Source organism: Triticum urartu, chromosome 6A, assembly GCF_056163025.1.
Source record: "Triticum urartu cultivar PI428250 chromosome 6A, HENAU_Tu73, whole genome shotgun sequence".
NCBI classification, from domain to species: Eukaryota; Viridiplantae; Streptophyta; class Magnoliopsida; order Poales; family Poaceae; genus Triticum; species Triticum urartu.
The window spans coordinates 386,266,014-386,410,192 of record NC_141878.1 but is presented as its reverse complement, the minus strand read 5'-3'; the positions used below and the strand labels follow the sequence as shown (position 1 = coordinate 386,410,192).

The window sequence follows — 144,179 nt, the reverse complement described above, 5'->3', positions numbered from 1 at the left end:
GAGGCTCTTGTAATTAGGTGTTGTTTCACTCTTTTCGTTGTACCATATTATCAGATCTATATTGACTTGTTCCAAATGCATAGGAAAGCCCGCAAGGACCAAAAAGTACCTGAACCAAATGATGTGGAAATCTTCAAGGACTGTCACACCAGCAAGAAGTAGGGCATGACTACACCAGTCAAAGCCGCTGTTGTAAGTCCTTAATCCTCATGCCTTTTAACTACTACTTACTCTGACTTGTGCCTTGAACTGCATGGTTTACAGCCAATGTCTATTACTCTTTTCAATTTTATACACAATTGTCTTAGCGTATCATTGCACCTTACAAGGTTTAAAAGAGAGGAGTGATGTTCCTTTGATCTTGACCCATAATCTAGTTCCGTGCTGGACTTGCCCACACAATGTTACAATTGCCTGTTTGTCTGTTCTCAGTTGTTTTGTGATATGAATGACGTCATACTATGCTTACCGTATTATAAACTTCGTCTCTTTATCCTTAGCCCTCAATACAATGTGAAGAAATAGACAATACATTAGCGATGGTACATGGTCATATGTTTGGACCCTGGTTTTATTATGTACTTTGCAATAAAATACAACTAGTATTTTACATGGGTTCACCAGAATAAGTTCTATATATAGACCAAAGCTATTTTGTTTGGTTTTGCTGCCTCCTTAATATCTTCTGTTCTGGTACTACTAATGTCAAACCTCAACTTTTCAGCGAGCTATGGAAAAAATGGTGGAACCGCCACCTTCTGAAGGTGGCGAGGCAACTATAACCGCAATGTCAGCTCTTGCTGCAGTGGGTCAGTACCTGTCCACTAACAGTGCCAAAAGCACGTTCCTGCGTAATACTGCGTTGGTTGTTAAGGCAATATCGTCCAAACTGCCTCATGATCAAGATATGCAAGCTCAAAGCAATGTTGTATCTGTGCTCCAGACACAAGTCCATTCCCTAACAGAGACCCTTTGTGAAACAAGGAGAAACATTGCTGAATGTCGTCAAGATATGCATAGTTTTGAAACCAGACTATCGGACATTTGCTATGTTGTTCAGGAGCCTAGGGGAAATGAAGGCGAGGGCTATGGTGCTCCATCGGACAATACAACATGAAAACGTAACAGTCAGGTCAAATGAACTGAGCTTCTGAACTTCTGGTGGTGCATTTATCTGCTAGACTATTAAGTTTTATGCCAACCTTCCTTTTGTTATATAGTTGTAATTTGTTTTGGTGCGATGCAAAATTTATTCTTAACGTGCAGCCACCGCCTGACGAAAACAACAAGCCATTTTTGTATAGTGTAGGGTGTTCCCTATATTTGCACTGGTGGCGATCTTTGATGCCGAGTGGATGTAATTTGTGCAATCGCCTTAATAGCCTACGTTAGTTTCGGCCTTATTTATTTCCTAGTCTTCTTTTTCCCTGGTTTGCTAGTGGACGCAACTACCATGGGCCATATACGGGCCGTAGGATCCATGGGTCTCCTACGGGCCGTCGATAAATGGGCCTGTAATCGGTGGGCCTCGGGCCGTCGGATAAATGGGTCTACATGGGCCATAATCGGGCGTAATTGGTATCGGCCCAGCACGGTAACAGGCCGTTAACAGGCCGTAGGACAACGAAGGCTTAATTCTGTCACAGGCATAATGGGTCGTTAATGGGCCAGAATATAGGACGGGCTGGAAACGGCGCTACGGGTTAACAGGCCAGAAACGGGCCGACTCTTGCCATGGGCCGAATTTGTCCCATTAGGGTAATAGGCCAGTAACGGGCCGACTCTTGCCATTGGCCGAATTTGGCCCATTAGAGGAACAGGCCAGTAACGGGCCGACTCTTGCCATGGGCCAAATTTGGCCCATTAGGGGAACAGGCTAGTAACGGGACGGGAGTAATCAAGGGCCGAAACGGAGCCCAAGAACGTATGGGCCGTCAATAGGCCGAAAGCTAACACGGGCTGGAAATGGCACATGTAAATCACGGGCCGTTAACGGGTATAAAGAAAATTACTGTTCATTATGTGCTAGAGTCACCGTGGGCCTGTAATGGGCCGAAAGATACGAAGGCCTCATATGGGCCGAAAGACGTCATGGGCCATACATGGGCCGAAAGTGAAATGGGCTGGTATTATATTCGACGGCCCACATGACGTTGTTGGGCCGATTTCCTTTAGTGCCTAACGAGCCGTGAGTTAACGGGCCGTAAAATGGGCTATTTGCGAAGAGACCGTTAACAGGATTTTCATGGGCCAGCCCATTAACTTTTGACCAAGTTAAACGGGCCGGCTTTGTAAGCTAAATGGGACACTGTTGGGCCATGCCACGTGTCGACATATCATAGGCACCTATCTGACCCACTGACGAGCTGACAAGTGTTTCGTCCGGCCAATAAGAATTTTACACGTGGAAATTTCCCATTGGTCGGGGCTGTTAACAGGTTATCGGATCCAAAAACCGACCCGATAGCTTAATGGTGTTCCGTTACGGTGGATGCCACGTGTCAGTCACCCTTGACGAAAGCACTTCTGTGACGCGCTATTTATCATCATGGAAGTGGACACTTCCGTGATGATAATTTTGGTAATGTCATGGAACACTTCTACGACAGCACATGTATGAATATCTTCATTCTGTCATAAATTTGTCATGGATGTACATGCATGACAAAAAAGCGACCTACTGTGACAAACACGTATCATCACGGAAGTGTATTTTTGTGTAGTGAAGGGTTATCGACAAGTTCAAGGGGTTGACTACGATGAGACCTTCTCACCCGTAGCGAAGCTGAAGTCTGTCCGAATCATGTTAGCAATTACCGCATTCTATGATTATGAGATATGGAAAATGGACGTTAAAACGGCATTCCTTAATGGTTTCCTCAAGGAAGAATTGTATATGATGCAGCCGGAAGGTTTTGTCGATCCTAAGAACGCTGACAAGGTATGCAAGCTCCAACGCTCGATCTATGGGCTGGTGCAAGCATCTCGGAGTTGGAACATTCGTTTTGATGAGATGATCAAAGCGTTTGGGTTTACGCAAATTTATGGAGAATCATGTGTTTACAAGAAAGTGAGTGGGAGCTCTATAGCTTTTCTCATATTATATGTGGATGACATACTATTGATGGGAAATGATATAGTACTCTTGGAAAGCATAAAGGCCTACTTGAATAAGTGTTTCAATGAAGGACCTTGGAGAAGCTGCTTACATATTAGGCATCAAGATCTATAGAGATAGATCGAGACGCCTCATTGGTCTTTCACAAAGCACGTACCTTGACAAGATATTGAAGAAGTTCAATATGGATTAGTCCAAGAAGGGGTTCTTTCCTGTATTGCAAGGTGTGAGATTGAGCATGGCTCAATGCCCGACCACGGCAGAAGATAGAGAAAATATGAGTGTCATCCCCTATGCCTCGGCCATAGGGTCTATTATGTATGCCATGCTGTGTACCAGACCTGATGTAAACCTTGCCGTAAGTTTGGTGGGAAGGTACCAAAGTAATCCCGGCATGGAACACTAGACAGCGGTCAAGAATATCCCGAAGTACATGAAAAGGACTAAGGATATGTTTCTCGTTTATGGAGGTGACGAAGAGCTTGTCGTAAAGGGTTACATTGATGCTAGCTTCGACACAGATCTGGATGACTCCAAGTGACAAACCAGATGTGTGTATATTCTGAATGGTGGGGCAGTCAGCTGGTGCAGTTGCAAGCAAAGCATCGTGTCGGGATCTACATGTGAAGCGGAGTACATCGCAGCCTCGGAGGCAACACATGAAGCAATCTGGATGAAGGAGTTCATTACTGACCTAGGAGTTATTCCCAATGCATCGGGCCCGATGACTCTCTTCTGTGACAACACTGGAGCTATTGCCCTTGCCAAGGAGCCCAGGTTTCACAAGAAGACCAGGCATATCAAGCGTCGCTTCAACTCCATTCGTGAAAATGTTCAAGATGGAGACATAGAGATTTGTAAAGTGCATACGGACCTGAATGTCACAGATCCATTGACTAAACCTCTTCCATGTGCAAAGCATGATCAACACCAGAACTATATGGGTGTTCGATTCATCACAATGTAACTAGGTTATTGACTCTAGTGCAAGTGGGAGACTGTTGGAAATATGCCCTAGAGGCAATAATAAGATGGTTATTATTAGATTTCCTCGTTCATGATAAATGTCTATTGTTCATGCGACATAGACCACAACATGTCCCCAGTGAGCCTCTAGTTGACTAGCTCATTGATCAATAGATGGTTATGGTTTCCTAACCATGGACATAGGATGTCATCGATAACGGGATCACATCATTAGGATAATGATGTGATGGACAAGACCCAATCCTAAGCATAGCACAAGATCGTGTAGTTCGTCTGCTAAAGCTTTTCTAATGTCGAGTATCCTTTCCTTAAACCATGAGATTGTGCAACTCCCGGATACCGTAAGGGTACTTTGGGTGTGCCAAACATGACAACCTAACCTGGTGGCTATAAAGGTACACTACGGGTATCCTCGAAAGTATCTGTTGGGTTGGCACGAATCGAGACTGGGATTTGTCACTCCGTATGACGGAGAGGTATCTCTGGGCCCACTCGGTAGGACATCATCATAATGATCTCAATGTGATCAAGGAGTTGTTCACGGGATGATGTGTTACGGGAACGAGTAAAGAGACTTGTCGTGACGTACCGATAGACAAAGGGAATTGTATACGGGATTGATTAAATCCTCGACATCGTGGTTCATCCGATGAGATTATCGTGGAGCATGTGGGAGCCAACATGGGTATCCAGATCCCGCTGTTGGTTATTGACCGGAGAGTTGTCTCGGTCATGTCTACGTGTCTCCCGAACCCTTAGGGTCTACACACTTAAGGTTCGGTGATGCTAGAGTTGTAGAGATATTAGTATGCGGTTAACCAAAAGTTATCCAGAGTCCCGGATGAGATCCCGGACGTCACGAGGAGTTCCGGAATGGTCCATAGGTAAAGATTTATATATAGGAAGTCCAGTTTCGGCCACCGGGAGAGTTTCGGGGGTCACCGGTATTGTACCGGGACCACCGGAAGGGTCCCGGGAGTCCACCGGGTGGGGCCACCTATCCCGGAGGGCCCCATGGGCTGAAGTGGCTTGGGAACCAGCCCCTGGTGGGCTGGTGGGCCCCACCCAAGGGCCCAAGGCGCCTAGGGTTGTTAACCCTAGGGGGCCGTTGCCCCCCGAGGGGGCATGCGCCCCCCTGGTTGGAAACCCTAAGGGGGTCGTTGCCCCCCGAGGGGCCGCCGCCCCGGGGGCCGCCGCCCCCCTCTAGATGGGATCTCCAAGGGGGCATGCGCCCACCCCCCTAGCCCCTATATATAGTGGAGGGGAGGGAGGGCAGCCGCACCCTAAGCCCTGGCGCCTCCCTCTCCCTCCCGTGACACCTCTTCCTCCTCTAGTAGCGCTTGGCGAAGCCCTGCTGGAATCCCGCTGCTTCCACCACCACGCCGTCGTCCTGCTGGATCTCCATCAACTTCTCCTCCTGCTTGCTGGATCAAGAAGGAGGAGACGTCTCCGCTCCGTACGTGTGTTGAACGCGGAGGTGTCGTCCGTTCGGCGCTAGGATCATCAGTGATTTGGATCACGACGAGTACGACTCCATCAACCCCGTTCTCTTGAACGCTTCCGCTCGCGATCTACAAGGGTATGTAGATGCACTCCTCTCTCTCTCTCGTTGCTAGATGACTCCATAGATTGATCTTGGTGATGCGTAGAAAATTTAAAATTTCTGCTACGATCCCCAACACCTCCTTCATCTTGACGTCGCGGACACCATCAGTGAACACTGAGATGATGGTCTCGTCCGACACCTTGGGGATCTTGAGGCGAACATTGCTGAAGTGCTGGATGTACTTCTGCAAGGTCTCTCCTGGCTACTGCTTGATGCACCGCAGGACACCCGCAGCCAGCGGGCGGTCGCGAGTGCCCTGGAAGTTGGCGAGGAAACGCTCTTGCTTCTCGTCCCAGGAGGAGATCGATCCAGCGGGGAGGTTCAGGAGCCACGAGAGCGCGCCGTCTTTGAGGGCCATGGGAAACCAGTTTGCCATAACCTTCACATCGCCATTGGCCGCCTCAATGCTCAACTCGTAGAGCTGTAGGAACTCAGCAAGGTCGGGGGTGCCGTCATAGCGTGGAGGTAGGTCAGGCTTGAACTTCCCTAGCCAGACGACGCAGCGCAGCTCTGGAGTGAACGCATGGCACCCAGGTGTGGTCACGGGAGCCCATCGTGGAGGTGGAGCCTGATTCTGGCGCTCGCGCGCCACCACCACAGGTGGCGCGCGGTCATGACATGGTGGTGCTAGAAGCGCACGCGCCTGTCCTTGCGGTCACTGCACCACCTGGCAGCTTTCCTCGTCCCGCGCTGGCGCCCTGCAAGGCGGGTCACACCATGGACCCTCACGCCTTGGCTCGATGATAGCGTCTTTCCTGGGACGTGGAGGAGGTGCTCCATGAGCCATGTCTCCCGCGGCAGGTGGTGGGTGAGGCAGCGAGCGAGATGGTGTAGGAGACTCTCCGGCGGCGCTAACGAGCTCGGCGATGCGGTCCAGCCGGTCCTCGTAGAGGTTGTCGATGGGGCGGTAGCGTAGGAGCTCGTGTGCCGTGAGGAGCGTAGCCTGTGCGTTCACTAGGCCATGACGAGAATGGGAGGATGAAGCAGCCAGAGTCAGCGACGTGGTGGTGGTGCGTCCATCGTGCAACACGGAAGGATGCAGCGATGAAGCCTGCTTCTCATGGCCTGCGGGGCCGGTGGCGGCGTTCGCCACTGGCGACGGGGGAAGGCGGGGGAAGCTATCGCCTGCCGACGCTATCTGACCGACGCGGGCGGCAAGGGTGGCCCGACGCTCAGCACGAGCTCGACGAGCATCAGCCATTCATGGGAGTGGTGGACTGGTGACGAGTCGACCGGTGGAAGAGAGGCTCCGACGCACCCCTACCTAGCGCGCCAAATGTCGGATTTCGTGTTCTGCAGACCCTTGAGAGGTTCGAACTCTGGGGTGCATGCGAAGAACTCAACCTCCCTAGTCTGCCTACTTGCCAATATCTTGGCCTAGCTCGACGAACAAGAGGGAAACAAGACACGACAGTTTACCCAGGTTCGGGCCACCTTGTGGTGTAAAACCCTACTCCTGCTTTGTGTTGTATTGGGCTCGAGGGGCTGGTGATGAACTAGTACAGTGGGAGAACAACCTCAGGAGGAGGCGTGTTCTTGAAATGGTGGGGAGAGGATGATCTCTAGGATCCGGATCCGGTCTATGGTGGTGGCTAAGCCCTATTTATATTGGCCTTGGTCCTCTTCCCAAAATGAAGGCGGGAAGAGTTCCCACGATGGCCAAATTCGAAGGGAGACAACTAGTACATGCTATCCTGACAAAAATAGTCTTCGCCTGCAAAATCCTCTGGTCGTGACGCCTAGGTGGCTCGGCGTTGACCTCCGTCCTGGCGGTCTTCGTCTCGTTGCTCGGAATGGAAACCTTTGGCTGATTCCTCAGGACTCTGCGTCTGTGCTTGCCAACTTAGCACCAAAGAGGAAACTGGTACACTACACTGGCTGGCGCCCACCTAGCCTTGGTCATCATGGCTCACGTCGTCTGAACCTCGCGAGGTGAGTCTTGCATAGAAATCTCCGCTCCTCAAGAGCCAGCCTGAGGAGGCCGCTCCTCGTGGAGGTCTTGGTGCCGTCTGCCTCGCAAGGGTCTTGGGTTGTTGATGCTGACTGGACCATACCAGGCCATTGGTGAGCCACGCCGTGGGCCGCAGGCAGGCAAGTCTGGGTACCCCCATTTCCAGAACGCCGATAGTGGAAATAAATAACACAGTGCAAGTGTCACCGTGGACTAAGCTGAAATCTACGATCACTATATATAATAAGTCATGGAAATATTTGGTCTTTCATTAATACAAATATAAAGCACATAAGAACCGATTGAAAATTCTTTTCATTGTCAACTCCTTTTGAAACAAGATTCAAGAAGACACAAAGAAAATTTTAAAATAAATGATGAAGAGAAAGAACAAAAAGAAACAAACAATAAGAAATGAAAGAGCAACTAGAGAAACATTTTTGTTCTTTTTTGAATAATTTTTTTAACAATGCAAGAACAATTCAGAGAAATAGAAAGAAACATTTTTGAAGTTTCTGGATTTTCTTATGAAAGCAAATATATGAAGGTTCAAACAAAAAGCAAAAAGAGAGAAAAATATTTACATCAAAGAACTTAAAACAAAGGAAAAGAAATGATAAATCTTTTTGGATTTTATTTTTATAACAACAATACAGCAAAGGAAAGAAAGAAAACCACAAATAAGCAAAAGAAACCAAACAAAAACCAAAAAGAGACGAGGATGGAAACGAGAAATAATTGTTTTTTTCAGTTTTAACAAACACGCAAAAAAGAACGAACAAATGCGAAACATGGATATCCAAAGATCATGAGGTGCACCGACAAGTGTAGTGAATGTGTATGATAATATGAATGAAAATTCGGTGAGAAAACGTATTCTCGAGCTTAGGCTTTCGACCTAGCATGGTTTACTGCCAAGGATCACATCCTGCCAGTCCAGGAAGATACTAATTATACTGTCCTGGCTTTGGTACATGCGCCTCCCATGGGTGAATCTCCTCATCATGCGTCGCTGCCAATTCGTTCTTATAGTTGGTGATGTTAGTTGGCATAATAAAATATCTTCCCCTAATCTATAGACAAGGTAATAATTTCATGGGTAGCCTGGGTGAACACTAGGGTATACAGTAATTGTTAGGTGCAGCATACTCCTCAATGAATATGTGGCGCTTCATGGAAGCAAACTCTAGGTAGCTATCAGGTAGCTTAAATTTTTATCATGTCTAATGGGTACATTAAGATGTGCAATAAGAGGAGTAGCATAAACACCACCATAAATAATGCCCTTGGTCCTATTCTTAGATAGACGGAGTGCAATAACTTCTCCCAAATTATAAATCATGTCACCATAAAGAGTACTACACAAAACAATGATCTCAGTGGCGCCAAGCGTACCACTTTCTTGTTTGGCAGTCAAACATCTTCCTATGAATAAATCAAAGTAATGCACCGAAGGAAAATGCAGAGTAGTTACTCTAGCTCGAGAGACTCCTCTAAATTCTCGTACACATAAATCAAGCAGTAATTTTGAACTCTTCAAATCGAGGTTTAGCCATATTTCACTCAAAGTACAGCATCCGAATGAAGGTACTTGATATTCTCATAGGCTAAGGAAGAGAGTCTATGTTAATATCTATATTACAATGCTAATAACATATGACAATGTGTTCTAATAGTATTATCATTAGGTTGGGTGTGTTCAACATCATTGTTCTGCTAGCAACCTGTTCTCCTTGTTGCCGCATCCTTTTTACATGAACAAGGCATAAGAAAAACGAGCTCATCATGCAACATATGATCTAGTCTTAGAACTGAGACTCTAAACCTGTTATTGTGTTTCTGTATTCACAGATGCTCATGAGTTTTTTCTTTGAATCTTGCATTCAAGAACCATATAAATTATAGCATAGAAAATAAACATTACTTACAAGCATGGAAATAAAACAGTAATATTTAATATTGCCTCAAGGGTTATTTGTTAACATGATGAAGGTCAATTCAACTTTTTTTAATAGAGGTTCTTTTAATGTTGGTGATGGCCAACTTATAAATTTTTGAAAGATACCTACCTGGGTGACACTCCATTGGCTCTGCGATAACTGACCTTGCATAATTGTGTTTAGAAAATAGAATTCGGTGGAATATGTTATTGGGGCTAGTTATTTGAACATCTGATTTTGCAGAGCTTTACTAGGCAACAAATGGACTAAGTAGATCCATTTGGTTTCTAGATTGATGCAGATCAATCTAACTGAAATGCCTGATATATTCCTATTGAGGTAAACCTCTAATACTGTTTTCACTGTGAAGTCTATGTATGCTGATCTTATAGTTTCGAGTCATATTTTCGCAGAAAACTACTTGAAAAGGCCGGTGCCTCGCACCGGCCGGCCGACCCAATTTTTGGCCGGTCACGGAGCCAGCATTGGACTAAAACACTTCTGGTCGTCAGATCAGGCGCATGTATCATTTTTCTCTCAAAAGAAAACACACTCCAACAAAAAAAGGGGAAACATGGAGCAGCTTCCATCGTCGAAATCGCCATGGATGAGTGAGGTGACCAACCTCGAAGCACCACCGCCCTCACCGTCGGTCCCTGCCCTCGCCCTCCTTGGAGTTTGCAGCATCCGTCCTCGCCACTTCTAGCATGGCGTCGTCATTGTAGCAGCACCGGTGCTGGTCGTGGTGGTAGCAGGACACCGCAATACCATCTCCAGCACTGATGATTGCGTGTTGCAGCATCTAGTGCCATCACCGGTCATAGCATCATGGCTTGCCAGATGTAGCATCAAAGTATGCCGCTTACAGCACCTACAATCACTGGTAGTAGCAAAAACGTCATCGTCCCGCCGTTGTTGTTTCTGAATGTAGCATCAAAAGACTCGTATTCCAACACCTGCATACACCAATAGTAGAAAAAAACAATGGTAGTAGCAAAAGGTCGCCGACCACCGTAGTAGAAATAACATCGGTAGTAGCACAAAATGCCAGATGTAGCATCAAAGGATGTTGGTTCCAACACCTACAAACACTAGTTGTGGCAAAATACCGTCATCACCGTAGCATAATCACTGTCGGATGTAGCATCGAACGACGTCGGTTCCAGCACCTGTAAAAAATAGTAGTAGCAAAAAATATCCTTACGCGGCCAAAAAAAATCATCGCTGATGCAACAAAAAACACCGCCAGTTTGAGGTCGCCAGTGAAATCAGTGACCAGTTCCAGCAAAAACTCTCTTCACTAGTAGCAAATTTGGTCGCCGGTTGCAGCCCCCCCCCCTCATTGACTCGCTCAAAGTTCCCAACAATTCTACTCGCTGGTTCCAGCAAATCCGCACACCGATTGCAGCAAACTAATGCCCGCCAGTCGCCCTTCAGCATCCGTGTCGCCGTCGTCCATCACTGGCAAAACAAAGACATTGCTGCAAGGCGGCGTCCAGGGGCAAGCATCCCCGGTCATCTATGAAATAAGATGCAGACAGGAGCGAGGAGTCCCTGCAATGCTTGGCTAGGTAGTGCCCCTCCTCCTCTCTCCTCTCTGGTGAGAAAGCACTCAGCCATGGCAGTGGTGAGACGTACGGCAGCTAGGAGGTGGAGATGGAAGGAGGAACAAAAACAAGTGTGGAGAGAGAAGGAGGGAGCCTCGTCGCATGAAGAAAAGAAGAAGGGAACAAGTGGGCAATGATGGCAATGGGGAAAAGATAAGGCCATGTCCATCATGACTAGACTAGATGCGTATGGAAGCTATGCGAAGTGAGCGAGCGGTTGGACCAACTGAGCGTTCGGCCGGCCAACCATTTCCAAGCGTTTCCCATTTGAAAAACAAAAGTTCCTTCCAAGATAAAAGCTTTTATGTGATTCTTGCAAAGGGATGTAGTTCTTTCAAAAGATAACATTCCAAAATGTAAATGGAATCATATCAAAAAATGTTAATTTTCTAATCAGGCCGAGACAATTCATCATTTATTCTATCATGTACATTTACTATCTTGATCTAGTGCATGATTCATGTTACTTACAATTTAGCATCGCCAACAAGTATTCCAAATTTTGTTGGTAATTAGTTAAGTGGTATTCATCATACGTTAAAGAGCCAAATCCACATGGAAGTCTGTGTGATTCTTTGGGCAATATGGAATTGCTGGAGTTACTGTGTTTTTAACAGATCATCTAGCCCTAATTTATTAAAGGTTATCTACAAGGCTATGGCTTCAATTCATATGTGGTCATTACTGCAACATGTGGACATTTCTGAGCGCTTGTGGACTCTAGATGCAACCGGTTGGAAATGGTCGCAGAGGGTTTATTCAATCAGTTTGGTTGGCAACTAACTCGTATATTTTTTTAGATAAAATGGGGTTTAAACCCCCCCCAGCCGCATTTTATTAATGAAACCAGAGAGAGCGATAACAGCTAGCATGATCAACATGTTCGGCGAAAGGAGGTTCAGTAAAGATAAAAAAACTATAGACAAATCATAAAAAAGAATTCTATAGATTTATTATAAAGCCCCATCAGGGAAGGAAAATCTACTGAGCAAGGATTAAAAGCAGTTGAAACCGGATCCTTTGTAGTCTTTTTTGTCATCTCCTTGTCCACGATCAAGCTTCAGTTACGCAACATCCACTTTGAACTGGGTGGTAGTAGTTTCTCCTGTCACTGCTCCCACGATTGTTCCCCTGAGTCTTCTCCATATCTGCACTGGCGATTCCATCAGCTCCAGTGGGGTGACTGGGCTGAGCAAGGCCATCTTGTTGATGCCACTAGGAGGGCTCCTTGGAGGGGAAACTTGAGAGCTTGGTTCCTAAGCAAACAGAGACCCACCTATCGTCAATTTGGAGAGGAGGAAGTGACTGAATCCACCTTTAGTGTTCTTCTCAAGAGGAATTACCCCACTAAAATTTGGAAGGGAGATTCCAGGATCCAGGAAAATTTCTGAGAAAATCCCTCTATCTTGGACAAGGTAGGATCCTTATACAAGATCACCCATCTCCTGATTGTTCCTAGTATCTTCTTCCATGTTTGTTTCCAATCAGTATATATAGCATTATTAAAGACACGTGGATTTCTATTTTACCACAAAGTCTAAAGAATGCATGCACAAACATAATTTAAAGTAGTATGGTTCTTATTAGCAGGCCAAAACCTGGCAATAGAGAAATAATTTGAGTCTAACTAAATGAAGAAAAAAATATAAGACATGGGTCTAGATTTGCTTAGCCACCACACAATCGAAGAAAAGATAATCAATGGTCTCCTTATCAAACGAATACACACATCATACATTCTTAAGAAGTTTCTCCCCGCTACTACCAATTCTCTCACCATGCACACTATCCACATCATCTTTATGCCATGTCATCATTCAGTGAAGCCTATCCATCTATCACAGTGCCACGCCAGCCGTCAGTTTTTTCCCAGACACTCACCAACTGCACATGTCTCCAGGCCTTAATTTCTCGGACTGCTCATCTTTTCTTTTTTTTCTGCCAATCCCGGTCTTCCCACAACAAACACACATGAAAAGGATGCGGGATGCGAGCAATCAACCACCCCTCCATTTTCCAATTTCCCCGTCCCTCCAATACCTTCCCACAAGGCACTTCCTCCCGCACCAAGGCCCTTCCTGATTGTAAGCACGTTCGAGCTCTTAGTTATGGCGCTCGCGTTGGATCCCATCAACCTTTCCGTGGAAGGAGTGATCGATGCCACAATCCCCGTGCAACCAAATCAGTCTGTGCGCACGCCGTTGTTCTGCTCCAGGCCTTCCTTCCACCGGCGGCCTTGGACACACAGCTCTGTTCCGGTCCTATCTCGCGATGGCGTCCTTAGATGCACCTGACGCGGCCATCGCCATCGCGGCCCCGATTCCAGTCGGACGCTTTGTTCCGGGCATCTCACGCCGAAGGCTCCGGACTTGCGTGATGTGGCCATCCCGCGCAACTAAGGAAGCTTGTGCGCAGACGTGGCCCTGCTATGGACCCTCCTCTCGCACAGACAGCCATGAACAATCTGGGGTAAAAGAAGCCGGCAGCGGTGACAAGCAATCCCATTAGGCCGCGGTACACAAGTTTAATTCATCCGCCGTCTACCATACTATTTTCTAGACGGATCTGGTGGATTTTCTTCTCCCTCCCAATCTTCTCTATTTGCATTAGTACTACCATAGCTGGGTGTCCAAAGTCCTTATCCGGATTAGATAATTTTAGCTCTAGGAAGTCGAAACAAGTTGAAGCCTCCTTCGTCGATGCTCATCTCCACCCAGTAGCACATGTGCTAGATGGGATAAATTCAAGACCTGACCGCACCGACAGGACGCTTGCTTGGGAATCTGAAAAACTCTATGGTACGTCTTCCTCAAGATGAGTTCAAGCGTCTACCATCGCTCATCACCTTCTCCTTCAGGTACCAAGTGTGTTGGACAAACAAAACTGGAGCCCTCGCTGCCACCATGGTGCCATCTCGCGACCACCTGATCGGCAAATCTGAGTCACTCTACTGGTACACCTTATAAGTGCATATTTATCCCTAAGGTGTTTTGGTGATTGATGACAATGCTTTTGTGGACTAATCGTGTGCCTTGAGTTTCCCAAACGTTTCATCGCTAGGCACAAGACGGTTTGGTGCCCCTCGAAGACTATTGAAGACGGCGTTTTTCTACGTTTCTTTTTGGTGGTTTTGAGTTGTAGGAAATCCGTACTATTAAGAGGGGGTCCGCATTAGAAAGGTTCGGGTGGAATCATCACGTACACGTTTTCTTCCTCGTCTCCACCTTTCCCCTAAACTTTAGAGCATCCTCTATTTTTCCCCTATGCAAGTGTCCTGGCTGCTGATGTTGGGCTTGCGGTAGTACTGCTCCCCGGAGCGGTAGTACCGCAGGCACCAGCGGTAGTACCGTACTTCGGCGTGGTAGTACCGCAGGAGCCGATGGTAGTACCGCTCCTATGGAGCCGTAGTACCGTGGCCCCCAAGCCAAGTGCCGCTGATTTGCGGTAGTAGGGGCGGATGTAGTTTTTACATCCGCGCCTTTGCGGTAGTACCGCACCTCGTGCGCGGTAGTATCGCACGCGGCCTGGTTCAGCTGCCATGCGGTAGTACCGCTCCCCAGCGGTAGTTCCGTGTCGGATTTTTTCATCTTCTCGTTTCCAGCGGAAGTAGGCACGGATGTATTTTTATTCATCCGCGCCCTTCCCAGGATAGGACTTTCCTGCCTTGCGGTAGTATCGCAAGGGGGAGCGATAGTACCGCGCTTGCGGAAGTACTGTTCTCAGTCAGGCCTATTCTAGTCCCTATCGTTGCCGCGGTAGTACCATGGCCCCTCACGGTAGTACCGCATGGCCTTGCGGTAGTACCGCTTTTCAGGAGTGGTAGTACCGCATGGCCTCGCGGTAGTATCGCTTGTCAGGAGAAGTAGTACCGCAAGTCGCGGGCTGGTTAAGTGGATAATGGTTGGATTTTGTCCATAGCTATAAAAGGGGTGTCTTCTTCCTCTAGTTGACCACCTCTTCCAACCCTAAGCTCCATTATTGCTCCAAGCTCCATTTTCGCCCGATCTCACTCCATAGCCAATCAAACTTGTTGATTTTCTAAGGAGTGGTTGAGAAGGCCCCGATCTACACTTCCACCAAGAGAAATTTGATTCCCCCCACTAATCCCTTGCGGATCTTGTTACTATTGGGTGTTTAAGCACCCTAGATGGTTGAGGTCACCGCAGAGCCATAGTCCATTGTGGTGAAGCTTCGTGGTGTCGTTGGGAGCCTAAAACTAAGTTGTGGAGATTGCCCCAACCTTGTTTGTAAAGGTTCGGTCGCCGCCTCCAAGGTCACCAATAGTGGAATCATGACATCTCGCATTGTGTGAGGGCGTGAGGAGAATACGGTGGCCCTAGTGGCTTCTTGGTGAGCATTGTGCCTCCACACCGCTCCAACGGAGACGTACTTCCCCTGAAAGGGAAGGAACTTCGGTAACACATCCTTGTCTCCACTGGCTCCACTCTTGGTTATCTCGTGCCTTTACTTGTACAAGCTTATTTGTGAAATATCTCTTGCTTGCTTGTGTACCTATCATTGTTGCATCATATAGGTTGCTCACTTAGTTGCATTTCTAGACAACCTACTTTGATGCAAAGTTTAAATTGTTAAAGAAAACCTAAAAATTGTTAGTTGCCTATTCACCCCCCTCTAGTCAACTATATCGATCCTTTCAGACCTTCGTTTTTATTAGCTGTTCAATCATCTTGCATAATTTGGGATTCTTATTAATCCCCAACCCGTTGACTCTTGATTCCTACCCGTTCAATTTATTGATGATTCATGGTGTTTGGATTTAATTGGAAGAAGTGGTATGTGTCTTTCAATCTGCAATCAATTGGATACAACAATGAAGAAAACTTGATTTTGTTGTTGCAACAAATTATAGGCTGCCCCACGCATATGTTCATCTTCCTCAAACTAGACGATGAATGATGCCTGAGCCATTCATGTCGCTCATCTTGATCTACCATCTCTGTTTTCTCAGTCAGGTAGGATATAGATCTACATAACTAGATTTTCGTGAAATTTTACTCTTCGTCATGTGTCATTTGCAGGAAGGCCATTGCTACAGATAGATCCAAATAAATTTACCTAGCATAGCAGACTAAGGCATAGCCTAGTGGTGGGAAGGGGCTGATGCCTTACCACCCACCTAGGTTCAATGCACGATACTTGCAATTTGGGTTTGTTGCACCAATTATACTGTAGGGGTTGCCTTACAGTCTTTCTGTCAACTTTTTTACCTGACATGTTTTCCAGATTTCCTAGTGATGCTTTTATGTCATATGGCACTGGAGCATAACATTGATTTCCTTTTGTTTGGCCATATGAATTCTTATGATGAGATTGGACTCTTTATAGACAGGAATCACTAACAAACATAGTTGAATGAAAACATATGTGCTACTATATTTTTTAATGGATTACGCCCGATGGGGCTAGCGCAAACATGGATGTCTTATTATGTACTTAGAATCAATATATTGATATATCATGATTGGCCTTTATGCCCAGGAAATATTGAGTCTGCCTAAATTGATCTTAGGATGTAGCATATGGTTTACGATCCAAGTAGAGAATACACAAGAACTGGTATTTTTCAGTCAATTTTTGTTCCTCAGTGTGTGAAGATCTGCAACATTTAACATGTGTTTTTCTTAGTTATGGTGGTTCAAACCAATTCAATATTTTGTAGTCCCAATTCGAGGAACTATTATGTATTCCCCTAAAAAGAACCATTGGATTCTTCAGATAAGAATGGACGAGGTTAGTCGATGCGACCCCTTTTCAATTCGGTCAAATGTACGTCTTCAGGGTTTCACTCAGTCACCTTAGATAGCCCTTTTGCTCTCCATGTAAGGCTATCTCTTCCAGCGTGTTCAACTAAAAATGGCAAATTGACTTTCTTTTGTCTTCATATAGGTCTCTCTATTCCAGCATGTTCAACTAAATTTTTTCATATGCGTTATGATTCATTAGTTCAATATTCGCTGGTAATCTAACAAAAAGTTCACTACTTTAGTACTATGAAATCTTTATGAAACCGACAAGCTAACCTTCTTATCAATGAAATTTTGAAGCCTCTCATAACTTTTTTAATGAATTTTTTCACGGTTTACTACTTACTCACTTAATAAATCCTTCTCCTATACAATGCAACAAATTCCCACAGCAACGCACGGGGTATCATCTAGTTCATGAGGTTTCTTGATGCCTCTTTTAGCTAGGTTATCTTTAGTCATTAGTTTGTGGTGAGAAAGCAGCCAAAGGAAGACCTGGACTCTGTAATCTCATACATTTTTTTGCGAGAGAAATACTTGTATTACTTAAACACCAAATTATTGCAGTCATCACGAACTATCTCCAGCACCTCATCTGGATAGGAACCAATCTCATACATGACTGGCTGTGATCGTATTTTCTTAAATTTGTACTACGGTTTGGTACTCGGTGACTTAAAGTTAACCTACATTGACTGGGTGTGCGCATCAAGTTATGCACAGGTGAGATAATCCTTTTTGAAGAGAAAAAATGATTCCATATCCTATTCACATATCGAACGATTAAAAGTCCAATAATAACCAAAATATTCGACAGATATCCAACAAGAAAGCACCCTCTCTTCAATCCAGAACAATGGGCGAGAGTGGTTGCTAAACGTTCTTGAGCCACTTCTAGACGTGGAGCGTTCCATGGTTCTCTTTACCTTGTGGCGTTCTTGGCATATCCGCAATGAGTTGTTCATCATAAACCAATGCCGACCATGGAAGCTTTGAAGCATTTTCTTGTGTCTTATTTGAATTCGATCTTGTGCCTGAAGGAGGACTTAGCTTCCGACCCGGAGAAAGGAAAATAGATTATCACATGTGATAAGGTGTTGCTGCGGCCGCATGAAATAGCATCTACTCGTCCCCCTGAAACTTGGCAGCCTCCTAGCTCGGGTTGGGTTACACTAAATAGTGATGGCTCATTCTCGGACAGGGGATCTGCCGGTGCAGGTACGGTGCTCAGGGACAGCAATCATTAGTAGAAAATGGTCATTTGTCTCGGTTCGTAAGGCCCATTTGTCCCGGTTGGGGAACCGGGACTAAAGGGTCGTTACTAAAGCCCTAAACCTTTATTCCCGGTTTTTACACCAACCGGGACAGATGGGCCTCCACATGGCCGCTCCGGTGAGCCCAGGCAGGAGGGCCTTTGGTCCCGGTTGGTGGCACCTACCGGGACCAAAAGGCATCCACGCGTCAGTAGCTGGCAGGAGCTGAGGTTTTTGTATTTTTGAAAGGGGGTGGTTTAGACGGTTTGGGGGGTGTTAATTTAGGGTGTTAGCTAGCTAATAGAGAGAATTGTCCTCTCTTATCTCCGTGCTTGGTTTACCAACGCTACTGCTATGCCTAAACGTGGCTTAGATTGAAGTGAAGGCGACATATATGTGGTGCATGTCGAAAGTAATACTAATCCTAACTTGATCAAGTTTGGATTAGTACTACTTTCGACATGCACCACATGCATGTTGCCTTCACTTCAATCCAATCCATGTTCATTTCACCCACTGATATATAATAACTCTTCATGCTCGCATCATGCATCATCATAATAACAAGTCCTACTAATAATCATCATTCAAGTTCTACTCGTTATTAATAACAAGCCATACGATCATCATCCTCATAGTCATTGAACCAACCCTACTTAATTGTTCTTAGCGCATGATCATCAGTATAAGGTAGGACCTAAATACCCTTTTTAAGGTAAAATAGCATTAAAAAATATATGCATTGACTCTCCATTATGGAGAATGGAGATCATCCTGTCTCCAATTCTTGCGCTTCGCTTCCTTTTGCTTCCAAGAACCTCCTTACGCATACATTTTTTACATTCTGTGATTTTCATGTCTCCACTTCTTTTATAAATCTGATAAGGACAGCTGAGATTCATAGGATGACCTGGCTGCATGTTCAAAACATTAAGGCAACCATTTGGATACATCAGATGAGGCACACAATCATCCGGGATTTTCTGTTGAAAAACATAGTAATAACTTCGTAGTTAGCAATGTAGTTAAGTTTTAAAAGAATTTATGCAAAAGATGCACGGATGTCATAACAGTAAAAAATCTTACCATGGCATCTCCATGGTGTTGGGGAACGCAGTAATTTCAAAAAAAATCCTACGCACACGCAAGATCATGGTGATGCATAGCAACGAGAGGGGAGAGTATTGCCTATGTACCCTCGTAGACCGTAAGCGGAAGCGTTATGACAATGCGGTTGATGTAGTTGTACGTCTTCATGATCGACCGATCTAGCACCGAAGGAATGGCACCTCCGTGATCTACACACGTTCGGCTCGGTGACGTATCGCGAACTCACGATCCAGTAGAGATTCGAGGGAGAGTTTCGTAAGCACGACGGCGTGATGACGGTGATGATGTTGCTACCGGAACAGGGCTTCGCCTAAGCACCGCTACGATATAACCCAGGTGGATTATGGTGGAGGGGGGCCACCACACACGGCTAAAAGATCAATGATCAACTTGTGTGTCTATGGGGTGCCCCCTCCCCCGTATATAAAGGAGTGGAGGAGGGGGAGGGTCGGCCCTCTCTATGGCGCCCTAGGGAAGTAGGAGAGGAAGGGAGGAGGAGAGAGGGAGGAAGGAAAGGGGGGCCGGCCCCCCTCCCAATTCGGATTGGGCTTGGAGGAGCGCCTCCCTCTTTTCCCTTCCCTCTCGCCTATTCCACTAAGGCCCAATAAGGCCCATATACTCCCCGAGGGGTTCCGATAACCTCCCGGTACTCCGGAAAAACGCCCGAACCACTTGGAACCATTCCAATGTCCAAATCTAGGCTTCCAATATATTTATATTTACGTCTCGACCATTCTGAGACTCCTCGTCATGTCCGTGATCAAATCCAGGACTCCGAACTACCTTCACTACATCAAAACAAATAAACTCATAATACTGATCCTCACCGAACGTTAAGCATGCGGACCCTATGGGTTCGAGAACTATGTAGACATGACCGAGACATGTCTCTGGTCAATAGCCAATACGGAACCTGGATGCTCATATTGGCTCCTACATATTCTACGAAGATCTTTATCAGTCAAATCGCATAAGGTATACGTTATTCCCTTTGTGATCGCTTTGTTACTTGCCCGAGATTCGACCATCGGTATCTCAATACCTAGTTCAATCTCGTTACCGGCAAGTCTCTTTACTCGTTTCGTAATGCTACATCCCGTAACTAACTCATTGGCTACATTGCTTGCAAGGCTTATTGTGATGTACATTACCGAGAGGGCCCAGAGATACCTCTCCGACAATCAGAGTGACAAATCCTAATCTTGATCCATGCCAACTCAACAAACACCATCGGAGACACATGTAGAGCACCTTTATAATCACCCAGTTACGTTGTGACATTTGGTAGCACACAAAGTGTTCCTCCGGTATTCGGGAGTTGCATGATCTCATAGTCATAGGAACATGTATAGTTATGGAGAAAGCAATAGCAACAAACTAAACGATCATCGTGCCAGGCTAACGGATGGGTCAAGTCAATCACATCATTCTCTAATGATGTGATCCCGTTAATCAAATGACAACTCATGTCTATGGTTAGGAAACATAATGATCATTGATTCAACGAGCTAGTCAATTAGAGGCAAACTAGTGACACTCCGTTTGTCTACGTATTCACACATGTACTAAGTTTCCGGTTAATACATTTCTAGCATGAATAATAAACTGTTGGAAATATGCCCTAGAGGCAATAATAAAAGCATTATTATTATATTTCCTTGTTCATGATAATTGTCTTTATTCATGCTATAATTGTGTTATCCGGAAATCGTAATACATGTGTGAATAATAGACACCAACATGTCCCTAGTAAGCCTCTAGTTGACTAGCTCGTTGATCAACAGATAGTCATGGTTTCCTGACTATGGACATTGGATGTCATTGATAACGAGATCACATCATTAGGAGAATGATGTGATGGACAAGACCCAATCCTAAACATAGCACAAGATCGTATAGTTCGTTTGCTAGAGTTTTCCAATGTTAAGTATCTTTTTCCTTAGACCATGAGATCGTGTAACTCCCAGATACCGTAGGAGTGCTTTGGGTGTACCAAATGTCACAACGTAACTGGGTGACTATAAAGGTATACTACGGGTATCTCCGAAAGTGTCTGTTGGGTTGACACGGATCAAGACTGGGATTTGTCACTCCGTATGACGGTCAGGTATCACTGGGCCCACTCGGTAATGCATCATCATAATGAGCTCAGAGTGACCAAGTGTCTGGTCACGGGATCATGCATTACGGTACGAGTAAAGTGACTTGCCGGTAACGAGATTGAACGAGGTATTGGGATACCGACGATCGGATCTCGGGCAAGTAACATACCGATTGACAAAGGGAATTGTATACGAGGTTGCTTGAATCCTTGACATCGTGGTTCATCCGATGAGATCATCGAGGAGGATGTGGGAGCCAACATGGGTATCCAGATCCCGCTGTTGGTTATTGACCGGAGAGCGATCTCGGTCATGTCTACATGTCTCCCGAACCCGTAGGGTCTACACACTTAAGGTTCGGTGACGCTAGGGTTGTAGGGATATGTATATGCAGTAACCTGAATGTTGTTCGGAGTCCCGGATGAGATCCCGGACATCACGAGGAGTTCCGTAATGGTCCGGAGGTAAAGAATTATATATATGAAGTGCTATTTCGGGCATCGGGACAAGTTTCGGGGTCACCGGTATTGTACCGGGACCACCGGAAGGGTCCCGGGGGGTCCACCGGGTGGGGCCACCTGTCCCGGGGGGCCACATGGGCTGTAGGGGGTGCGCCTTGGCCTACATGGGCCAAGGGCACCAGCCCCAAGAGGCCCATGCGCCTAGGGTTTCAAGGAGGGAAGAGTCCTAGGAGGGGAAGGCACCTCCTAGGTGCCTTGGGGAGGAGGGATTCCTCCCCTTGGCCGCACCCCCCTAGGAGATTAGATCTCCTAGGGCCGGCACCCCCCCCCCTTGGCCCTCCTATATATAGTGGGGAGATGGAGGACTTCTTACCTTGATCTTTGGTGCCTCCCTCTCCCTCTCCAACACCTCCTCCTCCTCCATAGCGCTTGGCGAAGCCCTGCCGGAGTACTGCAGCTCCATCACCACCACGCCGTCGTGCTGCTGCTGGAGCCATCTTTCTCAACCTCTCCTTCCCCCTTGCTGTATCAAGAAGAAGGAGACGTTACGCTGACCGTACGTGTGTTGAACGCAGAGGTGCCGTCCGTTCGACGCTAGGTCTTCGGTGATTTGGATCACGTCGTGTACGACTTCCTCATCCCCGTTCTTTGAACGCTTCCGCGTGTGATCTACAAAGGTATGTAGATGCAATCCAATCACTCGTTGCTAGATGAACTAATAGATGGATCTTGGTGAAACCATAGGAAAATTTTTGTTTTCTGCAACGTTCCCCAACAGTGGCATCATGAGCTAGGTCTATGCGTAGTTCTTTTGCACGAGTAGAACACAATTTGTTGTGGGCGTTGATGTTGTCAACTTTCTTGCCGCTACTAGTCTTACCTTGCTTCAACGGTATTGTGGGATGAAGCGGCCCGGACCAACCTTACACGTACACTTACGTGAGACCGGTTCCACCGACACAACATGCACAAGTTGCATAAGGTGGCTGGCGGGTGTCTGTCTCTCCTACTTTAGTTGGAGCGGATTCGATGAAAAGGGTCCTTATGAAGGGTAAATAGAAGTTTACAAATCACATTGTGGCTTTCACGTAGGTAAGAAAACGTTCTTGCTAGAACCCTACTTCAGCCACGTAAAACTTGCAACAACAATTAGAGGACGTCTAACTTGTTTTTGCAGCAAGTGCTTTGTGATATGATATGGCCAAAGTTGTGATGAATGATGAATGATCTATATGTGATGTATGAGATGTTCATGCTATTGTAATAGGAATCACGACTTGCATGTCGATGAGTATGACAACCGGCAGGAGCCATAGGAGTTGTCTATATTTTTGTATGACCTGCGTGTCATTGAGAAACGCCATGTAAATTACTTTACTTTATTGCTAAACGCGTTAGCCATAGTAGTAGAAGTAATAGTTGGCGAGCAACTTCATGGAGACACGATGATGGAGATCATGATGATGAAGATCATGGTGTCAAGCCGGTGACAGGATGATCATGGAGCCCCAAGATGGAGATCAAAGGAGCTATGTGATATTGGCCATATCATGTCACTATTATTATTTGATTGCATGTGATGTTAATCATGTTTTGTACATCTTGTTTACTTAGAACGACGGTAGTAAATAAGATGATCCCTCATAATAATTTCAAGAAAGTGTTTCCCTAACTGTGCACCGTTGCGACAGTTCGTTGTTTCAAAGCACCACGTGATGATCGGGTGTTTGATTCAGACGTTCACATACAACGGGTGTAAGACAGATTTACACATGCAAACACTTAGGTTGACTTGACGAGCCTAGCATGTACAGACATGGCCTCGGAACACAGAAGACCGAAAGGTCGAGCATGAGTCGTATAGAAGATACGATCAACATGAAGATGTTCACCGATGTTAACTAGACCGTCTCACGTGATGATCGGACACGGACTAGTCAACTCGGATCATGTTATACTTAGATGACTGGAGGGATGTCTATCTAAGTGGGAGTTCATTGAATAATTTGATTAGATGAACTTTATTATCATGAACTTAGTCTAAAATCTTTACAATATGTCTTGTAGATCAAATGGCCAACATAGTCCTCAACTTCAACGCGTTCCTAGAGAAAACCAAGCTGAAAGACGATGGCAGCAACTATACGGACTGGGTCCGGAACCTGAGGATCATCCTCATAGCTGCCAAGAAAGAATATGTCCTACAAGCACCGCTAGGTGACCCACCCGTTCAACAGAACCAAGACGTTATGAACGCTTGGCAGACACGTGCTGATGACTACTCCCTCGTTCAGTGCGGCATGCTTTACAGCTTAGATCCGGGACTCCAAAAGCGTTTTGAGAGACATGGAGCATATGAGATGTTCGAAGAGCTGAAAATGGTTTTTCAAGCTCATGCCCGGGTCGAGAGATATGAAGTCTCCGACAAATTCTTCAGCTATAAGATGGAGGAAAATAGTTCTGTCAGTGAACACATACTCACTATGTCTGGGTTACATAACCGCTTGACTCAGCTGGGAGTTAATCTCCCGGATGATGTGGTCATTGACAGAATCCTCCAGTCGCTTCCACCAAGCTACAAGAGCTTTGTGATGAACTTCAATATGCAGGGGATGGAAAAGACCATTCCTGAGTTATTTTCAATGCTGAAATCAGCAGAGGTAGAAGTCAAGAAGGAACATCAAGTGTTGATGGTGAATAAAACCGCTAAGTTCAAGAAGGGCAAGGGTAAAAAGAACTTCAAGAAGGATGGCAAGGTAGTTGCCACGCCCGGCAAGCAAGCTGCCGAGAAGAAGCCAAAGAATGGACCCAAGCCCGAGACTGAGTGCTTTTATTGCAAGGGAAGTGGTCACTGGAAGCGGAACTGCCCCAAATACTTAGCGGACAAGAAGGCCGGCAAAACAAAAGGTATATGTGATATACATGTAATTGATGTGTACCTTACCAGTATCTGTAGTAGCTCCTGGGTATTTGATACCGGTGCAGTTGCTCACATTTGTAACTCAAAGCAGGGGCTGCGGAATAAGCGGAGATTGGCAAAGGACGAGGTGACGTTGCGCGTCAGGAATGGTTCCAAGGTCAATGTGATCGCCATCGGCACGCTACCTCTACATTTACCTTCGGGATTAGTATTAAACCTTAATAATTGTTATTTAGTGCCAGCTTTGAGCATGAACATTGTATCGGGATCTCGTTTAATTTGAGATGGCTACTCATTTAAATCTGAGAATAATGGTTGTTCTATTTATATGAGAGATATGTTTTATGGTCATGCTCCGATGGTGAATGGTTTATTCTTAATGAATCTCGAGCGTAATGCTACACATGTTCATAGTGTGAGTGCCAAAAGATCTAAGGTTGATAATGATAGTCCCACATACTTGTGGCACTGCCGCCTTGGTCACATAGGTGTCAAACGCATGAAGAAGCTCCATGCAGATGGACTTTTAGAGTCTCTTGATTATGAATCATTTGACACGTGCGAACCATGCCTCATGGGTAAAATGACCAAGACTCCGTTCTCAGGAACAATGGAGCGAGCAACCAACTTATTGGAAATCATACATACTGATGTGTGCGGTCCAATGAGTGTTGAGGCTCGCGGTGGCTATCGTTATGTTCTCACCCTCACTGATGATTTGAGTAGATATGGGTATGTCTACTTAATGAAACACAAGTCTGAAACCTTTGAAAAGTTCAAAGAATTTCAGAGTGAGGTTGAGAATCAACGTGACAGGAAAATCAATTTTTGCGATCAGATCGTGGAGGAGAATACTTGAGTCACGAATTTGGCACACACTTAAGGAAATGTGGAATAGTTTCACAACTCACGCCGCCTGGAACACCTCAGCGTAATGGTGTGTCCGAACGTCGTAATCGCACTCTATTAGATATGGTGCGATCTATGATGTCTCTTACCGATTTACCGCTTTCTTTTTGGGGCTATGCTTTAGAGACTGCCGCATTCACTTTAAATAGGGCTCCGTCGAAATCCGTTGAGACGACACCGTATGAATTATGGTTTGGGAAGAAACCTAAGTTGTCGTTTCTAAAAGTTTGGGGATGCGATGCTTATGTCAAGAAACTTCAACCTGAAAAGCTCGAACCCAAATCGGAAAAATGCGTCTTCATAGGATACCCTAAAGAAACTATTGGGTATACCTTCTACCTCAGATCCGAAGGCAAGATCTTTGTTGCCAAGAATGGGTCCTTTCTGGAGAAAGAGTTTCTCTCGAAAGAAGTAAGTGGGAGGAAAGTAGAACTTGATGAAGTATTACCTCTTGAACCGGAAAATGGCGCAACTCAAGAAAATGTTCCTGAGGTGCCTGCACCGACTAGAGAGAAAGTTAATGATGATGATCAAGATACTTCTGATCAAGCTCCTACTGAAATTCGAAGGTCCACAAGGACACGTTCCGCACCAGAGTGGTACGGCAACCCTGTCTTGGAAATCATGTTGTTAGACAACGGTGAACCTTCGAACTGTGAAGAAGCGATGGCGGGCCCGAATTCCGACAAATGGCTAGAAGCCATGAAATCCGAGATAGGATCCATGTATGAAAACGGAGTATGGACTTTGACTGACTTGCCCGTTGAACGGCGAGCCATAGAAAATAAATGGATCTTTAAGAAGAAGACAGACGCGGATGGTAATGTAACCATCTATAAAGCTCGCCTTGTCGCTAAGGGTTATCGACAAGTTCAAGGGGTTGACTACGATGAGACTTTCTCACCGGTAGCGAAGCTAAAGTCCGTCCGAATCATGTTAGCAATTGCCGCATTCTATGATTATGAGATATGGCAAATGGACGTCAAAACGGCATTCCTTAATGGTTTCCTTAAGGAAGAATTGTATATGATGCAGCCGGAAGGTTTTGTCGATCCTAAGAATGCTGACAAGGTGTGCAAGCTCCAACGCTCGATTTATGGGCTAGTGCAAGCATCTCGGAGTTGGAACATTCGCTTTGATGAGATGATCAAAGCGTTTGGGTTTACGCAGACTTATGGAGAAGCCTGTGTTTACAAGAAAGTGAGTGGGAGCTCTGTAGCATTTCTCATATTATATGTAGATGACATACTTTTGATGGGAAATGATATAGAACTCTTGAACAGCATTAAGGCCTACTTGAATAAGAGTTTTTCAATGAAGGACCTTGGAGAAGCTGCTTATATATTAGGCATCAAGATCTATAGAGACAGATCAAGACGCCTCATAGGTCTTTCGCAAAGCACATACCTTGATAAGATATTGAAGAAGTTCAATATGGATCAGTCTAAGAAGGGGTTCTTGCCTGTGTTGCAAGGTGTGAAATTGAGCTCAGCTCAATGTCCGACCACGGCAGAAGATATGGAAGAGATGAGTGTCATCCCCTATGCCTCAGCCATAGGTTCTATTATGTATGCCATGCTGTGTACCAGACCTGATGTAAACCTTGCCGTAAGTTTGGTAGGAAGGTACCAAAGTAATCCCGGCAAGGAACACTGGACAGCGGTCAAGAATATCCTGAAGTACCTGAAAAGGACTAAGGAAATGTTTCTCGTCTATGGAGGTGACAAAGAGCTCGTCGTAAAGGGTTACGTCGATGCTAGCTTCGACACAAATCTGGATGACTCTAAGTCACAAACCGGATACGTGTATATTTTGAATGGTGGGGCAGTAAGCTGGTGCAGTTGCAAGCAGAGCGTCGTGGCGGGATCTACATGTGAAGCGGAGTACATGTCAGCCTCGGAGGCAGCGCATGAAGCAATTTGGGTGAAGGAGTTCATCACCGACCTAGGAGTCATACCCAATGCGTTGGGGCCGATCAAGCTCTTCTGTGACAACACTGGAGCTGTTGCTCTTGCCAAGGAGCCCAGGTTTCACAAGAAGACAAGGCACATCAAGCGTCACTTCAACTCCATTCGTGAAAATTTTCAAGATGGAGACATAGATATTTGTAAAGTGCACACGGACCTGAATGTAGCAGATCTGTTGACTAAACCTCTCCCTAGAGCAAAACATGATCAACACCAGAATTCCATGGGTGTTCGATTCATCACAATGTAACTAGATTATTGACTCTAGTGCAAGTGGGAGACTGTTGGTAATATGCCCTAGAGGCAATAATAAAAGCATTATTATTATATTTCCTTGTTCATGATAATTGTCTTTATTCATGCTATAATTGTGTTATCCGGAAATCGTAATACATGTGTGAATAATAGACACCAACATGTCCCTAGTAAGCCTCTAGTTGACTAGCTCGTTGATCAACAGATAGTCATGGTTTCCTGACTATGGACATTGGATGTCATTGATAACGAGATCACATCATTAGGAGAATGATGTGATGGACAAGACCCAATCCTAAACATAGCACAAGATCGTATAGTTCGTTTGCTAGAGTTTTCCAATGTTAAGTATCTTTTTCCTTAGACCATGAGATCGTGTAACTCCCGGATACCGTAGGAGTGCTTTGGGTGTACCAAACGTCACAACGTAACTGGGTGACTATAAAGGTATACTACGGGTATCTCCGAAAGTGTCTGTTGGGTTGACACGGATCAAGACTGGATTTGTCACTCCGTATGACGGAGAGGTATCACTGGGCCCACTCGGTAATGCATCATCATAATGAGCTCAGAGTGACCAAGTGTCTGGTCATGGGATCATGCATTACGGTACGAGTAAAGTGACTTGCCGATAACGAGATTGAACGAGGTATTGGGATACCGACGATCGGATCTCGGGCAAGTAACATACTGATTGACAAAGGGAATTGTATACGGGGTTGCTTGAATCCTTGACATCGTGGTTCATCCGATGAGATCATCGAGGAGCATGTGGGAGCCAACGTGGGTATCCAGATCCCGCTGTTGGTTATTGACCGGAGAGCGATCTCGTTCATGTCTACATGTCTCCCGAACCCGTAGGGTCTACACACTTAAGGTTCGGTGACACTAGGGTTGTAGGGATATGTATATGCAGTAACCCGAATGTTGTTCGGAGTCCCGGATGAGATCCTGGACGTCACGAGGAGTTCCGGAATGGTCCGGAGGTAAAGAATTATATATAGGAAGTGCTATTTCGGGCATCGGGACAAGTTTCGGGGTCACCGGTATTGTACCGGGACCACCGGAAGGGTCCCGGGGGGTCCACCGGGTGGGGCCACCTGTCCCGGGGGGCCACATGGGCTGTAGGGGGTGCGCCTTGGCCTACATGGGCCAAGGGCACCAGCCCCAAGAGGCCCATGCGCCTAGGGTTTCAAGGAGGGAAGAGTCCTAGGAGGGGAAGGCACCTCCTAGGTGCCTTGGGGAGGAGGGATTCCTCCCCTTGGCCGCACCCCCTAGGAGATTAGATCTCCTAGGGCCGGCGCCCCCCTTTGGCCCTCCTATATATAGTGGGGAGATGGAGGACTTCTTACCTTGATCTTTGGTGCCTCCCTCTCCCTCTCCAACACCTCCTCCTCCATAGCGCTTGGCGAAGCCCTGCCGGAGTACTGCAGCTCCATCACCACCACGCCGTCGTGCTGCTGCTGGAGCCATCTTCCTCAACCTCTCCTTCCCTCTTGCTGGATCAAGAAGAAGGAGACGTTACGCTGACCGTACGTGTGTTGAACGCGGAGGTGCCGTCCGTTCGGCGCTAGGTCTTCGGTGATTTGGATCACGTCGTGTACGACTTCCTCATCCCCGTTCTTTGAACGCTTCCGCGCGTGATCTACAAAGGTATGTAGATGCAATCCAATCACTCGTTGCTAGATGAACTCATAGATGGATCTTGGTGAAACCGTAGGAAAATTTTTGTTTTCTGCAACGCTCCCCAACATAAACATTTATAATGATATAAGGAAATATAAATAAAAACTTTATTATTGCCTCTAGGGCATATTTGCTTCGGTCTCCCACTTGCCCTAGAGTCAATAATCTAGTTCACATCGTCATGTGATTTAACACCAATAGTTCACATCTTTATGTGATTATTTCACATCTCCGTGTGACTAACACTCAAAGGGTTTACTGGAGTCAATAATCTAGTTCACATCGCTATGTGATTAACACCTGAAGAGTGATCATGTTTTGCTTGTGAGAGAAATTTAGTCAACGGGTCTGCGACATTCAGAGCCATATGTATTTTGCAAATTTTCTATGTATACAATGCTTTGCATGGAACTACTCTAGCTAATTGCTCCCACTTTCAATATGTATCTAGATCGAGACTTAGAGTCATCCAGATCGGTGTCAAAGCTTGCATCGATGTAACTCTTTACGACGAACTCTTTGTCACCTCCATAACCGAGAAACATTTCCTTATTCCACTAAGGATATTTTTGACCGATGTCTAGTGATCCACTCCTGGATCACTATTGTACCCTCTTGCCAAACTTATGGTGAGGTACATGATAGGTCTGGTACACAGCATAGCATACTTTCTAGAACCTATGACTGAGGCATAGGGAATGACTTTTCATTCTCTTTCTATTTTCTGCCATGGTCGGGTTTTGAGTCTTTACTCAACTTCACACCATGCAACATAGGCAAGAACTCCTTTGACTGTTCCATTTTGAACTACTTAAAAATCTTGTCATGGTATGTACTCATTGAAAATATATCAAGCATCTTGATCTATCTCTATAGATCTTGATGCTCAATATGTAAGTAGCTTCACTGAGGTCTTTCTTTGAAAAACTCCTTTCAAACATTCCTTCATGCTTTCTAGAAAATTCTACAGTATTTCCAATCAACAATATGTCATTCACATATACTTATCAGAAATGGTGTAGTGCTCCCACTCACTTTCTTGTAAATACAGGCTTCACCGCAAGTCTGTATAAAACCATATGCTTTGATCACTTTATCAAAGCATATATTCCAACTCCAAGATGCTTGCACCGATCCATAGATGGATCGCTGGAGCTTGCTCACTTTGTTAGCACCTTTAGGATCCACAAAACCTTCTGGTTGCATCATATACAACTCTTCTTTAAGAAATCCATTAAGGAATGCAGTTTTGACATCCATTTGCCAGATTTCGTAAAATTCTGCAACTACTAACATGATTCAGACAGACTTTTAAGCATCGATATGAGTGAGAAAATCTCATCGTAGTCAACACCTTGAACTTGTCAAAAACATTTTTGCGTCAATTCGAGCTTCGTAGATAGTAAGACTACTATCAGTGTTCGTCTTCCTCTTGAAGATCCATTTATTCTTAATGACTCACCGATCATTGGGCAAGTCAATCAAAGTCCATACTTTGTTCTCATACATGGATCCCATCTCATATTTCATGGCCTCAAGCCATTTTGCGGAATCTGGGCTCATCATCGCTTCCTCATAGTTCGTAGGTTCTTCATGGTCTAGTAACATGACTTCTAGAACAGGATTACCGTACCACTTTGGTGCGGACTGTACTCTGCTTGACCTACAAGGTCCGGTAGTAATTTGATCTAAAGTTTCATGATCATCATCATTAGCTTCCTCACTAATTGGTGTAGGAATCACTGGAACTGATTTCTGTGGTGAACTACTTTCCAATTCGGGAGAAGGTACAATTACCTCATCAAGTTCTACTTTCCTACCACTCACTTCTTTCGAGAGAAACTCCTTCTCTAGAAAGGATCCATTCGAAGCAACAACAATTTGTTTGGGGTATCCTATGAAGACGCACTACTCTGATTTGGATTCGAGCTTATCAGTTTGAAACTTTTTCACATAAGCATCGCAACCACAAACTTTAAGAAACGACAGCTTTGGTTTCTTGCCAAACCATAGTTCATACGGTGTCATCTCAACGGATTTAGATGGTGCCCTATTTAACATGAATGCAGCCGTCTTTAATGCATAACCCCAAAACGATAGTGGTAAATCGGTAAGACACATCATAGATCGCACCATATCCAATAAAGTATGATTACAACGTTCGAACACACCATTATGCTGCGGTGTGCCAGGTGGCGTGAGTTGTGAAACTATTCCACATTGTTTCAAATGAAGACCAAACTCATAACTCAAATATTCACTTCCACGATCAGATCATAGAAACTTTATTTTCTTGTTACGATTATTTTCAACTTCACTCTGAAATTCTTTGATCTTTTCAAATGTTTCAGACTTATGTTTCATCAAGTAGATATACCTATATCTGCTCAAATCATTTCTGAAGGTCATAAAATAATGATACCTGCTGCGAGCCTCAACTCTCATCGGACCGCATACATCAGTATGTATTTTTTCCAATAAGTCAGTTGCTCGCTCCATTGTTCCGGAGAACGGAGTCTTAGTCATCTTGCCCATGAGGCATGGTTCGCAAGCATCAAATGATTCATAATCAAGTGATTCCGAAAGCCCATCCGCATGGAGTTTCTTCATGCGCTTTACACCAATATGACCTAAACGACAGTTCCACATATAAGTTGCACTATCATTATTAACTTTGCATCTTTTGGCTTCAATATTATGAATATGTGTATCACTACGATCGAGATTCAATAAACCATTTATATTGAGTGTATGACCATAGAAGGTTTTATTCATGTAAATAGAACAGCAATTATTATTTGACTTAAATGAATAACCGTATTGCAATAAATATGATCCAATCATATTCATGCTCAATGCAAACACCGAATAACATTTATTTTAGGTTCAACACTAATCCCGAAGGTAAAGGGAGTGTGCGATGGTGATCTTATCAACCTTGGAATCACTTCCAACACATATCATCACCTCGCCCTTGACTAGTCTCTGTTTATTTTGCAACTCCCATTTCGAGTTACTACTCTTAGCAACTGAACCAGTATCAAATACCGAGGGGTTGCTATAAGCACTAGTAATGTACACATAAATAACATGTATATCCAATATACCTTTGTTCACTATGCCATCCTTCTTATCCGCCAATAATCTAGGGCAGTTCCACTTCCAGTGACCATTTCCTTTGTAGTAGAAGCACTTAGTTTCAGGCTTGGGTCTAGCTTTGGGCTTCTTCATGGGAGTGGCAACTTGCTTGCCATTCTTCTTGAAGTTCCCTTTCTTCCCCTTTGTCCTTTTCTTGAAACTAGTGGTCTTGTTAACCATCAACACTTGATGCTATTTCTTGATTTCTACCTTCGCCGATTTCAGCATCGCGAAGAGCTTGGGAATCGTTTCCGTTATCCCTTGCATATTATAGTTCATCATGAAGTTCTAGTAACTTGGTGATAGTGACTAGAGAACTATGTCAATCACTATCTTATCTGGAAGATTAACTCCCACTTGATTCAAGTGATTGTAGTACTCAGACATTCTGAGCACATGCTCACTAGCTGAGCTATTCTCCTCCATCTTGTAGGCAAAGTGCTTGTCAAAGGTCTCATACCTTTCGCCATGGGCATGAGTCTTAAATACCAATTTCAACTCTTGGAAAATCTCATATGCTCCATGGCGTTCAAAACTTCTTTGAAGCCCCGATTCTAAGCCGTAAAGCATGGCGCATTAAACTATCAAGTAGTCATCATATCGAGTTTGCCAAACGTTCATAATGTCTGTATATGCTCCTGCAATCAATCTGTCACCTAGAGGTGCATCAAGCACATAATTCTTCTGTGCAGCAATGAGGATAATCCTCAGATCACGGATCCAATCCGCATTATTTCTACTAACATCTTTCAACTTAGTTTTCTTTAGGAACACATCAAAAATAAAATAGGGGAGCTAAACGCGAGCTATTGATCTACAACATAGATATGCAAAATACTATCAGGTACTAAGTTCATGATAAATTAAAGTTCAATTAATCAAATTACTTAAGAACTCCCACTTAGATAGACATCTCTCTAATTATCTAAGTGATCACGTGATCCATATCAACCAAACCATGTCCGATCATCACGTGAGATGGAGTAGTTTTCAATGGTGAACATCACTATGTTGATCATATCTACTATATGATTCATGCTCGACCTTTCGATCTCAGTGTTCCGAGGCCATATCTACATAAGCTAGGCTCATCAAGTTTAACCTGAGTATTCTGCGTGTGCAAAACTGGCTTGCACCCGTTGTATGTGAACGTAGAGCTTATCACACCCGATCATCACGTGGTGTCTCGGCATGATGAACTGTAGCAATGGTGCCTACTCAGGGAGAATACTTATACCTTGAAATTTAGTGAGAGATCATCTTATAATGCTACTGTCGAACTAAGTAAAATAAGATGCATAAAGGATAAACATCACATGCAATCAATATAAGTGATATGATATGGCCATCATCATCTTGTGCCTTTGATCTCCATCTGCAAAGCACCGTCATGATCACCATCATCACCGGCTTGACACCTTTATCTCCATCGAAGCATCGTTGTCGTCTCGCCAACTATTGCCTTTACGACTATCGCTACCACTTAGTGATAAAGTAAAGCAATTACATGGCGACTGCATTTCATACAATAAAGCGACAACCATATGGCTCCTGCTAATTGCCGATAACTATGTTACAAAACATGATCATCTCATACAATAAAATTTAGCATCATGTCTTGACCATACCACATCACAACATGCCCTGCAAAAACAAGTTAGACGTCTTCTACTTTGTTGTTGCAAGTTTTACGTGGCTGCTATGGGCTAAGCTAGAACCGTTCTTACCTACGCATCAAAAACCACAATGCGGTATAGTGATTGCTTTTTGATCTTCAGAAAGAACCATGTTCATTGAATCTGATTCAACTAAAGCTGGAGAAACAGACACCCACTAGCCACCTGTGTGCGAAGCACATCGGTAGAACCAGTCTGGCGTAAGTGTACGCATAATGTCGGTCTGGGCCGCTTCATCCAACAGTGCCGCTTAATCAAGAATCAACTAGTGACGGCAAGCAATATGTATATACCCACGCCCACAACTCCTTTGTGTTCTACTCGTTCATATAACATCTACGCAAAAACCTGGCTCGGATGCCACTGTTGGGGAACGCAGTAATTTCAAAAAAATCCTACGCACATGCAAGATCATGGTGATGCATAGCAATGAGAGGGGAGAGTATCGTCTACGTACCCTCGTAGACCGTAAGCGGAAGCGTTATGACAACGCGGTTGATGTAGTCGTATGTCTTCACGATCGACCGATCTAGCACCGAAGGTATGTCACCTCCATGATCTGCACATGTTCGGCTCTGTGACGTCCCACGAACTCATGATCCAGCAGAGCTACGAGGGAGAGTTTCGTCAGCACGACGGCGTGATGACGGTGATGATGTTGCTACCGAAACAGGGCTTCGCCTAAGCACCGCTACAATATAACCGAGGTGGGTTATGGTGAAGGGGGGCACCGCACATGGCTAAAAGACCAATGATCAACTTGTGTGTCCATGGGGTGCCCCCTCCCCCGTATATAAAGGAGTGGAGGAGCGGGAGGGCCGGCCCTCTCTATGGCGCGCCCTAGGGGAGTCCTACTCCCTCCGGGAGTAGGATTCCCCCCTTCCAAGTAGGAGTAGGAGAGGAAGGAAGGAGGAGCGAGGGAGGAAGGAAAGGGCGGCCGGCCCCCTCCCAATTTGGATTGGGCTTGGGGGGCGCGCCTCCCTCTTGTCCCTTCCCTCTCCTCTATTCCACTAAGGCCCAATAAGGCCCATATACTCCCTGGGGGGTTCCGGTAACCTCCTGGTACTCCGGAAAAATGCCCGAACCACTCGGAACCATTCCGATGTCCAAATATAGGCTTCCAATATATCAATCTTTACATCTCGACCATTCCAAGACTCCTCGTCATGTCCGTGATCAAATCCGGACTCTATACTACCTTCGGTACATCAAAACACATAAACTCATAATACCGATCGTCACCGAATGTTAAGAGTGCGGACCCTACGGGTTCGAGAACTATGTAGACATGACTGAGACATGTCTCCGGTCAATAACCAATAGCGGAACCTGGATGCTCATATTGGCTCCTACATCTTCTACGAAGATCTTTATTGGTCAAACCGCATAACGGTATACGTTGTTCCCTTTGTCATCGGTATGTTACTTGCCCGAGATTCAATCGTCGATATCTCAGTACCTAGTTCAATCTCGTTACCGGCAAGGCTCTTTACTCGTTCCGTAATGCTACAACCCATAACTAACTCATTAGCTACATTGCTTGCAAGGCTTATTGTGATGTACATTACCGAGAGGGCCCAAATATACCTCTCCAACAATCAAAGTGACAAATCCTAATCTTGATCCATGCCAACTCAACAAACACCATCGGAGACACCTATAGAGCACCTTTATAATCACCCAGTTACATTGTGACGTTTGGTAGCACACAAAGTGTCCGGTATTCGGGAGTTGCGTGATCTCATAGTCATAGGAACATGTATAGTTATGGAGAAAGCAATAGCAACAAACTAAACGATCATCGTGCTAAGCTAACGGATGGGTCAAGTCAATCACATCATTCTCTAATGATGTGATCCCGTTAATCAAATGACAACTCATGTCTATGGTTATGACACATAACAATCATTGATTCAACGAGCTAGTCAAGTAGAGGAAAACTAGTGACACTTTGTTTGTCTATGTATTCACACATGTACTAAGTTTCCGGTTAATACAATTCTAGCATGAATAATAAACATTTATCATGATATAAGAAAATATAAATAACAACTTTATTATTGCCTCTAGGGCATATTTCCTGCACAAGGATGTTATCGTAGTTCAACACGTGCACTAGTGGCACGTACTGGCCATAATGTGGAGGAGTTCTATTGTAGATATTGTAATTCTCAAGATCAGTACAAAATGCGGCCAGATGGTTTTTCTCCTGATAAGTTAACTCAGAGCCATCGGTGTATTAGGTTCTATCTACCATGTTCCGCACATTATTTGAACAATGAAAGTAAGTTGTCAATGGAAATAAGATGTCAACTATTTTTAAATGAACAATATAAATTAGTTAATAACTATGTTTGAGAAACTCACATAGCGATAGAATTGGAAGCGTATAAACAAGGACCCAAATGTCCATATTGTCTTGGTCGATGTTAGGATCACCAAGATCCATGGTAACAAGCATACCCTCATAAAAACCATACATCTTGCAAAGTTCTTCCCAATTGTTGCAACCAAAATGGATTACGCTCTCAGAATTATACAGATTTACTTCAAAATCCACATCATGATGGGTCCTTAGGTGAATTTTCTTTGTTTCAAAATTTTCATGGTCTTCAAAACCCATCCTCTCCAAGACATAGCGTCTTATATGGCATGGGATAAGCTACTCAAATTGTAAAAGATGAAAATTACACGTTGAAATAGTTGAAGTCATGCTTAATTATGAAAAAAATACTTGTCGTCGTTGCATACCGTTTCAACATCGAAGGTGTCCTTGAGCTTAATGCTGAAACACCGACCTTCGTCCAGGTGAGGCTTGTCGCACAAACCTCGGTCATCGTGGCACCAGTCGCACTCCCCCGGGAGACTTTCGTAGTCCGAGTATGACATTTCCTATGTTCATAATTCAAATATTAAACTTGTACAATTAAATATATTTACTAAAAAACCCTATAAGCTATCAACTAATCATATGCATACGCCTTGCATAGTGCTCTCCAATTTTAGCATTCAAAGTAGAAGTAGTATTCAAATTAGCATGCATTCAATTATAAGAAAAAATACATCATCTCTTGCGTCCGTACATCATCGAATATTATCACTAATACACCTCGAATAGTATCATACATATAGCATCGCTAATACAGCTAGCTAGAATCGTAGTGCCCGACGAGTATCGGCGCGGGAGGTGGACACCCAAAGAGAAGGAACCATCACAGGATCGTAGCTCCAGTGAGATCCCTGAAGAACCTGCCAGGTATTGTCGAACCTGCCCTCCAACGCAACCATGTAGCAACGGACGTGCTCGTCCTCCTCGCTGACACGGTGATGTACCACCTCCGCGGTGTCCGGAAGCCTCGGCACCGTCACTAGCCCACGTGACCGCCACCAAACAAGGTTCGGGTCAACGACTAGCTGGCTCCTCACCAACCTACGCCCCCCAGAAGGTAGCACCTCCCAATACCAGCCCGATGGAGCCCAGTCTCGGACATGGCCCCTCTAATCAAGCAGGCCTCCTCCGCCGAGTCGACGACGAGGATGCGGGATAGGCATCGTCGACGTCGATGCGGGAATAATTGCTTCAACTAAAAAATAAACTAGTTCTATTAATTTTCTTGCTAAAAATAAACTACTAAGATAGTAAAATAAAGTAGTTTTATTAAATCAACTAGTTCAACTACTAAGCACTTACCATAAATAAAATAATGTAGTACTTACTAAAGATAAACTACTTCTATATATAGTAAAATAAAGTAGTTTTATTAAATCAACTAGTTCAACTAGTAAGCACTTACTATAAATAAAATAAAGTAGTACTTACTAAAAATAAACTACTTACATAGTAAAATAAAGTAGTTTTATTAAATCAACTAGTTCAACTACTAAGCACTTACTAAAAAGAAACTAGTTTAACTAGTTCTATTATTTATCGACCCCCCCTCATGTCGAAGAAAAAAATAAGAAAAAAAGGAGAAGAAGAAAGGAATAGAGTATTCTATTTTTTTTCTTCTCCTCTATTCCTTCTCCTTCTCCTCTTTTTTTCTACTTCTTCCTCTTCTTATTTTTCTTCTTCTTCTCTTTTCTTCTTTTTCCTTATTTTCCTTCCTCAACGACCCAAACCCTAAACAGTACAACTAACGACAACGACTTCGCTTGCATACATATGAACAAATATGATCGATCATGTATCAACAATAAAAACATCATATGATATATGAAAAAATCACATCTATGAACAAAAAAATCATATGATCATATATATATATGCAGAAAAAAAATCATATATGATGATGCTGAACAAAAGATCATCATATATGTTCCATATATCAACATATATGCAAAAGAACATATATGCATACGGCGGCCACGGTGGGGGCAGGCCAGGGGTGCAGGGGCTCACTGGGGGTGGTGTCGGCGACGGCGTCGGGGCAGGGGCGGCGCGGACCGGGGCGGTGGCGACACGAGGCGGCGCGAAAGCGGCGGCGGGGCAGGGACGGCACGCGGCGATGGCATCGGGGCAGGGGGCGGCGGTGCGGCGATGGCGTCGGGGCAGGGGGTGGCGGCGCGGTGATGGCGTCGGGGCAGGGGGCGGCGGCGCGACGATGGCCTCGAGGCAGGGGAGCATGCGGTGACGGCGTCGGGGCAATGGGAAGAAGAACTGAATCAAAAAAATCACAAGTGTGGCTTATATAGAAAGAGCATTGGTCCCGGTTCGTGGTACCAATCGGGACCAATGCAACCCTTTAGTCCCGGTTGGTGCCACCAACCGGGACCAAAAGCATCTTTTCAGCAGCCCAAAGGGCGGGAAGCAGAGGCCTTTGGTCCCGGTTGGTGGCACCAACCGGGACTAAAGGGTGGCATTGGTCCCGGTTGGTGCCACGAACCGGGACCAAAGGCACCCTTTCATCCCGGTTGGTGCCACCAATCAGGACCAAAGGGCGTGTACTGGAACTGTCGCGGTGCGATGGGATGTTTAGTCCCACCTTGCTAGCCGAGAGCGGCTCGGAGTGGTTTATAAGCCCTGTCGAGCTGACTACTTCGAGCTCCTCTCTACTGCAGGCGTACAGGCCTAAATCCACTCTCTGTGCATGTGGGCCTACTGGGCCTACTGCGGGCCTGCATCCTGGCCCAACTAGCGAGTTTCTAGTCGTATGCAGGCCGTGGTGGCCCAGTAGGCGGCATTTTTTTAAAAAAATCCAGTTTTTTTATTTGATTTATTTATTTATTTTTCTACTTACAACAAAAAACTTACTAGTTTTTCCATTATTCTTTATGGTTTTCGGTAATAAAAATTATAAACGTTCTGTTGGTGCCATTAATTTACCAATTTGAATAGTTTAAATTTTAATTCTTTGAAATTTATGTGAATCACTAGTTTGTAACAAAAGAAATATTTATGATAATTCTTTTTGCTATTAAAGTTTCTAACAAAAAAGTTCTTTATGAAAATTATTTTTTCTTATAATGTTTTGAACAGAAAATACTTTGATAATTTTAGTTTCATAAATTTTATATAATTTTTGTTTCAACAATACTAGAGGTTTATAAAACTTTTTAGTTGATTCCTTTTGCTATTAGAGTTTCATTAAAGTTTTCTAGTTCATTCTTTTTTCTATTAGAGTTTCATTAAAGTTTTCTAGTTTATTATTTTTTCTATTAGAGTTTCATAAAAGTCCAGATCATTCTTTTTTATATTAGTTCTTTCTTTGAGCTAAATGACCCTGAAATTGAAAAGCACTTCGGCTGAACTCTGAATAGGTTGAAAATTGGCATGGCATCATCATTTCACCCACATAGCATGTGCAAAAAAGTAGAGGGGGTTACGGCAAAAACTGGATGCACTTCATGAACAAAACGGACAATCTCTTTCGAAGTATCAGGATTTCATACGAAAGCTCATCTGTTACATGGTTATTCTAGATCAAAGGCATCATCATAATAGTTGTGGAGAGAAAAGTCTTCACTTTTTCTTCGCTTGTGTCATTTGCTTATTGCGCCGTAACCATGGATAATCTTCATCGTTTATCAGGGTGCTTGGGTCAGCCTTGACTTTGAAGGGAGGAATTTCATGAAACTTTTCATAATCTTCGGACATGTCTGTCTTGCCCTCCACTCCCACGATGTCTCTTTTTCCTGAAAGAACTATGTGGCATTTTAGCTCACCGTACGATGTGTTCGCTTGCTTATCTTTTCTTTTTCTCAGTTTGGTAGACATGTCCTTCACATAGAAAACCTGCGCCACATCATTGGCTAGGACGAACGGTTCATTAGTGTAACCAAGATTGTTCATATCCACTATTGTCATTCCGTACGGTGGGTCTACCTGTACCCACCTGTAACGCCCTCGATGCGGCTATATCTCCCACGTGTCGAAGCACGACTTAGAGGCATAACCGCATTGAAAGCAAAGTCGCAAGTGAGGTAATCCTCACACAACCCATGTAATACATAAGGGAAAGAGATACATAGTTGGCTTACAATTGCCACTTCACACAATACATGAATAAAGCATTACAACATCCAGATACAATCAGGGTCCGACTACGAAACCAAAATAAAAGAAGAACCGCAAATGCGACAAAGGTCCCCGATCGACCCCAACTGGGCTCCACTACTGATCAACTAGAACTAAACATCACAAAGGACAAGATCTTCATCGAGCTCCTCCTGAGCTTGGTTGCGTCATCTGCACGGTCTCATCGGCACCTGCAAGCTGGTTTTGGAAGTAACTGTGAGTCACGGGGACTCAGCAATCTCGCACCCTCGCGATCAAGATTATTGACTCTAGTAAACCCTTTGGGTGTTGGTCACATGACGATGTGAACTATGGGTGTTAATCACATGGTGATGTGAACTATTGGTGTTAAATCACATGGTGAAGTGAACTAGATTATTGACTCTAGTGCAAGTGGGAGACTGAAGGAAATATACCGTAGAGGCTATAATAAAGTTATTATTTGTTTCCTTATTTCATGATAAATGTTTATTATTCATGCTAGAATTGTATTAACCGGAAAAGTCGACGGGCGGACAAGGTGGTGCGGGATGGCGAGATCCGGGACGCGGGATGACGCCGTTTGGTTCATCTCTCGGTGGATCTCATCCACCGGGGCAGATCTGGCCGGGACGGGCTCCGGCGAGCTCGAACGTCGGCGACGAAGGGGAGGCGGCACGGGAGGCCGTAGGTGGCCGGACGGCGGCGGAGATGGCGGGCGGCGACCGGGCGAAGGCGGCGGCGCACGCGGTGGGGCCGGCGACGCGCGGCGGCAGCGCACGGCGAGACGGGCGGAGGGAGGCGGCAGGGATGGCGGCCGGTGAGAGGTGGTGCCTGCGAAGCTCGCCGGCCGGAGGCGGCGAAGATGGCGGCGAGGGCGGAGCGGGCGGCGGAGCGCGGGGCGCGGCTCGGGCCCAGCGCGGTTACGGGCGGGCCGGCCGTGGGCCTCGCAGGCCACGGCGGCGGAGGGACTGGTGGCGCCACGTGTCACGTGCAGGTTAGCTGGACGCGATGGCGGGATGAAACGGACATGTCCGTCGGCGGAGAAGAAGTGTCCGGCGGCGCGAGGTAGAGGAAGGTTAGGGTTAGCCCGCGAATTTGGAAGGGTTGCACATATATATAGGTAGAAGGAGCTAGGAGAGTCCAAATGAGGTGCGGTTTTCGGCCACGCGATCGTGATCAAACGACCGAGATGATGGAGGAGGTTTAGGTGGGTGTTGGGACAAATTGAAGCGGTGTTGGGCTGCAACACACACGAGGCCTTTTCGGTCCCTCAGTTAACCGTTGGAGTATCAAACGAAGTCCAAATGGTACGAAACTTGACAGGCGGTCTACCGGTAGTAAACCAAGGCCGCTTGGCAAGTCTCGGTCCAATCCGGAAATGTTTAACCCCCACACACGAAGGAAAGGTAGAAATGACCCCCGGAGGAGATAGGAGCGCCGAAATGCAAAACGGACAACGGGAAAAATGCTCGGATGCATGAGACGAACATGTATGCAAAAGAAATGCACATGATGACATGATATGCAATGCATGACACGCAAGCAATGACAAGGTAACAACAGCGAATAACTGGAAGACACCTGGCACATCGGTCTCGGGGCGTTACACCGCCCTCCTGACAGATTGACCCATTTGCACTTAAACAAAGGGACCTTAAAATCATGTTCGTAGTCAAGTTCCCATATGTCCACTATGTAACCATAATATGTGTCCTTTCCCCTATTGGTTGCCGCACCAAAGCGGACACCGCTGTTTTGGTTGGTGCTCTTTTGATCTTGGCGATCGTGCAAAATGTATTCCCATTTATCTCGTATGCTTTGTAAGTCAATACAGTCGAAGATGGTCCCCTGGACAACGAGTATAGCTCATCACAAACAGTGTTGTCACCTCTGAGACGTGTTTCCAACCAATTGCCGAAAGTCCTGATGTGTTCACATGTAATCCAGTCATCACACTTCTCCGGGTGTTTGGAGCGCAGACTGTTCTTGTGTTCATCGACATACGAGGTCACCAAGGTAGAGTTCTGTAGAACTGTGTAGTGTGCTTGAGACCAAGAATGCCCGTCCCTACATATTATTGAGTCCCCTCCAAGCATGCCTTTTCCAGTCAGTCTGCCCTCATACCGCGATATAGGGAGACCTATCTTCTTAAGGCCAGGAATGAAGTCAACACAAAACCCAATGACATCCTCTATTTGATGGCCCATGGAGATGCTTCCTTCTGGCCTAGCGCGGTTCCGGACATATTTCTTTAGGACTCCCATGAACCTCTCAAAGGGGAACATATTGTGTAGAAATACGGGGCCCAGAATGACAATCTCGTCGACTAGATGAACTAGGACGTGTGTCATGATATTGAAGAAGGATGGTGGGAACACCTTCTCGAAACAGACAAGACATTGCGCCACACCACTCCTTAGCCTTGGTATGATTTCTGGATCGATTACCTTCTGAAAGATTGCATTGAGGAATGCATATAGCTTCACAATGGCTAATCGGACGTTTTCTGAAAGAAGCCCCTTCAATGCAACCGGAAGCAATTGCGTCATAATCACATGGCAGTCATGAGACTTAAGGTTCTGGAACTTTTTCTCTGGCATATTTATTATTCCCTTTATATTCGACGAGAAGCCAGTCGGGACCTTCATACTGAGCAGGCATTCAAAGAACATCTCCTTCTCTTATTTGGTAAGAGCATAGCTGACAGGACCTTCATACTACTTTGGAGGCATGTCGTCTTTTTCGTGCAAACATTGCAGGTCCTCCCGTGCCTTCGGTGTATCTTTTGTCTTCCCATACTGAAGGAAATATGCCCTAGAGGCAATAATAAAGTTATTATTTATTTCCTTATTTCATGATAAATGTTTATTATTCATGCTAGAATTGTATTAAATGGAAACATAATACATGTGTGAATACATAGACAAACATAGTGTCACTAGTATGCATCTACTTGACTAGCTCGTTAATCAAAGATGGTTAAGTTTCCTAACCATAGACATGAGTTGTCATTTGATTAACGGGATCACATCATTAGGAGAATGATGTGATTGACTTGACCCATTCTGTTAGCTTAGCACTTGATCGTTTTGTATGTTGCTCTTGCTTTCATCATGACTTATACATGTTCCTATGACTATGAGATTATGCAACTCCCGTTTACCGGAGGAACACTTTGTGTGCTACCAAACGTGATAACATAACTGGGTGATTATAAAGGTGCTCTACAGGTGTCTCCGAAGGTACTTGTTGAGTTGGCATATTTCGAGATTAGGATTTGTCACTCCGATCATCGGAGAGGTATCTCTGGGCCCACTCGGTAATACACATCAATATAAGCCTTGCAAGCATTGTAACTAATGAGTTAGTTCCGGGATGATGTATTACGGACAAGTAAAGAGACTTGCCGGTAACGAGATTGAACTAGATATTGAGATACCGACGATTGAATCTCGGGCAAGTAACATACCGATGACAAAGGGAACAACGTATGTTGTTATGCGGTTTGACCGATAAAGATCTTCGTAGAATATGTGGGAGCCAATATGAGCATCCAGGTTCCGCTATTGGTTATTGACCAGAGACGTGTCTCGGTCATGTCTACATAGTTCTCGAAGCCGTAGGGTCCGCATGCTTAAAGTTCGATGACGATTTGTATTATGAGTTTATGTGTTTTGATGTACCGAAGGTAGTTCGGAGTCCCGGATGAGATCGGGGACATGACGAGGAGTCTTGAAATGGTCGAGACGTAAAGGTCGATATATTGGACGACTATATTCGGACATCAGAAAGGTTCCGAGTGATTCGGGTATTTTTCGAAGTACCGGGGAGTTATGGGAATACGGGGAAGAAGTGTTGGGCCTTAATGGGCTTTGGTGGGAAGGAGAGGCAGCAACCAGGAGGTGGTGCGCGCCCCTCCCAAGCCCAGTCCGAATTGTACAAGGGGTTTGGGGCGCGGCCCCCCCTCTCCCTTCCTTCTCCCCTGCCCTCCTTTCCCCCATTCTCCTAGTTGGATTAGGAAAGGAGGAAACCTACTCCTACTAGGAGTAGGAATCCTACTCCCTTTGGCGCGCCCCTCCTAGGGCCGGCCTCCTCCTCCCTTGCTCCTTTATATACGGGGGCAGGGGGCACCCCTTAGAGACACACAAGTTGATCATTGATCCCTTAGCCATGTGCGGTGCCTCCCTCCACCATAATCCACCTCGATCATATTGTAGCGGTGCTTAGGCGAAGCCCTGCGTCGGTAGCAACATCATCACCGTCAACATGCCATCGTGCTGACAGAACTCTCCTGTGAAGCTCTGCTGGATCCGAGTTCGTTGGACGTCTTCGAGCTCAACGTGTGCTGAACTCGGAGGTGCCGTGCGTTCGGTACTTGGATCGGTCGGATCGTGAAGACATTCGACTACATCAACCGCGTTCTCATAACGCTTCCGCTTATGGTCTATGAGGGTACCTGGACGATATTCTTCCCTCTCGTTTCTATGCATCACCATGATCTTGCGTGTGCGTAGGATTTTTTTGAAATTACTACGTTCCCCAACAGTGGTATTAGAGCCAGGTTTATGCGTAGATGCTATATGCACGAGTAGAACACAAGTGAGTTGTGGGCGATACAAGTCATACTGCTTACCAGCATGTCATACTTTGGTTCGGCGGTATTGTTTGATGAAGCGGCCCAGACCAACATTACGCGTACGCTTACGCGAGACTGGTTCTACGGACGTGCTTTGCACACAGGTGGCTGGCGGGTGTCAGTTTCTCAAACTTTAGTTGAACCGAGTGTGGCTACGCCCGGTCCTTGTGAAGGTTAAAACAACACTAACTTGACGAACTATCATTGTGGTTTTGATAGGTAAGAACGGTTCTTGCTGAGCCCGTAGCAGCCACGTAAAACTTGCAACAACAAACTAGAGGACGTCTAACTTGTTTTTGCAGGGCATGTTGTGATGTGATATGGTCAAGACGTGATGAGATATAAATTTTATTGTATGAGATGATCATGTTTTATAACACAGTTATCGGCAACTGGCAGAAGCCTTATGGTTGTCTCTTTACTGCATAAGATGCAAGCGCCATACAATTGCTTTACTTTATCGCTATGCGATAGCAATAGTTGCAAGAGCAATAGTTGGCGAGACGACCATGTGACGACACGTTGATAGAGATCATGATGATGGAGATCATGGTGTCATGCCGGTGACGATAGAGATCATGACGGTACTTTGGAGATGGAGATCAAAGGCACAAGATGATCATGGCCATATCATGTCACATATTTTGATTGCATATGATGTTTATCCTTTAAACATCTTATTTTGCTTAGTTCGACGGTAGCATTATAAGATGATCTCTCACTAAATTTCAAGGTATAAGTGTTCTCCCTGAGTATGCACCATTGCAAAAGTTCTTCATGCTGAGACACCACGTGATGATCGGGTGTGATAAGCTCTACTTTCAAATACAACGGGTGCAAGACAGTTTTGCACACACGGAATACTCAGGTTAAACTTGACGAGCCTAGCATATGCAAATATGGCCTCGGAACACTGAGATCGAAAGGTCGAGCGTGAATCATATAGTAGATATGATCAACATAGTGAAGTTCACCATTGAAAACTACTCCATCTCACGTGATGATCGGACATGGTTTAGTTGATTTGGATCACGTGATCACTTAGATGATTTGAGGGATGTCTATCTAAGTGGGAGTTCTTAAGTAATATGATTAATTGAACTTTAATTTATCATGAACTTAGTCCTGGTAGTATTAACATATCTATGTTGTAGATCAATAGCTCGCGTTTAGCTTCCCTATTTTATTTTTGATATGTTCCTAGAGAAAACTAAGTTGAAAGATGTTGGTAGCAATGATGCGGATTGGATCCGTGATCTGAGGATTATCCTCATTGCTGCACAGAAGAATTATGTCCTTGATGCACCGCTAGGTGACAGACCGATTGCAAGAGAAGATGCAGACGTTATGAACGTTTGGCAAGCTCGATATGATGACTACTTGATAGTTTAGTGCACCATGATTTACGGCTTAGAATTGGGGCTTCAAAGACGTTTTGAACACCACGGAACATATGAGATGTTCCAAAAGTTGAAATTAGTATTTCAGACTTATGCCCATGTCGAAAGGTATGAGACCTTTTGGAAATACTTTGCCTACAAGATGGAGGAGAATTGCTCAGGTAGTGAGCATGTGCTTAGAATGTCTGAGTACTACAATCACTTGAATCAAGTGGGAGTTAATCTTCCAGATAAGATAGTGATTGACAGAGGTCTCTAGTCACCATCACCAAGTTGCTAGAACTTTGTGGTGAACTATAATATGCAAGGGATAACGGAAACGATTTCCAAGCTCTTCGTGATGCTAAAATTGACGAAGGTAGAAATCAAGAAAAGCATCAAGTGTTGATGGTTGACAGGACCACTAGTTTCAAGAAAAGGGCAAAGGGGAGAAGGGGGAGTTCAAAAAGAACATCATGCAAGTTGCTGCTCAAGTGAAGAAGCCCAAGTCTAGACCTAAGCCTGAGACTAAGTGCTTTTACTGCAAAGGGACTAGTCACTGGAAGCAGAACTACCCCAAGTATTTGGCGGTTAAGAAGGATGGAAAAGTGAACAAAGGTATAGTTGATATACAGGTTATTGATGTGTACTTTACTGTTGTTTATAGGAACCCCTCGGTATTTGATACTAGTTCAGTTGCTAAGATTAGGAACTCGAAATGGGAGTTGCATAATGAACAGAGACTAGTTAAGGGTGAAGTGACGATGTGTGTTGGAAGTGGTTCCAAGATTGATATGATCATCATCGCACACTCCCTATACTTTCGGGATTAGTGTTGAACCTAAATAAGTGTTATTTGGTGTTTGCATTGAGCCTGAATATGATTTGATCATGTTTATTGCAATACTGTTATTCATTTAAAGTCAGAGAATAATTGTTGTTCTGTTTACATGAATAAAACATTCAATGGTCATACACCCAAGGTGAATGGTTTATTGAATCTCGATCGTAGTGATACACATATTCATAATATTGAAGCCAAAAGATGCAAGGTTAATAATGATAGTGCAACTTATTTGTGGCACTGCCGTTTAGGTCATATTGGTGTAAAGCGCATGAAGAAAATCCATGCTGATGGGCTTTCAGAATCACTTGATTATGAATCAGTTGATGCTTGCGAACCATGCCTCATGGGCAAGATCACTAAGAGTCCATTCTCTGGAACAATGGAGCAAGCAACAGGCTTGTTGGAAATAATACATACTGATGTATGCAGTCCGATGAGTGTTGAGGCTCGCGGCAGGTATCGTTATTTTCTTACCTTCACAGATGATTTGAGTAAGATATGGGTATATCTTCTTGATGAAATATAATCTGAAACATTTGGAAAGTTCAAATAATTTCAGAGTGAAGTGGAAAATCATCGTAACAAGAAAATAAAGTTTCTATGATCTGACCGTGGAGGAGAATATTTGAGTTACGAGTTTGGTCTTCAATTAAAACAATGTGGAATAGTTTCACAAACTCATGCCACCTGGAACACCACAGCGTAATGGTGTGTCCGAACGTCATAGCCGTACTTTATTTGATATAGTGCAATCTATGATGTCTCTTACCGATTTACCACTATTGTTTTGGGGTTATGCATTAGAGACAGCTGCATTCACATTAAAAGGGCACCATCTAAATCCGTTGAGACGATACCGTATGAACTGTGGTTTAGCAAGAAACCTAAGCTGTTGTTTCTTAAAGTTTGGGGTTGTGATGCTTATGTGAAACAGTTTCATCTTGATAAGCTCAAACCCAAGTTGGAGAAGTGCGTCTTCATAGGATACCCAAAAGTAACTGTTGGGTACACCTTCTATCACAGATCCAAAGGCAAGATATTTGTTGCTGAGAATGGATCCTTTCTAGAGAAGGAGTTTCTCTCGAAAGAAGTGAGTGGAAGGAAAGTAGAACTTGATGACGTAACTGTACCTGCTCCCTTGTTGGAAAGTAGTTCATCACAGAAATTTGTTCCTGTGACTCCTACACCAATTAGTGAGGAAGCTAATGATGATGATCATGTAACTTTAGATCAAGTTACTACCAAACCTCGTAGGTCAACCAGAGTGAGATCCGCACCAGAGTGGTATGGTTATCCTGTTCTGGAAATCATGTTACTAGACCGTGATGAACCTACGAACTATGAGGAAGCAATGATGAGCCCAGATTCCGCGAAATAGCTTGAGGCCATGAAATCTGAGATGGGATCCATGTATGAGAACAAAGTATGGACTTTGATTGACTTGCCCGATGATCGGTGAGTCATTAAGAATAAATGGATCTTCAAGAGGAAGACGAACGCTGATAGTAGTGTTACTATCTACAAAGCTCGAATTGTCGAAAAATGTTTTCGACAAGTTCAAGGTGTTGACTACAATGAGATTTTCTCACTCGAATCGATACTTAAAAGTCTGTCTGAATCATGTTAGCAGTTGTCGTATTTTATGAAATCTGGCAAATGGATGTCAAAACTGTATCCCTTAATGGATTTCTTAAAAGAAGAGTTGTATATGATGCAACCAGAAGGTTTTGTCGATCCTAAAGGTGCTAACAAAGTGAGCAAGCTCCAGCAATCCTTCTATGGACTGGTGCAAGCATCTCGGAGTTGGAATATATGCTTTGATAAAGTGATCAAAGCATATGGTTTTATACAGACTTGCGGTGAAGCCTGTATTTACAAGAAAGTGAGCGGGAGCACTACTGCATTTCTGATAAATATACGTGAATGATATATTGTTGATCAAAAATAATGTAGAATTTTCTGGAAAGCATAAAGGAGTGTTTGAAAAGAGTTTTTCAAAGAAAGTCCTCGATAAAGCTGCTTACACATTGAGCATCAAGATCTGTAGGGATAGATCAAGACGCTTAATAAGTTTTTTCAATGATTACATACCTTGACAAGATTTTGAAGTAGTTCAAAATGGAACAGTCAAAGAAAGAGTTCTTACCTGTGTTAGAAGGTGTGAAATTGAGTAAGACTCAAAGCCCGACCACGACAGAAGATAGAAAGAGAATAAAATTCATTCCCTATGCCTCAGCCATAGTTTCTATAAAGTATGCCATGTTGTGTACCAGATCTATTGTATACCCTACACTGAGTTTAGAAAGGGAGTACAATAGTGATCTAGGAGTAGATCACTGGACAGTGGTCAAAATTATCCTTAGTGGAATAAGGATATGGTTCTCGGTAATGGAGGTGACAAAAGGTTCATCGTAAAGGGTTACGTCGATGCAAATTTTGACACTGATCCAGATGACTCTAAGTCTCAATCTAGATACATTTCAAAAGTTGGGGCAATTAGCTAGAGTAGCTCCATGCAGAGCATTGTTGACATACAAATTTGCAAAATACATACGGATCTGAATGTGGCAGACCCGTAGACTAAACTTCTCTCACAAGCAAAACATGATCACACCTTAGTACTCTTTGGGTTTTAATCACATAGCGATGTGAACTAGATTATTGACTCTAGTAAACCCTTTGGGTGTTGGTCACATGACGATGTGAACTATGGGTGTTAATCACATGGTGATGTGAACTATTGGTGTTAAATCACATGGTGAAGTGAACTAGATTATTGACTCTAGTGCAAGTGGGAGACTGAAGGAAATATACCGTAGAGGCTATAATAAAGTTATTATTTGTTTCCTTATTTCATGATAAATGTTTATTATTCATGCTAGAATTGTATTAACCGGAAAAGTCAATGGGCGGACGAGGTGGTGCGGGATGGCGAGATCCGGGACGCGGGATGACGCCGTTTGGTTCATCTCCCGGTGGATCTCATCCACCGGGGCAGATCTGGCCGGGACGGGCTCTGGCGAGCTCGAACGCCGGCGACGAAGGGGAGGCGGCGCGGGAGGCCGTAGGTAGCCGGACGGCGGCGGAGATGGCGGGCGGCGACCGGGCGAAGGCGGCGGCGCACGCGGCGGGGCCGGCGACGCGCGGCGGCGGCGCACGGTGAGACGGGCGGAGGGAGGCGGCAGGGATGGCGGCCGTCAAGAGGTGGTGCCCGCGAAGCTCGCCGGCCGGAGGCGGCGAAGATGGCGGCGAGGGCGGAGCGGGCGGCGGAGCGCGGGGCGCGGCTCGGGCCCAGCGCGGTTACGGGCGGGCCGGCTGTGGGCCTCGCGGGCCACGGCGGCGGAGGAATTGGCGGCGCCACGTGTCACGTGCAGGTTGGCTGGACACGGCGGCGGGACGAAACGTACATGTCCGTCGGCGGAGAAGAAGTGTCCGGCGGCGCAAGGTAGAGGAAGGTTAGGGTTAGCCCGCGAATTTGGAAGGGTTGCACATATATATAGGTAGAAGGAGCTAGGAGAGTCCAAATGAGGTGCGGTTTTCGGCCACGTGATCGTGATCGAACGACCGAGATGATGGAGGAGGTTTAGGTGGGTGTTGGGACAAATTGAAGCGGTGTTGGGCTGCAACACACACGAGGCCTTTTCGGTCCCTCGGTTAACCTTTGGAGTATCAAACGAAGTCCAAATGGTACGAAACTTGACAGGCGGTCTACCGGTAGTAAACCAAGGCCGCTTGGCAAGTCTCGGTCTAATCCGGAAATGTTTAACCCCCACACACGAAGGAAAGGTAGAAATGACCGCCGGAGGAGATAGGAGCGCCGGAATGCAAAATGGACAACGGGAAAAATGCTCGGATGCATGAGACGAACATGTATGCAAAAGAAATGCACATGATGACATGATATGCAATGCATGACACGCAAGCAATGACAAGGTAACAACAGCGAATAACTGGAAGACACCTGGCACATCGGTCTCGGGGCGTTACACCGCCCTCCTGACAGATTGACCCATTTGCACTTAAACAAAGGGACCTTAAAATCATGTTCGTAGTCAAGTTCCCATATGTCCACTATGTAACCATAATATGTGTCCTTTCCCCTATTGGTTGCCGCACCAAAGAGGACACCGCTGCTTTGGTTGGTGCTCTTTTGATCTTGGCGATCGTGTAAAACGTATTCCCATTTATCTCGTATGCTTTGTAAGTCAATACAGTCGAAGATGGTCCCCTGGACAAGGAGTACAGCTCATCACAAACAGTGTTGTCACCTCTGAGACATGTTTCCAACCAATTGCCGAAAGTCCTGATGTGTTCACATGTAATCCAGTCATCACACTTCTCCGGGTGTTTGGAGCGCAGACTGTTCTTGTGTTCATCGACATACGAAGTCACCAAGGTAGAGTTCTGTAGAACTGTGTAGTGTGCTTGAGACCAAGAATGCCCGTCCCTACATATTATTGAGTCCCCTCCAAGCATGCCTTTTCCAGTCAGTCTGCCCTCATACCGCGATATAGGGAGACCTATCTTCTTAAGGCCAGGAATGAAGTCAACACAAAACCCAATGACATCCTCTATTTGATGGCCCATGGAGATGCTTCCTTCTGGCCTAGCGCGGTTCCGGACATATTTCTTTAGGACTCCCATGAACCTCTCAAAGGGGAACATATTGTGTAGAAATACGGGGCCCAGAATGACAATCTCGTCGACTAGATGAACTAGGACGTGTGTCATGATATTGAAGAAGGATGGTGGGAACTCCTGCTCGAAACAGACAAGACATTGCGCCACACCACTCCTTAGCCTTGGTATGATTTCTAGATCGATTACCTTCTGAAAGATTGCATTGAGGAATGCACATAGCTTCACAATGGCTAATCGGACGTTTTCTGAAAGAAGCCCCTTCAATGCAACCGGAAGCAATTGCGTCATAATCACATGGCAGTCATGATACTTGAGGTTCTGGAACTTTTTCTCTGGCATATTTATTATTCCCTTTATATTCGACGAGAAGCCAGTCGGGACCTTCATACTGAGCAGGCATTCAAAGAACATTTCCTTCTCTTCTTTGGTAAGAGCATAGCTGACAGGACCTTCATACTGCTTTGGAGGCATGCCGTCTTTTTCGTGCAAACATTGCAGGTCCTCCCGTGCCTTCGGTGTATCTTTTGTCTTCCCATACTGAAGGAAATATGCCCTAGAGGCAATAATAAAGTTATTATTTATTTCCTTATTTCATGATAAATGTTTATTATTCATGCTAGAATTGTATTAAATGGAAACATAATACATGTGTGAATACATAGACAAACATAGTGTCACTAGTATGCATCTACTTGACTAGCTCGTTAATCAAAGATGGTTAAGTTTCCTAACCATAGACATGAGTTGTCATTTGATTAACGGGATCACATCATTAGGAGAATGATGTGATTGACTTGACCCATTCTGTTAGCTTAGCACTTGATCGTTTTGTATGTTGCTCTTGCTTTCATCATGACTTATACATGTTCCTATGACTATGAGATTATGCAACTCCCGTTTACCGGAGGAACACTTTGTGTGCTACCAAACGTGATAACATAACTGGGTGATTATAAAGGTGCTCTACAGGTGTCTCCGAAGGTACTTGTTGAGTTGGCATATTTCGAGATTAGGATTTGTCACTCCGATCATCGGAGAGGTATCTCTGGGCCCACTCGGTAATACACATCAATATAAGCCTTGCAAGCATTGTAACTAATGAGTTAGTTCCGGGATGATGTATTACGGACAAGTAAAGAGACTTGCCAGTAACGAGATTGAACTAGATATTGAGATACCGACGATTGAATCTCGGGCAAGTAACATACCGATGACAAAGGGAACAACGTATGTTGTTATGCGGTTTGACCGATAAAGATCTTCGTAGAATATGTGGGAGCCAATATGAGCATCCAGGTTCCGCTATTGGTTATTGACCAGAGACGTGTCTCGGTCATGTCTACATAGTTCTCGAAGCCGTAGGGTCCGCATGCTTAAAGTTCGATGACGATTTGTATTATGAGTTTATGTGTTTTGATGTACCGAAGGTAGTTCGGAGTCCCGGATGAGATCGGGGACATGACGAGGAGTCTTGAAATGGTCGAGACGTAAAGGTCGATATATTGGACGACTATATTCGGACATCAGAAAGGTTCCGAGTGATTCGGGTATTTTTCGAAGTACCGGGGAGTTATGGGAATACGGGGAAGAAGTGTTGGGCCTTAATGGGCTTTGGTGGGAAGGAGAGGCAGCAACCAGGAGGTGGTGCGCGCCCCTCCCAAGCCCAGTCCGAATTGTACAAGGGGTTTGGGGCGCGGCCCCCCCTCTCCCTTCCTTCTCCCCTGCCCTCCTTTCCCCCATTCTCCTAGTTGGATTAGGAAAGGAGGAAACCTACTCCTACTAGGAGTAGGAATCCTACTCCCTTTGGCGCGCCCCTCCTAGGGCCGGCCTCCTCCTCCCTTGCTCCTTTATATACGGGGGCAGGGGGCACCCCTTAGAGACACACAAGTTGATCATTGATCCCTTAGCCATGTGCGGTGCCTCCCTCCACCATAATCCACCTCGATCATATTGTAGCGGTGCTTAGGCGAAGCCCTGCGTCGGTAGCAACATCATCACCGTCAACATGCCATCGTGCTGACAGAACTCTCCTGTGAAGCTCTGCTGGATCCGAGTTCGTTGGACGTCTTCGAGCTCAACGTGTGCTGAACTCGGAGGTGCCGTGCGTTCGGTACTTGGATCGGTCGGATCGTGAAGACATTCGACTACATCAACCGCGTTCTCATAACGCTTCCGCTTATGGTCTATGAGGGTACCTGGACGATATTCTTCCCTCTCGTTTCTATGCATCACCATGATCTTGCGTGTGCGTAGGATTTTTTTGAAATTACTACGTTCCCCAACAGTGGTATTAGAGCCAGGTTTATGCGTAGATGCTATATGCACGAGTAGAACACAAGTGAGTTGTGGGCGATACAAGTCATACTGCTTACCAGCATGTCATACTTTGGTTCGGCGGTATTGTTTGATGAAGCGGCCCAGACCGACATTACGCGTACGCTTACGCGAGACTGGTTCTACGGACGTGCTTTGCACACAGGTGGCTGGCGGGTGTCAGTTTCTCAAACTTTAGTTGAACCGAGTGTGGCTACGCCCGGTCCTTGTGAAGGTTAAAACAACACTAACTTGACGAACTATCGTTGTGGTTTTGATAGGTAAGAACGGTTCTTGCTGAGCCCGTAGCAGCCACGTAAAACTTGCAACAACAAACTAGAAGACGTCTAACTTGTTTTTGCAGGGCATGTTGTGATGTGATATGGTCAAGACGTGATGAGATATAAATTTTATTGTATGAGATGATCATGTTTTATAACACAGTTATCGGCAACTGGCAGAAGCCTTATGGTTGTCTCTTTACTGCATAAGATGCAAGCGCCATACAATTGCTTTACTTTATCGCTATGCGATAGCAATAGTTGCAAGAGCAATAGTTGGCGAGACGACCATGTGACGACACGTTGATAGAGATCATGGTGTCATGCCAGTGACGATAGAGATCATGACGGTACTTTGGAGATGGAGATCAAAGGCACAAGATGATCATGGCCATATCATGTCACATATTTTGATTGCATATGATGTTTATCCTTTATACATCTTATTTTGCTTAGTTCGACGGTAGCATTATAAGATGATCTCTCACTAAATTTCAAGGTATAAGTGTTCTCCCTGAGTATGCACCATTGCAAAAGTTCTTCGTGCTGAGAAACCACGTGATGATCGGGTGTGATAAGCTCTACTTTCAAATACAACGGGTGCAAGACAGTTTTGCACACGCGGAATACTCAGGTTAAACTTGACGAGCCTAGCATATGCAGATATGGCCTCGGAACACTGAGACCAAATGGTCGAGCGTGAATCATATAGTAGATATGATCAACATAGTGAAGTTCACCATTGAAAACTACTCCATCTCACGTGATGATCGGACATGGTTTAGTTGATTTGGATCACGTGATCACTTAAGATGATTTGAGGGATGTCTATCTAAGTGGGAGTTCTTAAGTAATATGATTAATTGAACTTTAATTTATCATGAACTTAGTCCTGGTAGTATTAACATATCTATGTTGTAGATCAATAGCTCGCGTTTAGCTTCCCTATTTTATTTTTGATATGTTCCTAGAGAAAACTAAGTTGAAAGATGTTGGTAGCAATGATGCGGATTGGATCCGTGATCTGAGGATTATCCTCATTGCTGCACAGAAGAATTATGTCCTTGATGCAGCGCTAGGTGACAGACCGATTGCAAGAGAAGATGCAGACGTTATGAACGTTTGGCAAGCTCGATATGATGACTACTTGATAGTTTAGTGCACCATGATTTACGGCTTAGAATCGGGGCTTCAAAGACATTTTGAACGCCACGGAACATATGAGATGTTCCAAAAGTTGAAATTAGTATTTCAAACTCATGCCCATGTCGAAAGGTATGAGACCTTTTGGCAATACTTTGCCTACAAGATGGAGGAGAATTGCTCAGGTAGTGAGCATGTGCTTAGAATGTCTGAGTACTACAATCACTTGAATCAAGTGGGAGTTAATCTTCCAGATAAGATAGTGATTGACAGAGGTCTCTAGTCACCATCACCAAGTAGCTAGAACTTTGTGGTGAACTATAATATGCAAGGGATAACGGAAACGATTCCCAAGCTCTTCGTGATGCTAAAATTGACGAAGGTAGAAATCAAGAAAAGCATCAAGTGTTGATGGTTGACAGGACCACTAGTTTCAATAAAAGGGCAAAGGGGAGAAGGGGGAGTTCAAAAAGAACAGCATGCAAGTTGCTGCTCAAGTGAAGAAGCCCAAGTCTAGACCTAAGCCTGAGACTAAGTGCTTTTACTGCAAAGGGACTAGTCACTGGAAGCAGAACTACCCCAAGTATTTGGCGGTTAAGAAGGATGGCAAAGTGAACAAAGGTATAGTTGATATACAGGTTATTGATGTGTACTTTACTGTTGTTTATAGGAACCCCTCGGTATTTGATACTAGTTCAGTTGCTAAGATTAGGAACTCGAAATGGGAGTTGCATAATGAACAGAGACTAGTTAAGGGTGAAGTGACGATGTGTGTTGGAAGTGGTTCCAAGATTGATATGATCATCATCGCACACTCCCTATACTTTCGGGATTAGTGTTGAACCTAAATAAGTGTTATTTGGTGTTTGCATTGAGCCTGAATATGATTTTATCATGTTTATTGCAATACTGTTATTCATTTAAAGTCAGAGAATAATTGTTGTTCTGTTTACATGAATAAAACATTCAATGGTCATACACCCAAGGTGAATGGTTTATTGAATCTCGATCGTAGTGATACACATATTCATAATATTGAAGCCAAAAGATGCAAGGTTAATAATGATAGTGCAACTTATTTGTGGCACTGCCGTTTAGGTCATATTGGTGTAAAGCGCATGAAGAAAATCCATGCTGATGGGCTTTCGAAATCACTTGATTATGAATCAGTTGATGCTTGCGAACCATGCCTCATGGGCAAGATCACTAAGAGTCCATTCTCTGGAACAATGGAGCAAGCAACAGGCTTGTTGGAAATAATACATACTGATGTATGCAGTCCGATGAGTGTTGAGGCTCGCGGCAGGTATCGTTATTTTCTTACCTTCACAGATGATTTGAGTAAGATATGGGTATATCTTCTTGATGAAATATAATCTGAAACATTTGGAAAGTTCAAATAATTTTAGAGTGAAGTGGAAAATCATCGTAACAAGAAAATAAAGTTTCTATGATCTGATCGTGGAGGAGAATATTTGAGTTACGAGTTTGGTCTTTAATTAAAACAATGTGGAATAGTTTCACAAACTCATGCCACCTGGAACACCACAGCGTAATGGTGTGTCCGAACGTCATAGCCGTACTTTATTTGATATAGTGCAATCTATGATGTCTCTTACCGATTTACCACTATCGTTTTGGGGTTATGCATTAGAGACAGCTGCATTCACATTAAAAGGGCACCATCTAAATCCGTTGAGATGACACCGCATGAACTGTGGTTTAGCAAGAAACCTAAGCTGTCGTTTCTTAAAGTTTGGGGTTGTGATGCTTATGTGAAACAGTTTCATCTTGATAAGCTCAAACCCAAGTTGGAGAAGTGCGTCTTCATAGGATACCCGAAAGTAACTGTTGGGTACACCTTCTATCACAGATCCGAAGGCAAGATATTTGTTGCTGAGAATGGATCCTTTCTAGAGAAGGAGTTTCTCTCGAAAGAAGTGAGTGGAAGGAAAGTAGAACTTGATGACGTAACTGTACCTGCTCCCTTGTTGGAAAGTAGTTCATCATAGAAATTTGTTCCTGTGACTCCTACACCAATTAGTGAGGAAGCTAATGATGATGATCATGTAACTTTAGATCAAGTTACTACCAAACCTCGTAGGTCAACCAGAGTGAGATACGCACCAGAGTGGTATGGTTATCCTGTTCTGGAAATCATGTTACTAGACCGTGATGAACCTACGAACTATGAGGAAGCAATGATGAGCCCAGATTCCGCGAAATAGCTTGAGGCCATGAAATCTGAGATGGGATCCATGTATGAGAACAAAGTATGGACTTTGATTGACTTGCCCGATGATCGGTGAGTCATTAAGAATAAATGGATCTTCAAGAGGAAGACGAACGCTGATAGTAGTGTTACTATCTACAAAGCTCGAATTGTCGAAAAATGTTTTCGACAAGTTCAAGGTGTTGACTACAATGAGATTTTCTCACTCGAATCGATACTTAAAACTCTGTCTGAATCATGTTAGCAGTTGCCGTATTTTATGAAATCTGGCAAATGGATGTCAAAACTGTATCCCTTAATGGATTTCTTAAAAGAAGAGTTGTATATGATGCAACCAGAAGGTTTTGTCGATCCTAAAGGTGCTAACAAAGTGAGCAAGCTCCAGCAATCCTTCTATGGACTGGTGCAAGCATCTCGGAGTTGGAATATATGCTTTGATAAAGTGATCAAAGCATATGGTTTTATACAGACTTGGGGTGAAGCCTGTATTTACAAGAAAGTGAGCGGGAGCACTACTGCATTTCTGATAAATATACGTGAATGATATACTGTTGATCAAAAATAATGTAGAATTTTCTGGAAAGCATAAAGGAGTGTTTGAAAAGAGTTTTTCAAAGAAAGTCCTCGATAAAGCTGCTTACACATTGAGCATCAAGATCTGTAGGGATAGATCAAGACGCTTAATAAGTTTTTTCAATGATTACATACCTTGACAAGATTTTGAAGTAGTTCAAAATGGAACAGTCAAAGAAAGAGTTCTTATCTGTGTTAGAAGGTGTGAAATTGAGTAAGACTTAAAGCCCGACCACGACAGAATATAGAAAGAGAATAAAAGTCATTCCCTATGCCTCAGCCATAGTTTCTATAAAGTATGCCATGTTGTGTACCAGATCTATTGTATACCCTACACTGAGTTTAGAAAGGGAGTACAATAGTGATCTAGGAGTAGATCACTGGACAGTGGTCAAAATTATCCTTAGTGGAATAAGGATATGGTTCTCGGTTATGGAGGTGACAAAAGGTTCATCGTAAAGGGTTACGTCGATGCAAATTTTGACACTGATCCAGATGACTCTAAGTCTCAATCTAGATACATTTCAAAAGTTGGGGCAATTAGCTAGAGTAGCTCCGTGCAGAGCATTGTTGACATACAAATTTGCAAAATACATACGGATCTGAATGTGGCAAACCCGTAGACTAAACTTCTCTCACAAGCAAAACATGATCACACCTTAGTAATCTTTGGGTTTTAATCACATAGCAATGTGAACTAGATTATTGACTCTAGCAAACCCTTTGGGGGTTGGTCACATGACGATGTGAACTATGGGTGTTAATCACATGGTGATGTGAACTATTGGTGTTAAATCACATGGTGAAGTGAACTAGATTATTGACTCTAGTGCAAGTGGGAGACTGAAGGAAATATACCGTAGAGGCTATAATAAAGTTATTATTTATTTCCTTATTTCATGATAAATGTTTATTATTCATGCTAGAATTGTATTAACCGGAAAAGTCAACGGGCGGACGAGGTGGTGCGGGATGGCGAGATCCGGGACGCGGGATGACGCCGTTTGGTTCATCTCCCGGTGGATCTCATCCACCGGGGCAGATCTGGCCGGGACGGGCTCCGGCGAGCTCGAACGCCGGCGACGAAGGGGAGGCGACGCGGGAGGCCGTAGGTGGCCGGACGGCGGCGGAGATGGCGGCGGCGACCGGGCGAAGGCGGCGGCGCACGCGGTGGGGCCGGCGACGCGCGGCGGCGGCGCACGGCGAGACGGGCGGAGGGAGGCGGCAGGGATGGCGGCCGGCGAGAGGTGGTGCCCGCGAAGCTCGCCGGCCGGAGGCGGCGAAGATGGCGGCGAGGGCGGAGCGGGCGGCGGAGCGCGGGGCGCGGCTCGGGCCCAGCGCCGGCTGTGGGCCTCGCGGGCCACGGCGGCGGAGGGACTGGCGGCGCCACGTGTCACGTGCAGGTTGGCTAGACACGGCGGCGGGACGAAACGTACATGTCCGTCGGCGGAGAAGAAGTGTCCGGCGGCGCGAGGTAGAGGAAGGTTAGGGTTAGCCCGCGAATTTGGAAGGGTTGCACATATATATAGGTAGAAGGAGCTAGGAGAGTCCAAATGAGGTGCGGTTTTCGGCCACGCGATCGTGATCGAACAACCGAGATGATGGAGGAGGTTTAGGTGGGTGTTGGGACAAATTAGTACTCTTTGGGTTTAGATTATTGACTCTAGCAAACCCTTTGGGTGTTGGTCACATGACGATGTGAACTATGGGTGTTAATCACATGGTGATGTGAACTATTGGTGTTAAATCACATGGTGAAGTGAACTAGATTATTGACTCTAGTGCAAGTGGGAGACTGAAGGAAATATACCGTAGAGGCAATAATAAAGTTATTATTTATTTCCTTATTTCATGATAAATGTTTATTATTCATGCTAGAATTGTATTAACCGGAAACATAATACATGTGTGAATACATAGACAAACATAGTGTCACTAGTATGCCTCTACTTGACTAGCTCGTTAATCAAAGATGGTTAAGTTTCCTAACCATAGACATGAGTTGTCATTTGATTAACGGGATCACATCATTAGGAGAATGATGTGATTGACTTGACCCATTCCGTTAGCTTAGCACTTGATCGTTTAGTATGTTGCTATTGCTTTCTTCGTGACTTATACATGTTCCTATGACTATGAGATTATGCAACTCCCGTTTACCGGAGGAACACTTTGTGTGCTACCAAACGTCACAACGTAATTGGGTGATTATAAAGGTGCTCTACAGGTGTCTCCGAAGGTACTTGTTGAGTTGGCATATTTCGAGATTAGGATTTGTCACTACGATCCTCGGAGAGGTATCTATGGGCCCACTCGGTAATACACATCAATATAAGCCTTGCAAGCATTGTAATTAATGAGTTAGTTGCGGGATGATGTATTACGGATGAGTAAAGAGACTTGCCACTAACGAGATTGAACTAGATATTGAGATACCGATGATCGAATCTCGGGTAAGTAACATACCGATGACAAAGGGAACAACGTATGTTGTTATGCGGTTTGACCGATAAAGATCTTCGTAGAATATGTGGGAGCCAATATGAGCATCCAGGTTCCGCTATTGGTTATTGACCAGAGACGTGTCTCGGTCATGTCTACATAGTTCTCAAACCCGTAGTGTCCGCACGCTTAAAGTTCGGTGACGATTTGTATTATGAGTTTATGTGTTTTGATGTACCGAAGGTAGTTCGGAGTCCCGGATGAGATCGGGGACATGACGAGGAGTCTCGAAATGGTCGAGACGAAAAGGTCGATATATTGGACGACTATATTCGGACATCAGAAAGGTTCCGAGTGATTCGGGTATTTTTCGGAGTACTGGGAGTTACGGGAATACGAGGAAGAAGTGTTGGGCCTTAATGGGCTTTAGTGGGAAGGAGAGGCAGCAACCAGGAGGTGGTGCGCGCCCCTCCCAAGCCCAGTCCGAATTGAACAAGGGGTTTGGGGCTCGGCCCCCCTCTCCCTTCCTTCTCCCCTTCCCTCCTTCCCACATTCTCCTAGTTGGACTAGGAAAGGAGGAAACCTACTCCTACTATGAGTAGGAATCCTACTCCCTTCAGCGCGCCCCTCATAGGGACGGCCTCCTCCTCCCTTGCTCCTTTATATACGGGGGCAGGGGCAACCCTTAGAGACACACAAGTTGATCATTGATCCCTTAGCCGTGTGCGGTGTCCCCCTCCACCATAATCCACCTCGATCATATCGTAGCGGTGCTTAGGCGAAGCCCTGCATCGGTAGCAACATCATCACCATGAACACACCGTCGTGCTGACGGAACTCTCCTGTGAAGCTCTGCTGGATCGGAGTTCATGGGACATCATCAGGCTGAACGTGTGCTGAACTCGGAAGTGCCGTGCGTTCGGTACTTGGATCGGTCGGATCGTGAAGATGTTCGACTACATCAATCGCGTTCTCGTAACGCTTCCGCTTACAGTCTACGAGGGTACGTGGATGATACTCTTCCCTCTCGTTGCTATGCATCACCATGATCTTGCATGTGCATAGGAATTTTCTTGAAATTACTACGTTCCCCAACACATACACGCCCAAGAAGCCTAGCTGGTTCACGCAAAGGTTCTTCGTCACGTGCATCACGTCGATTGAAGAGCGGACCTCTAGCTCTTTCCAGTAGGGTAGGTCCCAAAATATAGATTTGTTCTTCCACATGGGTGCGTGTCCCTCAGCGTCATTCAGAACAGATAGTCCGACGGGACCTTTTCCAAAGATTATGTGTAAATCATTGACCATAGCAAGTACGTGATCACCGGTACATATGGCGGGCTTCTTCCGGTGATTTGCCTCGCCTTTGAAATGCTTGCCTTTCTTTCGACATTGATGGTTGTGTCGATGTCAAAACCGGCGGATCTCGGGTAGGGGGTCCCGAACTTTGCGTCTAAGGTCGATGGTAACAGGAGACGGGGGACACAATGTTTACCCAGGTTCGGTCCCTCTCTATGGAGGTAATACCCTACTTCCTGCTTGATTGATCTTGATGAATATGAGTATTACAAGAGTTGATCTACTACGAGATCGTAATGGCTAAAACCCTAAAAGTCTAGCCCGTCTGACTATGATCCTAAGGATCTATCTACGGACCTATCCCTCCGGTTTATATAGACACACGAGGGATCTAGGGTTACATAAGGTCGGTCATAGAGAAAAGAATCTTCATATTTGGTCGCCAAGCTTGCCTTCCACGCCAAGGAGAGTCCCATCCGGACACAGGTAGAGTCTTCGGTCTTCGTATCTTCACATCCCATCAGTCCGACCCATTCTAATAGGTCGGACGCCCGAGGACCCCTTACTCCAGGACTCCCTTAGTAGCCCCTGAACCAGGCTTCAATGACGATGTGTCCGGCGTGCAGATTGTCTTCGGCATTGCAAGGCGGGTTCCCCTTTCCAAATACTCCAAGGTAGTCCTCGGACGTAATGAATGTGTCCGGATCTGTAACACAAGTACCACACAAAACTGCAGAGAATATAATATTGCATGAGTCCAATCCGCTGACAACTTTTTGTAATGTGACATCATGTCCACTAGGTCATCATTTCGAACCGTTTTTCGTCTGCCACTCCATGTTTCGAGACGCGGTTTTAATGGGCATGTCTTGTCGAAGCAGAGATTGTGTCCCCTTATTGCGGGATTCTCAGCAATACGAGCGTGGGTAGTATAACCGTGTCATTTACACGGCCCTTGGGAATAGGCGAGTTTTGAGGCTAGTGGGGAGGCTCTTGATATTCACTGCCTTTATAAGGAGATAAGGACTCCCTTTCTTCACCCACGCCTTCTCTCTTTCTCTGTCCTTCCATTCTCGAGCTCCAGCGCCAAAGTTCTCATTCTTTCCGCCTCAAGGAAGCCCTCAGCCATGTCTTAATCTGGAGGGCAAGGCAAGTGGATGGCCTCCTCCATTAGGGAGAAGGACATCACCAAGCTTCGGGAGGCCGGGTATCTGGCGAAAGAAATCGCCCACCAGCTTCCAGCCAAGGGACAAATCATCCCCACACCGAAGCCCAACGAGAGGGTGGTGTTCATCCCTCATTTCGTCCGCGGGTTAGGGTTTCCTCTCCACCCTTTCGTTCACGGGCTTATGTTCTATTACGGGCTAGATTTCCATGATCTAGCCCAGAACTCCTTCCTCAACATCTCGGTATTCATTGTTGTGTGTGAGGCCTTCCTCCGCATCCAACCCCACTTCGTACTATGGCTTAAGATCTTCAACATGAAGCCGAAGGTGGTGGATGGTCAGCACGCGGAGTGCGGAGGCGCCATGGTGAGCAAGATGCCCAATGTCACGTGGCCCCAGGGTACTTTTGTGGAGACCGTCAAGGAGTGGCAAAAACTGTGGTTCTACATCATAGAGCCCCGAGTCACTACGTCGGCTGCGGCATCCGAATTCAAGTCCGGAGCCCCAACGCGACTCACCTCCTGGATAGAGAAGGGGCCGAATTGGTCTTCGTCGGACGAGCTGATAGCGCTACAAACACGCATTCAAAGCATGGTGGATAAAAACATCAAGCTCGTCGACGTAATCCAGGTGATGCTGGTTCGTTGGATCCTCCCATGCGAGAGCCGAAGCTGCCCCCTATGGGAATTCGACCCAAAGAAGCACAAAACTTTGGAAAGGCTCTTCGGAACCACTCACGAAGAAGCCTGGAAGTTGCTCTTTAAGGGAAATGAGACGCCGCCCGCCATAGACTCGGACCGTGAGCACGATATTACCCATTCCGCTAATGCGGTAAGCCCTTCACGTCTCCAGACGCATCCTCTATTTGCTTGTTTCAAGGAAGATATCTAAACCTTATCACTATTTTTTTTTAGGTATGGACGGAGAAGGTGGAGCGGATTCACTGTTTGGCTCCGCTGCCCTAGGAAACAATCATCCCACTCCTAGCAAAGATGCTGGTGCCGGTGCCTTATAAGCTGCCGGAGAAGAAGGCCAAGGGGTCCGGAGTGGCCTCCGCCGCAAGGGAGCTTCGGACGTGTCATCCGAAGACAGGACCCTCTCCTCCGCCGCCAAAGATAATGGTGAGGAGGAGGAAGAAATCACCTCTCCCCCTAATGGGGGGAGGAAGAAGAGGGCGGCCTCCACAAATCTGGAGGCGGAGGCGCCCAAGAGGGGGAAAGGTCCTCCTGCGGATAACCCCGCGTGGGACGTCGACAGCAGCCCGGAGCGACACCCCCGAAACAAGCCTCTGGCCGCGTCGTAAGTACTTAAAAACCCGCACACATCCATACATCCGGCACCTCTTGCTTCATGATATTAACATATTTAAATGATGTCGTTGCAGTCCGGCCCATGACAGCTCCCAGCGATCCTCATCAAGAGGTTCATTGGATTCGAAGGCGATGGCTAGCGAATCACCGCCGGCCGCTCACTCTCCCACGGCCAATGGCGACGACGAGGTGTTGTCCCAAAGGACCTTCCCCAGCCAGGGAGAGGTTCAGGAGGCCGCCAAGGTGGCGCCAGAGGGTGAAGCCTCGGCTACCGGACACATGGGGGAGCAGACCCCCATGGCGACTGGGGATGGGAGCCTTGCTCAATTCAGCCCCCAGCCGAATACAAGTCTGGAGACCTATACGGCTCCGGAATCCGGCGAGCAACCTCCTTCGAAAGAAGGGGGTGTGCCTGTTCTGCCGGTGACCTCTGTCCAACCAGAGGCACCGGATAATCTGCTGGAAGCGCTATGAGGCGCTTTCACTGTGGAAGAACACCGTATCCTTATGGGTATGGCGATTGAGAAGGTTCAGTCCGTCAAGAGTGGACTGATCGAAGACTGCAGCGGCCTACTGACAGGTTTTGAGGTAAGCGGCATAAAAGGGAAAATCCCAATATAGACAGTAGCCCCTGAGACACTGTCCGTTTTTCGGAGGGGATCAATTAAATTTCGCAGGAAACTAACTAAATGTGTCTGATGTGAATAAGCAGGCTTCGTTGTTGGCTGCGACCTCAAACACTGCCGAAGTCTCCGGACTAAAGCAGAGACTAGAGCGGGCCGAGGGGGAGCTCGGCCAAGCAAGGAAGCAGCTAGAAGACCAGCAAGGTATGTAATGACTGGCTATGTATTTAGAAAGAATAAATGATGTATATTGACCATAGTGTCATGATATGTGTAGGAGCGACGACCGGGGTCGAGGCCCTTAAAAAGGCCCTGGCCGAAGCCGAGGGGAAAGCTGTCAAGGAGCAGGTGAAAGCACAAGTGCTCCCTAGGTGGTTTTGATAATTGATGACAACATATCTCTTGTTGGACTAACATTTCTATCTAGCATGTTTCAGATAAGTTCAACAATGGAGTGGCATGGACTAAAGGTTGTGGGAACTCCTTCAAGATGCTAAGGACAAAGGATTGGCTAAAGCTTCAAGCTCAAGACTCTTCATTTTACATTTTAGTGATCCAAGATCACATTGAGTCCATAGGAAAAGCCAATACTATCAAGGAGGGATGAGGTGTTGCTTAATGAGCCTCTTGCTTCATGTGCTTAATGATATGCTCCAAAATCCTCAGCTACTTTCCCACTTCCACATATGACCTAAACCCTAAGCCAAACTCGGTCATACCGATTCTTTCTATCCGGCGCCACCGAGTTTCACTTGTCATAAGCCACTGCCAAACCCTAGCAATTCGGTTCTACCGATAGGGATCTCGGTCTCACCGAGATGGGATTGCAAACTATCTGTTTCCCTTTCGTAACTTTTCGGTCTCACCGAAAGAGCGAATCGGTCCCACCGAGATTGCAGTGTAAACTCTCCGTTTCCTTTTTGTAACTTTTCGGTCTCACCGAAAGAGCAAATCGGTCCCATCGAGTTTACCTGACCAATTCTCTGGTTAGCTTATTACCAAACTCGGTCTCACCGAGTTTGTGTAATCGGTCTCACCGAGATTACGTTATGCCCAAACCCTAACCATATCGGTCCTACCGAGTTGCATGTCAGTCCCACCGAAAATCTCTAACGGTCACTAGGTTTACCTTTTCGGTCCGACCGAGTTTGTTGATTCGGTCCCACCGAGATTGGAAAACTGTGTGTAACGGTTGGATTTTGTGTGGAGGCTATATATACCCCTCCACCTCCTCTTCATTCGTGGAGAGAGCCATCAGACTAAGCCTACACTTCCAGCATCCTATTTCTGAGAGAGAACTACCTACTCATGTGTTGAGGCCAAGATATTCCATTCCTACCATATGAATCTTGATCTCTAGCTTTCCCCAAGTTGCTTTCCACTCAAACCTTCTTTCCACCAGATCCAAATCCTATGAGAGAGAGTTGAGTGTTGGGGAGACTATCATTTGAAGCACAAGAGCAAGGAGTTCATCATCAACACACCATTTGTTACTTCTTGGAGAGTGGTGTCTCCTAGATTGGCTAGGTGTTACTTGGGAGCCTCCGACAAGATTGTGGAGTTGAACCAAGGAGTTTGTAAGGGCAAGGAGATTGCCTACTTAGTGAGGCAAGTCCTTCGTGGGCGATGGCCATGGTGGGATAGACAAGGTTGCTTCTTCGTGGACCCTTCGTGGGTGGTTGCTTCTTCATGGACCCTTCGTGGGTGGAGCCCTTCGTGGACTCGCGCAACCATTACCCTTCGTGGGTGGAGCCCTCCATGGACTCGCGCAACCGTTACCCTTCGTGGGTTGAAGTCTCCATCAACGTGGATGTAGGATAGCACCACCTATCCGAACCACGGGAAAAACATTCGTGTCTCCAATTGTGTTTGAATTCTCCAAACCCTTCCCCTTACATTCTTGCAAGTTGCATGCTTTACATTCCGCTGCTCATATACTCTTTGCATGCTTGCTTGATATGTATTGTGTATGTTGAAATTGTGCCTAAAACTCCACTCAAACCAAAAAGGCCTAAAAATTGCAACTTTAGCACTAAGTGTCTAATCACCCCCCCCCCCTCTAGACATATCTACTTCTAGATCCTACAGCAGGCCGCTCGTAAGAAGCTTAAAGCCAGGCTGAACAAGGTTCAGCAAGAGCTCCAGGACGCTGTGAAGAAGTGTGAGACCTTGGAGTGCGATGTTTCGGATTGAGAGACCGAACTCGCAAAGGCCCGCTGAAGCGCGGAAGAGGCCCGGGTTGAGGCCCAGGGCGCCCTCCAGGAGATCCAGGAGGCCAAGAAAATCGCGGCGGGTAAGGTGTTTAGTATGCAAAGCAAGTATGTGAAGAAGAAGTATTTCTTACTAACCCGGATTCGGAGTTCTCCAGGGGCGTTTACAGACCTGCTGCGTAGTGTGTCTGATGTTGCGGAGTTCTTCCGAGCCGAAGAGGGGAGCTCAACGGAGAAGCTGTTCTGGTCGCAATATCTTGCGCCAGAACATCCCGTGCCCTTTAGCGATCAGCTAAAACAGTTGGTTGAGCTGCATCGGGTGGCCGAACTGGCCATGAAGGACTTAATAATACGACTGTGGCCTGCCGAAGCTATGCTAGGCAGCTACTTCGGGCTCGTGAAGCGGCTGGTGAACGTCTGTCCTCGGCTGGACGTCGTCAAGCGATCGGCCTGCATTGAGGGTGCGCGCATGGCCTTCGCCCGCGTCAAGGTGTGGTGGGCAAAGATGGACGCCGTCAAGCTGACGACTGAGGGGCCGCCAGAGGGAGCACCGCACGCCCGAGCAGTATTTTGCAGATGTCCTGGAGGGGTCTCGTATTGTGGCAACGCAATGCCCGCAAGACATTATTTTTGAATGAATACATTCATGTTGTCTTTACCTTATATGATGAAACAAAATCGTTATGTAATATAATGTTTGTTATTTAAAAAATTTCACCTCCTTTGTGGCCGTGTTGTGAAAAATCTGAGAGTTGGCCAGTCGTCGACTTCTGCCCCCACGTAGATAGTACGGGGGTGTTCGGGATGTAATCTAAACACTCTTGATCCAATTGTTTGGTCCTTAAAGGAGGTGTTTAGCGCAACGAACCAGGCAATCGGACTATGCAGCTTTAGCACCACACTTAGCCATAGAGTTTGACAATAAAAGATAGGCGCAGCCCATAGTATCCGAACTAGGATGCCATAAACACCTGATCGGGTAAGTACCGATCCCTCGCGTAATGCAGCGAAAATCTCTAAGGATTTGAGACCTCCGAAAATCTCTACCGATCCCTCGCGTAATGTACTAGAGTGTACGGGTGCTATTTGATAAAGTTATCAAAAAATAAAAAGAAGAAAAGGTAGTAAGCTAGAGCCGTAAAATTTGGGCCGCAAACTATTTCCATTATAATTTCATTGGTGCGTTAAAGCGCATTTATACAAGTAGTGCAATAAGCAGGAGGCTATTTAATATGCCTTAACTAAGGGAGAGCTGCGTGTGGGTCCTGAAAATAGGTAAAGGGATCGTTAAATAAACCACCTAAAATTTCCCCCGTACGTCCATGCTTCTTGTCGTCTTGGTGTATTTATCCATCAAAAAGGAACCGATGGTCAAGCCGTTAGGGAAGTGCATGTGAAAAAGAGACATGAAAAAGGAGGAAAATGGAAACAATGAAAGTATGTGTGTGTCCGAGGGCGGTCGAGCCGTATTGTGGATCACAAGCTAGTTATGCCTCCACCCATGCCCATGGTATTTTGAGTGCATAGTTATGTATGCAGTACAATTGCCGCCACTTGGTCGGGACTGGGACAGAGGTTGAATTGCTAGTCGAGCTCTTGACGAGCCGAGATGTCCTGCTGCAAAATAGTACGGACTCTCTCGACAGTGTCCGGGAGCTCGGCCACCGAATTAAGGTTCTATTTGAAAAGGTCGCTCTGTACTTCCGCTGCTAAGGTAGCAGTGTGCTCCTCGATGCGGAGGGAGCGTTCCGTGTTTCCATTAACTGTTATGATGCCTCGTGGTCCGGGCATCTTGAGCTTGAGTTAAGTGTAGTGTGGCATCGCGTTGAATCGAGCAAATGCGGTTCGTTCGAGCAGTGCGTGATAGCCGCTGTGAAAGGGGACGATATCGAAGATTAACTCCTCGCTTCGGAAGTTTTTCGGAGATCCGAAGACAACCTCTAGTGTGATTGAGCCTGTACAGTGGGCCTCTACACCTGGTATGACTTCTTTAAAGGTAGTCTTGGTGGGCTTGATCCGTGATGGATTAATGCCCATTTTGTGCATTGTATCCTGATAGAGTAAGTTGAGGCTGCTGCCACTGTCCATCAGGACTCGCGTCAGGTGGAACCCATCAATTATTGGGTCCAGGACCAGTGCGGCTGAACCGCCGTGACGGATACTGGTTGGATGATCCCAGCGATCGAAAGTGATCGGGCATGACGACCATGGATTAAATTTTGGGGCGACTGGCTCTATCGCGTAGACGTCCCTGAGCACGCGCTTGCGCTCCCTCTTGGGGATGTGGGTACAATATATCATGTTCACCGTTTTGACCTGAGGGGGAAACTTCTTCTGTCCACCTATGTTCGGTGGCCGGGGCTCCTCGTCGTCGTCTTCGCTTTGCGATCCCTTCCCCTTGCTTTCGGCATTTAACTTGCCGGCCTGTTTAAAAACCCAACAATCTCTGTTGGTATGATTGGGTGGTTTGTCTGGGGTGCCATGAATCTGGCACGAAAGATCGAGTATGCGGTCCAAGCTGGATGAGCCTGAATTGTTCTTTTTGAACGGCTTCTTCCACTGACCGGACTTAGATCCACTGAATCTGGCATTGACCGTCGTATCATCGGTGTTGTCATTGTTGTTTCGACGCTTATATCTGTTGCATCGAGACTTGTCATTGCTATTTTTGGCTTTAGGGGTGCCGGCGTCGCTTGCATTGTTTTTGCTTTGGGCCAGCCAACTATCCTCACCCGCACAAAAGCGGGTCATGAGTGCCGTGAGGGCTGCCATGCACTTCGGCTTTTCTTGGCCGAGGTGGCGGGCGAGCCATTTGTCGTGGATGCTGTGTTTAAAGGCCACTAGGGCTTCGGCATCTGGACAGTCGATGATCTGGTTCTTTTTAGTTAAGAACCTAGTCAAAAATTTCCTAGCAGACTCTCCGGGCAGTTGAACTATATGGCTTAAGTCATCAGCGTCTGGAGGTCAAACATATGTACCTTGGAAGTTGTCAAGGAAGGCTTCTTCCATGTCCTCCTAGCTGCCGATGCAATTTTCGGGCAGGCTGTTCAGCCAGTGCCAGGCGGGCCCTTTGAGTTTTAGGGGGAGGTATTTAATGGCATGAAGGTCGTCACCGCGGGCCATATGAATATGGAGAATGAAGTCCTCGACCCATACCGCGGGATATGTGGTTCCATCGTATGATTCGATATTCACGGGTTTGAACCCTTCTGGGAATACATGTTCCATGACTTCGTCAGTGAAGCACAGAGGGTGTGCGGCGCCTCTATATCAGGCCACATCGCGACGTAGCTCCGATGGAGTCCGTCTGCGGCTTTCGGCCCGCGCATGACTAGGTTTGTCACGTCCGAATAGATAGCCGTCGTCATGTGTCGAGGCACATCCTCGCGATCCATAGATCGTTCTAGTATGTCCTGATCTATTGTTCAGGTCCTGCCGAAGGTCGTATGTGTGAGCGCGAGCTGTTTTACCTCTGTATTTGCGATGAGGCGGCGCGGGCTGGTGTTCGGTTTGAGTTGCCCTGTTATCCCGACCGTGTGGTGGTCGGTCAGTCGCATTGCGCGATGGCGGTATGTGCTCCGATGCCTCGTCGTCGAACTAAGGTAGCAATTTCCGCTGCGGGTTGCTTTTTGCTGGGCGCTTGAGGCCGTGTTCTTCGGCTGCTAGGACATCGGTCCATTTATCGTTGAGCAGATCTTGGTCAGCTTGAAGCTGCTGCTGCTTCTTTTTTAGTCCCCTTGCAGTGGCTATTAGTTGGCGCTTGAAGCGTTCCTGCTCAAGAGGTTCCTCAGGCACGATGAAATCCTTAGTGCCGAGGCTCGCCTCATCCTCGGAGAGCGGAAGATAATTGTTGTTGAGGGAGTCCTGTATTAGGGGGTCTCCGGACAGCCAGACTGTTGGACTATGAAGATACGAGATTGAAGACTTCGTCCCGTGTCCGGATGGGACTCTACTTGGCGTGGAAGGCAAGCTAGGCAATATGGATATGTATATCTCCTCCTTTGTAACCGACCTTGTGTAACCCTAGCCCCCTCCGGTGTCTATATAAACTGGAGGGTTTTAGTCCGTAGGACAAGATACAATCATACCATAGGCTAGATTCTAGGGTTTAGCCTCTCTGATCTCGTGGTAGATCAACTCTTGAAATACTCATATCATCAAGAACAATCAAGCAGGACGTAGGGTATTACCTCCATCAAGAGGGCCCAAACCTGGGTAAAACATCGTGTCCCCTGCCTCCTGTTACCATCCGCCTTAGACGCATAGTTCGGGACCCCCTACCCGAGATCCGCCGGTTTTGACACCGACATTGGTGCTTTCATTGAGAGTTCCTCTGTGTTGTCATCATAAGGCTTGATGGCTCCTTCGATCATTGCTAGCGATGCGGTCCAGGGTGAGGCTTTCCTTCCCAGACAGATCTTCGTATTCGGCGGCTTCGCACTGCGGGCCAATGCTCTTGGCCATCTAGAGCAGATCAAAAGCTACGCCCCTGGCCATCAGGTCAGATTTGGAAACTTGAACTACACGGCCGACATCCGCGGAGACTTGATCTTCGATGGATTCGAGCCCATGCTGGACGCGCCGCACAGTCGCGACATGCAAGACGTAACTCTGCCGTCGGACAGTGTTCGGGAGATCGCATCTGCAGCTACTCCGGCCTTTAACCCAGAGCAAATCGCGCCATCCTAAAGCGGAGGGATGGACCCCGCGATGGAGGCCGCACTCTCAGTGGCGATAGAGCCAGATATTGACTTCACCCCTTATGAGAGCCGTGTCACTGAACCACTGGATTTATCCCCGGCCACGGACTCCAAGCCGCCTACATCCGTGCATGTCGAATCCGACGGGGCACCAACAATGGAGTTCACCTCCGCGGATATCTTTCAGCACTCACCTTTCAGAGATGTGCTAAATTCATTAAGGTCTCTCTCCCTGTCAGGAGAACCTTGGCCGAACTATGTCCGGCTAGAATGGGATGCGGACGACGAAGAAATTCGCTGCCCACGCACCACCCACTTAGTACCCACTGTCGACGACTTAACCGACATGCTCGACTTCGACTCCGAAGACATCAAAGGTATGGACGACGATGCAGGAGACAAACCAGAACCATCGCCCACAGGACGCTGGACCGCTACTTCATCACATGACGTATACATGGTGGATGCACCCAGAGAGGGCAATGGCGAAGAGACAGCGGAGGATGCACCCTCCAAGAAACCCAAGCGCCGACGTCAACGGCGCCGCTCTAAGTCCCGCCATAGCAAAAACAACGATAATAATAGTCCACGCGACTCTGGAAGAAATGACAACTGCACCACCCCGGTGGCAGAACACGATCAAGATGCAAACTGCACACATAGTACGGATCCGATGTCCGAACACGATGACGCCAAAGATAAGCCTCATCAATCCCCGTCTAGGGAACAAAACAGTCCGGGCGAAGATGCACACATCATCCTGGAAACGCACTTGGAGAAAGAAAACCTTCGCGGAAGGCTTATTGCCACAGCGAGGAGCCTGAAGAAACAGAAGCAAAGGCTCAAGGTCGCACAAGATATGCTCAACAGCAAGTGGAACAAAGTAACAAAGTATGGTGGAAGTTACCATCAAAATAGCTATCCAAAGCGTAAACTATTACCGAAATTCGACAATGAGGCCTTAGAGCCCATACAGCCGAAAGGTGATACGGCCAACCGGCCGGATCCACCACCCAGTGAACGCGATAGAGCGGCTAACAAAGTCATGCATAAGTCAACACACGATTCACGTGAGAACTTGCGTCAAAAATCCGGCGCGACCAGATCTATCTATGGATCTAGGAAGCGTGCTACGGTACACAACCAACGCTGAATACTACAACCGTTCGAACACCATGGCACATCCCAATACAGGGGTGCTGCACACCCCTTATGTTTTGCTGATGAGGTGCTGGATCACGAATTCCCAGAGGGATTCAAACCAGTGAACATAGAGGCGTACGACGGAACCACAGACCCTGGAGTCTGGATAGAGGACTTCATCCTCCATATTCATATGGCTCGTGGAGACGATCTCCATGCCATTAAATACTTGCCCCTCAAGCTTAAAGGGCCAGCTAGGCACTAGCTGAAAATCCTCCCCGAAAACTGAATTGGAAGTTGGGAGGAGCTCGAGGACGCTTTCTGGGCCAATTTTCAAGGGACTTATGTCCGACCTCCGGATGCAGACGATTTAAGTCATATAATCCAACAGTCCAGAGAGTCCGCCCGAAATCTTTGGAATAGGTTCCTCACCAAGAAGAACCAAATCGTCGACTGTCCGGACGCCGAAGCCTTAGCAGCTTTTAAACGCAGCGTCCGAGATGAATGGCTCGCCAGACACCTCGGTCAAGAAAAACCGAGAACAATGGCAGCCCTAACAAGCCTCATGACCCACCTTTGTGCAGGCGAGGACAGCTGGTTGGCCCGTAGCAGCACCAGCGACCCAAGCACATCCGAAGTCAGGGATGGCAATGGTAAACCACGATGCAACAAAAACAAGCGTCGAAATAAAGAAGGTAGCCCAGATAACACGACGGTAAACGCCGGATTCAGGGGCTCCTAACCAGACCAGCGGAAAAAGCCTTTCAAAGGCAGTAGAGAAGGACAATCTGGCCTAAACAAAATTCTTGACAAACTATGTCAGATTCACGGCACCCAAGACAAACCTCCAAATCATACCCATAGAGAATGTTGGGTCTTCAAGCAGGCCGGTAAGATAAACGCCAAATACAAAGGCGAAGAGACACCAAGAGAAGACGAGGATGAACCTCGCCAGCAAAATGCCGGAGGACAGAAAAAGTTCCCACCAGAGGTTAAAACAGTAAATGTAATCCATGTGACAAAGAGGAGAAGCAATCATGCACTCCGATGCACACGCGCCATAGAGCTCGTCACCCCTATGTTCAACCACTCGTTGGCATGCCCGATCACTTTTGATCGTCGGGATCACGTTACAAATATCCGGCGCGAAGGAATGACGACCTTGGTGCTAGACCCAATAGTAAATGGGTACCATTTCACACGGGTCCTCATGGACGGCGGCAGTGACCTAAATCTGATATATCAGGACACAGTCCGCAGAATGGGGATAGACCCGACACAAATAAGCCACAGTAATACTACCTTCAAGGGAGTAATACTAGGCCAAGAGGCCCGCTGTACGGGCTCTCTACCACTAGAGGTGGTATTCGGTTCTCCCGATAACTTCCGAAGCGAAATGTTAACTTTTCACATTGCTCCATTCCGAAGTGATTATCAAGCACTACACGGAAGGGCGGCTTTTGCTCGTTTTAACGCAGTACCGCATTATGCTTTTCTCAAGCTCAAGATGCCCGGTCCACGTGGCATCATCACAGTTAGCGGAAATACCGAACGTTTTTTACGTATGGAAGAGGATGTGGCAGCTCTAGCAGCCGCAAACTAAGACGGCCTCACCAAACAGAAAAATGGCATGTCGTCAAGACCACGGACACGGTTAGACGAATCCGGCGTTCCATCATATATACATGAGATTGGTTTTCGAACCCTCATAAAATGACACCAGGGACTTCCCGCGGGTAATCAGGGCCAGCCCGGTTCAACTTGGTTTCTCTTGAATTTCGATAGTTCATTGATAATAACCAACTCTTCTCAATTTTGGCACGACAACTTTCACCTAAGTTCTTTCCTTTTACAGATGACAATCGTGCTGCACCCATCCAGGACATGGCACAACAGGGACACAGGCGCAGACGTGCAGCAGGGACCCACCCAAAGGTTTCTTTTTAGATTAAGACCCTGCGTAAACCCTTTTTTACTGTCTCTTGTTGCTCACATCCTCCGGATACTCCACACAACCGAGAAGGATGCTGGCGTTATTGGCATGTGGCCACGCCAGGATTTTGCACGTACCTGGACACATGGGGTTCACTACAAGAAATACGGTCAATTATGACTCCCCATTTTGGTCATTAATTCATCATTGCTTTCGTTTATTGACCTTTTTTAACCAAATTCGGAAGGTCAACAGTTGGCCGTCAAGAACGAACAAATGTGACCTTTTCTGGAATTTTTGTCGTTAAATCTTTGACCAAAATTATGGTCATTACTAATGAGCCTAGGCCACCTAGGATCTGATGTGGCTGAACCAGCGTGGCGCTGACGTGGAAAAAATGATGACATGGATGCCATGTAGGATTAGTCCAAATCAGTTGTTTTAATGGGCTGAGCCCAATAATTTAGCCCATTTTTACATTTACTTTTGGGCCACGGCCTGTTAATGTTAGTTCTTGGGCTCAGGCAATGTGCTGTCCATTTATTGAATGCCAGCCCTTCTCTCTAAACAACAAAAATATATGAATCTTTTTCTATCAAAAAAACTATATTGGGCCTTGAGACGAGCAAGCCCACTCATACAATTTAGTATTTTCGCTGTCCAGCAAATAGCCAACAGTAGCTCAAAAAGAAAAAAATCATTGCACAATTTGGCAGTCAACCAATACAGGAGAATAGAATGATAAATATAATTCTCCAAGATTTCATTAACTTAGGCCCAACAGTATCATTACGCCACAGTTTTAGAAGATGCACCAACCAAAATAACATAGCCAGTAGCTTAGTATCAGTACACCATGTTCATAAGATGCACCAACCAAAACAGAACCTCCTCAAACCACAGCCAATCCCTGGTCCATATTGTGATTCATATGTCCAGTCAACCAAAACTCATCAACCCCAGGTCCAAACAACTCAACATCAAAGGTCCCAAAGCCAACATCAACCATGCCGTACTAAACTATTTTACCTTCGAATAGATCCATGATACGCGCAAATCTAGCATCACTTGCTACAGCCCTAGCATCGGTGGCCTCAACTCTTTGCAGTAACAACTGATACTCTGCAGCGCGTGCAGCTTCGGTCTCCTCTGATTTTTTCTTGACCTCAACAAGCTCCTCTCGCATCAACTCAGAGGCTTGCCTCTCCCTCTCAAGCTTGTACTCTAGTTCTTGTACATGAGCATCCAAAGCAGATGCAGACCTGTTGAACTTCTTCTTGGAGCTCGAATCAAGGCCAACATTTTGAAGGAATGTGCTGGAGGGACATTCTTTAGTGAGAATGTCAGCAACAACAGCAGCAACATTCTTTGGTTCTCCACCTTCTGGTACCCCTTGTTCCATAGCTTTTTACATGTCAGCCTCACATTTAAAGAAAGATGTACACATGTCATTGCAGTTGGTTCTGAATGACTAGGAAACTTTATAAGCAAACTATTCAAGAATGTTGACTAAATAATAATCCAGTCTCCATGCTACTAATTAACTAGTAGTTATTTGAAAACTTTGAAGCAGACAAGCAGAATTAATCATTCTTAGGAATCACTTTTTTTGCAAGTTACTATCAGCTACATGAAAGAAGCATGGCACCAGGTTTATTAAACAGGTAAGCATACACAACAAACCATTGTTGAAATTTAAATTAGGCAACTAAGTGCACCTCTGTTTAGCTTAAATGGGAACATGGAGCGGAGAAGAATGTAGTACATTTCAGGAGCGCATATGTTGTTTCTTTAGTACAGTATACAGTATCAGAGAATCCACTTCCACAAGTCCTAAACATTTCATTCAGATCGTATATGAAATGACAGAGTTTATCCACTTCGAAAGCAAGGAAGATAGATGCTTCAGGCAATCACTAGAAAAATAATCAAAGAGCATACAACACTCTCTCTTAATTACCAGTGTTAAAAGACAAAGCAGTACCTGCTGGACTGCAACAAGAACTAAAATTGCCTGAATATTGTCGCATTTCCAGTACCAAAATGAATATGCAATGCAATGAAATAGAGGATTGGGACAAACAAACTATAACAAAACATGAATCATATACTGTACTACTTTGAACAACCCATCTCTATCAAATCTGTCGAGCAGAAGTCATATAATGTAATCAAGTGTAACAAGGATGAGGTAAACAAGCCTCATCAACACAGAAAAGAATAGTAGAAACTTGCTATCGCCTTCTTAACTGGCTCAGAGAAATCAGTCTTCTTGCCATTGTGGCACTCCTTGAATAGATCAAACAAAGTCAACTCTTCACCCTTACGAGCCTCTTTCTGAAATTGTTCACGACACAATGGAACAATAAGAAACAATTGAAAGAATCACTGTAGTAGCAAATGAAAACATGAGAGATCCTTACCAAAGCATGCACATGAGAAATGTAGGGGCGAGAACCAGTTTTCTGATGGAACTTAACTTCGAAACGGTTCTCCTTGTTCAACTGACAGGTTTCCTACCATGGAAAAAGATGTATGAGAATTAATGGAGCAACCACAAAGGCTCCTAAAGATTGCAATCCAAGTTGCAGTTCAAAAGGGTATGCAGCCATAATAGCATGAAAATCAATGTTATCATCATCTCTCCAAGTAGCACAACTGATGTTTAGTAAAGAAAGGTAGAGATAAAGACAACATATCTATCTTCAGACATCATGTCTTTTTATTGATCGACTTCCTTGCCTTCTTAGGAACCTTCAAAGCATTATAATAAAAGAGAGACAACTATTAGATCTCATGCAAAAAATGTATTTCCAGAATTAGTCAAAGCACTAAAGCACATATAGCATACAAATAGCCCCCATCCCTCAAAAACAAAAGTAGAATTAGCACCGTATCTTCCTTCTCCACTACAATATCATCAACTTCATCCTCCTCAATGACCTCATCGTCAGGACTCTACTCAGAGCTTGAGCCTTGTTGTGTTATGGCAGAAGCTGAGTCCCCATCGGTGATGACACTACTTTGCTGCATTCGATTTGAGTTCCTAACCATCATACCTAATGCAGTGATGCCAAGTGATTGGAATATGCGGTTGTTCCTCATCAAATTTTTAGCCCTAATCTTCTCGTATTCAGCAGTTGGCGCTTCTTTACATGAACAAAAAATATAATTGTAAGACTGAATGGTTGAAATGCATAGGAGAAGCAAGACAACACAAACAACTGAGCTGCGAGTTTCTTAGCAATCCTAGAATACAAATACAAATCAGGAGTGAACTATTTTATTTTGTTTTTACTACAGAGTACATATCAGGAGCGAACTGTTTTATTTTGTTTTTTATACAAAGTACATATCAGGAGCGAACTATTAGTAATCCTAGAAGACGTATATTTCAGGTACTAGGTTACAAACATTAGCTAGGCACGAAACTATGCAAAGCGCAATTCACGTCCATAGAAAACCAAACAGCACACTCAACAAACAAGTTGTATACCTGCGAGTTTCTTGCTCGTTGTCATCTTTGTCATAGTGGATCTCACAGGAATTGGAACTGTGCTAGTCAGCTTGGTTGTTACCTAGTTTACTTGCCTTGCTTGCTGGACGAGTTAATGGCCTAGGGAGCAGCATAGCAGTTACAAGTTAAAAATATAAAGTGGGCAGATGCTTTGAAAGGTAGATAAATAGTTGCACTTATAATAGTATCTAGACACAAGCACTTCACTACTTGTCATCGACATCAGTCACACTGTCACACACAAGCTGTAGCCTACACATTTTTAGCTATTGATAAAGATTGCTTATGTATCATGTCTTTGTATAATATACAAGTATTCAGTTGAGAGCAAGTGCAAAACAAAATACATTTGCAGTTCAAATGTTCAGTTCGTTAAATTTGCAGAAATTAAGTGTAGCAATAGGATTAAATATTTAAATTAACAGCCAGTGCAAAACTGATGTTGATTTGAAATTTTCAATGGGGACTGGCAGAACTAGAGCTGCGTGGTCACGTAATATCATGAGTCTACTATTGCAGAGCTATCTAGACTCCCGCAACGCCACTTTTCTTCGGTAAAAGTAGACTTAGTTGTCCAGAAACTGAATCGGATTTAGTTAAAATGGACCACCTACTTGGATGTGGGATGAACATGAAGTTACCTAGGGGAGGACAGAGAACATAGTCCGCTTGTACTTGGGCACCTCCGTGAGCAGCTTGTCCTGAGAGGTTGGTCGAACGGCACCCTCTTCTGCTTCCTTTCCACCTCTGCAACCTTCACCACGACATAACAAATACAGTGAGAAACGGTGGAGTGTGATGGTGCAGAGAGAGAGAGAGAGAGATGTGATGGTGGAGTGTGCTGCTAGGTTGGGCGAGCCAGAGCGGGGAAGCACAGGCGCCAGAGGCCCGTACCTGGAGAGGTCAAGGTCACGCCGCTGCTCCCGTCGCCCCGCCGGTGGTTGGACCGGCCGCTGCTCGCGTCGCCCCTCCGGCGGCTGGACCGGCCGCTGCTTGCGCCGCACGCCGGTGGCTGGACCGGCCGCTGCTCGCGGCACCCCGCCGGTGGCTAGATCGGCCGCGGCTCGCGCTCGAGGGGAAGGCAGGGGCGGCTAGGGTTCGAGGGGATTTGGGGATTTGGGGGACGGGAACGGTGGTATGGTGCAGTGCGGCTGAATTAGTTCGACGAAAATACCCTCATATCGTGCGGTGCGGGCGTGTGGCGGTGTTCTCTGGTGACAAAAATACCCTCATATGTGGAGCGGGAAAATTTTCGCCAGCAGCGGGAAAGATTTTAGGTGTGGCAGGAGGAGATGTGGAGGTAGAAAACTTAGCACATATTATGTACAAAAAATAATTAAGTCATTTTTATGAAAATTTGAACTACAACTCCCTTATAGTTTACTTGTTATTTTAAAAAAATATTTTTAGGTACACAAATATCTATTTCATCATAGATATACCAAGAGTTTTGCAAGAATCAACCCTAAGTATGAACAGTTATTTTGGATTTTTTTGACTGCATTTTGAAACCGGCATAACAAATTCAAAAAAATCAAAACAAAAAAAACCTTCGCATTATGTAATTATATGTGGCCTAGCTGCTGGGGAAAATGATAAACTTGTAATACGACAATTGTCTCAAAAAGTGTTCTAAAAAATTAGCTATCATGTATGAAGATTCATGAATTACAAGCCAAATGACCACTGTGATGGAGCATTTGTTTCCTAGAGCAAACCAGTCGACAGTGAAACAACATGGCGCCGAGGTCCCCACCCGTAGCCACCGGCGGAGCGACAGATGGAGGCAGGGACCAGCGGCTTCGCCGGCGGAGGGAGGGGCAATGGTTTCTCTTCCTCGTTTGCCTCTCGTGCGGTTGGGGAAGAGAACGAGTCGTAGGATTAATGACCTTCAATATCTTTTTCCATGCTCTCCTCATTATTGGTATACTTCATCACATCGCTCATTGTTCCGCCGAGCACTCTCCACAACACCAACAAGCTCCAGCGTGCCTTTCTTTTGGCCGGTTCTGACAAGACCACAGGGGCAAAATGCAAAGTAAACTGGGACCTCATATGCCGCCCATACGACCATGCAGGCCTCGGTGTGCTCAACACTGTCAAATTCATGCGCGCCCTCCGACTGCGTTGGTTATGGTCTGAATGGACAGAGTCGTCCAAGATGTGGGTTGGCATGGGCAACCCTTGCGATGAAAAGAACCGGGATTTCTTCTATGCCTCCACTTCTATCACTATTGGGAACAGGGCCAAGACCCCTTTTTCGGAGGCGCCTTGGGTGCATGGCAGGAGACCTATTTATATTGAGCCTCTCATCCATGAGGCTTCCACAAGAAAAAACTGAAAGGTGAGAGAAGCTCTCAATAAGGGATCCTGGATCAACAAAATCAAGATGACCGCCAACTTCTTTATGACACACATTCGTCAATTTGTTGATCTTTGGCTTCTGATCTCGGAATTCTCACTTGAGGAGCACACGGAGGATGAGATTACTTGGAAGCATGCCACTAATGGCCAATACTCCACGACGGCGGCTTACTCCGTGCAGTTTCTTGGAATGGTCCACTCTCCTATGGATCACACGGTTTGGAAGGCTTGGGCACCGCCCAAGGTGAAATTGTTTGCTTGGCTGGCCATACAAGATCGAATCTAGACAGCTAATAGGTTGGCCCGGCGTGGATGGCCAAACTGTCAACTCTGCCCCCTATGCAAAAGAGAACAAGAATCTGGCCTACACCTTTTCGTCAAATGTCGATTCACCCTTCGCCTATGGAATTTGGTCAATGAGTAGGTACACTTAGAAGATCTTGACACATTTACTTGGCACCTTGAGGACTCTTTAAAGGAATGGTGGGTAAATAGATCAAGCAAGAGTACCCCCAACCGGAAAGCCATGGCCTCCCTCGCCATGCTATTGGGATGGACCATTTGGAACGAACAGAACGCCCGGGTCTTTCGACAAAAGAGTATGCCTCCAACGGTTTTGCTCAACAACATCAAGAGTGAAGTCATCCTTTGGGTAACCGCCGGGGCGAAGAAATTGGGTAACATAAAGTAACACTCTTTTGTTTTTTCAGTTACGAGGTGTATTTCGAACTCTATTCCCCCTTAATTAATATAAGAGGCAAATATTTTGCCTCGGTTTCACAAAAATTAATTGGTGGCAATGTCAGTTTGCTTTATGTTGGTTTTCTAATTTCTACATGTTCCTTTCTTACAGACTCTCCTTTTGCAACGTCCGGGTATGTGTCTTAGTTATATATAATTTTCCGAGTTCATATGAATTTATTATGATCTTGGGAGTTTAAATATAATTTAAAGGACACAACCCCACATGTCATAGCTTTAGTTACTAAGGGAGTTCTTTAGTAAAAAAAAGGGGAAATTCTTTAGTATTTTGATTAACTCAGCTTCTGTTAGCAACACAGTCGGTGGCAGCAAACACGGCCGCGAAACACTAAGCCTGAACCCAATTGTTCGGTTGTTTCTGAACCCAACTGAACCAAAGCCACGCAACACTAAGTCTGGACCCACGCATTCTGTGCATTTTCTTCATTTTTAACAAGCCGCGTTACAACAGTCTGAACCCACGCAACACTAAGCCAGAACCAACTGCTTCAATTTTTATCCAATAATGCAGGTCAGCCCAACAGATGAGGCAAAATTAGTAGTGCGGCTTTGTACCAATAAACATACGATTCCATGATCCAGATGAAGTTTGACTGACTTAAACTCTAACAACAACTCAATCACTCGAAAGGTTACTAGCTAGCATGGGACTTCTTCAGGATGACACACTCATACTTGACCTGGAACCACTTCATGGAATCTTTTTTTCATGGCATCTTCCTTGGTCACCCTTTGGTGGATCCCAACACAGGCCTTGCATCGGCATCGCCGGGACGCGGTATCCAGCATGCTCCAGAACAACAAAGAGGTCCATACTCCATACCATAAATACCAGTTGATGGACAAGGTTACAACTTACAAGTTCAGTACCTGTTCAGGAAGTCATACCTGAGGGAATTAATCCAGTAAGTTTGAAGTATGTAAGAAAATACCATATCAATATTAGCATGCAAACCATAGTTCACAGAGGAACACAAAACACTTATCGAGAACAAGGTTACAACTTACAAGTTCAGACATACATAAAGTATGTTAACTATCAAACCTAATGGACAACATACAGGTATAACCGATACAACCAAACAAGGCAAGGTATTATATAGATAACATTTAGATTTATTTACTTGAAAAGGACAGACAAAATATACCATAGACCTTTCTGTAGTAGAAGCACAAAATATCAATTGACCATAGACCTTTCTGCACTAGAACCGAACAAGGCAAGGCAAGGTATTAAGAAAGATGTGAACACATGAGATAAAATGTAGAGACGTGAACACAGAAGATAAATTCACAGACCTGGAACTACTCGTCATCATCACCAATATTGTGACCGGTGTGATGTTCATCATCACTACGATATTGCATCATAGTTTCATCGTGGTCATCCTCCTCCTCGCTTTCATCCAATAATTCAATATGTTGTTTGACAAGTTTTGCTGCTACAACAGGATCAAAAAAGTGTTCTAAAAAATAAGCAATCATGTAGGAAGAAGAACAGGAGGTTTGCGCCACGCAGAACTTGCGGCTTTTCTGCCTTTCATTCACCGAATTTACTTCCAGTACAGCAAAGGAAACAGGCTCATGGACCCTAACTACACGGCACCACCGATCGTGGTGCTCGTGCCATCCCACGAGCGATCAGAGGGGGCGCCAGACTCACTCTTGGCGCTAACTAACTCGAGCTAAACTCATTGACAGAAAACAACCTCAAACTACTACTGACGAAACTGACGAAACTGAAGAAATAAACACTAGCTACTGAAGACTTGGCTTTATTCAACAGATATGACCATGCTAGAAAGAGTAGATTTCTCACATAACAATTGATAATGTAAAATCATGCATGTGTGTAAGATGGAAAATTTTCTCAAATTTTGAACCATTAGATATCGATGCAGAGTTGAGATGGCAGGTAAACATATAGCAGAGTTGAGATGATTTAAGTAAGACACAATACTCAGGAGTATTTTCCCCACACAAATGATCAGAGAATGAAAAGAGCTACAATACTCAGGAGTAAGCTTGTGTGCTGAGTGACTCGCTTGGAAAAGAGCTACAATACTCACTGAGAATGAACAACAGCTTCAGAGCACTAACCATAGAATAGAAGCTTTGTTCGGCTGCAACACTTAGAAATGGCAAGGATGCCGTCCGCCCTATGCAGCCCGCTCTGGAGATGACGCCGTCTGCCGCCGTCTGTACTCAGCAGATGACGCTCTCTGCCACCGGGCGCTACCCGCCACCCGATCAGTGCAGGTGATGGACGGCCACGGCGCCGCACTCTCCCCACTCGGTGCAGATGATGGTCGGCCGCGGCGCCGCCCGCTGCCTGACCGACGCAGGTGGCGGTCAGCCGCGCCACCGCCGAACATGATTGGTGATTTTTGTTTCTAGGGTTCGTTTCTAAGTCACAGACTTGGCCCGGTTTATTTTCTTTTTTTCAGAAAAAGGGACTTGGCCCAGTTTATTTTCTTTTGTTCGGAAAAAGGGACTTGGCCCAGGTAATCCAGAAAAAGTGACCGTCCAGTTTTGGCCCAAAGGAGGCCCACTCATCGCAACGTAAACAAATTTCACGATGAGGTCTAACTGGTAAGTGGCTCTTTGGATGAGCGATTGTTGTTCGGTGCGAGTCCGGTGCTGCCCTTTTTTTATCAACTTTATGTAATTAAATTCCTATTTTTATCAACTTTATGTAATTAAATTACTGAGTTGTAATCTAGTCACCCTCATCTCCTATGATGATTGACAAATAGGAACGCCACATAGACAAAATTGCTGAGTTGTCATCCAGTCACCCTCATCAAGTTTTTATGATGATATATTTTGGTCATTATGGACTGAAATAAGGTAGTATGCACCATTCACATCTTTATGACCTTTCTATGAAATCAAATAACGACCATTTGGCCCCGAATTATCATGAGACTATAGGGTTTGAACCCTTCCACACCCTTCATGACTAATTTGTGAATTTTGGTCATGGATCTATGACTAATTAAACCGCGGTCACTAATTTTTGTCATGTACGAGCGTTTTTCTTGTAGTGGTTTCTTATTAAGGGCATTGTTTAGCCCGGTATATGTTATAAAGACCGAACACCTTAGGGAGTGTTCGGCATCGCGAGTTTGGACCTATATGCATCAGCTCCGAATCATGTCTTTGGTCAAATGTTGGGTTTGCCCGGCTCCCACGTTTTGGTACCTTATGTTCCGTTATATCGGCTAAGGTAGCACTGGGAGAACTACTGCGATTGTGCCCTGGTTCATCCGGATGAGCACCTCAGTAGAGAAAGCCGAAAACTGGCTGTCATGATATAGCGAGAGACTGGTCAACCACTCGATGACTCATCGGAATCTTTGGGATTCCTCTGCAATAATGAAGGACCATTTCTCGGTCACGTACGTACGCGCCCCGTATTCGGACGAGCGCAGAAGTACCAGGGGCTACATAGTAGCCCCACTGTCAAACTCCTATGGCCAAGTGAAAGTGTTAAAGCAATATAGTCCGATTGCCTAGTTCGCTGCGCTATCACCTGCTTAACGGACCAAGACGTTGGATCAAGTGTGGATAAGCATCTTTTGCGAACACCCCTGCATTATATGCATGGGGGCGGAAGCCGACGACTGCAAACTTTCAGGTTATACACATATATACATAAACGGCCGCACAGGAGGCACCATAGTACTTTCGGGCAAAAGTATAAATAGAGCCTTGACAATTCAATAAAACTTTGTTTTTACAATGGGAATGCATGTCGCTTGAACATAACATTCTTCGAGCACTGAGCCTCTATCGAACGAGCGCCTTCAAGAACTTCTTCCAAGTAGTGCTCGGCAGCCACTCGGCCTACAGCCGAACCCTGTGTCGCAACAGTGGTGGCCTCCATCTCCGCCCAGTATGTCTTGACACGGGCAAAGGCCATCCGCGCACCCTCTATGCACGCCGATCTCTTTACAGCATCGATGCATGGCACAACACCAAGGAATTGTTGCACTAAGCTAAAGTAGCTATTTGGCCTTGGCCCTCCCGGCCACAGGTGATCCACAACGGACCTCATGGCAAGTCCGGACAACCTATGGAGCTCGGCCCACTCGGCCAATCGCTCATTCAACAACAGCGGATGGACTGGAGTGTGGAACTGTGACCAGAACAACTTTTCCACTTCGAGACCTTTCTGATCCTTGAAGTACTCGGCCACATCAGCAGCACTTGTAGCCAAATCCATGTACGCATCCGCAGAACTCCGTAGCCGGTCTAGAGGAGCATACTTCGGATCTTCGAACTTAGTCCGCAACAAGAAGGGATTCCCAGACACGATATCTGCAGCTTGGTTCAGCTCCTCCTTCGTCGCTCTAATTTTGGAGCGGGCTTCCTTGGCAGCCACCCGGACCTTCTCCAGGTCCGTCGCCTTCGCCTGGTTCTCTTCTTCAAGAAGCTGGTAACGGTCAGTGGCATCTTTTAACTCTACAGTCATCTTGGCTATTTTTCCCTTTCTCTCGCAATGCGCGGCCTGTTCGGCCCTTAATTCTTTGGCCGCCTTTAAAGCGGCCGCATTGCTACTCCTTGCTTGCTCCTTGGCTCGGGCAATTTTCGCCTGAAGGGTCTCCACGGTGGCAGCTCCATCTGCAGTCACAACACATTAAAGATACTGGCATCATGCTACTCTTATTATGTGACGACCACCAGAAAAATCACTCACCCTGTGCCTCGTCAAGCCGCTTGTTGACAAGCACGATGTTGGCATCTGCCGCATCCAGTTGCCGCTTTAGCTCGGCAAACCCATCAGTCCAGCTAGCCACCAGAGCTTCAGCTACCTTCACATAAAGGCGGTCTGGTTGTTACCTGGGACTATGATCCTCTGTTTGCGGCCGTTTTCGACGACAACCAGAGTCTCAGGGGCTACTATCTGCATAGGGCATACCTAACGTATGCAGTACTGTTAAAAACATACACTAGTTCATGTATCTCGAAGCCTTTCAGCAGACTCATAAAGGCTTCATGCAAACCGCTTTCAGCAGATGAAATCCTTTCAATTACCGTACCCATTAGCGTACGATGCGCTTCCTCGACAACAGCTTGCCCCAGAAGATCCTTCAGCGCATCCGAGCGCACACTGTACGGACCCTTGCTGTCGCTCTCCTTAGGAGCTGGATACTGGGGACTCCGGGCAGCCAAAGGGTTATCCTCTGGCCCTAGTGGATCTGGAGATACCCTTCGCGATGACACTTCAAGGTCGCCTGCTTCTTGAGCCGGGGTGTCCGGGGGAGGCGTTTCGCTGTCCATCATCTCCGAAAGAAGATCCCCCGAAGATGAGCTCTGTTGAGAAGGGCTGCGATCCGGACTACAATTTATAAGCATCGGTTATTTTCTTCGGAAGTAAGGTAGGATGTTTTCACTATTAAGTACTCTTCGGTAGAGGGATGATCCCCGCGTGGACATTGTGCGGCAAGAATACCCTCCGAGGCAGGACCCTCTGCCGGAGATTTCTTCTCCCGTTTGGAAACCTTAGTTTCCGGATCTTTAGAGGTAGTCCTCTTCCTTCCCCAGGGAGAGAGAATGTCAGATTCTTCCCCTTGGTTATCCTCCCTCGCGGAGGTGCTCATTCCCTCAGTTGGAATAAATAGCGAAGGAGGCCCGCTTTTGCCCTCTTCCCCCCCCCCTTCATCTTCCTTCGAGGGCACCGGATAAGGTGCTGGCTCGAGCATCTTTTCCAGCACCGGATTGTCCAAGCCCTCAAGAGGGGGGGCCGAACACTAGATCATCTTCGCCTTTGTTATCCAGTCCTAGTCAAAGAGCGATTCTTCATAATGATGTCATGATAAATAAAAGGACAGTGTGTTCGGCCACGGGATTACTTACTTGGGCAGCGGGGCGGTTGTAGCTCAGGCCCACGTCCTCGGTGGTGTCCGTACACTCTATTTGGGGTCCGAAGAATGATTTGTACATCTCCTCGTGCGCCATGCCGAGGAAATGCTGAATAGTACGCGGTCCTTCCGGGTTGAATTCTGACATGCGGAGGGGCTGGCGTTTGCAAGGTTGGACTCGACGAACCAGACTGAAATCTCCCTCGAAGAGAACTCGGATACGGCTTTGCAGCATTGGCACGTCCTTGGCTGGACCCCAGCTCAGCCCCCTGCTGATCCATGACATCAGTTGTGGTCGGGGGCCCGAGCGAAAGGTAGGGGCACGTACCCACTTGGCACTTCGGGGAGCTGTGATGTAGAACCACTCCCGCTGCCACAATCCGACACCTCTGGGAAGGAACCCTCTAGCCATGGAGCGTCAGCAATTTTGCTTATCAAAGCACCTCCGCACGCTGCGTGCTGCCCCTCGATCATCTTCCGCTTCATATCGAAGGTCTTGAGCCACAGGCCGAAGTGAGGGATAATGCGGAGGAAGGCCTCACATACGACAATAAATGACGAGATCTGAAGAAGGGCATCTGGGGCCAGATCATGAAAATCCAGCCCGTAATAGAACATAAGACCCCTAACAAAGGGATCCAGAGCGAGGCCTAGTCCTCGGAGGAAGTGGGAGATGAACACAATGCTCTCATTGGGTTCGGGAGTAGGGACGACCTGCCCTCGGGCAGGCAGCCTGTGCGAAATTTCGGCGGTCAGATATCTGGCCTCTCTCAACTTCTTAATGTCCTCCTCTGTGACGGAGGAAAGCATCCACCGACCTTGAAGGTTGGATCCGGACATAGTTGAAGGTCCGAAGCACCTAACCTGAGCTTTGGGTGTTAGAACTCGACACTACTAGGGAAAAGCCTAGCAACAGCGTGGGTTTTGGGCCTCTCAGTAGTGCGGGGACCGGCGCTACTAATAAGGCGCTAGAGCTAACGAATAGCAGCCGCGCTTGTTCTCCCACGCTACTGCTATACATGAATAGATGTAGTGCTCTTTAGAAAAGGGCGCTGCTGATATTATCTGCAGCGCTATTTACTGGGAAGCGCTACTGGTAAGGCGGCGCTACTGCTAAATTTCCCCCCTCGCTACTACTAGTTTTATTAGTTTTTTCCCTGCATATTTGTTTTGTATTTGTTTTGTATTTGAATAGGCTTTATACAATAATCTTTAGCATATCATACACATACAAATGTAATCATAGCATATACATACAATTAGTCTCATCAAATCATGGCATCATCATAATCATCATCCAACACAAAGTGGTCTCTCGTCATCATCTCGAAAATAGCGATACAAGTCTCGATTACTTGCAAATACATCGTCATCCATCTAAACAATGATATACGCGAGAAGAGCTATCACTTTGAGTACATGAGTTTGTATCCCTCTCTCGCATTAGCGTGGACCTAAACTAACTACCGACTGTCGCTCGGAAACCGGAAACCAGTACACCTGGGCCTGAATCTCCGGCCACTTGTCGTATATATACTCCTGGCGTAGCACTTCTTCGCCATCTATGATCTATGCACCTGCATCATCACATGATTCGATGATATGCAACATATATAGTTGAGCAACAGAAAGAGACATACTTGGCAGAAATAGAAACAACATATCATAAGCATAAATAACAAAGTTCATCGTACCCCAAAATGCCCTAACTAGAGTGATTTTTGCTAGTCGAGGAGGAGGACGGTTTAATTACATCACAAATAAAGTTTCACCGTGCATAACTCAAAGTTTTGTCATATAGAAAGTATGGACTAAACGGACACATTGTCATATATCGACAATCACTCTAACATGTCGTTCCATCCATCCAAGTCAGGGAGATAGTCCTCGAGCTTAGTGAAAGGCTTCATGTCGAGACGCTGAGAGGCTATCCATGTTCAGACGTCTTCCCACGACATTTGTCCTTCTCCATAGAACATCCCTATTTTTCCGACGACCTCCTTCATGATGATTTGGGAAAGTTTGCGCTGGATGTTATAGAACTCAGCTTGAAGTCGATGATCCTCGATATCTCCTATGTCCTTTGCCCATTGCAGAATATGGGCATCGCCGGATCTAGGTGACATGAGAAGGTTCTGGTGATCCCGTCTGTACTCCAGCATGTGGTGTAGGACATAGAATCCATCATTAAGAGAATCGTTCGGTTGCTGGATGCAGCAGAAGTCGGTCTTATGGCCGAAGGCGACCCTGCCGCCCCTTCCCTTCTTTTCCCTGATCTCTCCACCCCTTGCTTGGTAGTAAAACATAGCACTGTCGAGAACATCCTTGATGTGGGTGTAATCCTTTTTGTGAATGTTCTTCGACGAGTCCAAGTAAAGAGCATGGGAGAATCGGGGGTAGAGGATGATGAGGACGGCGTGCCCGCCACTGCGCAAAATAAGTACACCTCAAATTAATTAGCCTCCACCGTGCAAATGAATGATTGAAATCGAAGGAAGGATAGCAGCGCGGATGACTTACACGGGATGATAAGGCACGAGAATCGCCTCCTTGTCCTTATTGGCGAGCATGAAACCGACGATGTAATCCCTCGCGTATTCACGATGCTCTGCGCAGACTCCCAAGAAGCCCTCGTGCATGTAGTATGGGTCAGCGACACAGATATGAGATATCTACTCAACCGCGATGATGTAGTTCATGTGCAAGGCATAAAGGCGGACAAACGTAAAATCCAGCTTCTTCACGTGAAACATGTTGAATATGTAATCGAATCGGAGGAAGAACTTATCCGCCGGGAAGTTGTCGACGTACGACATTTGCCGCGGAACGTTAACCACGTAGAGTGGGTATCCTGGATCTTTCGAGGCGATGAGGCCTTTCTCTACCCGCAGCACATCGTCATGAAGTCTCCTTAGATCACCGAATCTGACCCGTAGCGCTATTGCAGGTAGGATTGGTTGATCGGGGATATGCCATTTATCCGCATCGGGGATATCTATATGGTCCTAAAGCCGAGGCTGCTGAGGTGGCTGGATCATAGAATCAACTTTTTTGCCTTTCCTCGCTCTCTTCCTAGACTTCTTTACTACCGGAAGGTCATCCATAATACGTTGAGACGGCAATTCAGGCACCGACTCATGACGCTCAAACCCTAAGGAGGCGCCAGTATAGACATACTGTTCAGCGCCATCGTCGTCCTCATCCTCATCCATGCCGACGTCATCAGCGACTAATGGAGCCTCCTCCTTACCATGTCCGCTATCACCCAACCCGACACCCGACGCTAATTGGTTAGGTGGGGTGTTGATGTTCATACCTTGCTGAGGCTGTGTGCTCGTGGGTGTGCTCTCGGCCGCCTCCATACGAAGCAGACTCTTTGGCCACAACAGGACCCACCCATTGCAACAATCACCAAGCCGCCGCGGTGTCTCGTCGTCATCCCCCACTAGTATTGGAGGAGGCAAATTCTCGTGGCCCGGTTTGACACTGGCCACGGAAACCTTGAAGACGTTCGAGGGGGATCGGCTGGCTGCGGAACAATGGTTCCTTCGGCTCCATTATCGTCGCCTTCCCCACGTCCACCTTCTGGTCACCGATGGTGTACAATATGGTGCACGGGGTTTCGTCGGCCTGCAAAGAAAAGTTTGCGACGTGAGACATCCGAAAGGCAACAAAAACATGAGATTATACATTTATATTGAAGGGGGCCAGTGTGATAGATACCGTGAGGGCGTCGAGCTCAGCCAAAGACGAAGCACCATCGAGCACGTCCGGTGCGGGAGCAGGTGCAGGAGCCGGTGTGGGAGCAGGTGCGGGAGCCGGTGCAGGAGCCGGTGTGGGAGCAGGTGCGGGAGCTGGTGCGGGAGCAAGTGCAGGTGCAACGCTAGTCGAGCTGCTCCCCAAGAGTCAGCAAGGGGAAAGTCCTCTGCATTTTTTCTGGACTTGGTCCCAACGGTGCCGGGCCCTGAGGATGTCACGCTCCTGCGGGACGGTGAAATCCTCCAAGGGGTCTGGGATGCCCAGACTCGTGGCTTCCGCATCCTCCTTGGCCCATTTGGACCTCTTTCCGCCGTAACCACGGCTTCCGAGGTGGTGGCTCCCAATGTTCCTCTCTTGAAGCCCCTTCATGTACTTAGACTTTTTTTGGCAGCTTCGGCCTCGCAAGCCTCCTTGAATATTTGAAACTGCTCTTCCGTGATTGTCGGATTATCCTTTACAATCTCGGAGTAGGGTTCCTTCTTGTCGATGATCTTTGCTTTCACTCGATTTTTTCAGGCAGCCAACGCGTCGCTAAACTTGGTCATGGCGTGTTTGTTTATCTTCTTCATTGTTGGGTCCTCATCTGGATCTTCATAATCCTTCTCATTCCGGCCCTGGTGAAACTTCTTTAGGAGGGAGCTCCTCATGTTTTCTATCTTCTGTAGTTTCTCATCGTTGATGGTGGCGGTTGTCCGTACGATGCAACCTATTTGATTGCCGTAGCATCGACGCGCTTCCTCGGGCGCCTTTGGCTCAAAATTGTCGTCGTCCACCTCCGTGACCACCAGTCTAGTAGTCTTGAGTTTGTTAGGAAGCCATTGCCTCTTTGCTTTCGGTTCTACACCGGCTCCGCTCCCCGAGGCAGCGCCGGTCTCAGTCTCAGCGCCGGTCTCGATGCCGTCTGAGTCTCAGCGCCGGTCTCAATCTCAGCATCGGTCTGCGTGTCGGTCTCAGTCCCCGATGCCACTGGTGGACCTAGCAACAACATTGGTTGATCGTCGGCAAGGCTAAAAAATTCGTCTGCCGCCCGGTAGACGTCGTCGCAATCACCAGAACCCTGTCCTTCATCGTTGCTAGCCATGTTTCCTATGATTAAATCTAGTCAATTAATTCTAGACCTAATAAAATGAATAATGACATAAAAAAGGCCTATTGTTTTGCAGGAATGTTGACTCCTTCCTGGTGCGGCAAATCCCGGGCACTCGATATGTCCTAGTTTGTAGCACAAGTCATGCCGAAATTCATGGAAGATTTTGGCATGACCTTTGCTAAAAAGTGGACAAATCGAGAACCTAAAATTTGCCGGAACAGAAATGAATCAACATTCCGGCAAAACATAGGCCACTCAACATCATTCCCTGGAAACAACAAAGCCACTTGGGCACAATCGAACAACTTCAATGAAAAGATATAACATGAGCAAACACTATTGAGGAATTTGCATTTAACATGGCCACTTCAATGAAAAGATATAATCAACAATAATGGAATATGCAAATGAACATCAATGACATATATCATATAAAAACAGTCTTGTTTTTTGTTTACATAGCAACAATTAGTTTAACCAAGTTTTTGAAAAGAAAAACAATTCTATTTTTTGTTTATAGCTAAATGCCATAGCTACTGTTTTTTATTTATAGCTAAATAATTTTGTTTTTTGTCTAAAGCTAAAAGTCTAGGAACTCTATTTTCTCTAACCCTTCTGACCTCACCAAAATTTCCACAGCAAGACCTTAATACCTACACCCAATTTCTTCAAAAAATATTCAGGTCCATAGTCCAAATAATTCAAAATTCATTTGAATGAAATTTGGAACAAATTCAGGTCCGTAGTCCAAATATTTTTTATACCTAAGTGTTTTTTGTTTATAGCCTCTGTTAATTTAAATCTAAATGCTACTATTATTTATATACCCTCTATTAGTTTAAAGCTAAATGGAATTACTGTTGAGGCATTTTCATAAAAATTGCCCTAGCTAATTTCCTAAAAAAATTGCTAATCATTTTTCCTAAATGCTATAAAATGCCTACTGCCCTAAAAAATCTAGGGTTCATATGGACACCTAGGGTTCATATGAACACAGTATCAACATATATATGAATTGCCCTAGCAGAGAGAGAGGAGGGTAGGGGACAGGAGAGGCAAAGCCTTACGGTCGGTGGCGAGGGCAGGCTCTAGCTCGGGCGGCGGCGGTGAGGTCGAGGGCGGCGGCGGTGAGCTCGAGGGAGGCGACGGTGAGGTCGACGATGGCCTCGGGCGGCGGCTATGAGGTCGAGGGCGGCCTCGGGCAGCGCCGGTGTGGTCGAAGGCGGCGGGCGGCGGCGGTGTGGTCGAAGGCGGCCTCGAGCGGTGGCGGTGTGGTCGAAGGCGGCAGGGCAACGGCGGCGATGGAGCAGTTGGGGGACAGGGGGGCCAGGAGTAGAGAGGGGGAGGGGGAGGACTTAGCGAAATTTTGAGCCCGGGCTACCGGGATTTGAGTCAAACTAGCAGTAGCGCGTTTTGCCGAAACGAGCTATAGCTAAGATAGCTATAGCGTATTCTAGAGAAACGCGCTATAGCTATTCCTTTCTGTTTTATATTTCTTTTTCTTTTGTTTTCTTTACATTTTCTTTTTTCATTTCTCCTTTTTCTATTTCTTTCATTTTCATTTACTTTCTACTTATTTTTCTATTTATTTTCTTTTTCATACTAGTAGCGCTCTACAGCATAAATGCGCTGCTACAAAGTTTTTAGCAGTAGTGTGCTTCTGGGTGAACCGCTACTACTATTCCTAGCCTACCGGCATTAGTGAGGGAATTTTAGTAGTAGCGCTTTTCTATGGAGACGCGCTACTGCTAAAACAATGGTTGTAGCGTGGTTTTGTAACAAGCTCTACTACTAAGTAGCGCTAGCGCCGAGTTTTGACCAACGCTACTGCTATACCTCACTACAAGAAATATGTCAACTTATGACCTTCTGTCAGTGACCCTCGAAGAATTGGTCATAAATTTATGACCATTTTAGACCAATTGGTCAAAAGCTGTCTGGGGGGCTCTAAACCCTAAACCATAACGACCATTTTGGTCAGAAAGGTCATAATTTCATTAGAGGAAATGGTCGTAAAGCTAGTAGCACTGTCCACTGCCTCATGCGTAGCTGATAACGACCAATATAAAATGGTCACTACACTTGAGTTTGAATGAATTAGGATGATTAGGCAGCCACCTCAGCAACCTCGCTTATGTGTCACTGTCTAGGTGTCATTTTTGCTTGAGTTTTAATATTCAACAGATAGACGGGGGACACATTGACAGGCGGGACCCATTTGACAGATGGGGCCGAGCGCTTAATTCGCCCAAAAAAGATGCACGAGGCGGGACTCGAACCCACGACCTCGCGCTTGGTTGGCTCGCATGCTACCGCTGGGCTAGAGAGGGACAGTTGCTCGCATCTGGGAGTTTATATATACATTATATAGAACTACGGCTCTCTCGTATCATTGACAAGTGGGACCTTCCGACCAGGTGGCATCGAACAGAGCAACGATTTGCAACACTGACAGGCGGGACCCATTTGACAGGTGGTTGAGCGAGCGTTTAATTCCCTAAAAAATATGCGCTAGCGGGGACTCGAACCCACGACCTCGCGCTGGGTTCGCTCGTTCATTACCGCTGGGCTAGAGAGAGATTGTTGCTAATGTGTGGGTAGTTTTCCATATAGTATATAAAACCACGGCTCTCACGTACCAGTGACAAGTGGGACCTTCCGACCAGGTGGCGGCGGGTGGCATCGAACAGAGGAACACTTAGCGTTTTTCTAGGTCTTCCGACCAGGTGGCGGCGGGCGGCGGCGGAAGCAACTAGGTGACCTCACCCACGGCCTCGCCGCAGGTGACCTCGCCCATGGCCTCACGGCGGAAGCAACCAGCAGGGGGCGAAGGCGGGGGCGAGGCCGGCAGCGGAGGCGGGGGCGGGGCCGGCAGGGGGCGGAGGCGAGGCAGGGCGTAGAGGCGGGGGGCTGCAGGGGCGTAGGTGACCGACAATGGTGGGGGCTCGCCGAGCATGGGGGACGCCGCCGCCGCAAGCACACCTCCCGGTATGCACCCCTCACCTCTTCCCCCCTCTCCTCTCTCGTCACCCGAGCAGTGGGAGATGGATTTCAGTCAGATGTTCTTCAGCATAGATGAATTTTGTTGATACACTGTTAGTAGTTAGGAGATAGCTTGCTTGTTTGGTAGATAATGCATAGATGAATTTTCTTGATGTGCTGTTAGGAATTGTTCAGCTTGTTTGTTAAGAATTCTTTAGGCCTTGTGGTTAGGCAATTAGCATATAAAATTTTCTGGAATTTTAGCTTCCATTACTTCCATCCATTTTCATTAATTAATGTTGATGCACTTAGGTTGATTTGCTAAGTTGCAACAATTTGTTGTCTTTGGCAGATGGATAGAAGCTGGATTAGAGAAGGAGTTAGAAAGTTTTCGAAAGAACATATGAAAGGAGTTGATGATTTCATGGCATTTGTTCAGGCAAATTTTGCCAACGATGCTCACATTCTTTGCCCATGTTGTGAATGCCTCAACCGTCCAAGAATGGCTCAAGGAAGAGTGGAAGATCATCTGCTTCTTAATGGGATGTCCAGCACATATGATAGATGGATATATCATGGAGAACCTTTAGACAGACAACCTCAACATTTTGAAGCTGATACAGAGGCCCCTCATATGATGGGTGGTGGTGATGCTGGCATTGATTTCATGGAAAAGGTTTTGCGAGATAATGCTGTTTTGGAGGAAGAGGATGGGCATGAAGATGATAGGATTCCTGACCTATTGAAGGATTTGTACGATGCTGAAGATCGTGCTGATGGACAGAAATCATTGTTTGCTGAGGTGTTAGAGGAGGCGAAGCGCGCAGCTCATGAAGGGGGTAAATTTTCAAGATTCACCTTCACCGTGAAGTTACTCCACATCAAGTCTTTCTACCGGATTAGCAATGCCGCATTCAACGCAATACTCCGTCTTTTGAGCTTGCAATTCCCTAATAGTTGTGTTCCCAGATCTTATGATGAAGCATTGAGCATAATCCGCAGGCTGGGGTTAGGTTATGTGTCAATACATGTGTGCCCAAATAACTGTGTCTTGTTTCGGAAGGATTTAGCAAAGCATGACAACTGTCCAAAATGCAATGCATCTAGGTGGAAAGATGCTTATGGGAAGAAGTCAATACCGGAGAAGGTACCGAGGCACTTTCCCTTGATACCAAGGCTGTAGCGGATGTTCATCTCAAAGAAATCATTGCGTGAGGTACAGTGGCACAAGCTGAAGCGGCAACCTGTGGACAATGAGCTGAGCCATCCAGCGGATGGAGAGGCATGGAAAGAGTTTGACCGTATACATTTTGATTTTGCTGCAGATCCAAGGAACATAAAACTTGGCATTGCCATAGATGGGTTTAATCCGTTTGGGAACATGAGCACGTCTTATAGCATGTGGCCAGTTTTTGTGGTGCCGTACAACCTGCCACCATGGGCATGCATGGATCAGTCTAACTTCATGATGTCATTGCTTATCCCGGGTCCAGATTCTCCAGGAAAGGATTTTGATGTCTTTATGGAGCCCCTCGTAGAAGAACTGCTCCATCTCTGGACTGGTGTACCTACATACGATGCCTTGAGTCCGGAAGAAAAGTTCAATCTACGTGCTGCGATCATATGGTCCATCCATGATTTCCCGGCTCTGCACACTCTGTCTGGGAGGATCACAGTGGGTTATCAGGCTTGTGTCCATTGTGACAAAGACCCTTGCTCAAAGAGAATAAGGAGCAAGATATGCTATATTGGGCACCGCCGCTTTCTTCCCCGAAACCATCGCTGGCGAAGAAGCAAAGATTTTAATTGTGAGAATGAAACCCGTGACAAGCCAGCTGAATTCACTAAAGAAGAGCTGGAGCAGCAACTTGAAAAGGTGAAAGATGTGAGACCAGGAAAGCTGGCGAAGAAAAGAAAGCGTGAGGAAGGTCAATGTTGGGACCAGAGGTCTTGTTTGTGGGACCTGCCATACTGGGCTGATCTGAAATTAAGGCATAATCTCGATGTAATGCACATTGAGAAAAACATATGCGAGAATCTGCTAGGGACATTTCTGAACATTGAAGGGAAGACAAAGGACACGGTTATTTCTAGGCTTGATTTGGAGGACATGGGCATAAGAGAAGATTTGCATCTAAAGCACAATGAAGATGAAGATTCATTTGAAATTCCACGAGCATGGTATACAATGAATAAAGAACAAAAGCTTGCATTCTGTGAATTCCTAAGAGCGGTGAAATTTCCAGATGGTTATGCTACTAACCTAGCAAAGTGTGTTACTTCTGATGGATTCAAGCTTTCAGTACTGAAAACCCATGATTGTCACATCCTCCTCCAAAGGATTTTACCGGCGGGCCTCCGAGGAATCATGCACAAGGATATATATGAAGCGGTTGCTGAGCTGGGAAATTTCTTTAGAGAACTGTGCTGCAAAACCCTCAAGTTAACTGTCTTGGAAAGACTTGAAAAAGAAATCCCAATTATTCTTTGCAAGCTCGAGAAGATTTTCCCTCTAGCTTTCTTCACCGTGATGGTCCATTTGGCGGTGCACTTACCCAAAGAGGCAATGCTTAGAGGCCCTGTGCAATACGGTTGGATGTACCCAATCGAAAGAAGGCTGCTTACTTGTAAGCGTTATGTGCGAAACACAGCAAGACCTAAAGGTTCTATTGCTGAAGCATATGTCGTTGACGAGTGCTTGACTTTTTGCTCTAGATACTTTGGTGATGTGGAAACAAGATGGAACCGGCCGGGCAGAAATAGAGAGCGGTCTGATTCGCAAAGTGGTGATGTCTCTGTTTTCAACCATGGTGTGAACTTTCTTGGAGCCTCACAATACTTGGAGGCTGGTGATGAGTATGACAAGATGGTTTTGTTTGTGCTCAGCAATTGCGCCGAGGTTCTACCATATATCGAGTACGTTATATCTTGTGCACTCATTATATATATATATATATATATTTTGCTTGGGTTGGCACCAGCCTAATGTTTTAATTCACATGTTTTGTTGGCATTGTAGGAAATGCAAGGAAGAGTTAAATCAGGAAGAAAGCAATATCAATGTTGATAAAAGGGTTTCCAAGGTGTTTGCTAATTGGTTTAAGAATCATGTGAGATCTTTAGCCACATGTTTTATGTTTTCTGTGTTATTCACCCATTGTTAAATACCATTGTTTGCTAAATGGTTTATTTGTGCAGATTGGAAAGTTGCATGAGGAGAAGAAGGTCAGTGATGATCTATTTTCTTTGGCATGCTTACCGGATAAGCGAGTGAGAGTGTATTCAGCATGCATTGCTGACGGTGTCCGGTACCACACCGTTGACCGCGAGGAAAAAAGGAAGACACAGAATAGTGGAATCGTCACTGAGGGGTCACATGATGGTGAGATCATTGACTTCTATGGTCAGTTGAGAAGCATCGTAGAGTTGCAGTACAACTCTAGTGGAGGCATCCATCGCTCGGTTGTCTTATTTCGCTGTGACTGGTTTGAGCTTGGTAGCAAGAAGAGGAGAGACTCTTTTGTCAAATATGATGGCCACTTCAAAAGCATCAACACTGCAAGGTGCTGGTATAAGAGTGATCCCTTTATTCTAACAACACAAGCAACAATGGTGTTTTATCTGCCAGACACTCTTTTGCACGGAAAATGGCAAGTTGTGCAAAACTTTCAGCACAGACACTTGTGGAGTGTGACTGAAACTGAAGTGGAAAAGGGCCCCGGTGACGGTGGACTAACATACCAAGATGATGACTCTACGGAAGTTCCGTTGCAAGCTGATGATGACTCTATGGAAGTTCCGGTGCAAAGCAGAGTGCGAAGGGACCGGGAACGTGTGATCATTGGTGCTGCAATAGTTGAAGGCATCAAGAAAAGAAGAAAGGTGGTAGAGGATGGACATGAAAGCGAGGATGAGGAAAACCGGACTGATCATACTATGCTGCAATATTGTAGTGATGATGAGGAAAACAGGAGTGGGCATAGAGTTCCTTGTTTTCGTATCGACGATGATGAGTAGAGAAGGTAAATTTGGTCTCCTTGGTGATCTAATGCTATTTTGTCTCCTTAATAGTTGTTGTTGATGTGATCCTAATGTAGTTTTTGTACTACAAATCTCTCCAGGTACCAAAATGCATGAGACTGTGTAGTGATGGAGAGGCAGATGATGGTTGAAGATACAATGCAAAATGATGTAGTTTTGGTGACGGAAGATACAATGCAAAATGAAGATGTTGTTTTGAATGAAGAAGCAAAATGATGAACTGAAGATGTTGTTTTTAGAGCTGTTTTTCTTAGTTTTGGTGATCATGTAGTTTTGGTTGTGATGTAAAAGATTGCAAAATGATGTTGTTTTTGGACTGAAGATGTTTTTTGAACTGAAGATGTTGTTTTTGGTGAACTGAAGATGTTTTCAGAGCTGTTTTAACTGAATTTTTGGGCGTGCTCCATCAGACAGCCATCTGATCCCACACGCGGCCCCATTTCATTGTGAGCAAAAAAATATGCGCGAGCGGGGACTCGAACCCACGACCGTGCGCTCGTTTCACTGTGTTTCTACCATTGGGCTAGGAAGAGGCTACTGGTCGTCCACTCTATGCCATCTCTTTTCAAATCATCAAACCAGTTAAGTATCAAACACAGACCTCGCTTACAAGTGGGCCACTCGACCAACTCACTGACAAGTGGGCCATTTTGCTACTCTACCCACTCGACCCTTTTCCCCTGAGCTACCAAAAAATATTGGGCGAGCGGGGGCTCGAACCCACGACCTGCCGCTTATTCCATTGTTTTTCTACCACTGGGCTAGTTAGAGGCTGTTGGTTTTGTACTCTATGCCAACCCTTTTCAATATATCAAAACAGAACTCGCTGACAAGTGGACCCACTCTTTGCCCCACTCCTCCTGTCCACTTGACCCGCTCCTCCTCTCCATTATCCACTCGACCCACTCCTCCTCTCCGCCGCTGGCACCCCCTTCTCCTCCCTGGCGAACCACTCCTCCATCGACAGCGACGGCCTCCTAAGGTATGAATCCGCCGAGTCCTTCCTGTTCCTCTTCCTATTGATTAGATTAGGGTTCCCTGGCGCATGCTGATTAGGGTTCCATTGTAGATAGAGTAGTAGATCAAGAGGAGGCACCGTCCACGACACCGACAAGGCCAACAAGCTCAAGCAGTTGCCGTCCCCCCAGGTCCGTTCTGTTCCCCCCGTGTTCTTTGTCGACAAGGCCAACAAGGCCAACAAGCATGCTGATTTAGGAGTTACTCGTATTGTGCCTGCGCGTATGGCTAATTTAGGGATTTTGCAGACTGAATTAGGCATTTAGGTTTAGGTCCCTTTTGGCCATGTTCAGTTGATGTGGTGCTACCTTGCTAGGTATGCTAGTTTCCCTATGGTTCTCTTCACAGTGACATAGAATTCATCAGAAATAGAAAAGGCAGACCGAAGGGGGAAAAAATGATGCCAACACTTATAATGTTGCAAGTGTATTAGTATTTTCCAATTTTGTTTGTTTGTTTTTAAAATAAACATGTTTATATTTGTCTAAAAAGATGCAGCGGCACACTGGAGCAGTTAAACTTGCAGGGGATCTAGCCTCCAGTGGCCTTTGGCTATATAAACCCTAGCAAAGCAAATTAAGCCAATAGCTCTGAATCTCTGAAATTCTAGTGTTAAATTCAGTTTTGTACATGACTATATCAGTGTCAAGCCAATAGCTTTCATGCGCATATCGACGACTATAAAGCTGTTCAGTTTTGTACATGACTGTATTGGGTAGGTGTGTTTAAATTGAGAATCTAGGGTTCAGTTCTTAAGTGCTGGGTTCTAACAAAATGTAGCACATGGGAAGATATGGTCCATTTATAGTAGATATGGTTCATTGTAGATATGGTCCATTTATAGTAGATATGATCCTGATGCTGTGTTTGCCATTTATAGTAGACATGGGCACATGGGCAGATATGGTCCATTGTAGATAGAGTAGTAGTATTCCAAATGTTCACAAGTGCATTGCTTTTTTTCCCACTTTTGCTATCATAAATATCCACAAGTGCATTGCTCTTCTCATTTTTATCACTTTTGCCATCATAAACTTGGTTCTGTTCCTATTTATGTCCAGTCCTGTTCACAAGTGCTTCTTCCTCTCCTATTGCTTGTTTAGAGTAGAAGTGAGATGGCTGGCTTGGAAGGTTTTGAGTTCTTCGAGATCATAATTGAGAAATCTTGCAGTAGGCAGGTATATTTATCATCACTCATTTCTTTATCATCACTCTGCTGTCTAGTGCTTGATTGCCACAATTAACCACTGCTTGACCCTCGCTGCAGAGGCTGCCTGACAAGTTTGCGAAGATGCTCGCGGGCCGTGAGCCCCACAAAGTGAAGCTGCGGGAGGCCGACAGCGGGCTTCACAGGCTGTGGAAAGTGTTGGTGGTGTTTGATGATGAAGGCCACATGTACCTAGGGCCCGGCTGGGAGCATTTCGCCCGCGCCCATGAGCTACAGCTCGGGTACTTCCTTGTCTTCTGCTACGACGGCGACGCCATGTTCACCGTGAAGATGTTCGACAACACCATGTGCCGCATGTACTACCAGCACAACGACGATGCCAGTAAGCTCTCTGCCTCTCTTCTTCCTGTCCTTTTGGCTTCCTCTACCTGCACGATGACAATACCATGTTCACACTTTGTTGCATTTGGCCAGGCAATGGGAGCAGCAGCGGGGATGACGAGGAGCAGAGCGGGGATGACGACGAGGAGCAGAGCGGGGATGACGAGGAGCAGCCTATTCTGGCTGACGACGAACATGCTATGGTGGTGGCTGACGACGACCCTGCTATGTTGGTGGCGGATGACGACCTTGCTATGGTGGTGGCGGACGACGACCTCGCGATGGTGGTGGCGGACGACGACCTCGCGATGGTGGTGGCGGACGACGACCTCGCGATGGTGGCGGCGCCTGCAATCCCACAGCTTGGCGACAGGACCATGCCAATTGTGGTAGAGGAGTACATCCGCATTGGGATTCGCCACTCTGAGCGCATCAGGTTGATGAAGGAGAAGAAGGAGGAGTGAAGGTGTTAAGAGGGTGTTCAGCATGTTAGGTTTAAGCTTGTTAGTGTAATATGAACATGTCAATGTTAAGTATATCAGGTTTAATTTTGTGCATGCTCATGGATGCTGTATGACAGTGTCATCTAAACAAGTCATGTTTTTAACAATGAATATTCAGTTTGGTAATTGATGGGAATTGAAATTTTTTATGCATGCTCATGGATGAAAGATAAAATTATGGGTTTTTGTGCATGCTCATGTATGAAACAATATAAGTTTCATTTTTTGAATGCTAAAAACATGACTCAAACCCTAGCCACGGACGACCGCCGTGACTAAATCCGCCGGTTTTTGAAAACACCGTACAAATTCAAAGGGTGTGTCTAGGGCACATCTAGATGTGCTCTAGTTATTGCACATCTAAGTGAGTGAATCAAGCATAAAGAGAAAAGAAAAAAGAAAAAGGAAAATATCCACACGAATCTCGACGTAAGATCAATGCCTATCTCAAAGTAGGCCCTATTTTACGGACGGTCGCCAAAAAGCATGCATTTCCGACCCTCGTAGCTACTCCCGGCAATTCGGACCACCTTCGGCCGATTCAGCTGGAACCGGCTGGAATTTGAACTGCGGGTCCTCCATAGCTTGCCCGTTATTTTCACTAAAAATGCTTTTTAGCTTCACAGGCAGGCATTCCATCACAGAATCGACAACAGATTTGCACGGCTCAAACCCTAGCCACGGACGGTCGCCGCGACGAAATTGGCCGGTTTTTGAAAACACCATAAAAAATTCAAAAAAAATCAAAAAAATGGGAGACCTCCGCGTCACATCATCAAATGTGGCGTACCAACTAGCAAAAATACTAAACTTGCAATACCAGCGTTTTCTTGAAAAAGTGTTCTCAAAAACGACCTACCACGAACAAAGATTCATGGCTTTCAAGCCAAACTAGCAATGATATGGCCGCATCCGTTGAATAGTTTCTGATAATATGCCCAAATTGGGCGCATGCCTCCGTCTTGTGATGGCAAACAATGTTGCCAAAGCGAGGTTCCAACTTGTTTAACAAAAAAAACCGTTTTTCATTTTTTGAATGCAAAAGACATGCGTTTTTCGTGAAGCGGCTACAAGGAGGGGCACCCCAAACGGCGCCATTCCATGTCTATCTCAAAGTAGGCCCTATTTTACGGATGGTCGCCAAAAAGCATGCATTTCCGACCCTCGTAGCTACTCCCGGCAATTCGGACCACCTTCGGCCGATTCAGCTGGAACCGGCTGGAATTTGAACTGCGGGTCCTCCATAGCTTGCCCGTTATTTTCACTAAAATGCTTTTTAGCTTCACAGGCAGGCATCCCATCACAGAATCGACAACAGATTTGCACGGCTCAAACCCTAGCCACGGACGGTCGCCGCGATGAAATCGGCCAGTTTTTGAAAACACCGTAAAAAATTCAAAAAAATCAAAAAAATGGGAGACCTCCGCGTCACATCATCAAATGTGGCCTACCAACTAGCAAAAATACTAAACTTGCAATACCAGCGTTTTATTGAAAAAGTGTTCTCAAAAACGACCTACCACGAACGAAGATTCATGGCTTTCAAGCCAAACTAGCAATGATATGGCCGCATCCGTTGAATAGTTTCTGATAATATGCCCAAATTGGGCGCATGCCTCCGTCTTGTGATGGCAAACAATGTTGCCAAAGCGAGGTTCCAACTTGTTTAACAAAAAAAACCGTTTTTCATTTTTTGAATGCAAAAGACATGCGTTTTTCGTGAAGCGACTACAAGGAGGGGCACCCCAAACGGCGCCATTCCATGTCTATCTCAAAGTAGGCCCTATTTTACGGACGGTCGCCAAAAAGCATGCATTTCCGACCCTCGTAGCTACTCCCGGCAATTCGGACCACCTTCGGCCGATTCAGCTGGAACCGGCTGGAATTTGAACTGTGGGTCCTCCATAGCTTGCCCGTTATTTTCACTAAAAATGCTTTTTAGCTTCACAGGTAGGCATTCCATCACAGAATCGACAACAGATTTGCACGGCTCAAACCCTAGCCACGGACGGTCGCCGCGACGAAATCGGCCGGTTTTTGAAAACACCGTAAAAAATTCAAAAAAATGGGAGACCTCTGCGTCACATCATCAAATGTGGCCTACCAACTAGCAAAAATACTAAACTTGCAATACCCGCGTTTTCTTGAAAAGGTGTTCTCAAAAACGACCTACCACGAACGAAGATTCATGGCTTTCAAGCCAAACTAGCAATGATATGGCCGCATCCGTTGAATAGTTTCTGATAATATGCCCAAATTGGGCGCATGCCTCCGTCTTGTGATGGCACACAATGTTGCCAAAGCGAGGTTCCAACTTGTTTAACAAAAAAAAACAGTTTTTCATTTTTTGAATGCAAAAGACATGCATTTTTCGTGAAGCGGCTACAAGGAGGGGCACGCCAAACGGCGCCATTCCATGTCTATCTCAAAGTAGGCCCTATTTTACGGACGGTCGCCAAAAAGCATGCATTTCCGACCCTCGTAGCTACTCCCGGCAATTCGGACCACCTTCGGCCGATTCAGCTGGAACCGGCTGGAATTTGAACTGCGGGTCCTCCATAGCTTGCCCGTTATTTTCACTAAAAATGCTTTTTAGCTTCACAGGCAGGCATTCCATCACAGAATCGACAACAGATTTGCACGGCTCAAACCCTAGCCACGGACGGTCGCCGCGACGAAATCGGCCGGTTTTTGAAAACACCGTAAAAAATTCAAAAAAATCAAAAAAAATGGGAGACCTCCGCGTCACATCATCAAATGTGGCCTACCAACTAGCAAAAATACTAAACTTGCAATACCGGCGTTTTCTTGAGCTACTCGGTATGATTTTAACCATGATTTCTACAAAGTTTACAAAAAAACCCTATTTTTTTCTACACCCAAACCCAAAAGGATTTCCCTCCCACACCAAAATTTTCCCTCCACAAAAATTTCCCTCTCCCAAAATTTCCCTCCACTCCCTCTCCCACTACCAGGCAGGACCCACCACTCCCTCTCCCACTAACACGCGGGATCCCCTCCCCTCCCCTCCCAAAATTTCCCCATTCCCCTCCCCTCTCCCCGACGAACCCTAGCTTCTCCCTCCATTCCCCACCTCCCTGCTCCGCGCCGCCCCGCTCCCCACCCTAGCGCCGCCCCTCCTCTGCTCCGCCCCGCACCTTCCTGCTCCGCGCCGCCCCGCTCCCACTCCCTCCCCTCCTCCGTGCCGCCCCGCCACGCCGCGGACTACATCGATGACGACGGCGGCCACATCGACTACATCAACAACGACGGCGGCTACATCGACGACGGCGCGATCGATGATGACCACCACTGCATCGTCAACATCATCTCCCCCTAGGTACTTATTCCCTGGATCCACCTCCCCTCTGGTGGATCCATCTCCCCTCTAGTAGATCCCCCTCATGGGTTAGGATATTCTAGGGTTAGGATCTCCTGGTGGTTCGATAGGTCCTCTAGTTCGGTAGGTCTCCTGGATCTCCTGGTGGTTCTTGGGGTTAGGGTTCATGTTTATTGTTGCGTGGGGATGATCTCCCTCTAGTTCATGGGGTTAGGGTTCATGGGGTCAGGGTTAGGGTTCATGGGGTTAGGGTTAGGACCTCCTGGTGGTTCGTTTGGTCCGCTTCATGGTTTAGGGTTCATGATTTTAGGAGATGGGGATGGATGGGGAAGTGGATGATTTTAGGGGATGAGGAAGTGGATGATGTCTGGTTGATGGTGCTTGTATCAGTACTTGCTTGTGTATGGTTCAATTACTCAGCTAGCATAGATGGTGAATTAGGTTTCCAACAGCACTTCGAAAAGAAGCTACTTGCTTCCTTGTTTGTATCAACAGTACTTTCTTGTTTGTTGCCCTTCAGTAGCACTACTGGGGTTTGTAGCAGTGTTCTTCTTTCATGATATGTGCATGAAGCTTGTGTTCTTCTTTCCAGTGAACACGGGAATGCTTAGTACTTATTGTGGTATTGGAATTCCTGCTGTGTTAAGGCAGTATGACTAGTTTTAATATATACTAGATTGGTGCTAGATAATTTTGATTGCTGTAATATACAAGGTTGATTCTAATTGTCAAAATGTCTTAACTTGTGTCATCTAGTCTGTAGCCATTTTTGGTGTGTAGAGACAGCATAATCAATAGTTGAGTATAGTTTTTTCATCTGCTTTTGTACTGCTGCAAGTATAGTTGTTTCATGCTTTACCAGTGGCAACATCTAGTTGTTTTGAAGGTCCTCATGATATACTCGTCTAGCTTCCTGTCAGACTGTCTAAGCATGTGTACATGACACCAATTCACTAGTTCATGTTGCTTGCTTGCTAGCATACATGTTGCTTGCTGGCATACATGCTTAATTAGGGTTTCCATCAGCATTACTTGCTTGTATCACTAGCACTTGGAGAAGAATCTACTTGCTTGCTTATTAATTAGGGTTTGTGAAAGTGCGTTATATCGACTAGAGGGGGGTGAATAGGCGATTTTTATGAAAGTCTTCAAAACGTGAGAGTTATGAAGACAAACAGTGAAGATTATGCCTATTACTATGCAGCGGAAGTTAGATTACACTAGGGCAGCCGTGGTCATGTATTCAATAGAGTGAAAGCGCAATGACAAACAGCTTCAGTGTAATAAGGATCAGGTAGGAAGAAGTTATGAAGCCGAACAGATCATACATTCATGTTGTGAAGATAAAAGATAAAGCAAGTATGCAATGGCTTCACAATGAATAACTGTAAATGAAGGGAAGTGAAGATGAAACCAGTGACACGTTGAAGACAATGATTTGTTGGACCAGTTCCAGTTGCTGTGACAACTGTACGTCTGGTTGGAGCGGCTAGGTATTTAAACCGAAGGACACACAGTCCCGGACACCCAGTCAAGGACACTTAGTCCAAGACACCCAGTCCTCACCGTTTTCTCCTTGAGCTAAGGTCACACAGACCTCGCCCAATCACTCTGGTAAGTCTTCAAGGTAGACTCCCAAACCTTCACAGACTTTGTTCACTGGCAATCCACAATTTCTCTTGGATGCTCAGAACGCGACGCCTAACCGTCTGGAGGATGCACAGTCCTCAAGTGTAATAAGTCTTCAAATCACATAGACACGAAGACTTAAGTGATGCCCAATTTACTCTGGCTCTGGGTGGTTAGGGCTTTTCTCCTCACTGGGAATTTTTCTTTCAAAGGCTTCGAGGTGGGTTGCTCTCAAACGACAAAAGCCGTGCGCTGAAATCTGAGCAGCCAACCATTTAAGGTTGTGGGGGGGTGGACTATTTGTAGCCACTTGGCAACCCGACCTGATCTGTCCGAAATGACCCTGGGTCACTAAGGAACTGACACATGTACCAACGGTCGGATTTCGAACTCACACGACAACTTTTACTTGGGCTACAAGTAAAGCTGACTTGTCTGACTCTGGACAAGATTTTCTCTCAAAGTCTTCGCTCGAAGACATAGGATTTGAATTTGGCATCACTTCAGTCATTCTGACTAGTTCTCTTCGACCCCACTTAACAGTACGGTGGTTCCTATGACACAACATGAATGAAATAAAACTACGAAGGATCTAGGTCTTCGAGTTCCAAAAGCTTCATAGGGAGTCTTCTCATGTCATTGTCTTCAATATGAATATCTTCATAAACCACCATTGTCTTCAATGTCTTCGTACATTTTTAGGGGTCATCTCTGGTAGTGAAACCGAATCAATGAGGGACTTCTTCCTGTGTTTTCCTGCAATTCTCACAAACACATTAGTCCCTCAACTAGGTTTGCCGTCAATACTCCAAAACCAACTAGGGGTGGCACTAGATGCACTTACAATCTCCCCCTTTTTGGTGATTGATGACAAACTAGTTGAAGTTTTCAACAGGAAACATAATTTGCGAAATTGTAAAAGAATTGTCTTCATAAGTTGCAAGGGCTCCCCCTGAAGATGTGCATATAAGTAATTTGCTTCTTGAATGCAAATGCACATGGCAGGTTGTACTTGTGGAGATCCACTTCAACTTATGACAATCCACTATGCATGTGAAAGTATATGAAGATAATGACATGCATAATGGAAAATGGACGTCTGCAGAATGAGATGAGTGCGGAATTTATCGTCGCACATGCGGAATTTATCTTCGCATAACGGAGTGACAAGCAGGTAGCAGACGGCCATCAAGGCTAAGTGTTACAACTCAAGGAAGCAAATGTAGCAAAAACGGGAGTTGTAAGCACGAAGCAAAATGTAGCAAGATATGAAGGCACCCGCCCATAGTGACCCGCTTGAAGACTATTACCATCATATGCTTCTCCCCCTTTTGTCAGTGATGACCAAAAAGGTTTGAAGACATAGAGATTTCTACGCGTTCCCAGGCGCAGCAGGGTCGGTGGAGTTGTTTGGCGGCGGTGCAGACGAGCTTGGTGCAGATTCGACGCGCGTTGAAGCAGGTGGAGATGATGTCGCGTCGTCTTCTTCTTCAATAATCCGGGCAGACACGGTGGCAGCAGAAGAAGAGAACTCTGACTCTTCAAGTGATGGTGTGCTGCGCATCACCGCTCTTCTCGGAGGCGTGGAGTCAAATTTGAAGTGCTCTGTGAAGCCATCCTCATGCAGTTCAGCTTCAGGGCACATCATGGTGAGGCCCTTCCAAGTGCGGCGACAGGTCTCGTGTGTGACAAATGCATTCTTTGTTGCCATATTTCTGATGCGATTGACGTCTTGCATGATGCTTCTCATCTGCCTCTTGAGCCAGTCGTGATGCCTATCTTGCTTTTGGTGAAGAGCCACAAGAAGCTCTCTGTCATTGAGTGCACAAGCGCGCTTCTTGGGTCTCTTTGCAGCTGTGCTGTTGGTGGCTTCAGTTGATGCAGGGGCACGTGTGGTGCCAGCCATTGGATACACTCGGGAGAGAGCTTCAACACCTTCAATATTTTGAGTGAAGCTCTGGTGTTCTGCATTCTGAAGACTTAGTGGTTGCTTGGCCGGCTCGGGATATATTGCTTCAGCAGATGTGTCCACATCTGGCAAAAATATCCTATGATTGCGGGCTGAGGGTTGATAGGAGATTGCAGAGTGAAGCTTGATCAGCCTCATAACCCAAGGAGCATAAAACTTTAATCCAAACAGTTCTGAAGCAGATGCTGCAAATTGACGGATGAAGAGATCCTGTGCATTGAAGCATTTGCCATGAAGAATGCAGAAGATGAGAGTCTTCATTGCACCATCAATCGTTGCATATCGAGAGTGTCCCTTGACTGGCCAGAGAGTTCGCCTTATGATGTGATATATTGTTCTGGGCAGGTACTCTAAGTCTTCAACGAAGAACCTAGTTGGATAGGATGCATTTGGAGGAAATGGCTTCATCATTGAGAGCATCTGACTCAGGACGCTGAAATATGCTCTCAATTGCTTCAGCATGGAGTTGGCACCCTTCTTCAAAGAATTCGCCAGGAGTGGGAAGGCCAGTAAGCTCAATTAGGTCGAAAGCATTGGCTTCATGATGGATATTTCCTGTCATCCACTCCAGGATCCATGTCTTCGGATCTCTGTTATAGCCTTTGATATGCAAAGTGGCATAGAACTGGAGCAGAAGCTCTTTGTTCCAGTGCTCTTCGTCAGTGATAAATGGCAGCAAACCCACTTGCTTGAAGCAATCCAGTGCTTCTTCCAGACCAGGCAGACCTGCAACAGCTTCAACCTCAAGGTGCTTGTGAGGAAAGATGCGGCCTTGGTTGTAGAGGATGCATGAATAATAGCTGCGTTGTTGATGGCTCCAGAACCTATCTGATACAATCCGTTCCCTTGAATAAGGGTTCTTGGAGCGGTCGAAAAACGTGTTATCTGCCCTGAAGCCGTTGATGTTGAAGGAACCAGGAGCTGATGCAGGACCTGGGAACCTTGGTAGTCGTGGGATCGGCTTCTGGACCTGGGGCCTGTGCGCAATATGATAGTTGAATTGTGGTCCGGCAGCAGACTCAGGCACAGAATGTTCAGGAGCAGTAGCTTCGGTGTCTTCTGAAGCTGTTGTTGGGGAGGGCTCCACATTTGCTTCGGCGTTGTTTGTGGCAGCCTCAACATTTTCAGCTTCAGGCACGTTCTCCTTGAGAACTTCTTCTTGTTGGTGCGGGGGAGTTGGAGCTTGTGGTATTTCTGCTTGCTCTTCGGCTGATGCAGCCGGAATGTCTTCAGCAGCCTGAGCCCTTGGCCCTTTGCGAAGCCTATGGAGTGTAGGCGCTGGTGGAGTTGTAGTGGGATGGGGCTCATCTTCCTCATGTGGGCTATCTGCCCATGATGCATTTTGTGTGATTGGCATCAATGGACGACCAATACTGATCTGTTCGCTTGTCTCAAGCTGAGGAAGGGCTGCATCACCTTGCACATTGTCTTGGGGATCAATGTCTTCAGCAGCATTGGGGTTGGCTGCTGGAATGTCTTCAGCGTGCGGAGCCTCTATGTAAGCAGGCTCATGCACTGTCAACTGACGATCTGCGTCAGGATAGCGGACGCAGAGTGGTTCAACTATCAGGGGCTCTGTGGGAGCAGCCCGAGATTTCTTTGTCTTGCGCTTCTTGATGATGGGTTCAGAAGGAGAGGCTTCAGAATGTTTTCTCTTCTTAGCTTTAGCCTCTGCAGTCCGTGTCTTCTTGTGCTGTGAGGCGATTGATCGACTCTTTGGCTTCGAGCCAGTCGTTGCAGCGGGGAAGACAATCGGAGCATCAGGTTCTGACCTTGGCGCTTCAGGTTCGGTCACAGCCACCTTCTTTTTCTTCTTCGCGGCCATCCTGGGGTCAATGCCGGGACGTCCAAGCGCCTTGCGCTTTTCTGCCTCATTGTAGGCCTGCACGCAGTGATCAGCCAAAGTCTTCATGCGTTCTCGCGAGCCTTGAGCTTCAGCACGCGTCTTCAGGAAGCTCTCTTTCAGCTCATGCAACATAGTTTTGAAGCTTTTCACTTCTTGCACACTGAGCTTGGCCACGTGCTTCTTGAACTGAGCCTTTTCATAATCAATTTTCTGCTTCAGTTCTACAATGTGCTGGGCTATTGCAAGTTCTGAAGCAATTGCACCTTGAAAGGCAACGCTGAGGCCTATGGGTAGCTGCAGATCATTGAAGCTTATGTCTGGTGTGTCAAACCATTCATCGATGAAGTTGTGGATGATGGCGACATCAAACAGAGGCAGATTGTTGAAGATTTCAGCCTCCTCCTTGCTCTTGATGAGCTGCTCAAGAGCATCATCTCCAAGATCTTCATCGCTTGAGAGATCAATGGCTTCGCAGCGCAGAATGTCAGCAGTTGTGAGCTCTTTGCCTGTGTGTGGCTGAGGCTTCTTGGCTTCTTGGGGCTTGGACACTCGTGATAAGTCTTCTGACTGCACACTGGCTTCAGGAGGTGCAGTTGCTAAAGGCTTCACTCTTGCGATCTTGGGAGAAACGGCTGGCTTTGAAGCTTTTGGAGCTTTTGGCTTCTTCTGCTTTGGCTTCGGAGCAGCAGGGGCGTCATCTGACTCAGTATCTGCTGGAGGGTCATTCACAGCAGTCCCTTGGACTAGGATGCGAGTGATGAGGCCTGCAAGATTGGCATACGGCCCGATGATATTGGGATCGGCGTTGCGTGTGCCATCTGCCCTTGGTGAGGAGGGACCAGGGTTGAAGTCAAGCCCAAATTTCTTCTTGTTTATCTTTGCTGACTGTTGTGCAAACTGAAAGTTGCGCTTGAAGAGATTATCATCGCGACACCAGAGAAGTGATGACGGATGTGCATCAGCTGGCTGTGGTCCTCTCACCATGCATGGATAGAAGCCTTGAGCAATGGCTTCGTCTCTGGACCTAGGTACGAGATTTTTGTATAATACATCTCCCCAAGGTCTCTTGATGGCGCACTTCTCCGCATATTCCTGAGTGACGAAGCGGTAGTGGAACCATTGCTCTGCCCAATATCTTCGAATCCATTGGATTCGTGTCTTGCGCTGACCATAGCTTTCTTCAGGATCAGTTTTGTACATTTCTGCCAATTCATCAGGCAGATCTTTGGACGTTTCACCACGTCGCTGTCTGCCTCCCTTCCTTGCTACTGTTTCTGAAGCCATGAATAACTTGGAAGGCTTCAAGATGTTCAAAGGATTCCTTTTGCAAGAACTGGCTTCAGGCGAGTTGATGTGATGCTGCAAGTACTCTGCAAATGAATGCAGACTATGAGAACCAAAGGATTCTCCCACGGACATGTACCTGTGACAGCATTAAGGTGCGAGGGAAGGGGAAGAGGTCATATGCATTCTCAGAAGATTTTGAAGATAAATCGGTTTAGAAGACATTGACCTTATTATGCGAAGACATTCACTTATAGATAAGAAGTTGGTTCCAGATTTGTACGAACCCATAGATCAGTACAAGTGAGGAATCTAACTACTTTATGATGCACAAGTGAATATACTAGGCATGTTATAAGATGCAGCGAGAGATTTAACTGGTGTGAAGAGAAACTTCTTATGGCAGAAAGTGACTGAACTGTAGGATCAAAAGAAGCTGTAAAAAGAGGTTTTATTTACCACACTTGGAACTGCTAGACGAAGTGAGAGTTGAGGCAGAGCAGTTCGATCCTCCGTGCCCTAACTTGGCGACGGAAGACACCTACGGCGACGGCGGAGAAAGTGATGTCCGCTGTCGGCGTGAAAACGGCGTCGGAGAGGTTGCGGCAGTGAAGCGCTTCGTCGCCGGCGTCGTCGAGTGCTAGCGGTGGCGCTAGGGTTCGTGCGAGGGTGGAAGAAGGAGATAATGACCGCAGTGAATCGTATATTTATAGGGATAGAGGCGGCACTGCGCTATTACGCAGGTACCCCTGGCGGTTCGCATTTGAGGCACGCGTGGCCAGTTAGATTATCGGGATTTGTTCCACGTCCCACGCACGCCTAAATTATCGGGCGGTCGTTTCTGCTTCTCCGGATCTTATGTGGAGGAATGAGCATTAAAACTGACTTTTATGGTTGTCTCAATGTCTTCGGCTGACAAGGACACAGTGAAGACATTCGACAGTTTCAACAGAATGCATATGACTTGGAGAGATAGAGTTTGATATAGAAAGCATAGAGAGGTTAGGGTCCGATCACATTCACTTAGTTCAAAAGATTCAACCAAGAAGACATAGCTATAAGTGAATGCTGTAGAGGACAGAACATCAGTACATATATATATCCATATAATCAACGCAGTGAAGATAATCATGAAGACATACAGATAATGAAACCAAACCAATTGTGAAGACATTGAGAGGTGATGCCATGAGAGAAACACTTCAAAATGGAACGTTTGGTGGTGGCGTTACCCACCGTATAGGAAGTATTAGACCCAGACACGGCGCACAATTATCGTGGCGCTCCGAAGTCAAATTCCACATTAATGTATTCACACTTAGAATGTATGTCTTCATTGATTGAAGATATATGCTACTTCGTGTGTTGCACATCTAAGTCATCAATATGCATAAGTGTTAGGATGTGTGCCTGATCACAGGACATTTGAGGATTCCAAGATATTTAGCTCACACCGTAACTTGCAAAATCTCTTCTCATCCAAGGGCTTTGTGAAGATATCTGCCAATTGCTCTTCAGTGTTGACGTGTATGATATCAATGTCTTCCTTCACAACATGATCTCTGAGAAAGTGATGACGAATTTCAATGTGCTTTGTCTTCGAGTGCTGAACTGGGTTGTTGGCAATCTTGATGGCGCTTTCGTTGTCACAGTAAAGTGGCACTTGCTTCAGATGAATGCCATAATCCTTGAGTGTTTGCTTCATCCACAGAAGCTGAGCGCAGCAAGATCCAGCAGCAATGTATTCAGATTCAGCAGTGGAGAGAGATACACAGTTCTGCTTCTTTGAAGACTAACATACAAGTGATCGTCCCAGAAAATGACATGTGCCTGATGTAGATTTGCGATCAACTTTGTCACCAGCATAATCAGCATCCGAAAATCCAACCAGATCAAACTCTGAGCCCTTTGGATACCATAATCCTAGAGTTGGGGTGTGAGCCAAATATCGAAGAATTCGCTTCACAGCTAAGTGATGCGACTCCTTTGGTGTCGCTTGAAATCGAGCACACATGCAAACACTAAGCATGATATCTGGCCTAGATGCACATAAATAAAGCAAAGACCCAATCATGGAGCGGTATACCTTTTGATCGAACTCTTTACCATTGTCGTCGGGACCCAGATGATGCTTGGCTGGCATTGGTGTTGTGAAGCCTTTGCAGTCTTGCATACCGAACTTCTTCAGGCACTCTTTAAGATATTTCTCTTGAGATATTAAGATGCCGTTGCGTTGTTGCCGTATTTGAAGACCGAGAAAGAACCTCAGCTCCCCCATCATGGACATCTGATATTGCTCTTGCATCATGTATCCAAACTCTTCACTATACTTCTGATTGGTGCAGCCAAAGATAATGTCATCCACATATATTTGGCACACAAACAGTTCACCATCATATGTCTTCATGAAAAGAGTGGGATCCAGGGAACCAGGTATGAAGCCTTTGCTTTTCAGAAAGTACTTGAGTGTATCATACCAGGCCCTAGGGGCTTGTTTGAGGCCATACAGTGCCTTGTTGAGCTTGTATACCATATCAGGATGTTTTGGATTTTCAAAGCCAGGTGGTTGTGCAACATACACTTCTTCTTCAATCTTGCCATTGAGAAAGGCACTTTTCACATCCATTTGATATAGAAGTATGTTATGATGATTTGCATAGGCCAGCAGTATGCGTATGGCTTCAAGCCTAGCCACAGGAGCAAATGTTTCATCGAAGTCAATGCCCTCCACTTGAGTATATCCTTGAGCAACTAGACGAGCTTTGTTTCTGACAACTAGACCATGCTCATCTTGCTTGTTGCGGTATATCCATTTGGTGCCTATTATGTTGTGCTTCCGTGGATCAGGACGCTTAACCAGTTCCCATACATTATTCAGCTCAAACTGTTGAAGCTCTTCTTGCATAGCTTGAATCCATTCAGGTTCCATGAAGGCTTCTTCAACTTTCTTGGGTTCTCATATTGAGACAAATGCGAAATGCCCACAGAAGTTCGTTAGCTGAGTTGCCCTTGAATGAGTGAGTGGACCAGGTGCATTGATGCTGTCCAGTATTTTTTCAATTTGTACTTCATTTGCAACACGAGGGTGTGTGGGGCGAAGACTTTGCTCTTGCTGATCTATGTGGTCATTTGAAGGTATATCTTCAGGCTGAGCATTGTCTTCATGTGGATCAGGTGCTGAGATGATAAGTTCTTCTTCAGGTTGAGCTTCAGAAGGTACAATTTCTCCAGTTCCCATAAGCTTGATTGATTCATTTGATGGAACTTCATCTAGCACATTTGGCAATTGCTCTCTTTGTGATCCATTGGTTTCATCAAATCGCACATCCACTGTTTCAACCACTTTGTAGTGGAAGAGATTGAAGACTCTGTAGGAGTGCGAATCCTTTCCATATCCAAGCATGAAGCCTTCATGTGCCTTTGGAGCAAACTTTGAGGTGTGGTGTGGGTCCTTGATCCAGCATTTTGCGCCAAATACTCTGAAATAACTGACATTTGGCTTCTTGCCAGCTAGGAGTTCATAGGATGTCTTGTTCAGGAGCTTGTGAAGATAAACACGATTGATTGTATGGCATGCAGTATCAATGGCTTCAGTCCAGAATTTTCTTGGAGTCTTGTATTCATCTAGCATTGTTCTGGCCATCTCAATGAGTGTTCTGTTCTTGCGTTCGACGACGCCATTCTGCTGTGGCGTGTATGGAGCTGAGAATTCATGTGTGATGCCCAAGGTGTCCAGATATGTATCAAGGCCAGTATTCTTGAATTCGGTGCCATTGTCACTTCTGATGTGCTTTATCTTGGCGCCAAAATTGTTCATAGCTCGATTTGCGAAGCGTCTGAAGACATCCTGCACTTCAGTCTTGTAAAGGATTATGTGCACCCAAGTATATCTAGAATAATCATCAACAATTACGAAGCCATAGAGGCATGCAGAAGTAGTAAAAGTTGAGTAGTGAGTGGGACCGAAAAGATCCATGTGAAGCAGTTCGAAGGGTTGTGTAGTAGTCATGATTGTCTTCGAAGGATGTTTTGCCCTTGTCATCTTCCCTGCTTCACAAGCACCGCATAAGTGATCTTTCTTAAACTTGACGCCCTCGATGCCTATGATGTGCTTTTTCTTCGCAAGGGTGTGGAGGTTCCTCATGCCAGCATGCCCAAGCCTTCGATGCCAAAGCCAGCATTCTGAAGCTTTTGCAAGAAGACATACTGCAAGTTGTGGTCCTGCTGAGAAATCTACCACATACAAATCACCTTTCCTATACCCTTCAAACACTAGAGATTTGTCAGATTCCATTAGCACCAGGCAGCGATATTTGCCAAACATTACAATCATATTCAAATCGCAAAGCATTGAGACAGACATTAAGTTGAAGCCAAGGGATTCAACAAGCATGACTTTATCCATGTGTTGATCCTTTGAGATTGCAACTCTACCTAGACCCAATACCTTACTTTTACCAGTGTCAGCGAATGTAATGTGGCTCTTGTTGGATGGACGTAAAGTTGAGTCCATAAGAAGGCTTCTTCTGCCAGTCATGTGATTTGTACACCCACTGTCAATAATCCATTCTGAAGACTTTGAAGTCGCTGGTATCGTACCCTATAGTGCAGTTAGGGGGATAGGCTTCACGAAGAGTGTTGTGAAGCATAAACATTTGACGAACCAGTGGGTTATGAAAACTTAGATCCAGATTAGGACTAATGGGGAGAGTAGCATGCGATTCAGGAACGAAGTACATAATGATGCCATTTGGGCATTTTATCTTGCGCCCCACAAGATTTTTATGGTCCCCAGCAATAGCATCAGAAGATTTTGTTTTTGTGCTGGAGACCTTTCCCTGCAAAGGAGAGTTAAGCTTTCTTAACCACCCACATCTTCAAGGGTGGCTTAGAAGCTATAAGTCTAAGTGCAGCATCTGAGAATTTTGGCTTTGAAACCTTAGCAAACAGTCTAGCAGGTGGACAATAATACTCATAGGAATAAGCAGAATAATTTTTGGTCATATGAACATGACGGTTCGACGAACCACTCTCATATTCATATGCCTGAGTATGGTTCCCCTGCAAAACATTTGCGTTAGTGCGACTCAGGTGAGTCCCCTGTTTGTATGAAGCATTTGGACCATATGAAGCCTTTGGTCTGAGGTTTGTCTTCTTCAAGTGAGGTGTCATGAAGACATTCACAGGAAGATTTTCCAGACATGTTTTCGGAACCCAGATCTTCTTCATAGGCGGTCCATTCCTGCAGTTAGTACCAATGTACCTGGCAAACACTTTATCATTCTGATTCTTAAACAGTTTATAGTTTGCATCAAAGGATTCATCAATGATAATTGGGTTAGCACAAGTGAAGCCAGACAGATTGGATGGATCTGCTGAGGATTCCTTTGCAGCAACCCATGTGGTTTTGGGGTACTGCTCAGGTTTCCAGTAAGACCCATCTGCATTAATTTTCCTCACGAACCCAACACCCTCTTTCCTAGGGTTTCGGTTCAGAATCTGCTTCTTAAGGACATCACATAATGTCTGATGCCCTTTCAGACTTTTGTACATCCCTGTTTCAAGCAATGTCTTCAACCTAGCATTCTCATCAGCAATAGCAGTGGTATCCTCAGCAGAGGGGTTAGTTACCACGTCAACAGTTGAAGATATTGAAACGGTAGTAGCAGTGGAACATTCAGCAACAGAAGCAGCATTATCACGCTCAATGCATTTAAGACATGGTGGTTCAAATCCTTCCTGAGCGGGACTGATCTGTTTAGCGCGAAGTGACTCGTTTTCCTTTTGAAGATCTTCATGAGCCACCCTCAATTTCTCAAGTTCTTGCTTCCTTTGAAGATAATCATAGGAAAGCTTTTCATGAGTTGTTGAGAGAGTATCATAACGATCTTCAAGTTCCTGATACTTAACGTGAAGGTTTTTTATGTCTTCAATTAAGGATTCAGATCGAGTCATTTCAGCACCCAACAGATCATCACTTCTGTCTAACAATTTTTGAATATGTTCCATAGCTTTCTGTTGTTCAGTTGCAATTTTAGCAAGTGTTTTGTAGCTAGGTTTTGAATCACATTCAGAGTCATCGTCACTTGATGTTTCATAGCGAGTAGTGCGTGTGTTTACCTTGGCACCGCGTGCCATGAAGCAGTAGGTAGGAGTGGAGTCGTTCTTGTCATTTGTGTCGGTGTCGGTGATGCGGTCATTGTCTTCAGTATTGAAGATGGACTTGGCGACGTATGCTGTAGCCAGACTCGCAATGCCAGAATCAGACTCCTCCTCAGACTCCACCTCTGCCTCCTCAGATGCGGACTCCTCCTCTGAATCCATCTCCTTTCCAACAAACGCACGTGCCTTGCCAGATGAGCTCTTCTTGTGTGATGAAGACTTTGATGAAGTTTTGGAAGAAGACTTTGAGTATTTCTTCTTCTTCTTGTCGTCAGAATCATATTCCTTGCTCTTCTTCTTCCTTCTATTCTCATTTTCCCACTGTGGACACTCAGAGATGAAGTGTCCAGTTTTCTTGCACTTGTGACATGTTTTCTTCTTGTAGTCATGAGCAGAAGCTTCATCATTCCTTGAGCTTGATCATGAGGATTTCCTGAAGCCTTTCTTCTTAGTGAATTTTTGGAACTTCTTCACTAGCATTGCAAGTTCTCTTCCAATGTCTTCAGGATCATCAGAACTGCAGTCAGATTCTTCTTCAGATGAGGAGACAGCTTTTGCCTTCAAGGCACGAGTTCGCCCATAGTTTGGGCCGTAGATATCTCTTTTCTCAGAAAGTTGAAACTCATGTGTGTTGAGCCTCTCAAGTATGTCAGACGGATCGAGTGTCTTGAAATCAGGACGTTCTTGAATCATCAGGGCCAGGATGTCAAACGAACTATCAAGTGATCTCAGCAGCGTCTTGACGATTTCATGTTTGGTGATCTCAGTGGCGCCGAGGGCTTGAAGCTCATTTGTGACGTCAGTGAGCCGGTCAAATGTGTGCTGGACATTCTCATTGTCATTTCGCTTGAAGCGGTTGAAGAGGTTGCGAAGAACACTGATTCTTTGATCTCTCTGGGTTGAGATGCCTTCATTGACCTTTGAGAGCCAATCCCAGACTAGCTTGGATGTCTTCAAAGCACTCACACGGCCATACTATCCTTTGGTCAGATGACCACATATGATATTCTTGGCAGTGGAGTCCAGTTGAGTGAACTTCTTGACATCAGCAGCAGTGACACCTTCTCCAGCCTTGGGAACGCCGTTCTCGACGACATACCATAGGTCGATGTCAATGGCTTCAAGATGCATGCGCATCTTATTCTTCCAGTAGGGATATTCAGTTCCATCGAAGACGGGGCAAGCAGCGGAGACTTTGATTATCCCTGCAGTCGACATAACTAAAACTCCAGGTGGTTAAACCGAATCACACAGAACAAGGGAGCACCATGCTCTGATACCAATTGAAAGTGCGTTATATCGACTAGAGGGGGGGGGTGAATAGGCGATTTTTATGAAAGTCTTCAAAACGTGAGAGTTATGAAGACAAACAGTGAAGATTATGCCTATTACTATGCAGCGGAAGTTAGATTACACTAGGGCAGCCATGGTCATGTATTCAATAGAGTGAAAGCGCAATGACAAACAGCTTCAGTGTAATAAGGATCAGGTAGGAAGAAGTTATGAAGCCGAACAGATCATACATTCATGTTGTGAAGATAAAAGATAAAGCAAGCATGCAATGGCTTCACAATGAATAACTGTAAATGAAGGGAAGTGAAGATGAAACTAGTGACACGTTGAAGACAATGATTTGTTGGACCAGTTCCAGTTGCTGTGACAACTGTACGTCTGGTTGGAGCGGCTAGGTATTTAAACCGAAGGACACACAGTCCCGGACACCCAGTCAAGGACACTTAGTCCAAGACACCCAGTCCTCACCGTTTTCTCCTTGAGCTAAGGTCACACAGACCTCGCCCAATCACTCTGGTAAGTCTTCAAGGTAGACTCCCAAACCTTCACAGACTTCGTTCACTGGCAATCCACAATTTCTCTTGGATGCTCAGAACGCGACGCCTAACCGTCTGGAGGATGCATAGTCCTCAAGTGTAATAAGTCTTCAAATCACACAGACACGAAGACTTAAGTGATGCCCAATTTACTCTGGCTCTGGGTGGTTAGGGCTTTTCTCCTCACTGGGAATTTTTCTTTCAAAGGCTTCGAGGTGGGTTGCTCTCAAACGACAAAAGCCGTGCGCTGAAATCTGAGCAGCCAACCATTTAAGGTTGTGGGGGGGTGGACTATTTATAGCCACTTGGCAACCCGACCTGATCTGTCCGAAATGACCCTGGGTCACTAAGGAACTGACACGTGTACCAACGGTCGGATTTCGAACTCACACGACAACTTTTACTTGGGCTACAAGTAAAGCTGACTTGTCTGACTCTGGACAAGATTTTCTCTCAAAGTCTTCGCTCGAAGACATAGGATTTGAATTTGGCATCACTTCAGTCATTCTGACTGGTTCTCTTCGACCCCACTTAACAGTACGGTGGTTCCTATGACACAACATGAATGAAATAAAACTACGAAGGATCTAGGTCTTCGAGTTCCAAAAGCTTCATAGGGAGTCTTCTCATGTCATTGTCTTCAATATGAATATCTTCATAAACCACCATTGTCTTCAATGTCTTCGTACATTTTTAGGGGTCATCTCTGGTAGTGAAACCGAATCAGTGAGGGACTTCTTCCTGTGTTTTCCTGCAATTCTCACAAACACATTAGTCCCTCAACTAGGTTTGCCGTCAATACTCCAAAACCAACTAGGGGTGGCACTAGATGCACTTACAGTTTGTATCAATAGTACTTGCTTCCTTCTCTTCATTTTCCTTCATTGCTTGCTTGTTTCTATCAGTAGCACTTTGCTTGCTTGTTTCTATCAATAGCACTTTGCTTGCTTGCTTGTATTAGTAGCACTTATGCACTTTGCTTCCTTGCTCCTAGTGTACATGCATGCTTGTTTGGTGCACTTACATGTTTTCTTAATTAATAGCACTAGATCACTGTATTGTTTATCCATCAAGTTTGTTTCACATGTATTACATGTATGTGCATGATGGTCCAAATGCTTTCCTTTATTGATACAAGTGCATCATTTTACTTTATCCCTGTTGTATCTGATTGTTGTTTATTCTATTTTGCAAGCACCACCTCAAGATCATCCATGGCAAGGAGGACAAGGTCAAGCATGAGGCCAACCGTTGGTATGCAACTTGCTCCTTGTGGCCAGTTTCATAAAATCCGTGTCTTAATATGCTAAGTGAAATGTATTGCTGCAATCTGAATAAGCTGGCTTAATTGTGCCTGTGTGCTGTTAGTCTTCCTTACCCGAATAACTAGGATTAAATGATAATAAAATTTCATAAGATATGTTTGGCTGCCTGTCCATGCATTCCAAACATTCACCTAATAGTTATGTTTCCTGTATCATGCAAAGAAGAGCCTCTCACCGAGTACGAGAAGGTTAGGGCTAGAAATATCATGAGGAACAATCGGATGTTCCAGTCCCTTGGCATCGGTGCAATAGTGTCGATGATTAGGAAAACAAATGGTGTACAAGAAGGTAGAAGTGATGAGGTTCAAGAGGGTAGTGGAGTTATCAATGATGACCCAGAGTACAATCCTAAGGAGGATGAAGTTATTGATGGAGAGGAAGTGGATGATATTGTAGTCAACAAGATTGTTAAGGTGCAAACTCTGTCTTGCTTGGAGGGTTGGGGTTCTGTTATTCTATGTTATTCCTTGTGCTCACATATTTCTCTTGTGTTCTAATGCTTTTTTCCATGCTGTTTATACGAGGCACTAAAGGAATCTAGGACGAAGAGGCCTGGTGTTAAGAAGACAGTCAGCAAGAAGCACAAGAGCTCAGAAACATCTCCTGCAATGCCTCCAGGAAGGGTGATGGCCCCAGATCCAGGACAAAAAAAGAGGATCCTGGAACCTGATGAACCTGCCCTTGATAGAGTCACAAGGCAGAAAGCAAGGATGGCGACTGCGACGGACCATCAGGAAAGTATGCTGCTCATGGACTCTCAGACCTCGGTGCAAACGGGTGATGAGTTGCCGCCCATGGATGAAGGAACCACTCTCAGCATGGATGGAAATGGCACTGTCTGCCTAGATGAAGCAGGAACCATCTGCATTGATGAAGCAGGCACTGTCCACACAGACCTCAGCCCTGTTGCACCTTCTATTGACAGGAACGCTGTCATCAATGAAGAAGAACAACAGCTTGTGCTTCAATCAGGCAAGTTGACCTTTGCAATGCTATCTTTTACTAGTGCATTTTCCAAATGGAATGATCATGTATGCTTTTGTTGATTCCTGCATTTGTCGATTTCTATTCTAATTTATGAGTTCAGTTTCATTTTCAGATGCAATGACTCCCAAGACTAGACTTAGAAAGGGCAGAGGGCTAGAGAGGATCACCAAGTCGCTTGGTAGCAAGGTGCCTATCCAAATTGCCGAAGGGATGATTCGTCCAGAGAAGCCTCTGCAGGCAGCAAAGCTTGCTTCTGAGTGTGGACTCGTTGCAAAAAGCCATCTTCCGGTTCTTCCTCACTTCAAGCTATACAAAAAAATGCTAGTCTATTGGAGAACTACATTGGGAAAGTTGCTGTAAGCTACTTGTTTCATAGTTAATGTGCTATCTATTTTCTGTTACACCTATGCATGATCACTAATATTGTTCCTACCTTGTTTGCTATCTTGGTAGGCAAATTTTGAGATGAACACGGACTCGGAGACCATCAAGACCTCGTGCAAAGATATTCTGCAGAATATTCAAAGAACAGACGCCATCAGATCAAGAAGAAGTATTTTGATACCGTAGCCGCAAATAAAGTCAGCATTAAGTCTCCGGTGCCTGATCTAACGGATGGTGAATGGCAAGCTCTGGTGGAGATGTGGTCTACCCCAAGACACAAGGTTTGTCTCTGCTTTGTTTGATGCTTTATGTTCTGCACATGATATGCTAGTGCTAGATCATGCTGACAGTATGCTTTTTTTGTAGGAAACTTGTTTGTCGAACAAGATGAATCGACAAAAAGTCGTGTACAATCAAAGAACTGGTTCCAGGCACTACACAGCACACATTTTTGCCACTGTGAGAACTCTTCTCTAGAGACCTTACCTTTGGTTCCTCATTGAATAACATTTCTGATTCTTGCTGAATAACATTTTGATTTTTGTTGAAAAACATTTCAGAAAGAAGAGCGTAAGGGTGAGGAGCTGTCTGCGATTGACTTGTTTAAGGCCACCCACAACAGCAAGAAGCACGGGTTTTCGGAGCCAGTCAAGACTGCTATAGTAAGTTACTCCATGCTTTGCCCTGTTTGATTCACAGCCAGCTTTGATGCTTTGATGATTTGATGTCGTTTGACTCGGAGCCAGTCAAGAACACATGCTATGTTCCATGCTTTGATGTTGTTTGATAGTTCAACAAAGATATCAGAACTTGCTGTAGGTATTTGATGCATTTTTTATGATATGATGAAATTTGATCTGAATGTTAGTTTGATGATCGTCTCACTCGGGAAGCCATCTTATATAGAACCACCATTCTAGGCTTAATGAAGTGATCATATTGTTCCAATTGCATGTCTCCAGGTCACTAGTCATCATCTTCTTGTATATATTTTGTGTGCTGGTTTGATTACTTCAAATAATCCATTTGTGTGCTGGTTTGGTTTCTCTTGCTTGGTTTGGTTTGCAAAATGTGAAATAGATCTCCCACTAATGCCTATCATTTTCCTCCATATGCTAGCTTGAGATGGAAAAAATGAAGGAAGCGCCGGTACCATAAGGTGAAGAGCCAAAGTCTGTTGTTGAAATTGTCAAACAAGTCCTCAAGACCAAAGCCAAGGAAAGCACATTCCTCAAGAATGTTGGGCTCCAGTCATCTAGGAACAACTCCGGCAAAGTTGCTGCTCATGTTCGTGACCTTGAGCAGAAGCTGGAGAGGTCCGAGCTTCAAGCTGAACTGGTGCAAGAAGAATTGGCGGCAATCAAGATGAAGGCGGAAGAATCTGAAGCTGCACGCGACAAGGAACTTGAGCTGCTGCGCAAGAAGTCTCAAGAACAGGAAGAGAAGTTAGCCCACTTGATGGCTCTCTTTGGAGCTAAGGTAGTTTGATGGCTGTGCTATGAACCTCTTTGTCTTTGAGCTAAGGTAGTTGTTGCATTTTGAACCTGTGAACCTGGGAGCTGAGCTGAGAGCTGTTGCATTTTGTTGCATTTTGCTGTTTAAACTAGAGCACATGGATCCTGTGAAGTTATGTGATCACTTGTGAACCTGGGCCTTTCTGTGAAGTTATGTGATCTTGTGAACCTGGATCACTTGTGGATCATTTTGTTTATTTTCTGTGAAGTTATGTGGATCACTTGTGCACCTGGGCTTGTGGATCACTTGTGGATCACTTGTGCACCTGGGCCTTTCTGTTTATAGTTATGCAAAATGAGAACCTGGGCTTGTGCACCTGGGCCTTTCTGTTTATAGTTATGCAAAATGAGAACCTGGGCTCTAAAAAGGCCAAGGCCCAAACAAGAATTAGACCAAAAGGCTTGGGCCTAAAAAAAGAAATGACTGTAAGAAAAAATAAATATAAAAGGCTGCATAACAGAAAATAAAAGGCCAAGGCCCAAATACGAACTAGACTAAAAAGGCTGTGGCCCAAAACAATAGTGGAATATAAAAAAATCATCAGAAAAAGGCTCCATTCCCAGAAAATAAAAGGCCAAATTATTGGGCCAGGCCCATGCATATAAGCAAAATAAAGAGAAAAAAAAATTAAATGGGCTGAATTATTGGGCTTGGCCCATCAAGACGGCTGAAATGGACCGGGCTGATTCTATTTTACGACCTTTTCATTTGGTCGTAAGTCTGCCACGTCAGCTTGCCACGGTGGATCTGACGTGGTGTGGTCGGATTGCTAGTGACCAAAACAGTTGGTCGTTAAATCTACGACCTTTTTTTGGTCATAAACGTTTGCGACCATTCCAGAAGAAAGGTCGCTATAGTCAGTTTACGACGCCCAGCTTTTGACCTTATGTTTTTGGTCACAAATGGAAATTTGTGACCATTCAGTGACCAATAGTGGTGGTCATAAGTTGACATATTTCTTGTAGTGCCTCTGTGTATAAGGTTTTCCCTAGTAGTGCGAGGCGGGGGAAGGATTCGATTGAACGCGGGAGGGAAAAAAGAAAAAGCATTGTCCCCTTTATAAAGAGGGTGAATATCAGGCGTCCTCCTCATGGCCGTTTGAGACTTACCTAAGATCTAGGAGTCATACCAAAAGGAACGGTTGGGTTACCCACGTCTGTATTGATGAGAATCTCGTGATAAGGGAACACGATCTCTGCTTTGACAAGACGTGTCAAGGAAACCGCCTCGCGTTATGTGCGGGGCTGGTTAAAGAAAAACGGTTAAATAATGACCGAGCCGTGGCGTGATGTCATGCTGTCAAAATGTGTCAGCAGATTAGATTAGTGGAAATATTATTCTCTCTACGGTGGTAGGTGGAACGTATTTTGCAGGGTCGGACACTATCCTCATATTCAAACTCTTCCATGGTGTATTCTGAGGAGGAACCCGTCTTGCAATGCCGAAGACAATACTGCGCGCCGGACTCATCTTCATTGAAGCCTGGTTCAGGGGCTACTGAGTGAGTCCTGGATTAGGTGGTCTCCAGACAGCCGGACTATATCCTTTGGCCGGACTGTTGGACTATGAAGATACGAGATTGAAGACTTCGTCCCGTGTCCGGATGGGACTCTACTTGGCGTGGAAGGCAAGCTAGGCAATACGGATATGTATATCTCCTCCTTTGTAACCGACCTTGTGTAACCCTAGCCCCCTCCGTTGTCTATATAAACTGGAGGGTTTTAGTCTGTAGGACAAGATATAATCATACCATAGGCTAGCTTCTAGGGTTTAGCCTCTCTGATCTCATGGCAGATCAACTCTTGTAATACTCATATCATCAAGAACAATCAAACAGGACATAGGGTATTACCTCCATCAAGAGGCCCCAAACCTGGGTAAAACATTGTGTCCCTGCCTCCTGTTACCATCCGCCTTAGACGCACAGTTCGGGACCCCCTACCCGAGATCCGCCGGTTTTGACACCGACAGCTGTCCTCCGAGTCTTCGTGTGTGGCCTGTTTACCAGGGCTAACTTGCCCACCTTCCCGTTTATCCTGTTCGGCAGTTGCATCAACGGGGTCTTCGTTGTCTTCGGCACCTTCCAGAGTGTTATCTTCTCCAGTGCCGGTGTTGCTGTCTTTGCTGCGACGTGACTTAGAGTGGCGCCGCTGACGCCAGCGCTTTGACTGTATCTCGGGAGGTTTATCCTCAAATGGATCTTCCTTGCCATCGTCGCTATTCTATTTTGGTGCATCCACCATGTATACATCATATGAGGAAGTGGCAGTCCAGCGTCCGGTAAACGGCGGGTTTTCAGCCTCTTCTTCTCTGGCATCCTCATCCATACAGTCGATGTCGTCGGAGCCGTAATCGAGCATGTCAGTTACGTCTGCGACAATGGCTACAAAGTGGGCGGTGGGTGGGAAGCGAAATTCTCCGCCATCAGCCTCTGGTTCGAACCAGATACAATTTGGCTATGGGCCCCCTTCTAAGGATAGTGCTCTTAACGAGTTTAACACGTCTCCCAAGGGTGAGTGTCGGAAGATGTCCGTGGAGCTGAATCCGACGATCGATGACCGATCAAGCTCGACGTACGCGGGCGCACGAGGTTCGGAACCTATAGCCGAAGACGAGTCCATGGTTCCGGTGACATAGATGCCACTTGAAGTTAAGTCTGTGTGTGGCTCCAATGCCGCTGAGTCTGCGGCTTCCGTGGCAGGGTTGGGCTTCCCGTCTTCGGATAGTGTGATCTGCTCCGGATCTATGGATAGAGCAGCTACAGGTACTATCTCCTGTGTATGGACCGATGACAGACTTACGTCATGTCCATCGTGGTGGCAAGGAGCGGCTGCCGTGGTCTCGAATCCGTCGAAGATCAAGTCTCCACGGATATCCGCGATGTAGTTCAAGCTTCCAAATCTGACCTGGTGGCCAGGGTTGTAGCTTTCGATCTGCTCCAGATGGCCAAGTGAGTTGGCCCGCAGTGCGAAGCCGCCGAACACGAAGATTTGTCCGGGAAGGAAGATTTCCCTTTGGACAGTGTCGTTGTATACGATTGGAGGGGCCATCAAACCTTTTGACGTTGGCACAGTGGAACTCTCAATGAAAGCACCAATGTCGGTGTCAAAACCGGCGGATCTCAGGTAGGGGGTCCCGAACTATGCATCTAAGGTCGATGGTAACAGGAGACGGGGGACACAATGTTTACCCAGGTTCGGGCCCTCTCTATGGAGGTAATACCCTACTTCCTACTTGATTGATCTGGATGAATATGAGTATTACAAGAGTTGATCTACCACGAGATCGTAATGGCTAAAACCCTAAAAGTCTAGCATGTCTGACTATGATCATGAGGATCTATCTACGGACCTAGCCCTCTGGTTTATATAAACACAAGAGGGATCTAGGGTTACATAAGGTCGGTTACAGAGAAAATAATTTTCATATTTGGTCGCCAAGCTTGCCTTCCACGCCAAGGAGAGTCCCATCCGGGCATGGATAGAGTCTTTGGTCTTCGTATCTTCACATCCCATCAGTCTGGCCCATGTCTAATAGGTTGGACGCCCGAGGACCCCTTAGTCCAGGACTCCCTCAGGTTGGTCGGAAGAAATCGACGATGGCCCAGGTACACATTCTTCTTGCATTTGTCCAGGTATATAATTTCGGTGTCAGCTAAACAGTGCGTGCATGCGTGGTATCCCTTGTTTGTCTGTCCTGAAAGGTTACTAAGAGTGGGCCAATCGTTGATGGTTACAAACAGCAACGCGTGCATGTTAAATTCCTGCGGTTTGTGCTCATCCCACACACATACACCGTTTCCATTCCACAGTTGTAAAAGTTCTTCAAGTAATGGCCTTAGGTACACATCAATGTCATTGCCGGGTTGCTTAGGGCCTTGGATGAGAACTGGCATCATAATGAACTTCTGCTTCATGCACATCCAAGGAGGAAGGTTATACATACATAGAGTCACGGGCCAGGTGCTGTGATTGCTGCTCTGCTCCCCTAAAGGATTAATGCCATCTGTGCTTAAACCAAACCATACGTTCCTTGGGTCACCTGCAAACTCAGCCCAGTACTTTCTCTCGATTTTTCTCCACTGCGACCCGTTAGCGGGTGCTCTCAACTTCACGTCTTTCTTACGGTCCTCTCTATGCCATCGCATCAACTTGGCATGCTCTTTGTTTCTGAACAGACGTTTCAACCGTGGTATTATAGGAGCATACCACATCACCTTCGCAGCAACCCTCTTCCTGGGGGGCTCGTCGTCAACATCACCATTGTCATCTCGTCTTATCTAATACCGCAATGCACCGCACACCGGGAATGTGTTCAAATCCTCGTGCGCACCGCGGTAGAGGATGCACTCATTAGGGCATGAATGTATCTTCAACACCTCCAATCCTAGAAGGCATACGACCTTCTTTGTTGCGTACGTACTGTCGGGCAATTCGTTATCGTTTGGAAGCTTCTTCTTCAATATTTTCAGTAGCTTCTCAAATCCTTTGTCAGACACAGCATTCTCTGCCTTCCACTGCAGCAATTCCAGTATGGTACCGAGCTTTGTGTTGCCATCTTCGCAATTGGGGTACAACCCTTTTTTGTGATCCTCTAACATGCGATCGAACTTCAGCTTCTCCTTTTGACTTTCGCACTGTGTCCTTGCATAAACAATGACCTGGCGGAGATCATCATCATCGGGCACATCCTCTGGTTCCTCTTGATCTTCAGCAGCTTCCCCCGTTGCAGCATCACGGTATTCAGGGGGCACATAGTTGTCATCGTCCTCTTCTTCTTCGATGTCTTTCGTCATAACCCCTATTTCTCCATGCTTCGTCCAAACATTATAGTGTGGCATGAAACCCTTATAAAGCAGGTGGGTGTGAAGGATTTTCCGGTCAGAGTAAGACTTCGTATTCCCACATATAGGGCATGGACAACACATAAAACCATTCTACTTGTTTGCCTCAGCCACTTCGAGAAAATTATGCAGGCCCTTAATGTACTCAGAGGTGTGTCTGTCACCGTACATCCATTGCCGGTTCATCTGTGTGCATTATATATAATTATGTGTGTCAAAAGTAAGAAAATTAGACAAGTATCTATCTATCTAAAGTAAGAATTGTTTTTCTTTCAGAAAGAAGATAAGAACAAGAGGCTCACCACGGTGGTGCCGGCGACGAGATCAGCGCGAGCGATCGACGACGGTGAAGACGGGGACGGGACGTGACGGACCGCTAAACCTATGCAAATCTCGGGGAAAATGGAGTCTGGAGGTCGAGCTTCGAGAGGAGAAAACTTAACTAGCGTGGCTCGGGCATTTCATCGAACACCCCATGTGCATAGGAGGTGAGCTAGAGCACCTAAATGCCCTCCCCTCGCCGGCCAAAAAAACAGAGCACTATGGAGTGCTCTGCTCGCCGGCAAGGGGGTATATATAGTCAACTCATTTGTCCCAGTTCGTGACTGGAACCGGGACTAAAGGCCCCCATTCTATCCCGGTTCGAGCCACGAACTGGGACCAATGTATGTGGGCCAGGAGCGAGGCCCATTGGTCTCGGTTCGTGCCAGGAACCGGGACAAATGGATCCAGACGAATCGGGACCAATGCCCACGAGGCCCCGGCCAGCCCCCTGGGCTAACGAACCGGGACGTATGCCCCCATGGGTCCCGGTTCGTGACTGAATCGGGACTAATGGGCTGGCCAGGCCCCAACCAAAGCCCTGTTTTCTACTAGTGAATGGTAATATCATTTTCTCAGCTTGTCGAGTATTGTTTTCGTGCAGAGATGCTCTTGAAGCGGAGTTGTGTGCATGCATGGAGGGTCTCTCCTTTTCCTTGCAGAGAAGCAATTGCCCGATATGCATAGAGACACTAGTAGAAAAAGGGTCTAATGTGAAACTCATTAGTCCCGGTTTGTAATTGAACCGGCACTAATGTGACCATTAGTATCGGTTCCAACGGCTAGGCGGGCGGCGCTCATTAGTACCGGTTTCTGGCGAACCTTTAGTACCGGTTCGTGCCATGAACCGGTACTAAAGAGGTTGTGGCCTTTAGTACGGGTTGGTGGCTTCAATCGGTACTAAAGAGGGGGAGTCTTTAGTACCGGTTGGAGCCACCAACTGGTACTAAAGGTGGTGGCCTTTAGTACGGGTTGATGGCTCCAACCGGTACTAAAGACCCCCCCTTTTAGTACCGGTTGGAGCCACCAACCGGTACTACAGGTGGTGCGCTGCCACCCGCAGTGCATAATGTTTAGTCCCACCTCGCTAGTTGAGAGGAGTTCGCACCGGTTTATAAGCCCCGTCGCGGCTACCGTGTCGAGCTCCTCTCTAAGCAGGCCTTTGTGGGCCTATTGCAAGTCTTTTTCCCTATGGGGCCTACTGGGCCGTACGGGCCTGCATCCTGGCCCAACTAGAGATTGGGTTTCTAGTCGTACGCAGGCCGTGCCGGCCCAGTAGGCGGGCTGTTTTTACTTTATTTCAAAAATAAAAAAAATCCTTACCAACCGGTACTAAAGGTCCTCCAGACCACGGCGCGCCTCGTGCCACGTGGTTGCCCTTTAGCACCGGTTCGTGCTGAACCGGTACTAAAGGGGGGGGGGCTTTAGTGCCCACACTTTAGTGCCGGTTACCGAACCGGCACTAAAGGGCTTACGAACCGGTGCTATTGCCCGGTTCTGCACTAGTGAGATGGATTCCATTGTGGCAGTTAAGCTTGTTCAGTCTAAAGAAGTTGATAGATCGGTGTATTCTTCCATAGTTAGTGAAATTAGATATCTTTTGAGTCTTCATGAATCATGTGTTACTCATATATCTCGATCTCAAAATAGGGTTAGTGACGGTCTAACTAATTTTGCTCGTACCAAAGGAAGGACCATGACTTGGTTGGGTTCCGGTCCTGAGGAAACTGTCCAGCTAGCTGCTGATGATTGTAATTCTATGAGTTGAGTAATACTCCAAGTTATTCACCCGCAAAAAAAAATCAAGAAAGCTTATACATGGATCCACCGTTCCCTAGCTTGGCAGCGGCGAGGTCAGGCAGTACCAAGTACCAACCGTCCATACGCGCTAGGAGACCGTGGCGCCGGGCAGCTCATGGCACGTTGGTTCGGGCAGAGGCAGGTTTTGCAACGTTTGTTTTATATTCTTGAGACCCGGTTCGGGTACGTCATGAGGGGATAAAATAATGGTGCAACTTGGCGATAAACTGCGCATCGTCGTTTGTGGGGCGCTCGCTAGGTGCATGCACCCGGGCGGGCATCTTTCCTGGAGGGAACGCATGCGCATGCAGCCTATGCGGAGCCAGATTGACTGCCTCTCTCCCCGAAGAATTTTCTAATTTTGTGTGTATAAATGTTGCGTGCATCTGAATTGATTCCGATCAAGATGTGCTGTCAAGATTCTTCCGCGGTACCCTGCTTATTACGTTGTGGTGCACAAGTAGGAGTACTTAAATAGAGGAAGAAATAGTATTGGTACAGTAGTACCCTACCCACTAAAGTCTGCACCATTTCTGCGCTACAGTAGTGTATTTCCGAGCTAATTAGCTAAGTCAACCTTTTTTTTTTTTACATATCCCGCCCGCTGGATAGTAGACGGGTAAAGCGCTGCATTTGAACACGTATAGAAAGCTAGACTGGATAACGGACTAGACTAGATCCGCAAGCACAGACAGAGGAGCGAAACCTTATTCTGTAGCATCCCAAATGGAGTGCCAAGAGGCAGGAATAAGAGGAAGCATTTCGCAAAAAAATATAAAAAGGAATAAGAGGAAGCAGTCGGGTTTCCCCTTTGAGCCATCACCGCCTGGCTCCTGCGATGCGAGAGTTGAAACCCGACTTAATTTCCACTTGGAGAGGCTGCAGCGCCCACCCGGTCGGTCCCCACGCCGCCACACCCGCCCCGAGAACCAATCACGGGGCCCTGCGCTGCGCGAACCCGTCCCCCCTTTAAAGCCCACCACTCTCGCTCCCTAGCTCCCACTTGCACCACCTCGCATAGGATAGGCCACGCCAATATTCCACGCCCAAACACACGCGCAGACCGGCGAGCGATAGCTGATAGCCCCGGCCGTCGACGACCCAAGCGCGCCACCCCGTCGATCAATCTGCCAGAGTACGTGTCCGGCCGCCCCTCGCCGCATGCAGCTGCACCGGAAGGGGGCTTATTTTTGCTAACTGCACGACATGAGGAGGTTCTTGCCGGCGGGGGCAGGCGAGCCCTCCTCCTCCTCCTCGTCGGGTCCGCACGGGAAGCACGAGGGCAGCGAGGCCGCCGCTGCTGGAGGCGGTCTGCGCTACGGAGGGGGAGACATCTCGCTGGGGCGTGGCAACGACCTCCTCCACGGCCAGTTTCGCGGCGGCGGCGGCGGCGGCGGCGAAGGGGAGATGAAGGACGACGGAGCGGACATGCTGGCCCGGCACAGCAGCTCGCCGGCGGGGTTCTTCTCCAACCTCATGGTGGATGACGGTAATAAGCGCCGCTGCTGAAACTAGCTGAATTCATCCCCGCCTGTTTTAATGCCTTTGTTGCTAGTGGTTTCTGTACTGCTTAGCGCGCGTAATTCCGTAGCTTTTGTACAAGGAAAGGAGAACCTGAAATGTCTAATGGCAACATCCATCTTGTCCATGTTTTTCTTCCCACCGCCGCGAACGAAACGAAGAGCAACATTTCGGCGCGCGCGATCGCTTTCTTCCGATCGAGGACAGAATAAAGCAGCGCTGTTTTTACCAGGGGGCGCCGCAAAAGTGCAGCTCCACTAGCTCACCACCTGCAACTTGCACCGTGTGCGTGAAGTAGACTGCGCAACTTTACCGGCGCCTCCTGCCCGTTTTGGTTAAATTAGTTTTGCTATAAATGTACATTTGCATATACTCCTAGTAGTACATGCCGCTTTTTAATCTGCTACGTACTACTAAGTGAAAATAACGCTGCAAAGACAGGATTCATGATGCTTTTACAACTCTTTTTATTTTTGACGGAAAGCCCTAAACTTGCTTTGAACCAACAAGATACTCCTAAGTGATTTACACCTCGCCCTCATTTCGTATCTGACCCCCCCCCCCCCCCCACCCCCCCCCCCCTTCTCCCGCATTCTGTTCACATGGAGGGCGTGAGGGTAATGACCCAGGAGCGCATTGTGGATGTTGCCGGTCGGTTCACGATGGTGTGGTGTGGTGTGGTGTGGCAGTGGCCAGCTTCGGGCTGCAACATGGAAAACCACCCGTTAATCGTGGTGATGATCTTAGGTGGGATAACATCTCACTTGCCAAATTTTCTTTTATAATTACTCGTATAAGGACTCCGAAAATGCCAGGTTCCCACGCACACAAGCAAATTGTTGATAAAACTCCAAAATAGTTTTTTCTTTTGACTCAATCCTCTTCTTCTCCTTAGCATCCGCGAAGGACAAGAGAATATCAAGGTAGGAAACATTATCCAGAATTTATCTTAGATTCAAACCGATAGCTGATGATAGATCTAGAATAGATATCTTTTGTTTCTACTCATGCGAGCTCATATCCTTTCTTTTTTATTAATTGCTAATTCCGATCTCCCTCCCCAATATGATATTATAGTCCCAGTGTAGATAGAAATTCTCTTACGATCTAATTCCGCTAGCGGCACTTCGGCCTGGCTCGAAGTGCTAGCTGGCGTGACTTTCGCAAGATCCTCCATCAAGTCTTTGACTGAAACGCCGCTTCATATCCAGGGTGAAAACTCATGTTCTAGTCTTTGTTGGTTGGGAAGTAGCGACGGAATTGTGTCATTATCTTGTTGAAGGCGATGTCTAGTGGTTGGGTGCCACCCTTCAGTGGTTGGTCTCACCATGCATGACAAAAATTCTCATCTTGGCTATCTTTGACCCGACGGCGCGGTGAAGGTGAGTCCCCCCCCTCCTCTGTCGTGCTTCTTTCCTAGGGTTCGATCGTTGGGGCGGTGGGCATGGAAGGCAGACAGGCAAGGTTCTCTCAGGGGGGCTACGTGATGGTGGCGTTGGTTGTTCGTCTTGACCGTGAGGACAACGAGGTGAGCTGCGGAGGAGGGTCTTAGTGTTAGGCTCGTCATCACCGTTGTACCAGTCTAGTCTCCCGATCTCGGCATGGTGGCTGTAACCAAAGAACTATCACTGCAAGACGGAGGTGACACCGAGCAAAAGCTCAAACCGATGTGTGTCAGTACCTACGACGATGACACCAATGGATGTCGCTTACCCCCTTTAGCAGGGCAAGGGGTTGTGGCGACGTTTTCTCCCCTCTTAAGGCTCCTTGTGAAAACCCTCGCCTGGCATGACATATAGGGAGTGGTGGCGCCTCTTCGTTTTCTCCTTAGGGGCATCGCCGGAGAGCTCTGGATCTTGTCGACATTGTGCATATGGATCATCATGCGAAAGAGATGGGGTCTTATTGAAGTGGTGAAGATTGTATGGTGGCGTCCTTGTTCTGTTGAAGTAATTATCAGATGGTATGGGATCCATGGCTTAGCTTTTTTTTCTTCTTAGAAACAGAGGTTGAAACCTACCAGCAATCTGCTTAGTTTGTAAGAAAGAGAAGGGGAAGTTGGGCTGCGATGAGTTTGAGTCGTTCCCAAGAAAGGCTGACGCATCTGAGCGTCTCTCTCTCTCTCTCTCAAAACTGCCTAGAAGGGACGCAAAACAAAGGGCTAGTCATCACTGGTTTTCTTCAAACAACTCGCATTTATAATTTTCCATGTACTTTTATATTCCTGTGTCTCTAGCTTGTACGGATTCTATAATCCTAGTTGCACTTGATTACTTTTTCTTTTGGCCACTTGCTCTCTACTTAAATTGTTGTACCTTCTCGACTCCGTTTGCTTGCCTAAATAATAATAATACTATATGTAGCATATGGCTTAAAATTTCGCCAAAAGCCTTGGTCGACAACAAGACTTTAGTGAAGGGTCAATGCCTTAGGCTGGGCCCACATGCCCCATTTGCACACACTATATCTTTTCAATGGCCAGTTGCACCGTCTAATGCACGTTAAGTAATTGTTCGTTATCTGCTCAAAACCTTAGCCAAGGTTAGGTTAACAAAAACTAAATGCAACTTGCCTTGGTCGACGGCAGGACCACGTGGCACGCCCACTTGGCGTGTGGTGGCCCCAACGCTGTCTTTGGACCAGGTTCAGCTGACGGATCCACCGTGCGTCACGCATCCTTTTGCTGAAAATAGTAACCTACAGAGATGCATCCTGCGTCGTCGCGTGCACTCCACACGGACCTGCCCTTTCCTTTAGTGGCCGATGACTTCATTAATCACACCCTCTATTGTTTATTGTGATGAGGATAATAAGATTCTCTCATTCAAGAGCATAACATTGTATTGGCATGGCATGTTGTAGACGGATCAACGGTTGCATAACTAAAAGAATCAAGCTTATCTGCAAATTAAAAGCTTGGAACTGACACCCGTTATTAATTTGAGAATAATTCCTGGTCAAGATGAAATTAGCTGTCTCGCCATAAAAAAAAACTCGCATAATTAAGCAGCATGGTTGTGTGAAAAAATAAAAGAGAGGATGAAGAAGTTTAGCAATCACTAAGGGCTAGTTTGGTAGCAAGGCACCAAAAACCAGGGTAGCAATCCCCAGTCGGGGGATTTTATGGGCCTGACGAGATCCCCTTCCACCATAGTGGATATTTCCCTAGTCTGTAGTATATCATTTGGTGGCTGGAGGATGGGGGGAAACGCTCCAGGTCACTAGGCTCCAAGTCGATCGCGTGAGAGAAGAAGAAGCGTGGATTTTCTACCCGACCTCTCGGGTCGTGGATCGATCTCCCGGGGAAACGCAGGGGATCGGGCCAAAAAGTCCCCCAGCTACGAGCGACCAAACGACGCGCTGATTTTTCACGGGCTGATTTGCCTAGTGGGCTATGAGCCCTGGATTTCGACGGGGATCCCCCCGGGATCGCTGGTAACCAAACTAGTCCTAACAGTTTTTCTGTTTGGGCGCGCTCCTTGGAACAAATGAAGCAGGATATCATGGCTCGAGAGGCGCCGGAGTAGCTGGTGGCAGCGGCGGCGGCGGCGGCGGCGGCGGCGAAGCACACCGTAACGCCAGCAGCAGCACGAAGATGAAGTCCCAGCTGAGCTTCACGGCCGGCGGGCCACAGATCGCTGCCCACCTCTCGCGTATCTCCGAGGGCGCCTCTTTATTCCCGGGCGCCGACGTCGTCCGCACCGCTGCGCACCCGGGCGGCGAGCACCCCGTGTCGCGTTCCTTCTCGGCCAGCGGCAGTAGCGGGGGCTTCTCCATCGTGGGGCCGTGGGATGAGTCGAGGGAGATCATCGGCACCCTCGACCTCGGCGGTTACGAGTCTCAGGTACGTACTCCAGATTCCAGCATGGCCGGTCAGCATCATTCATCGATCTCTCACACTTAAACTTTGGATGCGATCTCTAATCCCTTGGAGCTCGTGGTGGTGGGTGCAGTTCAGTGGCATGGCGAGCTCGTCGTCGCTGGAGCTGGCGGGGATGGACAAGTACATGCAGGCGCAGCAGCAGCAGGACCAGGTGGCGTTCAAGGTGCGGGCCAAGCGCGGCTGCGCGACGCACCCAAGGAGCATTGCCGAGAGGGAGCGGAGGACGAGGATCAGCGACAAGCTCAGGAAGCTGCAGGACCTAGTGCCCAACATGGACAAGGTACGTACCACGCGCACGCATATTACACACTACGTGCAGCGGAAGCGACCGTGCTGATAGCTTTTGTGGATGAAACAGCAAACGAGCACCTCGGACATGTTGGACCTCGCGGTGGAGCACATCAAGGGCCTCCAGAGCCAGCTGCAGGTATGTCGTCGACGTGCTAGGCGCTGGCTAGGCTACATCCGTCAATATGTTTTGTTAATCGCACTACCAGTGATCATGGAACGTTAACGAGAGCTTGGTCGTCTCACCGTCTCGATCTGCAGGCCATGAAGCACGAGCAGGACAAATGCACCTGCTGCAACAAGCCTTGAGCAATTAAGCAGGGGACCAAGAACTGATCAGCACAACGCAAAGGATGATACCACCTTTACTCGAGAGAAATGTACTTGCATGCATGGGTAATACTACTATTGATCGAATATGATGCATGAATTAGTGCATGCCAATGCTAAATGAGTACATAGAGCTCGACGGTTCATACTTTCTCAAGCGGCAAGGTACTGGCAGCCGTTAGCGGAGCTATAGCCGGCTATTTGAAACTATATGGATCCTTCAACTGGTTCCCAGTCTTTGGCCATAATTATCTTGAAGCAGGTGGCTGGTAGATTAGGTACCTCTCCTGTTTCCACGAGAACGTGAATTTTGGTACTTATTGCTGAGACTGAGAATTTTTATTCCAATTTTTTGTAATAACCATTCAGCCATTGGCTCACTTCGTAGCATATAGACGTGTGCGAAGTGAAAGGCATAAAACCACCACATCCCAAAATAAATAAATAAACACCACAATACACAAAACTTGCAAAAACCACCATATGCAAGAAGAGATCAACGTGTGGTTCAAACAGAGGTGATTCTATGCAACTCTACGGATAGAAAACATCATCTATTCGTTGACATACCTTAATCGAGAATATGATGGAAAAACTAAAGAATTTCACAAGGAGAATCGGATCAGATCGACGCATACCAAAGGAGGAAACCATGCTCGAGCAACTGAGCCGAGGAAGAGACCTCCAAGGCACGGGATTGATAGAGAAGTGGTAGAGGCGACGATGACGGTGGCCTGAGACACCAAGGATGTGGAGGTAATGGGTGTGAGTGGGAACTGCTCCCCCGTGCGCATGGGCTAAAGTTCCCATGTGCATGGTATAGAGTCCGTGGGAACGGAGTGTACAGTTGATTTTGACAACAGATGCAAGAAATGACACATGGCTGGTTAGAACTAGCTATCCTTACCAAGTGTCATGCTGCAAGGTAATCTCACTTCTGAACATCATCACAAAAGAAATCCAATCCTTATGACACTATGCTTTCTAGTTTTAAAGAATCCACATTCAATTGAGGTCTTTAATTGGGATTGGGTCACCCGATTTTGATCTGGTCAACAATTCTCAAAGCATATCATTCAATTCTTTTATAGTATACACTATGATTCCTAATTTTTAAGACCTCATAATTAATTGAGATCTTCAATTCAGAATTGGGTCAACAATTTCTCAAGGGCTCTCCCATTCAATTCTTTTAATTCCCTATGTTCCCATTCATTCAATTGAGATATTCAATTTCGGATTTGGTTAAGATTTTGACCTCACCAATGATTTTTGAAATCAAGTAGCAGGAATCGGCCTATAAAAACATTACAATCCCACACACCCACCCAACACCTAGAAAAAAATGTCACCATGTGATACTGTAGCACCAATATATAACATGCAGCCACGCAGAAATTTCCCCGCATAAATATACATTGGTTAGAGGATAACATAGAACCACACCACAAAAACCCTATCAAATCACCCTGTCATAAAGAAAAATATTCCGTCAGTTTCGGTATTAATTTCTTGGAAAGTCAAATTTCTTTAACTTTGACAAACTACAGAGAAAAAATATTGGCATCCAGAATATTAAACAAAAAAGTATGGGAATTCATTTCATGATGAATCTAATCATACCGATTTGATATTATTAATTTTGATATATTTCTCTAAAAATATGAACAAACTTAAAATGTTTGACTTTTCAAAAATAATAATACACCTTATATTTTGATGAAACGGAGTAAGTATTTTTTTAAGAAACCCAACAATACCGACAGCGCAGCAAAGCGCGCAGATAACCCACAAATATAGGGGATCGCAACAGTTTTCAAGGGTAGAGTATTCAACCCAAATTTACTGATTCGACACAAGGGGAGTCAAAGAATATTCTCAAGTATTAGCAGTTGAGTTGTCAATTCAACCACACCTGAAAGACTAAATATCTGCATCAAAATATTTAGTAGCAAAGTAGTATGGACGTAATGGTAATAGTGGCAAAAGTAATAGTAGTAGTTTTTGTAGCAATCGTAACAGTGGCAACAGAAAAGTAACATAGCAAATATCAATATGTGAAAAGCTCGTAGGCAATGGATCAATGATGGATAATTATGTCGGATGCGATTCCTCATGTAACTGTTATAACATAGGGTGACACAGAACTAGCTCCAGTTCATCAATGGTAGGCATGTATTTTGAATATAGTCATACATGCTTATGGAAAAGAACTTGCATGACATCTTTTGTCCTACCCTCTCGTGGCAGCGGGGTCCTATTGGAAACTAAGGGATATTAATGCCCCGTTTTAATAGAGTACCGGACCAAAGCATTAACACTTAGTGAATACATGAACTCCTCAAACTACTATCCTCACCGAGAGTGGTCCCGATTTTTGTCACTTCGGGGTTGCCGGATCATAACACATAGTAGGTGACTATTGACTTGCAAGATAGGATCAAGAGCTCACATATATTCATGAAAATATAATAGGTTCAGATCTGAAATCATGGCACTCGGGCCCTACTAACAAGCATTAAGCATAGCAAAGTCATAGCAACATCAATCTTAGAACATAATGGATACTAGGGATCAAACCCTAACAAAACTAACTCGATTACATGGTAAATCTCATCCAACCCATCACCGTCCAGCAAGCCTACGATGAGATTACTCACGCACGGCGGTGAGAATCATGAAATTGGTGATGGAGGAAGGTTGATGATGACGATGGCGACAGATTCCCCTCTCCGGAGCCCCGAAAGGACTCCAGATCAGCCCTCCCGATGAAGATTAGGGCTTGGCGGCGGCTCCATATCGTAAAATGCGATGAATCCTTCTCTCTGATTTTTTCTCCCCGAACGTGAATATATAGAGTTGGAGTTCAGGTCGGTGGAGTCCCAGGGGGCCCACAAGGCAGGGGGCGCGCCCTGCACCCTCGTGGACATGGTGTGGGCCCCCTGATGCTGATTCTTTCGCCAGTATTTTTTATTAATTCCAAAACATGTCTCTGTGGATTTTCAGGTCATTCCGAGAACTTTTATTTCTACACAAAAATAACACCATGGCAATTCTGCTGAAAATAGTGTCAGTCCGGCTTAGTTCCATTCAAATCATGCAAGTTAGAGTCCAAAACAAGGGCAAAAGTGTTTGGAAAAGTAGATATGTTGCAGACGTATCAACTCCCCCAAGCTTAATCCTTTGCTTGTCCTCATGCAATTCAGTTGACAAATTGAAAGTGATAAAGAAAAACTTTTACATACTCTGTTTGATCTTGTTGTTGCAAATATGTAAAGCCAACATTCAAGTTTTTAGCAAAGATTATGAACTAACCATATTCACAATAACATTTAGGTCTCATGTTTACTCATATCAATGGCATAATCAACTAGCAAGCAATAATAATAAATATCGGATGACAACACTTTCTGAAAACAATCATAACATGATATAACAAGATGGTATCTCGCTAGCCCTTTCTGAGACCTTAAAACATAAATGCAGAGCACCCCTGAAGATCAAGGACCGACTAGACATTGTAATTCATGGTAAAAGAGATCCAGTCACAGCCATACTCAATGTTAATTAATAGCAATGCATGCGAATGACAGCGGTGCTCTCCAACTGGTGCTTTTTAATAAGAGGATGATGACTCAACATAAAAGTAAATAGATAGGCTCTTTGCAAAGGGAAGCAGGGATTTGCAGAGGTGCCAGAGCTTGAGTTTTGAAATAGAGATAAATAATATTTTGAATGGCATACTTTCATTGTCAACATAACAACCAAGAGATCTTGATATCTTCCATGCTACACACATTATAGGTGGTTCCCAAATAGAATGGTAAAGTTTATACTCCCCCACCACCAACAAACATCAATCCATGGCTTGTCCGAAACAACGGGTGCCTCCAACTAACAACAATCCGGGGGGAGTTTTGTTTGCAATTATTTTGATTTGAGAATGGGACTGGGCATCCCGGTTACCAGCCATTTTCTCATGAGTGATGAGCGGAGTCCACTCATTGTGAGAATAACCCACCTAGCATGGAAGATATAGACAACCCTAGTTGATACATGATCTATTCGAGCATACAAAACAGAATTTCATTTGAAGGTTTAGAGTTTGGCACATACAAATTTACTTGGAACGGCAGGTAAATACCGCATATAGGAAGGTATGGTGGACTCATATGGAATAACTTTGGGGTTTTATGGAAGTGGATGCATAAGAAGTATTCCCGCTTAGTACACGTGAAGGCTAGAAAGAGACTGGGAAGCGACCAACTAGAGAGCGACAACAGTCATGAACATGTATTAAGATTAATCAACAATGAGTGCAAGCATGAGTAGGATATAAATCACCATGAACATAAATATCGTGGAGGCTATGTCGATTTTGTTTCAACTACATGCGTGAACATGTGCCAAGTCAAGCCACTCGAATCGTTCAAAGGAGGATACCACCCTATCATACCACATCACAACCATTTTAATAGCATGTTGGCATGCAAGGTAAACCATTATAAACTCCTAGCTAATTAAGCATGGCATGGGCAACTATAATCTCTAATTGTCATTGCAAACATGTTTCATTCATAATAGGCTGAATCAGGAATGATGAACTAATCATATTTACAAAACAAGGTAGGTCGAGTTCATACCAGCTTCTCTCATCTCAATCATTCCATCATATATCGTCATTATTGCCTTTCACTCGCATGATCGAACGGTGTGGATAATAATAATAGTGCACGTGCATTGGACTAAGCTGGAATCTGCAAGCATTTAATACAAGGGAGAAGACAAGGTAATATGGGCTCTTGGTTAAATCAACAATAATGCATATGAGAGCCACTCAACATTTTCATCATGGTGTTCTCCCCTCGACCCCCAAAAGAATAGGAAAAGAAATAAAACTATTTACACGGGAAAGCTCCCAACAAGCAAAAGAAGAACGAGATTTTTTTTGGGTTTTCTTTTAATTACTACTACTACAAGCATGGAAAGTAAACTAGCTAAGAGCTACAACTAATTTTTTTGTTTTTTCTTAAGGTTTTTCAAACACACAAGAAGAAGGCTTAGAAAAGAAAATAAACTAGCATGGATAGTACAATGAAAAAGTATGAGCATCGACAACTAGAATGAGTGTGTGAACATGAATGTAATGTCGGTGAGAAATACGTACTCCCCCAAGCTTAGGCTTTTGGCCTAAGTTGGTCTATGCCCATAGATCGAAGCTACTCTCTCCGGTGTACTGAGGAGGGTCCTCAGGGTGCCATTGGTTGGCGATCTCCTCTGGATCCCACTAATAAACAGATTGTCGATAAGGGTCAAGTGCTGGCTCAGGCTCACGCTCTGGGACTTGTGTCAGCCTCCAGTATGCATAAATGGCCTTGGGTAAGATGAGGTACGTGCCTGAAAGTATGTTAAACAAAGAGGGTGCAGGCAAGGTAATAATCTCACAGTGAGTTTTATCAAATATTAAATTATACTTAAGCATCTTCTTCTTATTTTTAATAATAAAATCATGTGCTACCATACTCTTATAATCTAGAAAAATAGGGGGCAACAACTTTTCCTCTTTCTCATAATGCCTAATAGGTATCTCAAAGTGTTCAGCTGAAGGAAATATGCCCTATAGGCAATAATAAAGTTACTTCTCATTTCCTTA

General features: G+C 45.9%; 2 protein-coding genes, 1 long non-coding RNA gene and 1 pseudogene across 7 annotated transcripts; 3 read left to right on the top strand and 1 right to left on the bottom strand.

Moving 5' to 3' along the window:
• Window positions 1-77,906: 77,906 nt before the first annotated feature.
• On the bottom strand, window positions 77,907-80,473 carry LOC125513344 (uncharacterized). 4 transcript variants are annotated; one of them, XR_007285869.2, is made up of 6 exons: window positions 80,231-80,472; window positions 79,978-80,090; window positions 79,316-79,435; window positions 78,712-78,968; window positions 78,243-78,573; window positions 77,907-78,156 (listed from the first exon to the last, which is right to left on the bottom strand). It is a non-coding gene; the product is annotated as an uncharacterized LOC125513344 (long non-coding RNA). The 4 variants fall into 4 exon arrangements; XR_007285871.2 differs by having other exon boundaries at window positions 78,879-78,968; window positions 80,231-80,469; XR_015608290.1 differs by having other exon boundaries at window positions 78,243-78,968; window positions 80,231-80,473.
• A 16,039-nt stretch (window positions 80,474-96,512) lies between these two features.
• LOC147965348 (uncharacterized) lies at window positions 96,513-100,623 on the top strand (annotated as a pseudogene).
• A 1,585-nt stretch (window positions 100,624-102,208) lies between these two features.
• On the top strand, window positions 102,209-103,417 carry LOC147965347 (uncharacterized). The gene is made up of 3 exons (XM_087526768.1): window positions 102,209-102,396; window positions 102,486-102,768; window positions 102,861-103,417. Exons 1-3 carry the CDS (start codon window positions 102,334-102,336, stop codon window positions 103,229-103,231), a joined length of 717 nt encoding a protein of 238 aa, XP_087382894.1. The 5' UTR covers window positions 102,209-102,333; the 3' UTR covers window positions 103,232-103,417.
• Window positions 103,418-133,491: 30,074 nt separating this feature from the next.
• Window positions 133,492-138,916, top strand: LOC125513741 (transcription factor bHLH128). 2 transcript variants are annotated; one of them, XM_048678929.2, is made up of 5 exons: window positions 133,492-133,993; window positions 137,520-137,869; window positions 137,979-138,188; window positions 138,267-138,335; window positions 138,458-138,916. In XM_048678929.2, exons 1-5 carry the CDS (start codon window positions 133,711-133,713, stop codon window positions 138,503-138,505), a joined length of 960 nt encoding a protein of 319 aa, XP_048534886.2. In that variant the 5' UTR covers window positions 133,492-133,710; the 3' UTR covers window positions 138,506-138,916. The 2 variants fall into 2 exon arrangements, with proteins under 2 accessions (XP_048534886.2, XP_048534887.2); XM_048678930.2 differs by having other exon boundaries at window positions 133,495-133,993; window positions 137,523-137,869.
• Window positions 138,917-144,179: the final 5,263 nt, after the last annotated feature.

Coding starts and splice junctions, on each gene's coding strand:
- LOC147965347 (XM_087526768.1), top strand. CDS start 102,334: ATGGCTGGCTTGGAAGGTTTTGAGTTCTTCGAGATCATAATTGAGAAA. Junction 102,397..102,485: donor AGAAATCTTGCAGTAGGCAG/GTATATTTATCA, acceptor CCCTCGCTGCAG/AGGCTGCCTGACAAGTTTGC. Junction 102,769..102,860: donor CCAGCACAACGACGATGCCA/GTAAGCTCTCTG, acceptor GCATTTGGCCAG/GCAATGGGAGCAGCAGCGGG.
- LOC125513741 (XM_048678929.2), top strand. CDS start 133,711: ATGAGGAGGTTCTTGCCGGCGGGGGCAGGCGAGCCCTCCTCCTCCTCC. Junction 138,189..138,266: donor TAGTGCCCAACATGGACAAG/GTACGTACCACG, acceptor TGGATGAAACAG/CAAACGAGCACCTCGGACAT. Junction 138,336..138,457: donor GCCTCCAGAGCCAGCTGCAG/GTATGTCGTCGA, acceptor CTCGATCTGCAG/GCCATGAAGCACGAGCAGGA.